This window comes from Amblyomma americanum, chromosome 1 (assembly GCF_052857255.1).
Source record: "Amblyomma americanum isolate KBUSLIRL-KWMA chromosome 1, ASM5285725v1, whole genome shotgun sequence".
Classification (NCBI taxonomy): domain Eukaryota; kingdom Metazoa; phylum Arthropoda; class Arachnida; order Ixodida; family Ixodidae; genus Amblyomma; species Amblyomma americanum.
This window is the reverse complement of record NC_135497.1, coordinates 174,117,630-174,227,110: the sequence shown is the minus strand read 5'-3', so window position 1 is coordinate 174,227,110 and position 109,481 is coordinate 174,117,630. Positions and strand designations below refer to the sequence as shown.

The following is a 109,481-nucleotide window of genomic DNA, read 5'->3' as shown; positions in this document are numbered from 1 at the left end:
CGGGACGCTGCGCGTTCTGCACGGGCAGCGCTACACCTCGGCGTGTCGGGCGTCGACGGATGCGTCAACTGCGCGCGTGGTTGCTGCTGCCCGGCTACGTAGACACGAAGTGGGCTCAGCTCATCCGTCGCTGCGGTCTTTGGCCCCTTTGTTTACCGACCTCGTCTTTGTTTACGCCGCCGAGCGGTGGACTGTTCGCCGGTTGGGCCCTTGAACTGGCAGCTCGGCAGCGCTGTGCCTCCCCCTCCGGCCCCACTCGTCGCTGCCTTCAGTTTCGCTCTCCCTTGTTGGAATACAGAATCGGGGTTGGGACCGGACCGTGGCTTCGTCACGATAGCGTGCAGGGTAAACTTGATTCGTTTAATCTGTTCGTACAGTACTGCAGACACTTTCTTGAACCAGGGCGGGCTGAAAAAAATATAATACAGTTTAAACAACGCTTAGTGCAAAAAAAAATCGCGAGGCAGTGGTTTGGTTTTCGACCGCGACGTTTTTATATCTTTTAATAAATATGCCGGTCAGAGAATTAGCGTTGCGATGCATTGTTTGTATTGTTGATAACGTAGTTCAAACGTTACCTAGGGGAGCGGGGCTGTTGTCAAGAAGGCGAAGGCCACAATTGTCCACAAAGCCGGAAAGATAAGAGCGCTGTGGATAAGCTTAGTATCACTTTGCAAACGAATTGCCACAAGCGTTTCCTGTCAGTGGGTATGCAGTCGGGGGCTATCTATAGTTGCCCGCGCTCTCCTGAGAGGTGACCTTTACCATATGAGGCATTGCAAGGCTTTGGACGTTTATACCTGGCCCCGACGACGTTCCTAGCACACGGAATTTATGCCCGTTATTATTCGTTGAGCATGAAATACATATTCGAACGCTACTTGCATTTCATTACAGGAGGGAACTGACGACTGTTTTAAGGACGCAAATATTTTTCGCGCAACTGAAAGGCTTATTGTGTAACGTGCCCGTCATTGGATGCGCTCGTTTGTATGTATCTCGGGGCTGGATACCGCGACTAGCGTGCTCTATAGCGACTGCATGCCGGCAATAGCGAGGAACCAGAAACTAATATCACGTCAGGCGCGAGACACTACTCAGACAGTTTTAGTGAACCGTAGCGTTCACTTGCGTTTCCGCACGCAAAGCCGTTACGTCACGCTGACGAACGTCTCGTCAACGACAGATTTATTTCACTATGGCGCCTTCTGGTAACAACTCAAAACCACTTCATCGGCGAGGAGGAGTCAGCGCAGTTGGAAGCCGTAGCACCGCTTTTCAGCGTAAAATAGAGGGGCGCGTTGAAGATATCGTGAACCAGAATAAAATAGGACGAACACGGTTGAAAAGAAGAAAACATGCACTCACCCTCATGTAAATCATATTTTACCGAGGACAGGAGTGATCACGTGGGTGGATGCGCCAGTAATGCCCAAGTTTCACCGTGGAACGTCGCTTCAGACTTGTTTTATGCACTTTTCGATGCCAAATTGAAACTATAAATCCTCGCGTTACCGGTCGTACAATGCTGAATTTTGATATGATACGACGACGTGTATTCGTTTCCACCATAATCTCATTGCACGTTTTGCTTCATTTATCGGCCCCTTCAATGCAGTTCGGCTGCTTGGCTGCACTTAACTCGGCGAGGCATGCTACCAACGCTAAAAGGCGGCTAATTCCCGCGTTTTAGTGCTGGCAGCATATATCGCCGTGTTCCGGTAAGAAAATGTGCAGTAAAAGAATATGGATTAGATAGTCGCGGAGCTTCAAAAAACAGTCCAACCTGTTTTCTGACCTTGCTGCCGTTTGAGAGGCGGTAAAGCTGTGCGCATGTTTTTTTTCTTTTCATTTGTTGTATTCCAACACGCAGTGGTGAAACCTATTCCTGAGCATGCGTCAGCGAAGTACTGGTGCATTGGAGCACGTTCCGCTGATCAAGCTGATACCGGCTAGCGGCAAGCGAAAAAACCGGGCTGTTAAATTGCGGGCGATCTCTCCAAACAACGGTGAAAAATGGCTTGCTTTGCGAGTTTTCGTGCTTGTTGGTCGCTTTGGACATGCGCCCAGCCGCGCGTGCAACTCGGTAAGCAAGCGTTGAGTCTGCATTGCGCGCCCGCCGCTGTATGAGCCCTAGAAGACCACATGTGCGTATAGCTTCGCTTCGAGAAGCCGTTCAGTTCCCTGCTTTAGTACGCGTCTTGTATTGCGCGGCATGGCAGACGTCGTTACACTTCGCTGCACACTTGATCTCCCGAGGGTGTAAAGCCCATTTCGGCGTTTTTTTTTTTTTTTTTGCCCATGGTAGTTTCGCATTGATGGGGCAGCGTACCAAGCAGTGGCAGCTGTTGGCTGCGGCGGTATTCGTGACCTCGGCTTAGGTTACTGCACGGGCGCTTGCGATATGCGTCTGTGAAAGTAAGCAACAAGCAACGCACTACACTCGGAATACAACTCGAGAGAGGGGCCGCAAACACCCCTCAAAGGAGGCCATTGGCGTCGGCCGGTATAGTCATGTCGTCGCGGTTAGTCTCCTAAGCGTGACATGAAAGGTTTCTGGCAGGTGACTGTGAAATGGCATTAGCCACGTCATCACTGCCGGTCGTCGCCGTTGGCTGGAGGGCCTTCTTTTTAGGGGTGCTGCCGCTTCGCTCTTGAGTTGTATTCTGACTGTAGTGCCAATTAGATAAGGCATGGGCTACCAAATGATGCGTTTACTGTGTGGAGCACAACATAATCTGCGTTGTTTTGAGGCGCTCAGATGGGCACCCTCTCTGCTGTTCAGGGTGCCGTCGATACATCTGAACTCTGCCGCTAACATAGCAGGGCTGCGACGAAGTTAATTGCACAAGAAATAGAAAAGCAAGCCTGCTCCGCTGCCGTTGATTATACTTGCCGGACAAAAGGGGAAAAAAACTGTTTACTCGTGACTAGAACTGAGCGTCAGTGGCACCCAGGCTACAAGGGTGGTCGGGCGTTCATGTTTAAGCGGACACAGCAGAAGGATGGGCACAGTACTGAAAGATTGCATGCTTACAGGGAAGCGCTTTGCTTGTCCCCTCCTTCCCACTGGTGGGGATGGCTCGTCGACGACAGCCGCTTATTCCCGAATCCCGCGTTCCTTGTTTCGTGTCATGTTCCCCCATCCTTTCCCTTCGGAGGCCGTGGCTGAAGCTACAGAAGTTGAAGAATAGAGCAGCCAGTGCGGGCATTCATATTGAGCAATAGGGGCACACTTGAATGCCGGCGCATCAAGTGGCCCGTTCTATCAAGGGGCCGCGTGACTTTTTTTTTTGTACATGCTCGATGCCTGCGCCCACAGTGCATCAAAACCGTAAAACTTGGTGCTGCAGGACACTACATGTGCGGCGAGAGCTGCGCGCCATAGAATGTTGTGTCGGGGGACGAGTGCCCGCCGTTCTCGATTTCCTTTTCGCGGAGCACACCGTGAGCGTTCTGGTTCGAGTGTTGTTGATCCCGCTAGTTTGTGTGCGTGCGCGCGCTGTACGGGCACGTCGCTCTCTCCCCTGCGGCACCGTGCGCTGCAAGCGCGCCGAGAGGGGGAGAGAGAGAGAGCCGTGTGGTGCGTGTATTAACGGCGTCTTTCTTCCCCTTGGGGCGCTGTGTCCCCGCCCTGCTCGCCCGCCATCCTGCCCGGACTCGATTCATGTCCCCCCGCTCGTTACACCCTGGCCTGTAGATTACCCCAGTTATAGTTCCAGTCGAAGACACGGTGAGTGGCACTCCTTGGACGCACGTCTCGGGCGCACCAGCTGCTGCCCAGGTTTTGTCTGCGGGTGCCTGCCAGTGCATGCCTGGTTGGTGCATGGGTGCGCGTTTTGCTGCTGCACGTGCCAGGCACGGACAGCGTCTGCCGGCGCTCTCCGTGCCTGCTGGGCGCCGCTCTGACCGGTGGTGGTGCATGCGTGTTAACAGTGCATCTTCCTATTTGCCGATCAGTGAGGCGCTGTGGTGACACTCGTGCGCTTTCTCGTAAGTCGTGCGCCCAGCGAGACGAGGGCGTCCACACTTGAGGTGGTGTTGTGGTCTCTGCGGCACATGCGATGCGACACCGGTTTCGCTGGACCGGCCTGGGGTCTTGGAGAGAGGACGTGGCTGCCGGTGTGTGTGCATGGATTTATATGCTGCCGACCGCCAGGAGCAGCACCTTGTTTTTCAGTCACTTGCCGGACGCCCGAGAAGAGTGGTCTGCGGAGTCTGCGTCGACTGCATCGGCGCGTTCAGCTGGAACCAGTGGCGGCGTGCCATCGGAAGAGGAGGGGCCCCCGCACCCTCCGCGTAGCGTGGGTGACAGTGAGGTGCCCGTGGAATGCTTCCCTTCTGTCCAGGCGTGCTCCTTTCGAGCGTGAGCAGGCAAATAACTTGGTTAGGAAACTAAGCGCCGCAAAAATCAGTGGGTGTTCTTTTTTCCTCCCAACTTACGCTGCCGTTCCAACGAGTGACGGGTCATGTAAGCGGTATTTTAAACAGAAATCTGTCGTCATCGAAAGCCTCGACAGCACGCATCGGCGGAACGGCACGGTAGCTTTCGGTCGCACGAGCTCTCGCGCAGCGTTGCGGAGAGGAGGATGTTATGAGCAACGGGATGGGGCGGTGACTGCCAAGCGAATCCATGCACCTCTCACCGCTCGGTTGCACTTAGCTCTGCAAAGGTAAGGTTACGAAGAGAGGAGAGACGCGGTAAACCAACGCCCTCAAGAGTATAGCTAGTCTAGTCTAGACCCTCTATACTAGACGAGCTAGTCTAGGGTGCGTTGGGCAAACTCCCGCGCGCTCCCGGCTCCTCACGCTTCGCGGTTCAAGGAAGTGGTTGCGGGGAGATGCCGGGCATGGATGCATTCTTGCAGTAGTCTCGCTCAGAATGCGCTCTCGCATTTCGAGAGACAGCATGTCAAAGCACGTTAGCCTAGCTGTGGCCAGTGCATTCATTCCAAAGTGAGGCGGGGAGTTATTTTTTTTTCTCTTGCGAGCTGTACAACGTAGGAGGCCGAACAGCATTCATGAATGACCCGTATTCGAACACGTACGGTACCTTGATTTCTGCAGCCTACTACTAGTAAGTCATTATGACATTGCATCGTTGCACGGACTCGGCTGCGGCAAGCAGCGAGGAGTGAGGGAAGTGGCCGGCTTTACGAGACTGAGCTTAGCGGGTCACACATTATACCGTTCAGCGATAGAACACAACAAAGACGCCCGCCATACCCCGCTTTTGATAGTTTTCTGTGGGTGCCCTAAAAAGCTTAAATACCTGTAGTCAAGGATTCGAGGAAAATTCATCTGGTCAGGCATAGAAGTGAAATTTTTAAACTTTCTTTTTAAACCTTAAAAGCCTAGTTTCTTCGTTGAACAGGCCCACTGACGTGTCGCTAACACATGTAACTGATTTTTTTTTTATATTGTATGCCTCCAGAATTGCACTCTGGCTCCTCGTTTTTTAGCCCCCAGTTCTTTTTTTTATTTAAACGATATTTATTGCATCATGGCATCAATGGGCGTAGGTTTGAAGAAGGATGCAGTAATGATTGAAATAATGGAAAAAGGTTATCCGATTTTATGAGGTCCAGTAGAGAACGATGGTACGGTCCCTGCGTCCAGGCAATGTATGAAGAAGGGTTGCTTGGCGAAAGACCTGCTACCATCAGGTGCCGGATCCTTTTAGGCTTGAGACCTGGGCAGCCCCACAGTAAGTGATGAATGTCGGCCTCAATGTCATCGCGTTTACGTATCGGACACCCTGGCCGAGGAAACAAATCTCGGTACTGAGGCCACTTCCGACTGACGGCTGGTGTGAGGGCAACCCCGACCCGGATCCTCCTAAGCGCAACCTCCTCTGCACGGGTAAGACCGCGGGGGACGGTTACCGCACACGGAGGGATGAGAGCACGTGTGCGGCGCCGGAGGAGTTCCTGAAAGGAGGGTAAAGTTGTCCAAATGAAGAAGCCGAGGCGGGTCGCTAAATCTGCCTGCCTTTGATAGGTCAGCAGATCCCGTGGGACCCACTCAGTTACGTACTGGCTGCGGGATGCGTGCCGCGAGCCGGTGGATGTCCTGACATATCGTTGGACAGCGGCTAACACGTCGTAGCAACCGCACTGCTTGAAGGGCGTCAGTGCGGATGGCAACGCAGGGAGCGTAGTTGTGGCGGCCACTGGGCAGAGTGCCCTGCGCTGCTTGGGCTCTGGGCCAGCTCTCCACTCTGCCGCATGTGGCTCTTGTCGTGGCCCGTGTCCGTAGGCGGGTCCGGAACAGGAACGACGTGGCCGGAGACGGGGGAGTAGCGAGAGCCGGAGGGTACCGGAGGAGACTGTGCAGTTTATTTCACATACTGACAGCAGTCAAGTTCCGCACGCGAGAAAAGACGAGAAGTAGTACGCCTCTGGAACACATGCAGCCCGGATGCTTAAAAAAGTCCGAGATCCCTAGCCGAGGAATTTCTGTTCTTGATTACGCTCAAAATGATTTGGGGAGCCGCCCACGGCAAGAGGTGTGACGTTTTCGCAGCTTTTCCGGTGACGATGGCGATGATGCCACCGTTACGCAGCACTCTGGCAGCGACGGTGATTATCTACCAGGTCAAGCAGACTCCGCTGAAGCCGGGCCTTGACCAGGGTGAATTTTGAACCCTATTTCTAAGAAGGTCGCCACCTCCTAAGAGGTCATCCTCTCCCCACCGTCGCCGTTCTCAGCCCAGGGAAGATGTGGCCCTTGTCTTCCCCGGCGCCATCCGGCTGGTGCAGCTGTGAGCCGTTGTGGCCACCCCGCCAAAATTGGCTTGCCGGCGAGGTGAGGCTGGACCCCCTTTCTTCCCGCATCAAGGGGAAAGGATCCTTTCTGCTGCCGCCGACGCCTTTCTCCCGACTCGTCGCCAGCCAACGCGAGTGTCCGGGTGCAAATCCACTCAGACTGGAGGTCGGTGCCCGATTATAGCGCTACCAAGTAGCGGCCAGCTACAAATTACTAATTGCAGTGCGGCGTCTAGTGGGGCGTGTCACTCATAAGGATTCGGTAAGGTGGAAATTTGAATTGGTTCGTTCTTGGTAACAAGAACGAGACGTTTGTGTCTTTTTCTCCGTTCTCGTCCCTGTGTCGTTTTGTTCTTCTCATCAGGCTTGCTTGGCCGTTCTCTGCCGCTCCGCTATTAGAGAGCAGAATGTGGCAGCGAATATGGGCGTGGAGATGGTAATTAAATTTTATTTAATTACCTTGGCGTACGCGTATTGGGAGTCACAGCGACGGCTTTTTCATCCGACAGAGCTGGTGCAACAATTTTGAGAACTCTTTGTTGCCTGCGTGCGGCTCAGTTGTCGCCCTGCGTGGGGGCGTTGTCGTCGGCGTAGTCCGTCCAGTTTTTTCCAGCTCCCCCCCAGCGGCGGTACTCATCGCAGTGGCGTGTCCAGCTGGGCGTCGGATCTTCAGTCGTGCAGCGCTATGCTCGCAGTCGTCGTGCCCCCGCAGAAGAGACAAGGCTGGAGCTGCGGTGTCTCCACGATCGCACTCGCTGCTCGTGGTAGCTGCCGGCTGACGGTTCGCAGTTTCGAATTTCCCGGCTGCGGCGAACTTCAACGCGATGTTTCCTAGACTGGCGTGAGAAAACGCGCAGCGATTGTTCGGGGAGGCCGAGCGCTGCGTAGCATTAGCGGCATTGTCTTCGCAGGCTGTCTGGATGACGCTACGCCGTTGCAACGCAGCGCGGCCACCGTGCGAGAGCCGACTCGCAGTCTTGCCTCTGGACGCGGCGAGCGAGTGATGAGAGGGAAATAGTGTCAGGCATTGTCGCCGCGAGCGGCTTTCATCCAAGATTTTCGCGCCTTTCGCGCCGCGCGTACTCGGGGCGTCTGGCGGGGCTTCTCTGCACCAGGCGGCTCTGGAGGACGCGGAGGGTGAAAAATCAGCCGCACGAGCTTTCGTGGCCTACGTGCGCGCTGAGGTAATTAGGTCGGCGAGAATTTTTCGCCTCGCTTTTTATCCTTCTCTCGGACGCGGCAAAACAAAAGCCGACCGGGGGTTGCCAGCTCGTAGCTTCGTGTGTGCGCAGCGGCGGCTCCGGAAGCAGCCAAGGTTGCGATTGCCCGCGTAAACCGCTGTGCGCCCATTAATTACGCGCGCCGAGCGCGCTGACAAGTGTGCGCTTTGCGTTGTTGGGGCTGATAGGCGTCGCGAGTTCGTTTCGACGTCCGCGCGGACGGGAGTAAATGGTTTCGCCCATTTGCGCCACTCGGGGTCACTGCATGCGCTCGGGTGTCCGCCTTCCGTCGATGCAGATTACGCTGCTGGCAGTCTTTTTCCGTCGCGTCCCCGCCCGGGAGTAAATAAACTAAACCGCGTGGCCGCTCCGTTGCGAGTGTGCGCTGTCCCGTTTCACCCGGAGCAGAACACGCGTGTTTGTTAAACGCGCCGGCCGTATCTCGTTGGTGATTTTTTCAAGGGTCGTAAAGGACAACGCAGGGGGTCCGCTAGAAATTGGGAATATGGTCAGTGTGACTCTGCCGCATGAGACTGCCCCGGTTGGAACTAAATAATTCTGCAGTTGCGTCGTTCGCGCCAGCTTCTTCAAATTTACGTGCAGGCTTGGTGAGCTATCCTTGAGGTGTTCTTCAACCTCTGCGTCCAAACCAACCCATTTTTGAGCATCCGCCTCCTGTGCTCCCAGGAGCACACGAGGTGGATCCCCAGTACCGCCGCGTGCCCACCGGTTTTTAAATGGGTACAAGCTTTCGCCTTGTGCTTGCTGCTGGGCTTCTCTTCCCAGTACCCTATCCCCCCTGTTTGGCCCCTGTTTGTATTCAGTTGATTGACGCCGACTGTGACCCTGTGTTAGGCACGGGCTTTCTCCCACCTTTATTTTTGTAGTTACAATGTACCATAGAAGTCTGACGCAAGGGGTGAAAATGCTTGAAGAATGGGTCCATCATCCCTCACTATGTACACAAAAAACACCTTGTACCGTGGTGCGCTGTGGCCAAAGCTGCCCTGGCGCCATATTGAAATTAATCAAACCAACCCATCCGTTTGTATTGCCGTGTTCTGTGAACTAGGGGTGCGCGGTTATGTTCATCCGAGAGTGGCCAGTGCGAAGCACCTGCTGACAATAATTTAACGCGTCAGCTAGCAAGTGACCTTTGTAAAACGGAAGAAAGTCGCTAGAGAACGACCTCGTCCATGAGTCCTCGTGCGCAGTTGTGCCGTCGAACGCTAATTGTTCACACGCATCGAAGCTTTTGATTTGTCGAGCAAGTTGCGGCATCGCCGACTCGCTTGCTCAGTAGGCCTCTTGCAGCGGGAACCCTATTCGCGTTCGTGAGCGGGAATTCGGTGAAAGTGGCTCACAAGGCTGCTTTGACCACCGGCGTGAGAACGCACGCTGCAGGCAGCTAGCTCCCCCAGGCGGCGGCGACCGGCAGCGACGAATGACCGCGGATGCGAATCCAGGGAAAGTCCCTGCTCCGCAGTCAACAGCACGTGGTGGTAGACAGCTGATGCCGAGCAGCGGTGGCAGCAAAAGAGCTGTCGTGTCCCGAGGCTGAGATAGCGGCGGCAGTAGAGGGCGCGCATGTCTCTGAGAGACACTGTCGAAGACAATATAGACTGCCAAGTTTTGTCCGATTTAATCCCAACGTGCAAGGCGTATCGAAATATTTCGTTTAAATTTGAGTGCCGCTTTCTATTGGTCAGTAGAGTTCGGCTCTAGAAGCGCGCCAACAAGAATGGAAAGCCCGATGTCAGCCTCTGGATAGAGAAAAGCGGTAGAGGAAGGGGGCACAAAGTGTCAGCGGGAGCTCGGGCCGGTTCTGTAGTCGCTGCTAATGGGAAGCGTCTGACTCGATCCCCTGTGGCGCATGAACGGAACGTGGCCTCCCGCTGTACCACCGTGCCCTGAGGCAGGCGTCCAGAACGTGTGTAGAGTCTAGCGGACCGCCAAACCATCGCGACCTGTCGTTTAAAACAGCGTCACCGTCAGCGTCTTTCTTTCCTCGTCGCTCGTTCTGGCACTTTTTGTCAACCCCACCCTCACTTTTTCTTTGCCATGTGCGCACAATGATGTTTCTCTTTCGTCAGGCATTCTGACCTTTTTTTTCCTACCCCCCCGCCCCCCACCAAAATCCTAGAATCATCCCCCCCACCACCACCACCAAATCGCCTCATCGCCCTCCTCTGAGTCCCTGCACCTCAGGCTGTTTTATAGAAACTCCCGCCTAATCTACCCTCCACCGCATGAATCTCTTCCCAAAAGCGACCAGGTTTTGTGTCGCAGCCTTCGAACGGCCACAGTCACGACCCCTTCCCTTCTCTCCATAATGTATAACCCACGGTGAAACTTCTCCTCACTGCCACTTGTGTCCTGGCACCAGAGTCGACTTTAATCACATCTTTCTGAATCGCCCGAACAAATCCAAGCCCTCGTGGCAACGGTGTGAACATCAGGAGCGATGGGAGGCTGCTCTGCGCAGCTCGCAGCGGGGGCTACAGCTTCGGACAGTGAGTGGGCTGGGCCCGAGGGGTCGCCGAAGCATGAAAGTGCCCGGCCATCCGGAGCGGCCCGAGGGCCTATCATCGTCGTCCTGCTTCCTCTCCCTTTTTCACCTGATTCTCTCACGAGTCAATAAAGTTGTTACGTACCTACACCTATTTTAGCTGTATATGTAGGTAATGTTCGAACGATTGCTGGGGATTATTCGTTCGGCGAATGTTTCAGCTGTGCAGGTGACGCGTCTTGGAGGGGAGCTTCGGCTTTCGGTGAGAGTGCGCTGCTTTCGGCTGGCGAGGTGTCGCAGTTGTGGCGGGGAAAAGCGTGATTCAAGCGGGCAGGGCTGCTCTATACCGGCGTTGGCGCGCTCTGAGTCAGCTTGAATGCGCGGTCAGTTTCGTGGCGCGCCGGCTTCTCCGAGCGACACCTGCGTCGAATCGTGTGTCGAGTATTCCCCTTCAGGTTGTAAAACTCTGTGAGGGGTGGTGGGCCATCGGGCTTATCTCTCAAGACCTTTGGGGCTGCTTGTAGGTGCTTCACTGTACGGCTGCCGAGCAAGCCATGTGGCCCGGAGACTTTTGACCAAGACTGCACATGCGCCTTTGCAGCGCGTGCTGGAGAGAAAGCCCGAAGAGCTGCGCCAGTGTTTTACTATTGTACGTACGTCGAGACAACGGGTTGCCGAGCGCCTCATATCGAGACACTTGGGTGTTGTGGCTCAACGCGGCCTGCTTTTGACAGCGGCAGGTACTACCTCGGGGCTGCGCTCCGGCAATAGCACGCGTGTGCACTGCTTCGGAGTCTCCAAGGCAACGCTCTCCAGTGACGTCATAGCGGACTGCTGCCCTGTGGCGCCCCGCTTCGCTTTCTGTGAGTCATTGGTGCGGCGTCGGCACTCCCCGGCCAGAAAGGGTTCCGGCTCCCGGCTTCCTCGCGAGCGCTCCACGCCCTCCGCCGGACGCTTCCCCGGGAAAGTCGATATTTCACGGACTTCCGTTCTTTGGGACGCGGTTGCAGGCGCGCCTATCCGCTGCTTTCGGGCAGCCCCGCGAGTTTTTTTTTCTGTGGGTGGGAGGAATTGTTTCGAGGGGAAATCGCAGTTGTAGATTCATCGGGGTCCTTAAAATAGCGCGTCTTTTAAACGATACAACTTTTTGAAGGCTCTCGCTTATTTATCTCAGAAAGCGGGCATATTTAACCCTGTGTTTGGAGCATGATAGCTTCAGCTGTTAACTTTATACGCCGCCATTGTTTTTTATATTTGTTGCATAAAACCATGCTGAACCCTTTTTTTACGAAAAAATAAAGTCCAATAACTACGTTATTCAAATGGGACCGCCTCCAGCCACTCCCTCGCGAGAGTGACCCATAAAGCCGCCCCTGCATTTGGTCGACTTCTGGCGCGGGGCGTTCAGCCGGATGCACGCGCCTCATTAGGCTAGGGCTTCGGTAAACTTTTTTTTCTTTGGAATTCTTTGTTCGCCGGCAGCTTTGATTTGCTCTGTGAGTCAGTGCTGGGATCGGCATTGCATCGATTCGCAAGAAGGGCAATAAAATAAAAAGGTTGAGCACACTTTTCCGAAAGACTGCAGCGTGCGGAGCCCGTTCTTGGTGGTGGCGATACTGTTAATCGAGCCCCCGATTTCGCTCGCCGTAAACAACCCCTGGTCGGCACTTGATGCGACCTCCAGCGGCAGCCGGCCTCCCCCTCCCCCTCCGAGGAGCTCCTTCGAGGCATGCGCCGGGTCAGGGCGTGGCCCGCCGCGGAGGCTGCTGTCCGATCGGCGCGCGTGAGCATTTCGTCCACGGTCGCCGGGAATCGGCCCTCGCTGCCTCTGGCAATCTGCGCGTGTTCGCTTGCTTGGCCGCACTGCGCGTGCTTTCTCATTAGCCGTGCGGCGCTAGATTATCAACTGACCGGTGCCAGCAGGGCATCGCTGCCACTTTGCCAGTGTGTCCGATCTCCGTTTTTGCTCCCGCGCCGAGGCAGTGGAGGCCGCCAGTCTTTGATGCTGGGAACGTTTTCTTTTCTTCTTCTTCTTCTGACGTCCTTGGATTCGGGGCTTGTCCTCCTCCGCCCTGCAGCGAGTGCTTGTTCGCTTTTCTTTCTTGCTGCGTTTTCTCGCTCTGGGCTTGCCTTTGTTTTGTTTGTGCTGTGTTGCCTCCTTATTGGCGGTTAATGAATGCAAAGCATGCCGTGTCGGAAGCGCGCGGAAAGGCATTACGTGCCGCCGGCCGCAGCGGGCTCCCCGGTTGGGTCTCTCTGGCGTGCAGCTGACGCGGTTGCAGCCTCGCCACTCAATTGGCTCTGTGCGGCGTCGTCGTCGTCCCTTGGGCTTCCGTGAAATCTGCAGCCGAATCTTCGTGCCTGGGGAAGGGGAGGGGGGGGGGGGCGCACGTCGCACTGCGCCGTGGCGATGGAGCTGGCTCCGCATGCTGCCTGCTCGAACCATTTGCACCGCCGTTGACGCTCATTTCTTTTTTTTTTTCGTCCTTTTTCCGGCTCCTCACGAGTGCCTGCGGTCTCAGCAGCGCGCGCGTCCTTCGTGATATCAGCCGCAGCCACGCGTGGTCTTAGGGGCGGTTTTCAGTGTGCCGTCCAGCGGAGGTGCCAGTCCACAACGCGTCACTGCACCGGGCAGAGGGAGGACACGTTGTAAATGCTCCTGCAGGTCCTGGCACCGCAGCATCGATTCTTGGCAGCGGCGTGTGCATTCTGTTGATGGCGAAGTGCGCACGCGTGCCTGCGCCAGCCGCACGTGGTTCAAAATAGTCGGCCTCGTTCCTTACTGTACACGTCCCCTCGTGACCCAGTATATGCTTTCGAGCGCGGTGTTCGCTGTGTTGTCGAAGCTGCACGGTGTGACGCGATGCTCGTCCGCCTTGTGTGGCGCCGTTTCGACTGTGATGGGCCGCTTATCTCCGGCGAAGCCCACGCGCGGTTCTGAATTCCCAGCTCACCTCGCCGTGGGAGTTCCGTCGACGAGAGATTTCCGCAAGGACGCCGCATCCACGAACGGCCAGCGGCGGTCGTTGGTGGCGTCTTGTACGGTGCGGGGGTGGAAGGTGGCGCACAGCGTGCCAGCTGAGGGGCTGGGTCGAGCGGAGGTGGCATGTTCGCGCTGCCGGGTGTTGCGACCTCTCCCACTGTGCGCCATTTGCGACCCCGGTCTACGGAAACCTCGGGTGCGGGGGTGCTTGCGTCCCGTTATGCAAATTTCCGAGTATCGCTTTCGTGGCATTATATCTGGGAGCCGCTGTCGTCGGGCGCGAAGGCGTCCCTGTTGTCTCGCAGCTAAGTCTGCTCGCACTCATCCCGGGGTCTCTGCATGGAGCCAGCGTTCTCGAGGCGGCGTGCAGCAGCTGCTGCCGTTCCTTTTGCGGACTACGACTACGACAGGGCTTTAACGTCCCAAAGCGACTCAGGCTATGAGAGACGCCGTAGTGAAGGGCTCCGGCAATTTCGAACACCCGGGGCTCTTTAACGTGCACAGACATCGCACAGTACACGGGCCTCTAGAATTTCGCTTCCATCGAAATTCGACCGCCGCGGCAGGGATCGAATCCGCGTCTTACGGGCCAGCAGCCGAGCGCCATAACCACTCAGCTACCGCGGCGGCCATATAATGTGACAAGCGCACGTGTTCGCGGCCGTGTCATTTATCGCGCTTAAGGAGTCACGAATTCCGTCATTGTTGCCTCCGAGATTTCGTCGAGGGCCGGAAAAGGCGGCTGTTTTTTTTTTTTCTTGTCAGGGCTTCGCCACTTATCCCCGAGGGCCTTTTTTGTCTCCGGCGCGCTGACTTTGGCGCTCGCCGAAACTCCCGCTGTCTCTTCGTTTTCTTCTTGGGGAAGTGGACGCAATTGGGAGATTTAGTGTGGCGCTACCATGTACAGCTACCTCCGCTGTCAGGCACTAGCTACCCACGGGCACTGTGCGCATGCGCTGGTAGAGCGTTTTAACCTGCCGCTACCACACTACAGCTACTGTTACCGAGCCTGCAAGAAGCCGCATTGTAGTGAGTGAATTTGGTGCCGAGAGAGCGGTTAGCCGTGGTTTGGGTGCATACAACGTCGCTTGGGCGTTACATAGACCGCCGACTGATGTTTCCCATACGCTGCCCTGTAGGCAAGCTGGACAGCGGACGGGCTCATGTTTTCGCTTCGTTCGTTTGTTGGCTACGTTGCTGCCGTCGTCACGATCGTCATTACTACTGTCACTCACTTGAGCGATGCATCCCGTCAGCTGTGTGGCTGTCTTCGTAGGCGATTGCTCCTGCACTGCTTCCGCCATTGTTGGCCTTCGTGTACACCATCGCCATCTGTATGTAATCAGGCGTGTCTGCACGTTGGTTACACGTTCGTGTACCACCAGGGACCGACAGTCTTCCTTATCCGGCACGCACCGCACTCAAGCCCGCAGCTTTTGTTCTTGTTTGGCGGCGTTCGTTTTCAACGGGGATCGTTGCTTGCAGGAATACTCTGCGCCCTGCGCGGCGTCATGGATGTCACAGACCAGTTTTCTGAACCGAGAGAAGCCGAGCACCTGGTCAGAGGAAAGTTTGTACCCGGTGGCAGTGGGAATAATCGAACTCCGCACCTCCCGCGTACAGGGCGGATGCTCAGACCGCTCACACTGGCTCGGATTGGTTGTTCTGGCTCTCGAACCGTTGGGAGTACTACTTCTGGGGATCGCTAGTCCGAGCAGGCTCCAATACGCCGGGGCGCGCGCTAGGAACTGCGAAAGCGTCACACAATCGTGTCGCAAGAAGCCATCGCGCCCACGCGACATTGATTGCTGCCGATGGTAGGGAAAATGCGTAAATACCACTCACACGTGCATTTCAGCCCCGTTTCATGCCGTTGTAATCGTGTCGGGGGGGTATCGTTCTCACGACCCCTTTGGTCCATCGGGGTCGCTTGACAGCTAGTGCGCGACGATACCCACATCTGCAGCCGTCTTTGCACTTTGTGCGACTACCTTAAGTGTGCCCATAGGTTTTGATAAATTTTCACTGCAACAGCAGTGCCAATGACACTTGGCGAAAACGCCGGCGTCGTTCATGTGAAGCCTCCACCCCTCAGAAGCGCCACCCACCACCTACCTCCACCCTTCGTCACAAGGCCTCCACTCACTAGACGCCCACGCAGCGACGGGACGAAAAAGCGACGGCGAAATGCTGACACGCCGTGGGAAAGCCAGCTGTCCTTCAGAAGCACTGGCCACCTCTCCACCCCACCCCTACCCACCTAGCCACCCATCCACCGTTCTGTACCCACCTTTACCGTACAGGGAAATTCTTTCGCGTGTATGGAGCCTCGGCTTACAGTGAAAGCGTCGAACCAATCGTGGAGGACAAATCCAGCTGCTCTCGCAGCCTTCGCGCGTCGGGTATTGTGGCCGTTTTGTCGGTTTTTTTTTTTTAATTTTGGATTTTTTATTCTCGCATACTTGCAGCACCATAGTTGCAGGTTCGTAACCAGGACGGAGCTGACAGAGATTGGAGAAAGAATATGACGGTATTGCCGTACATGCACACCATCGCCCACCAGCTCAAAAAAATAGGAAAAAGAGCAGGAGTTCATGTGGTCTTTTCCGCACCTGAGAAACTCTCTAAACTATGCAAAAAGGTGAATTCCGCCGTCTCTGTCAGCAACTCCTGCGCTGTTAGGCACAGGCAGCCATTTGTGAAGTGCGCGAGAAACGTGGTGTACTCGATTCCATTGCCCTGCGGACGAGCCTACATTGGCCAAACAGGCAGGTGCCTCAACGAGAGGCTCATGGAACATAACAACAGCTTCATCGGGGCATCTCGTCATCTCGGCATACACTGCCGTGATTGCCAACAGTGCAAGGAACGTGGTCCTTCTTTGGGAGGAACCACCATCCTTCACAAGCACATAAGCAAAACAGCCAGGGAGATTGCTGAGGCTGCAGAGATTGCAAAAAAAAGGGATCACTGTGTCAGCACTCCATCATTGCTGTTAAGTGATAAGGAGCGGCATATCTTGCGAATTCCGGAATGAGTATTATGGCTTCGACGTTCTTGTGCGCGTTCTGCTTTTTAGGTTTTTTAGCTTTTTGTTTTTTCTTTTTTTTTTTTGTCGTGTGCAGAAAATGATGTGTTCGCTTGCGATGTGGCGCCGCTACCAGATGCTCATGAATGATTGTACCTTTTCGTTGCTGCGCATGTCCGCTGTACACCATATATAGTCGCTCGCACAGCAATAAACTTTTGTTGAAGTGGCGCTTTGTGGTGTCTCCCCTCGTGTCCGTGTTCGTCTTGCGCTGTGAATGTTAGCACACAATTAATGCTTGGGACCAGTGCAGCATCGTGTGGAAACAGTACAAAATTGAAAGGAAAAACAACGCACGACGTTAGCAAGCACGAAAGATTACAACTGCGCACACTTGCATATCTGATAGTAGAGCCCGGGGCATCGTTTCAAATTGGCACTCGACAGCTTTCCAAGGTAGATCTGCAGCCGTTTATTGTGAGTGGGGAAATGCGCGCTTTAAATAACTCATTTGATGGCATGTTTGCTAGAAGCTGTTACGGCATTGCGTTGGACTTTTCGTTTTTTTATTTTTGTAAATTCGCCGGTGTTTTTTCGGTGTTTATTTCAGAACGTAATTCTCGATGTTGGTTTTGTTCGGTAAATTCCTTTGCGCTCAAAAGTCACTCATAGTTTATCTCGGCTTTTTTTTTTGTCAGCCTGAGCATTATATTTGCCAGTAATTATAACGCACTAATGGTCTTTGATTACTGGTGAGGCGTTTGTAGCAGTGCTTAACTGCGCAATGATATGCTGTCGCCAGTAAAAAAAAAAAAAAGTTACGGAAGTTAAATGATAGAAACGTTGGAACGAAAACGCTAGTGGAAGCTGATTTCCAAAAGATGGGTTGATGTGTATCGCTGGGTTGTGGAGCGAGAGCTTGGGGGGATCATGAGGTCTGCGTGTTGACCATAGTGATGGAACTGTCGTCTTAGTCTTAGCCAGAGCATGACATTTTTTTTTTCGTGGCATTTATGCACGGTTTCGAGCGTGCTTACAAGCAACTGAGAAACGTGCTCAATCAAGTAACTGTCCTAAGCGGGTGATCACACTGAACAGCTCAGGGTCAGCAGGCGATGTTTGGCGATCGTGTGGAGCCTCCCAGCCTGTAGAAACGCGTGCTTAAGGTAGCAGAGCGATGCTTTAAAATGCATAACTGCGCTACTTAAACGGTACACCATCTAAACACGCACCGGTTCCCGCACTTTTCCTCGTTGGACTCCTACTTGATTAGCCAGCTAGTTGTGGCGGGCATGTTGAAGAATACTGACCTTTTTCGGTTAAAACCGAATTTGGAAAATTGAGATTTGATGGGGTGTTTTGTGTGGTACTTCGTATTCCAGCCATTTTTTTGCCTTTATTGTACTGTCGACGTAGAAACATAGATGATAGTAGAATGGTAGCTATGTGCGCGAGTTGTGCCCTTAGCCGGGTGCTCGTGACGTATGTACTCGCTGCATGGCCCCATCGGCTGCACTGAAAACAAAAAAAAGCTGCTGCCACATTGTCCGAGCTGGGATTGCTGAACCCTGAGAGAATGCCATTCGCGCTTGCTTGCTGGGTGTGCCACGGTGGAAGTTTAGTAAACTCGCATGTGCATGTGTGGAGCACGTTCTTGGGAACTTGTGGTGGTGGCGCCTGCGCTTGCTCACATTATAACCCGAGGAACATCGTGCGCAATTTCGTGGTGCCCGTAAGGATGTTATTTTTGTATGCCTGGCTACTTCCTAATTAAGCTCTGCAATCGGCAGAACCTCGTTAGAACCTCTACCGTAGCTGAGGCAGCTCAGTGGCAGTTCTTGTAATACTCTTCTCTGTGTGTCGTGGGCTCTGTCGCTTTGTTTGTTTTTCTTCTTGTTATTAGTGTTATTGCATTGTCGCCACGTTGTGCCGCACTGTTAAGCGCCTTGACGTGGGTAAGAAGGGCGCGTTGTTTCGTTTCCCGCAACTGCCGTGCGAAGCGGGTTGGCCGCTTGCGTCGCCCATTGCACCCGCGCCCACCGTGTGGCTGTAGGAGAAATAGCGGCGGCGATGTCGGCCGGAACACCCGGTGGCTCTGGCGGAAGAGCGCGCGCCGTCGCAGGTGTTGGATGGTCGGCCGTGGCGCGCCGCAAGGCTTCCACCACGTGCGTCCCGCGACGCGATCCCCGTGCGGGGGGACGCCCGACGCCGCCGATACGTAGCAGTAGCGCTGCCGTGCGTGCGCGCAGTGCTTTGGAAAGCGCTTTTAATCGGCCCTCTCTCCCGTCACGTTCCCCCCTCCCACCCCGTTCTCTTTCTCTGCCTGCTGCTGCTGCCACCACCACTGCACGGCTGGCCCCCTGATCGTCGGCGTGCCGCTGCTGCCTGCCGGTGAATTGTGCGGCACCTCGGGACCGCGATGCTGCTCGCACCAGCAGTCGTGAGTATTCTTTTTTTTTCTCTTTGCGCGGGGTGTAAATGGGGTTGCCAGTGGCATCTCCGCCTCGGCGACAACGGCCTCCGGGCGTACTCGCGCGGCCTTGAATCGCGGAGGTCGCGGAGATGAAGCCCTGGTCCGAGCAGGCCACGCATTTTTTTTTTTTTCCCCCGTTTCGTTGGCGCGTGCCACTTTCTTTTCAGCGCGCACAGGTTGGTTGTGAGGCGTCCCGATGCGCTCGTGCTGCCCCGGCTTTGGGCCGCGCTCGGAGAGGGGCTGAACCTCGGGAGATCCTGGCCCGGGGTGTAGCTCTGCGGGGCACGAGTGCCTCTGTGTTTGACGTGTGTTGCCCATACCACGCGTCCTGGTGTGGGAAGGACACTGTGCAGGCTGACTAGATTAAGCTGTCCTCCTTGTGTGAAGCCTTTAAATGCCAGCGATTTTTAGTTATCAAGCGTTTCGTGATGCGAATTCATTAAGGGCGAATCCTGCATCTCTGTATCTCTGTCTCGCCTTGCGTAAAAGGCAACATCAGACGCCGTCGAGGGCGAGACTTTCACACACCTTCTTTCTTCATTTTATTTCATAAGAGCCGGGAAAACGTACCCTGAATAGTTGCACAAATCGCGACTGGGAGTCGTGGTTTGTGGAACGAGTTTGTGCGCAAAGCAACAGCAAAGGGCGTCGCGGTGCCGCGTGGAAATTACTGATCTGTTACTGTGGCGCAATATTGTCAATTCTCTTTGCAGAAGAATCATTTCAACAGTGTGACCACGCATAATCTTGTCTAAACTGAAAATCTTAAAGGGACACTAAACGGAAGCTATATTAATAAATTATTGTTCCGAGGTAGTAAGTACCGAGAACGGCTCTCCTATGTGAGAAGACTGAGTAAAAGGGAAGACATGTAGCCCCGCCCAACAGCACGTGCGAATGGGGCGCCGAGTGCCGTCGGTACACGGCTGACGTGAAGCCTTCGTTCGCAGCAGCCTCAGAACAGCAAGCTCTCAGATGCATTTGCACTCAGCCGGGGTCGCATGGTCTGCGAATCGAGCGGTTTTTGTTATCGCTCTACCCGATTTTCTCTGGGCTGCGCGCGCTCTCAGTCTGGGAAATGCCCCTCTTCCTTCCTTCCTGCCCTGACGTATAGTTACGAAATTTGAAGCTTCCGCTGTTAGAGATATCTTCGCTTTGCCAACTGAAAAAAAAAAAAAGTCATGCCGGTCAAGTTTTTTATTAAGCAACGCCGGAGCTTACCCGAAATTTTTGGGGGCGACCAACCGGCCGGTGGCGGCCCTTAACAAGGTAGTGCTGAACGACCGAAAACCTAACCAAGGGCGGCAAAATTCACGTGGAGTGGCGGGCTGGGGAAATTAGTCGGTCTAACGTGGCCACGGCGCACAGGAATGAACCTTTTTGCAGTTACGTCGTGCGCCTAAGCCTTCTCTTCCACTATTTTCGCTAGGTGAGGATTAAACGATTAAGTGCAGCGCTTGCACACTTACAGCGTATTACGTGGCAGTTGTGCCCGCATATGGCACACATACATTTGGTTAGGCTGCTCTAAGCACTGCCCTAAAGTAATCTCAAGCGGCCATTGCTAATGTATATTAAATGCGTTTACATTGGCTACGTCCTGCCGCGGACCTTTGCTGCAGGACCAATCTGTATTTGCGACCGCTAGAGCAGCGCGCTGCCGTTAAAGGATCGCCTGATGATGGTGATGGCAATGCGTGCGGTAGCAATCTGGCCCGGTTCACCTCCCTGCCGTTCCTTTATCTGCTCACTTGTCGCTGGTATTTTAATTAAGTGGTGGCGCTGTGAGCGCCACAACCGCATGCTCGCAACGCACAACGGAGCTCACTGAAAAGTCCACGATCAGCCTACTAGCCACATCTAGGACGTTTTGATAAGCTAAACCGCTCGCTGGGCATGCAGTGGCCTGACCCCCTTGCGCCACCTTTTCCAACCTGGCCTGGATAGATTGGATGGGGTTTTACGCAGGCGGTTTGCAAAGGTAAAGGTATTTATCCATTCATGCACTCTCTCCTATGGCACGTTGCGTTCCGGCCGACTGTCTAGTTGCGCGACAACACCTCAGTTAGTAGCTATAGCTGTTTCTCGACGGCTTTTGTAACTTGCTTGCATGTCTGTTTGTTTTTCTGACAGGGTGTGGTGGTATAGGCAGCTCTCCGCTTTAAAATTCAGGTCGGCTCGGTAGTTCCTTGACGTTGAAAATGCGCATAGTACCGCCCTGTAACAGGGGCCGATTTAAGCGCGGGGGTCCCGCCCCTGTCGTACAGTTGTACGTTGTGCGGCATGTGCGTATGGATATCCGAGAAGGATGCGTGTTCCCGGAGTGTACGAACCTGCTGCGTTGGCCGGCACTGCCCCAGTGCTGCTGCCCGTGCTAGGTGACTCCGGGCCTGTGCCTAGCTTTGTTTAAGTTCTCTATTCTTACTGCTCGAGTCGCAGCAAGGTGAAGGTTAGTGCTGATATTTCTGTTCAGAAAGCTGGGCAATAAAAACTAAACACAGAAACGGCAAATCCCTGTATTGTGAATACCTCGAACAAAGCAGCTTCGGCTCTACATTTGGGGTTCGCACTTTGTGAGCACACCGAAAATTAAGTGTGACGGCCGGTTGCGCATGCACCTGAAAGCAGGGCATAATGATAGGGCATGGTACCAGAAGCAGTGACGCGCACGGCCCACAAGACGGCGCATTTTGCTTTTTTGGCCTGTATGTCTGGCCGCTTGCACGGGAAGAGGCACGTATGCAACCCGTGCAAGGTGCGACCAGCTTCTGGCGCGCGGCCAATACCAGAGTTCTGACAGGGGGCACTGCATATACTGCATAAGTTTTTTAATGAAACCTGATTATTCCTACCCGCCCGGCCACAAGGTGTAGGTCGTTTTATAAAATTCTGCTATGCGTGGGGTCCCGCAGTGTGTGCAGCCATTGTCGAAAATTTCTAGCCCACCGTGGCCGGGGCCTAGGAGCGTTGCCCGTGACGGCGCGCGTTCCGGCCGCGGTCGCTCTGGGCGCAAGACGTTCGGCGGAAACTGTACACGCGTCATACGTCTTGCCATTGCGCGGCGTTTACAAGTTGGTTCAGTGTGTGCATTGTGCTCCACTCAACAACGCGTTGTTGTTGTAGTGTTACTGCAATGCCAGCCGTTTCGCTCGGGAATCTACCGCCTAATTTGCTCAGCCATTAGACCTCCCGTAGTCCGCGTGAAGTCTACAAAAAAAAAATTAAAAGGAGCGGGGGCAGGGGGTAGTACTCGTATGGTTTTCACTGTGCTCAGTAGTTTCCTCCCACCTTCACTGCTTCGCCCTTGAGTCGGAATATATGTAATGAAAACAACAATGGTTTCTATCCGCGGAACATCTAGAGAATAGGAGTCCGCGCTCGTGCGCAGGCCTCACTTGAGGCACGCCGCATGGTAATATCAAATATCGGTTCGAACGCCCAATTGTTATGGGATGGCAAACACTTGAAAGCAATATGGTGCTGTTTTCTGTCAATATATACTATTGGAATCCCAGTCATTTCCCTCTCCGTAGAGACTCGGTTCTTAGCAAAAACACTCGTTTTTCCAACTGGCCAAAGTATATACGAACGCCGCGTGTGTCTACAGTGTTCGCGCAGACTCGCGGACAGGCCATGCCCGAGGCACGCTCATTATGGGCACTTAAGGCGCCGTTATCTCGCTCTCGCACAGGAGCCATTCAGCGGCGCCCTATTGTATATCCGCACCGAAAGAGCACCCCGAGCGGCAACAGCAAAGCGGAGCGACCTGGCTCGCTCTAACGAATATCGATTAATCACCACTCGTCGTCACGACAGCGTGCGCGAAATGGGTTCGGCCTTGAAGGACCGGGTACCCCCTCCTTCGGGCAGCCGCGACACTGCGAAATGTGGTCAGGGAGCCCGAAGATGACCAGGGCTGCTCATTGCTTCACTCGTGCACGGGCCTGCTGCACACACGGCGGGCTCAACTATAGCGGAGGGGAACCGGAACGGAAGAAGCTGCCTGTCCCGCTTGCTTCGAATCATCTGCTGCGGTCGTCCAGACACGCTGGCATGCCGTCTCACCCTCGAGTGTCGTCTTCGATCGCGGTAGTGATTCCCCGTCCGCTCTGCTGTCAGCAAGAGGGGGAGAATAAAACTAAGGATGCCGGCGGCACGAAAACGGGCGCGGCGAATTTCCCTGTCCGATGCGAGATGTTGAGGCGCCGCGGCGCAACTTGGAGATGTCTCTTTAGCGCGCGTATTTTCGAACTGCCCCCCATCACCGCTGCCCACTTCTCCCGGCCTCCTTTGCGCCTCATCGCCCCTCTTTACTTAATCGCGGACCTCTCCATTCGCTGTGTCACGGTTTGCGTCCGTGCCGTTAGTGTCGTAGTCGACGGAAGTCCCCGAATGGCCTCTGCGTGGGTCGCGGGGTCCGTGTGTCGAAAGGTTTGGGGACCCGTGCCGGATTTCTCGCCTATTGGTCACCCCATCGTGAGCGTATTGGGCACGAGGACACAGCGTGGCTGCCATCTCTCGGCCACGTGACAGTGGAAGGGGGATGGTGACTTGAGCCGCTCTCCTGCTGTGCTCAGGCCGTTTAGCTTTCGCGTTTATTGCTTCGTGATCCTGTCTACAGTCAGTCCATCGAGGCATTGAATCGACTTTCCCGGCTACCCTAGAGCCACCTCACCGAGTGAAGTCGCAGAATGACACGGCGAGTTTTATCCCGCGCTAGAGTGGTGTAGCGACGAGCATTCCCCGTTCAGCGCATGTGTTGCCGCCGTTATGGACAGCACTGAAGCGGCTGCGCTAATTAATAGTCACAGATGAGCGGTCACCAGGTCACAAAATCTCTCTGAAAAGAATTTCTTCGTTCAAGGCGTATAGCTGTGCAGAACGCCAAGTGGCAGTCGCTGGTCGTCAATCGAAGACAACAGTTACGTATGAATGAGTTTTAATGAATGATAACGTGGTTGTGTGATGTAATCGAGGCTACAACGAGATGCGCTGAGCAACGTTTGCCTCCGACTCGACTCGGCCGAAACTGGAGACAGTTCTCCTCTTGATGCTCTTGATAACCCGTGGCTCTCTTCGTCGTGTGGTTGTGCATAGCTGGCGCTAACACAAGTCACATCGATGCGATACAAATTAAGTGAGGGCCAGTCGGTTTCGATTTGTGCCTGCGGATGCGGCGCCGTTAGACTGCTCCCTCGAACTATTTTAGAGGGGGCCAGTAGGCTAGTGGGAACGATACCAGGCCTTGCACGACACAGAGCAGTCTTTTAAGTGCTTGAACTGCGGAGGTTTGTTTCAGCCAGTTACTTTCGGCGTTGTAAGTAGTTTATCGACAATTCCGTGAACGTAACCTTGCTCCCTGAACTGCTTGCTGCACACACGACAGTAGCGTGCCTCTGTTAAGTGCACGACGACTCACGATCACAGTGTGCAACGCATGAGCGCGCTAACGCGGAAAAATTAACAGAATAACACGACCTGTTCCTCTTTAAACGGTGCAATTCTTTCCCATCACCCATTCTCCCGCAGCAGGAGGAGTCAGGTCACGTGGCCCCCCTTGCGTCGCACAATGGGCGCTAGCGCCGTTCGCTTCAGTGGTGTGGAGCTCGCGCTGCCGTCACTAATGAGGGGCGAAGCGGGTTCCTGCGAAACTTTCAGCGCCTTGACCGCGCTCGGCGTCTTCCCGCATAGCATAGCCCGAATCACTGGGCCCGTTTACAGAGGCGAGTCTGGCCGCTTCTGTAAAAAGGCTCTGTTGGGGCTATAGTGCACGCATTCGCCGTGCGGTGTGAGGAGGATCCAAAGGTGTGTCTGAAGTTACGCGTACATTGCTAAAAAAGCGCGAGTTCCAGCAGTCAGTTTGGGAGGAGTAAATGTTTGACCCGTATCTAACTCAAACAGGTTTATTTTTTTTTGTCGTACTCTCAGTCCCTATATAGGAGTGCTAGTGTTCTTTCGAAACATTTGAAAAAAAAAAAAGAAAAAAAGCGCTTGCTGTCACTTATCCGCATTCACCTCGCGCAGACGCTGACATATGTAATATTACTCCGGTCGTTTTGCGGAAAAATCGGGAAGGCGCGCGGGCGTCAAGCGGAGCTCTTCGCTTGTGCCAACACGTCTCTTGTCTGCCGTCCTTCCTTGCCCTCGACACGGCGCGATTTTTCGTTTCGACTGAGAGCTAGCCGGTACCGCTTGATTGTGTCCGAGCAAAGCAAGCAGTTTTTCCTGCCGTTGTGCTCTTGCGGTGATCACTCGAGCAGTTGTTTATTGTCAAAAGAGCGTTCGCTCAAAATTCGCGCACGTGCGAATATTCTCTTACGCATTTTAAGCCTCTCGGAATAATAATTGCCCGACGCCGCAGTTTGCGAAAATAACTTCCACCGTTATCAACGTGATGGCTTCCCAGCTCGGCAGTGAGGCGCGGCTTCGAACTTCTCGTGCCTTCGTACATCCGCCGCCGAGCTTCGAGCAGCCGGTCGCGCCAATGTAAGGGTACTGCGTCGCGCCCGTTCAAGCGTGCGACGAAGTGCTGCGATGCTGATCGCTGGGACCCCCCCCCCCCCCTCCCCTCCCTCTGATTTCAACGGGACAGTTGCAAGGATGCAGTACGGAGCGGTACGACGCCAGGTTTTACTTAAATTAGAACCAAGCTTTTGGTGCCCTTTTGCCGACGCGATTAGTTGCAAATCGAAAAAGGACGTAGTCCCGCGATGGTCGTCGGTGGTGGTCTCGTAAACGGCTTCTTGCCGTTGTACAGGGTACCCTGCGAAGCCTGCCAGCTATATTTAGGAATAAACTTTTCGAGGTGTAATGATGGCTTTTGCGGTGCGTACCATAGGTGGTGGACGTCAGAAAACACGTGTCGCCTTAACGTGCGCCTTAATATGATCCACGACTAAATGTGATTGGCTTTGTGAATATCTATGCATATAAATGGTTTTATGGAACCTTTTATCTATGCAGACATAGCTATAGCATTAGCACAGCATGAAATATAGGTAAACGGCACTGATATATGCTTACTGAACCAGAAGTCTCCAACTGGTTGTATGCTTACTCAACCAGTAGTCTACTAGCTGGTTGTGTGGTTGAAAAAGCTATCAGTAAATCACTGGTTTCCCAGTAGAATAAAACCACATTTATTGGGACCTCAACGGACTGGAAAAGACGTCCAAATTTCTGATTGTCGAACGCCTAGGAAAAATAAAAGCTTAAAATTAAACCGTATTGCGCCGCAACAAATTTAATTGATGAAACAAAATACGCAATGGTCGTCTGCTTTTGAGTGATAACTGCAACAGCGACGATTTTTTTTTTGCGTTTCTGTCATGCTGTACTGCATGTCCTTTTTCGGGCGTATTAAAGCAGAACTACAGCTGAACAGTAAGGCCTTCGGCGACCTCCTTCACAGGTTCGACGTGATAGCGGCCGAGCCTCCTCACAAGCGGCGGCGTTCCTGTAAGGAGGCTTCACCGCGTAAACGACGAAAAGCTCGTGATCAGCGCGCATTTTAGGCGCACAGCGTGGCACAGGGCCACGCGGATGAGAGCACTGGACCACGCGCTGGTACTGCGAGACTCCTACGAAGAAAAGAAAAGAAAAAAAAGGACCTGCGACGCGCCCGTGGACGCGGCCGATAGCCGGTGTCTCCGCGGGCTGGTAGCGAAGCTCAGAAAACGAAACTACGCGGCGACGGGGCGCCTCCGATTGCTTCTGCCTAGAAGACCCTCTTTCCCAGTGTGGGTAGCCAATCGGAACACCCTTCTGGTTAACGACATCCCTGCCTTTCCTCTTCTTCTATCTCTCTCTCTTTCAGGAAGTAAAATTTCTCAGTTTCTCAAATGTCTCAACGAACGGATGTAAACAAACCCGAATTGAACGTTACTGGCCATTTCGCTGTGAGTACATCGACTTGTAGCTGTGCGCAACAGTTCCGTGGCCATTTGGTGCAGCAAACTGAGATTACCGCGCGTAATCGGCTACGTCGAGCACCGCGCAGAACATGTGCAAAGCGTTCCGCCTCGAGCGCGGCACGCATGGAGCGTTTCTCCCGGCTATTCGCCGGTTTCGGCGCGACAAAATGTTGACGCCGGTGCGCCCATGTTTGCCGAACCTGGAGCACGCTTCTATCCTGTTTGCTGCGTTTGCTTCGATCCTGTGTCTTTTCCCCTGCTCAGTTTTATGTTTCGTAAATCATGTCGTACCAACGAGCCCCCCTCATCGCTCACTCTTGGAGCGCGCGGCCCTCTGTACTACCCATGTGACGCAGCGCGGTGCGCACGGCCCGCTGCCGAGCGCGCTGTCCACTGCGCCTTCAGTGCGTGCGGTGTGCTTGGCTGTATCGACGTCCCGCTTACTTCCCGAGACCATGGTTTGGAAAACAGCGGTGGAAAGCGGAAGTGCCAGACGATCACCAATAGGCCGTCGTGATCAAAAGCAATTGATAGTATTCAGTTTGGCGTGTCTATTCATTCTTCACCGTAAAACACTGTTGTCATGCCGTGAAACCAAACAGTGGCGCTGTTCTGGCCAGCGTGCTCTTGCGACGTGCGGGAAAGCCAACCAAAAAATTTAGGGGTGATTAGTTGCATTGATGCGGGAAAAAAAAAAACGCGATGCCATTTTTCTTTCACTCGCCAGTCTATTCCAGCTCTTATTCCGTTTCTGTTCGTAGCCGCTTCTTTTATTCATTTTTGCCGAGTCATTCCTTGCCTGCCCTCCCCCCTATAAGTGGAGAGGGGGATTTCCATTTTTCCTCCTCCCACCTGCCAACCACGGCAGGTGGAGGCTTCTCACAGTTTTCGCCTTCTTGGCCCTCCTGTTGTTAAAATAAAACGCTGTATTCGCGACGGTGTCGCCGCTGCGCGGCCGTTTTTACTGGCAGCCATATCTTCAGCGCCAAGATGACGGGGCTAAATGTTCGGAGTAGTCTCTCCCGGTCCTCTGCGTTATTACTCCAAGAAATGGGTGCGCGTTGACGAGGCTGGTGCACCCATATTCGGCCGCATCGGAGTCGCTCGATTCGCGTGTGCAAGGCTCCCTTTGTAGCAGCAGCGTGGGCAGGAAAAGACGGCTTCCCAAGTTTCCACCCCGTCTTCTAGACGCTGAAGCCGATACGCTGTCGCGCGAGCGTCCGTTTTGGATGGCTCGTTGGACGGAGAAGTCGTTTAGGACGCATAATTATAGTACGCAACCAATATGTTTCTGCTTTTCCCTTGCTAATGTCGACTGTTGACATAGCAATATCTGCTGCACACTCTTTTCCGCCTCGGTAAAAATGTGGCACTAGAAGCTAGTACAGCGAATGTCAACACTTGCAGCTGTGTCTGGCTCTGCAGCGATGACGTTGAAAACCGCGGATGTGCATCGCACATCTTAGTTAAAATGATTGCACTGCTGTGCATGCAGTTGCTAACGCCGGAGCGCCGGAAAGTTTACAGTGCCGCAGAAGTTGCTCCAGGCCAATGCACTTATGCATGCAGCAAAAAAAAAAAAAAAAACGCTGGCTATTTTGTAAGGTGGATTTTCGTCACTTAAAAAAAAAAATAAACAGTGACGATAACGTGCGACGCTTGCACCGATGCCTAAATGCGGGCATTAAAGCGACAACGGCACAGAGTCCGACTTTTCTACGCACTGTGCCGATCCTTGCCATTTTCAGCGCTAAAATTCAAGCGAAGCAGAGGACGGGGCGTAACCACTATGGCGCTGACTAAATGACAAGGAAGGGCATACATTTGTTAAACGATTAGCGGTACAAGCAGTTCAGCGCTGCGGCTGATATTGAAATTTTACCCGCGAGATTCACGACAGCTTCATCAATATCAAGAAGGCACGCTAGCAAATGGCTTACCTGGTCGACCGAACCGAGACGTGAACCGGCAGCTACGGGCGCGGTGTTGCCATACCTCCAGACAGTTTCGCATGTCGTATAATAGGCGCGTGGTTGCAATTGGATATTTGTAGGTGGCCCTTATTCGAAGGCATGTCGTATTCTGTGGTTTCAGTGATGTTATTGCTGCGCCACTTGCGCCGAATCGCGCCAAAAGGCAGATCCTGCTACATGCTGCCACATTAAGACAAATTACGAGTAACCTGTGCCAAGCCTGCGCCAAAACCGTATTTTCTTACAAAAAAAAAAAATTCTCGGGTGCCGCATGTTATCCTACATCTGCGTTAGGCAGCGCTAGCGGAAAACGCAATTTCTCCGAGAATCCTTCCGTCGGTCCTTGTAGTGTATAGTATATGTGAGGGTGGACATCATTCTGGCCGGGCACGTTGTCACCCCGCTTAATGGAAACAGAAGCGAAAGAGGCCTGCTGCACGCAGCTATTTACTCTGGTCATCCCGTTGTGTGGAGGGCACGCTGGCATTGCTCGTGACACAAGCATTCACGAACGGCGCCGGTGTTGACTTCCATGTCCTTGCTCGGCCGAAGTGCGGAAGCGGCACTCAACCGCGAAGTTCTCAGCGCGCTTCGTTGCCCTATCAAAAAGAGGCGGATAGTCCGGGATAATTTTTTTTTTTTTCACTCATGTCTGCCTCCCCGCTGCGCGGTTCCCGTTCTCCAGCGCATGTTCAACGGCACGCAACTCGAGTTTTGCATCGTTTTCGCCTCGCAGGCAACTTTACGTCGGGTAAGAAGAACGCGCAGCGCGCGCGAAATTCCGATGCGACGCTGAAATCGAAACTTTCGAGAGTATGACAGGACGGGGTGCGGCAGCAGGACTTCGAAGGTGCCGCCGTCGCATTCATTCCGGTTGTTGAAAAATTACGAGACTCTAGCCGTAGGACAAATGTTAAAAATTCAGTTTTAGCGCAGCGCTATCCGCGTTCCGCTACCCTGAACTGCATCCGCGCTGAGCTATCTGCGCAGGTGGCCCTGAGGGGTGCACACCTGCCTCTCCGCAGGCGTACTTGGGTCTCTGCGGAAGCGGTTCACGGGAGCGGATCGCGCTGCGGTAAAACTGTAATGACTCGATTCTTTTTCTCCTTGACTCATCGATTTTCTTTTCAAACACAGTCACTAGGAACGGCGAAAGGTGGCGCGTGGTTGCGCGTCACTTTCCGCCATATATAAGTCGCACCGACCAAAAATATTTTTAAAAAATCGCGACTTACACATCGGCAAATACGGTATATATCTGCGCCAAACGCTCATTTGGCTGCTCCAAAGTGGCGTAGGCCAATTACATCGCTGTTGTATCGAAGACACATAACTCTAGGCGCTACGGATCCTGGCCATCGCGCGCAGTCACGCTGACGAGCAAACATCACTTGGAGACGCACGTGTCACGTGACCCTCTGTCCCGACCGGGCGAGCTCATTCAGCCATTTTGCCACGATTACTGCCAACTGGTTTAAGGGCTGTCGTGCGCGCTGAAATGCTGCTGCCTACAGAGAGTTTAGCACTCGGCGTTCATTGAAATGCGGAGTTGGGGACGAAGTAACTTGGTTGCCAGACGGCCCACGAGGCACGCTGGGCCGCCTCCGATGCGCCCGGGTGTCCTGTTTGTAGCCTTGGCTGCAGCTCGGTCGCGTCCCGAGGCCGCTCCCCGACATCGGCAGCGGAGGAAGGGGCGTGCGCACGGGAGCGGTCGTCGTGCGGCGCCAGATGGCCTCCTCGCGCCCTCCCCCGCCGTCCCGCGCGTCTTAATCGCCTGTGGCGTCCACGGGCCGGGCGCCCGACTCGCGCTTCGTTTTTTTTCGAGTCTCGACCGTAGCGTGGCCGCCCTCGTCAAACAAGCGCGCTTTTGTCTCTCGCTGCGTCCCGTTTTCCGCCATCGTCGCCTTCCCCGGCAGCCGTCTGTCTGGCGGCGGCGGCCATTAGGCTAATTGAATGTCAGCTGCCGAGCAGATAGGCGACCCGATGCGGGCCGTGTCTTGTCACCTTCCGCCCGTAATGGACCCTTCGTGTCACGCGCCTACACCGCGTCCGCCGTGTTGAAACCCGCATTCTTTCCTGGCTGTGGCACAGTGACCTTCGTCGCGCACAACGGCGCCGTATCCGGGACGTCTTTCGAAACACTGGTGGTGCCTGCTGCTCCCGAAAGCGACGCGCTGGTGCGACGTCTCTCGGGGTAGGGACCGCCGCGATACGCGCGTCGCCGCTGCCTGCCGAGCCTGCGATGATAAGGGCGCGCGCGTCGCTGTGGTCTTGGGGACCGCCGCGGTCGCCGAGCAACGTTCCGGGGGTGGTGCCGCGCCCGGTGCGGAGCTGGCACAGCCTGGTTTCGTCCCAAGAGGCGGGCGCATTGTGGCGCTGAGCCTCGTCGAATGCATTCGAACCGTGGCACTGCGAGCCTACGTCGGTCGGCACGCTGGGAGAGAGCCCCGTCCGCGGAACGACCCGGCGGTTGCGTCAGAAGGCGACCCACCAAGAGACAGCGCGCGTTTTTTTTTGTTTTTTTAGGGGCTTGGATGTTTTTCGTTAGCGTTCCCATTTTTGGACCGAGCATACGCGAGCTACATTTCGTGAGGTCGGACTACGAGCGCCTGTTGCCTTCGTCAGCGTGCCGGGCATTAACTGCGAGTGAAGGCACGAGGTTCAGGCGTTTGCAGTTCCCGCGACAGCGTACGCCGGACACCGGTGACGAGACGTGAAGGAGACCCGTGTGACCTTTGAGCTGCCTCCTTTGTCCCGATTGTTGCGCGCACGTGTCTTTGTCCTCCTGGAGGCGCGTCGTGTGACGACCGCGCCCCTCGTCTGCGGGCATGGATCGCTGGCGCCGGTGATAGGCAGACGGTGTAGATGCGGTGGCGCAGGCATCGAGTCGCAGGCGCCTTGCAATGCGAGTCGCGGCGCGCCACCGCCGTCTCGACCTCACGGCGGTGGCGCCGCGGATGTCCTTCGACGCATCAGGAATGCCGAGAGGCACCGGTGCATCCGAGCTCGTAGGCGAGAGGGAACTATAGTTTACTCGGTGCTGGATGGCCAGCCATGGCATGCCGCAGCGCTGCCCGGCTTTGCTGTTGGCTGCTCGATGGGTAATAAAAGTGGCTCTAATAGTTGGAGATGGTCTCCCGCCGACTTTCCTCTCTGCTGTTGGCGTCCGGACCTTGCCCCGGCACGTGCCTCACGGGCCCGCGATTCGAGCCCCCCCCCCCCCCCCCCCCCCCCCCCTCCTCGGGGAGTCGCGTTTCTCAACCCGCTCGGCGAACGCCGTGGATAAACAGAGCTGGGGCTGTTGACGGCCTGTTTGCCTTCTGCTGCTGACAGCGGCACGTTCGGGTACGCGAGCCTACCGCTTCCATCGTCTGCTCGCAAGCATGGAGAGCATTTGCGCGCTGGTGTTGTATCGCCATCATTATTACTGTGTCGCTGTCTCGCAGCAGCTTCTACTGAGGGGGGTGCAAATCGGGCGTGGACAAACAGCTGCCGGAATAATGCACGGGACATATATAGAGAAGAGGAAAACTTCACTTGCACATTTATACGTCGAAACCACCTCATATATTACTGGATTTGTAAAAAGCTCGAAACCTGGGTCATTTTGAAATATAGTCTTTTTCCGATGCTCTTAAACTTCCGAATGATCATTTGCCCCGGACTAGTTACCTCTCTTGGCATGTTTTTCAACTCCGTACCTGCGCTTCACTTCGTCACCCTGCTCTTCTTCGTCACCGTGGCACTGCGACATCCCCCCACGTTCGGAAAAAAAAAAAGAAAAGTGGTCATTCCACGCCAAACGTCCCAGACGTTGCTCTCGACCACCATCGCTTTGTTCAAAAAAAAATCATGGAAGCTTAACGCAACGTGGATGATCTAAGCCTAAAATATTTCTGCCGCAAAAAAAAAAAAATCTGGTCATGAGGTGAGCACAATTTAAACGTTTCGAAAGGCAAGAAGCCAGGCACCGCTCAATAATTGATGGTAAAAAAAATACAAATTGTTAGAAAACACTCCACAAATTCATTTAATGACATTTGCACAGATTTTGGCTTTCGATATGATTGAGGTCAAGCATTTTTGCCCGGTACAATAACTTTTAGAGATTAAATAAAATGTAAAAGTTATACCATTTTGTGTGTGTGTGTGTGTGTGTGTGTGTGTGTGTGTGTGTGTGTGTGTGTGTGTGTGTGTGTGTGTGTGTGTGTGTGTGTGTGTGTGTGTGTGTGTGTGTGTGTGTGTGTGTGTGTGTGTGTGTGTGTGTGTGTTTAATATCAACTTGCGCTCGAGTATTAGGAAACAGCCGTTTTGCCTCCCTAGATATCTATTACCTGTAAAAAAAAATGTTACAGCTGATAACACTCAATACGTCGAAGTGAAAAAAAAAAACGCTTTTAGCTGCAGAAAAAATACGTTTTTAACCATAAACATCAGTTTTATTTCACACTGAGGTGACGCAAGTAGAAATACAAACGATGGCAGGTTACGTAGAACAGTTTATTGCGTTTCATTTCTGAAATTTTAATCAAGATGATTTTTTGTTTAAAGATAAAAAAAAAATTCAAGTTGAGCTCTCGCGCTGCAAGTTGCGTCGTCTCTTAACGCTTCTTCACCGCAGAGCACGGCACCTGGCATGACGCATTTATGGCCAGATAACCACTATACCGTTTGCCCGCACTCGCAGTCGTGCATCTTTCAGGCTGGAGCTAAAGCAGATATCGCGTGACATTCGGCGGGCGGTATGCGATAATAACCGAAATGGCTTGCGAAGTTCGAACGGAACCCGCTTTGGCGCCAGCCACCCGAGAGAGTGGAAAGGGGGTATTCCTCCTCCTCCTCCTCGCGGAAACCACGAGGAAGGAACTGCATGGCCAGCCGGCATGGCAACCATAGCATTAGTCCTCTATTTACGTCCGAATAAGATCGCGGAGAGCACGCGCACGTGACGGAGCGAAGTCCTCACCATTGCTTTGCGTAACGCGAGACTCGCTGGCGGTGAGCGCGGAGGTGCCTCGCTCTCGAGTGACGACGGCACCGGCGCGTGGCCTCGCGTCCTCTGCACGCCTGTCGTGGCTCTAACAACAGTGGCTGTCAAGGGCACCCTTGATTTCGTCTGGCCACACTGTCGACGGTGCTGCGCTCTGCGGTGAAGAGGCGGCAAAGAGACGACACAACTTACGGCGCAAGAGCTCAACTTCACTTTTTTTTTGTTGTCGCTTTAAGCAATCGTCATCTCGGTGAAAACTTCAGAAATGAAAGGGAATAATTTTTTCCTACTAAGCCTGCCATCGCTTGTATTTTTACTTGGACGCTTTCGTGGTGAAATAAACAGGTTTTGCGGTTCAAAACGCAGTTTTCTGTAAATTCGGTGTTTTACTTCGACGTGTTGTTTCATCAGCTGTAACATTTTTTTTTAATAGGTAATAGATAACTGGGAAAGCAAGATGGCTATTTCCTAACTTCTGAGAGGATGTTGATATTTTTTTAAATGTTGAAATAGTATAATTTTTTTACATTTTATTTAAATTCATAAAAAATATTTATACCGTACAAAAATACACAATCTGAATCACATCGAAAGCCAAAATCTTTTCAAATGTCGGTAAAAAAATTTATTCCGTGTTTTCTGAAAGTCTGGGTCTTTTTTAGCAGTTATTGAGCGGTGCCTAATTTCACGCATGAGCGCGCCTCACGAATAATTTTTTTTTCGTCAAAAATATTTCAGGCTTAGATTATTACGCGTTTTGAGTCAAGTTTCGGTGACATTTTTTTTAACGAATCGGTGATGGTAGAGCGCAACGTCTGAGACGTTCGGCATGGAAAGACGCAGAAATGCTCTGTCCGTCGGCGCTGCGCGCTAAAAGCGAAGATAAGCAGATAGTCAGAGACATGCGGAGTCGGAGGCCGGGCCCCGATCTTGTACTCGATACCGGAGAACCACGGTGCGACCAGGTGCCCAGCCACACTGCCGAGGTGCGCCCAGTCGGAGGGGTCACCCTTTGACGCGGTCTCAGGATCGGCGGCGGTCAGCGGCGCGAGCTCACCGGATTCTCCCACGCCTGCCCGGCGGTCGCGCCGTGCGGCGCCAACAGCGGCGATTCCGGCGTCACGGCGCGTCGCCGGGTTTAGCGCTCGCTCCGGCGCGCAAATAGAGCCGGGGCCTCATTTCGACACGGCTGCATACGCTCCGCCGGTCGCATCGCCGTGATGGCATTCCGAGGAGCTGTCGCCAGCGGCGCCAGCGGAATGCTCTTGTGCGGAGCCGCCGAAACACTCGTGTTTTTCTCATTCCTCGCGGGTCCCTTTGCTTCGCGCGACAGAAAAGGAAAAGAAACGCGAAAGCTCGGAGGAGGTCCTTTGCCGGGCGTTTTTCCTTGTGCGCTAGGCGCTTATCAGTACTCAGTGCGCGCACCAACGGCTTTTTTCACTCGCATTGCTGCTGCCAGCTGCGATCAGTCGTGGCTTAGATTTGTGCCGGCAGCTTTGCGTCAAAATGGAAACCCGAGTAAGCGCTTGTGGTCTCTGGTGATGGGAGCAGAGTTGCGATGCCTCTTTGACTGCGTACGCTTCGAGCTGGGTGTAGTTGCCGTCAAACTGGCGTGCAACCTACCGAGTGCGACTGACTGTCTTTGCTTCGACTGAGGCTTTCTTTTTTGTTACGAATAAAAGTTGGCCCTCGCTGCTCTCCGGACGTTTCGAAACACCTTCTCTGAAACCAGAAATTTTTTCCGAAGCGGCGTGCATCTTGAAAGGAAATTATAGAGCCGGCCTTGGGAACCGCTTGCGCTGCGAACGCGCATGATGCGAAATCAAGTATCTGGGCTCTGCTGGGATTCGAGGCCGCCGCCTGAGACCATTCAGCCGTGCACCCGCTGGATCCCACGTGGGTTCGCATTCCATTGTGTGTGAGCCGACCCTCATGGCCTGAGTCGCTTTGGGACGTTAAACCCAAACCCATATGTCTGGAAGTGCGTGTACCTTTAGTCGGATAGAAGACTATTCTATCGTTTTCAGGCTTTCTAGTTTGGTCGTAGCAGGAACGAAATTAACAGATGGCGCGATCGGTTGACGGCGACGAAATTGCTGTTTATTGCGGCTACTATAATAGACGTTTTTAGCACACCGGAGGCGTATACCGGTTTACCGGACGCCGGCTGCGCATGCGCCGTGGCATTTTTGGGGTGAGCCAGTGCCCCTTCGGAGTTTGAAAGCATATCAGATAAACAGAAGACAAAAAATTTTGTTCGCTGATGGCTAAGTTATAGTGGAAGGTATGCAGTCAAGACATGTTTAATGAACACTAACCCCATTTCACATAACTCCGCCCCGTTGTTCCGCTCATCGTGGCGGCACCTTCTTGCGGCTTCCCGCACATATGCGCTCGCCCCCTGTCCGCTGGCCCCCGGTGTCTGGCAGCACGTCTGGTGGCCGATTCGGCTCCGTCAGTCAGGTTTCCCATCGCGTCGGTCGATCGTATTTTACTCTCGGAAATGAACGTGCACAAAGGGCAAAGCCGTCCGCTTAGTTTTATAACAATTATCATTATTTATTTATTTATTGTGATGTGAAAACGCCTGCGCACTGACTTCGGAGCGCGTCAAAGAACCCATAGTGTGTCGAAATTTACCCGGAGCTCAATAACACATCCTGTACCCGCCGTGTTGGCTCAGTGGCTATGACGCTCGGCTGCTGACCCGAAAGACGCGGTTTCGATCGCGGCCGCGGTGGTCGAATTTCGATGGAGGCGAAATTCTATATTCCCGTGTACTGTGCGGTGTCAGTGCACGTTAAATAACCTCAGGTGGTTGAAATTTTTCGGAGTTCTTCAGTACGGCGTCCCTCATAGCCCGAGTTGCTTTGTGACGTCAAACTCGCATAAACCAATAATACATCGTGTACCTCATAGCCCACGGAGTCACCGTGACGCGAAGAAATCGGCGAATGGTCGTTCAGGCGGATAGCTGGCACCGCTGAATCATATCTACAGTAGCAGTAGCGGAGGGAAAGTAAAAAAAAAATGGCGCTCGCAGATAGCGTTTGGCAGTTGCAGTAATTGTGCCCCAGAGTGGAAGGAAGCAGTGGACCAAAAGCGTCGAGCATGATTAAATGAACGCACCTTTTTCATTGGTGGCCACACTTCTGGTGCTGCGTTTTCGGCTGTGCGCGATGCCGAGTTGGACCCCGTTCAACGCGCGATCGAAGCCTAGATATGTTCGCCACGCTTAAGCTCTGTTGGTCAGACGTAGCGAAATCGCTGTCCGAACACTTGATTGCCTTCACTTCGTAGTTGATTTTGTGGATTTCACAGCGCACTTATAACGGAACTTCGCTCCGGCCCATGTCTTTGCGCGTGTGCAGCCATAGCTTGTGTGGAACGCTCGCGAGGGCGCGGCGGTCGCTGCGAGCTTTGTCCGCAGTGTGGTGGAAGCTGCAACGAAACCTTTCTGGAGGTCGGGGAGGCTGGGCATAACGGCTGTAAAAACAGCTTTACCAACTCCTAGTTATTGGGAGGGGGAGCAGAGGAGGAGATGTCACACTCGGCGGTCGACCCCGCTGGCGTCCGCAAAACCCCACTAGGATAGGGCGTGTCCCTGTTCCGGCGCAGCATCCAGTCCTGTAAATGTGCGAACACCTGGAGTGAGGTGCTGGACACGGATTAGCTGCAGTCCAGCACACTCCCACAGAAGGTGGCAAAATGCGATTAAAAACATGGTTGTCGCGGAGAGAATGACGCCTGTAGCGAATACCTATCTTATCATTCCCGTGCCACCGGCTCTCCATATCGCTTGAGCACCCATCCTCGACTGTAATTGCACTTTTGCGCCCCCCTGGCGACACAGAATATCGCCCTCCCACTTGCTGCGGGTATTTCGTCCCCTCCTTTGCAAGAGAGTTGCCTCTTTTATTTTCCTCTGGAGTGCAGCCGCAGTATGCCACTTTGTTTTGGGAGGCGTCGTCTCCTCGGTTGCCTCTCCGCATGGGGACGACGCCCGCGAGAGCGCTCGTTTCAGATTCTGGGAAGGCTGCTTCCCCGCCGAGGCGGCCGTAGGTGTGCGTGCGTGCCTTGTCTCGTCCGGGCGCGCCCAGATGGGAGCGCGTCTCGCGGCACGTGCCTCTCCGGCCGTAATTTTCGTCCACGCGCGTGATGTTTGTACTGCGCGCGAGGTCTTCGGCCCCCTTCGGTCGGCCCTCTTTATTGCCACCATTGACGGCCGCCGAGAAAGGTGCACGGGAGCGTGGGCGACCAGCCTCCGGCTGCTCCGGAGCCGTGCCCCCGCGCTCCGAGGGCGCCCTATCGTTCCCAGACGCGTCTGGGGCCGCCTGCGCCAGGCGGCTGTCGGAAGTCTGGTCCCGCCGAGGGAGGGGGCGGCCAGCCGCCGCATGACCGGGCTCGTATTTTCGGCCGGCCGTGGGGGCTCTCGTGGATGCTGCTCGGCCTCCTCGCCGTTGTCTTCCCTCGCCCATTTCCCCGCATGGTTTCAGTTTTTCGGGGCCCCTCCCTCGCCGCTTTCCTCCGTGTTTGGCTTTCCGCGCTGCTCTGCCTCCCGCTCTGACAAATCATTTCTCCCTGGTGCACCGCCTGGGAGCGTCCCATCGTCTGAGCCGGCCGCTGCGGCCTCTGCGTGGGCGATGCCGGCCCTGCCGCGTCGGTCGGCCTCCTCTGGTGCGGCAGACGTTCCTCCCGCGCGGCTGGGCTACCGCTACGCGGGCCTCGAGCGCTTCTCCGGCCGGCCGCGCGTCTACGACAGCCCGTCGTCGTCGCGCTCGTCGTCCCCGCCGCCGCTGCCCGACAGGCAGCCGCCGCCTCTGCAGCCGTCCATCGCGCCCCTGACCTTGGCCAGCTCCGTGAGTGCACCGGTGGTCTCTGCGGCCGCCGGAAACGGCGGCCTTCCCTCCTCCAGACGCGCCGTCTGGCGTCACTTTCGCGCAGCAGCTGGTGTGGATGCGCTACGTCCGAGGTTTCCTCTGAATTCCCGCTCCATTTCAATGGCCTCGCGTGAAGCACCATCTCTTCGGCGCTTCCTGTGCATGTTTTAGTGGCTGGCCGTCAACACGGCCCATATGCCCGCGGTGTTGTTCTATCCGTTTCTTAGTGTGTGTACGTATACTATGCGTGTTCGCGCTTTTTTCCTGTTAAAATTTTATGTAGATGCGAAGTGACTTGCACCTATTGTAGAGTTCATCGCCTCCTCTGGAACCACTTCTGCAGGTTGTGATTTTTTTTTTGTTTTTGGACTACCTGTCTTGAAAATTTGTAACGTTGTGATGAGCCGACAGCCTTGAGGGCGTACCTTCTCCCGTTTGAATAGCTAAATTTCGCCTAGATAAATGAAGGCTCACACGCATAGCGTGCCAGAAAAAAGCGCCACTGGTGAGCGCATGGCTGTCTTAGTGGAAGATACCGAAACCTTGCGGCACATGTTGCCCCCCCCCCCCCCCCCCATGCAGCGTACATTCCGACGCGATAGTGTTAGTTGCTAAAGCATGCGAAGCATTTGTCCGAGCTGTTGTTCGAGACCCCCGCACCTCTTGAGGCCACGTAAAATGCGGGCTTTGTCTTGTGGAAGGGAATACGAGACGACGTACGCAGCCCGAACTTGCTGCCCCCCACCGCGGGAAACTTACTGCTTTGCAAACATGGCGTAATGTCCAGAAAGCAAAGGAACTGTTTCGCCTGGAAAATCTTTCAGCTTTGACTGTTCTAGTTTGGTTAGCTCGTCACTTGTTCATTCCAAATTGTTAAGCTGGCTCCACCGCTATGTCGCAGTTCTGCAGTTCATGGTTTCTCCGACGTAGCAAATGGCGTGGTCCTCGTAATGACACCACGAGCGCCTGTCTTGCGCTGGCACGTGTAATGAGCATTTCTGGCTCGTCTGACTCGTGGCCATCTACGCCTTTAGGTGGGCAGAGTGGGGAAACCGACTTAACAGTTAGCTCGGCCGAGGCCTCTGGCCTGTGATAGTTTCCTCCCTTGAAAGACGCCCCCCGCCTGCTGGGCGGCCTGTTGTTCCTAGAGCGTCTGACAGCCCGCCGTTTAAACGCGGCATCCCTTTGATGTGGCAGCAGTGCTGCGTAAACAAAGGAGGCGGGTCAAATCCGTGTGGCCCCGTTCATGTATTTTGCGTTTGCCTCGCCGAAACCCAGCGTGGAAACTGCCTCGTCCCTCCCGGCGTGCTGGTTTTGCTCTTCACGGCCTGGCATCTGCTCCGGCAGAGGTCGTGTGTCGACTGGCGGGTCTTCTTTCTCACTCCCGAGTCGGGTCTTTGAACCCTGGGCCCGGCTTCTCGTGTTGCCGCTGCGGGGTGCGCGTCTTGATAAGCAACGCAGCATGAACCTTCGTGACGCTTATGATGTAATTTTCCCAGTGCAAAGGCATCACCTCTTCCTTGACTGAACTGCCGGGGGCGCTGCTCCGACAATCCCATTTGTTCGGTGACTGGAGGTCCGTTTTCGATCAGCTGAGCCGTGCGAACGTTTCCACGTGTCGTGAATCGTCGCGTCTGTATCGATCTCGGGTGCGCCTTTTATGTGAGGCCTGTCCGCTGGCGTAGTCACTGTCTCCGTGCAGCAAGACTTGCCTGAGAATCGTGTTTGTTTTTTGCCTCCATTTCTTTTCGACAACAGCTGCGCGCTGTCTGTGCACGTTAAGAGTTCGGGGTGGTCGAAATTAATCCGGAGCCATGCGGTGCCTCTTTCTCTCTTCCATCCGTCACTCCCTCCGATTGAGGCAGTGGTGGAACTGCTGCGTCATTTTCAGCAACCTGCGCCAAATGGAAAACTATGCTGCTGCAAACCCTATTTCTTGGTGACGTTTGGCCAATGTCTGCGCCGAAGGGTCACCGGAATACGGCCGAGAATGAAACCGAAACTTGGCGTTGCTGTGTCCTGTCTGTTACGTGGCTGTACACTTGTTTCAGCATACACCTGGTGTGGATGGATGGTTCACAGCTGCAGTGTCGTTGGCAAAGGTGGGAGGCTAAAACATGTTATCTAATAATGTTTCGGGGGGAGGGTGGGGGGACTTTCTGTGGCCTTGTAGTGGAAGCTATTGGCCGCCGGCTGTGGTTGGCTCGCGCGACCGTGAGAGGCTTTGCTGCGCGCAAGTAGAGGAGTGCGAATTTCGAGTACTCGTGGGGCTGATTACCAGTACCCGGCAAAAGCGCATATGCGTGGTGCTGCCATTCCGTGCTCGAAAGAAATGCACCGACGGCCGTCGATAACAGCGGTCTTCTACGCCGTAACCGAAAATGATCTTAAACGTAAAAATCCCGATTTCTGGCCTTTTCTCATTAGCAGTTTTGCAAAGACAGCGATTTGAAGAAAACGGGAAAATTTCGATTCTTAAAATTCCTTGAAAACCCGCGAAAATTTTCTCTTCGCCAGATTTTACTTCTTGAATTCTCTGAGGCAGTGAAAATTCCCCGAATGGGACATCAGTGACAGAGACCAAGGCGTTGGCCGCTTTGCGCAAGCGGCTCGGAAATCATAAGTGCAGCAGCAGATCGTCGCGTCGTGCCACAACGCAGACTGTGAAAGCGCCGGCGAAGAAAGCGCCAGTGCTCTTGAGGAGCCTCGGCGGTCGCGAAGGGGCAAGATATATAGGAAGTCGTAGGAACCATACCGCCACGGTGCAGTCAGAACTAGGAACCTGAGTCCCAGTCGCCCTTTGAAACGCGCTCTTCGGTTTTTTCGGAGCAAGAAAATTTGCTCCGGGTCGCCGTTTGGAGTACGCCATTACTACAGCGCTGTCCGACGGCGTAGTTTCGTTTTCGCGCCTTCGGTTGTGCGCGCACGGCTCACTATACGAAAGTGGGACTGTATCGTCAGCCGCAAGAAAGTTTACGCCGCGCGTAAGCTGGGGGGTCATTCGAATATAGTAAGGTCCATGGTAGAGCGAGGTTGGTCAGATGGTTCTTGATAATCACAAAGTGAACACAAGTCCTCTAGTCGAAAGGTTTCCCTCGAGGCCTTGTTCACTTTGTGATTAGAGAAAGAGTGAGCTCTGTAAGTTAGACGCCTCTGTGAGGACACGCTTAGAGCGGTATCGGATACGACCGCCACACTCTTGCGAGCCATTCAAAACAGCATGAAAATTTCTACGCGGGATTTTAATTAACCGCCAAAGATAAGGGCTCTAACCAGGCAGGCACTGTTGGTGTGTCGGAAGGAAAACCGGTTGTGCAAATCACTGCATTGATCTCGTTGAAATGCGACAGCATTAAGGCCCATTGTGGGGCTTGCAGTGCGGCGTAGCCAATACGCGAGCGCTAAGCGGACTAGAGATCATTGAGAATACCGCGTCCGGGACGGCATTCCAGTGCCGGTGCTTGTCATTTGCACGGCTGAGTAAACAGTATGATCCCGCCCACGTTGTAGCCCGGTCTACCTCTGTTTTATCTGTTTCACGAACAGTCACATGGTGGTCTGACGGCAACGTGCCGCTCCTACAGCAACTTGGAATCTTATGTCGGCGTTTGCATTGCTTCCAGTTGCATTCTGTAGGCCATAGTAACGCCAGCGGGCATTAGTTTCTGAAGTACGTTTCGTTACTTTTTCTCATCTGAACCTGCCAGCTCCAAAAGCCGCAATTTTGCTCCAAGCCCTCGTTTGTGTTGCAGGAACTGAAATTTTGTGACGAAGCGCAGTTTTTTTCTGCCACAAAAGCTGGAGCGTTTGCCGAAAAATGTCATTTTTCCTGCTACGAAATTCGAAATCGCTGATACAAATCGCAATTTATTTTTAGCAACAGCTGGCGCGCGGCACTTGTCTCTGCCCCTCGGAGAGGGCGCAGCCACATCACATTGAGGGTGAGGCGCGCGCTGCTGAAGCACGCGATTGTTTGTTAGCCGCTTATGTACGGGAGGGACACTGCACCCTAATTGCTCTGAACGCGCGACTGAGCGGGCTTCTTTTGTTCTCGCACGGATTGCGGCGATAGCGCAGACGAGTAAACGCGGCATCCGTGCGTTGATAGACCGAACGTTTTAACGTACCGCTACCGTTGTCGCCCCGCCCTACCTCGGCCTGCTGATGGCGGAAACTCGGCGGTAACGCTAGCTACCTCAGAGCGTTGTAAACCTTCGCACCGGGGCTGCTTTGACTTGAAGCCGGTCCATAATAATTTAACAAAGAAGAGGCGCATGCGGACGATAGCGATGAAACAGTTCTGTCGGTTGGAGTCTGTTCGAGAGGAGGGGTAGTGCTGGCGGCGCGTAGCTGCTGCTCGTTGCACTTCACCGACGTATTAAAAAAATAATAAAAAAATTAAGGGATTCGGGTGCTGTATTTTTATTTTTTTGCTGTCATGCAGCACGTATTGGAAAATGCTTCGGGTAGACGACATTTAACCTGTAGTGCTGCCAAGCCTGAACCCCACACTAAACAGCTAATCCTTACGAAGGAAGATGTGATGATTATTTTTGACACCTGCGATTTTCGGCTAAACGAATGCCATCTTCGGTGGAACGAAAGGCGCCGCGCTGCTCACGGAGAAAGCGCGCGCTGGGAATTGCGGGGTGTAGCGTCCCGAACCGACTAAACGCCTATGGGGGACGCCGTAAGTGGAGGGCTCCGATTTAATTTTAGGCTTGTCTGTGATGTTTCAACGGGCGTTTTTGTATTTCGCTCTCCTCGGTTTTTGTATTTCGCTCTCCTCGGTCGCCGTTCTCAAGGTAGAGCTGTGAGCCACGCTGTGTGGTGTGTTTTGGTGTATACCGCATTTGACCGGTGTTGACCTTCTGTGGTCAACGACTTGAAAACGTGTTTCTTTAAGAGCTACATCTGGCCGCTGTGTTCGTTGATAGCGTCTACTGTCATTTGAAAAAAAAAGGGAAAAACCCTTGGTTATCGCACCACAATGGAGGAAACTGGCGAGCTTATGCGAAGTTGGCGGCATACCGGTGTCTTGATGATATCCACGCGACCTGCGAGCCCGATGAGGGGCGTGGACCGAATGCTTTTGGACGCACCTCGTTTTAATTTAAGGACACTTTGCACGTAGCACCCGTCTCGAGTGGGGTGGGCAATGGGCCCGCCAGCTTCGCCGCGCTGCCCGGGCCCCAAGTGGGTGGAGCGGAGTGCCCGAGGAAGCGCCCGACATTCCCCGGCGGCGTCGTCGCCCGAGGGTGGGGGCTCGCCTCAGCGGAGGCCGGCTGGTGACGGATCGGCCCGTGGCCGTTTCCTTGTTTCCCCGAGTTCTCTCGTTTCCGCTGCTTCGATTCCCCCCCCCCCCCCCCCCCCCCCCCCCCCCCCCCCCCCCCCCCGAGGCGGCCCCTGATCGCGCTTCTCCTGTTTCCCTGCATCGCCCGCACTGCGGTAGCTCCCGAAATCCGCGTAGGATATATTTTATATCCTATGTTATAAGTTTTCTAAGGCCCGTTTCGCGTGCATGCGATTTTCGCCGGCGACGCTGCGAATTCCGTCAGTCCGCGACTAGGGAGGGCCGTCGGTCTAGCCGCAGACGGCTTGCGATCCGGTTAGCATTCAGTGGCAGCGTCGGTGTGTTCTCTCTGCGACTGACCAATGGGGAGCGCCGAGACGGCGTGCAGCGTGGGGTCACGTGGGAGCTGTTGCCGCGGCTGAAGCAGAGCTGTTTATTCTAACCAAAACATACGAAATAATTCCTTGTATCTAAAAATCTGGTGACATGGACTCCCGAACTTTTTTTTTTTTGAGGGGGGGGGGCAAGACTTCGAGTATATTTCGTTATTTATTTATTTAATGCTCATTTCTGTAATAAATTTTATATTATTATTCTTTTATTTTTCAATATTCAAAGGTTGATGCAAACTGTCACATTGTGGTGGAAGCGGTTTTGAATGTGAACGATCAACTGGTGCAAAGATTCACGGCAATATAAAACAAACTGAAATGGGCAGCTTTATAGGTGTGCGCACTAAGAGTGATCAATTGGTTAAAAAAGTTTGTGCATAGTTTGTTTAAATCCTGGAAATCATGATCATGTACACGGGTCAGACAGTCAACTTCTGTTGGGACATGACTGGTTTAGGTTACTCATATACGAAATGCTTTACCACTGGCTATGAAGCCAAGTAGCTCAGCTCCACTGTGCTTTGCATTATAAGAGTCCTAGAACTGAATTGTATCAATTGTCGGAAATCTGATCCAAGTGCAAACAATTGGAGACTGAGTGGGGCTGCGCTGCCCCCCCCCCCCCCCGTTCCCCCCCCCCCCCCCCCCCCCCCCCCGTTCCGGGGTCCCTGGCTGGTGATAAAATCATCAGTATGCAAACATCAAGCAGCCTTGCCTGTCCCTCCAACTGAATTCGCTGGGTACACATTGCTTGTGAAAGCACTGACCGAAAAATCGCACTGCGGCATCACCGTCTAGGCCGACTATTTTCGCTTTAGTTGCAGCATGTGAAACGGGCCTAACGTTGCTGCACCTGAGAACCTGAGCAGTTCTGGTAGTCGACAATGACGCTTTGTAATGTTTTACAGCGAAAGCTGTTATAGGGACACAAACTACAAAGTGGCCTCGCGTCTCCCCGTATTCAACCTCGCGGTTACATGACAGTCAGATTCATGGTCACGACCTAAACTAACTAAACCAAATCCATCCCTCCTATATACGATTTTAGTTTTGACCCCTGGTCGGCACCATCTTACTTTGCTGGTGGTGCCCTGTATGAGCCAAACCTGAAAGCCAGCACCAGCACTTCTCAGCGTCCTCTTGGGCTCTGCGTATGGCGTTGGTGCAGCAGCTACTGTGCTGTGCTTGTGAATGCTGCCCAGTAGCGTGGTGTTTTGTGGTGCTCCTGAACTGACAACATGGCTGGTTTTGTTGAAGTGAGCCAACGAACTACATCGTCCAAGTAAGCTTTGTCAGTGCTGCATGGCGGAAGCAGCAGTAGCGGCCAGCGCAACGCTGAAAAGCGACGCTCCGCTTACTACTGAGATGTCTGTGTCTTATCTTTTGTGGAGCACATATTTAGAGCTATGAACTGTAATTATAATTGCACCTTTGGGCACAACTGCACAGCGAAGGAACTGCATGCACAGCTGCCAATTGCACGATGCAGGTGTACTATAGCTCGCTGCCGTACACCTTCATCACGCATTGAGACTTAAAAGTGAGCTGCTTTTATATCGCACGAAAGAGTTTGAAGTTAAGCAGGGCATGTGACGTACTACTACCTTGATGGAAAGAAATGCGAACAACCCGGCGCCAACAAGCTCCGCTGTTTCAATTTCTTTTCACCGCGCTTTTACTTCAGTGATATCAAAAAGACCCCAGACTTGTCCATGATACATTCTAGGACGACTCTAACGTCTTTTTCGTACCGCCCAGGTAAAAGCGCGATGAAAATAAATTCCAACAGCGGGGTGTGTTGGTGCCGGGTTGTTCGCATTTCTTTCCATCGAGGTAGTACCATTATGAGGTTCGTCATCCCATCCCGGTGGACGTAAAGCCATGTGTCATGTTTTACCTCCTGGGTATGCCATAGCATTGGGCTGCTGATTTGCCTTTTCCATCTCGGGGTGTTGAATGTGTGCTGATGGGCATTTTTGCATCTCGTCCTAATCAACGTCTATGATCGCGCTGAGCGGCAGCTGCAAAGTCTCGCATTTAACAGACGTTGGTGAGAAACGAGCATTGGAGTTGGGTTCACTTACATCTGTGAGTGTGAGTAATTGTGTGAGTTCAAGTGAGTGGATGTGAGTGTGAGTGAGTGCAAGTTTGAGTGGTTCTGAGAGTGAGTGCACATGGGTGCGAGTGAGAGTGAGTGGTTGTGAGTGTGAGTGGACATGAACGTGAGTGAGTGGATGTGAGTGCGAGTGGCCGTGAGTGTGATTGAGCCACCTCTCATGGTGCCGAGGTATGAGGCTGGCAACAGCGGACTAATGGAAACTGAAATGGCTGTTGATATGCAGTGCATGGGGCTAGAGAGTATTTTCCTTCTCCCAGCTTGCCTTCAGTAACATCGTGCATATGTGGCGCGCACCCAAAACTTGTGTAAAACCAACCAGATAATAGCTGAGGTGTTATAAATACCTCAACACAGATGGGGAGCAATGAGCCATAGCCACTGCCAATGCCTGTGTTAGCAGCATTGTTCCTCGCCAGGATCCCCTCCTACAGGAACTGTTAGTACATCTTGAAACACTTGCACCGATCGCAAAGCACACAGAATATTTTAAGTATGCACACAGTCCAAACATAATGACATGGCAGTGCAGCAGCTGCAACAGGTCACATGTTGATTGGTCAGCATGGAGTGGTCTTGCGCATGACATCACTGCAATGCTTCACGCTGCTTGGTTCCCATTTTGACAGAGGGATTAGACACCTTTAGCATACTCTGTGACCGTTGCCGGAGTACTAGTAGCGTGATTGCACTTGAGGCACCGCATACCGTAATCTGGTACCATAGTACTGGAAGTCCTAGCAGCAACACAGGCACTGCTGATTAGTGTGCAGTGGCAAATATGCTACCACTGTGTTGACACTGGCAGTACGATTGGCCTAACCATAACTACATGGCGGGAAGAAAAAAAAAATGGACAGTAGTTTGTTTTTTTTATCTGTGTAAAACTAATGAAGAGAAAGAAGGTCTGATAGTCAGTTTCTTAGCTGTGTAAAATGAATAACAGCTCAAGAAAAAAAAAACTGAAGGCATCATAAAGAAAAAAGTGCGTGACTGCGGGAATCAAACTGGAGACTTCTGAGCGGGCGGCAAAGACTGTGCCCTTGACTAAAATGGCTGAGCAGGATTTTGTCGTATGTTTTAACGCGACAGCGTTAAGGAGCTCATGTCGCAGAAAAGCCGGTGTCGTCGGCGTTGGCTCCGCGTTGGCGTCTTTGGCCGTGAGCAAAAAATGGCGCATCTCGGTGGACACCTGAACCGCACCGTAAGGGAAGGGATTTTAACGCGATAGCGTTAAGGATTGATTGATAGATGGATGGATGGATTGATTGATCGATCAATCGATCGATTTTCCCTTCCCTTACGGCGCTCCCAGTGTCCAGCGAGAAATGTGACAGGCGTCATTTCCTTTCCTTAAAAGCAATTGTTCATTTCATTTTCCTTCCCTTGTGGCCCGGCTTCAGGTGTCCACCAAGATATGCGAGACAGGCGTCTTTTCCTTAAATTGTCCAACGGGGCCGGCAATGCTGTGACATGCTGTCGCGTCTCACTCTTAAAGAGGAAGCTTAAGCGTCCTCCAATTTTACTTTATTGTTGTAATGGCAGGCCATATGTTTCCGCTACACGGATCTTGCTTTATTTCTGCCCTTGCAGGAGCCAATTGTCGTCCATTTTGCATGTTGCTCGCCCCAAACTTCTTTCTCGGCATTGCATATTGTTGAGGATGGGGGTCCAAGCCCATCGCAGGCCACCAGTGTTGGGGATTGCACTTCAGCGCCACCGGTGCCGCCAGAGTTGGAGACGGAGGGGCCCTTGAGTAGGCTGACTCGTTCAGCCCCGCAGGTCCAGTCTCCGAATGACTTTGTCGGACTCTGTTGAGGAGGGAAACTGTACAGTAGGGTTTATTTACATTTTATAAGCATGAGAATCAAAAGTGGGGATCTTTCCAAGTGGAGGATCTTAAGCGACGATCATAATGGAGGATGATTTTCACTGCACTCTCTGTCGAGTTTTATACCGTTTGTCGTCCCTAGATTCCCTAGGTTGAGGATGCCCTTGCCGGGGTGGGAGTGGCCTGAAACTTTCATTCTTGCGCACAAACTCACACCACTGCACATAGGGACACGCCCCCGTCACATGTCGAGCCTGGGAAAGAGGAGGATATCGGGTCCACATCGACTGCGGAGGGTGATGTTATCTGGCCAGCCGAAAGTTCCCACGCGCTGCTGACACCTGTTCTTTAGATGCCAGCTGACGCGCCGGACAAGATCGCATGGTCGGGTCCAAAAGCAGAAAGGGGTTGTTTCGTCCTTTGATATGCTTGCGAAGATTTCGGACAATGACAGTTAGCCCGCCGCCGTACTCGGCACGCCGTCTTACACCAGAAACAGGGCCCCTTTCGTTCCCCCAACTTAGTCACGAACATTGGGGAAGATAAATGCCGCTCGTTCGCTGCGGCGGCGTCTGTCAGGTCTCCGCTCCCTAGGGTTCCCAGAATCGGGTTCCCAGAATATTTCTTTTTTGAACAGTCCTGAAAATGGGGCAGAGTAGTACACTTTACGTGTAGGTGGCTGCACCTAACAGCTGCCAATAAAATTTATGGGTGGTGTAGTGAAACAGGCTGTGCACAGACTTCTGTTCATTTAACTCCAGTTGATCCTCTATACATCTCTTTATAAGTACACTACATGCTGAACCACCTGCTTCCTTTAATTCGCATTTTTTTGATAATTTAACTGAGTTGACTAACGTCAAATATCATGTGTAGCAGTGGTGCAGAACATAAAATCTGCTTTGGTTTATGACTTGTTGAAATAGTGTTCATGACACTTCGACAGCTTGTCACTATCAGCTCACTTAGAGAGAAGCTGTGGGTGGACTAAACATGGGGGTTGCTGCTGGGGATTCAGTTCAGCTTGATGCATTGCACTGGCACTTTGCAACTGATGTACAGCAGCGAGTTAAACATAAAATATTAGCACAACAGACCATTCACTGGGGCAGCGGAATGGCAACACGCGGCGCTGTGGTTCACAAATACGCCAATGACGAGTGTGCGAGGCCATTCCCATTCTCCAATCTAGGGGGAATTCAGCTGACAGTAATGGCCCCTGAAGAAAGTTTTTTGTTTTGTTTAATGAATGGCTGCTTCACTAAGATAAAACTAATAAAATAGTAATAAAATGAAGATATCGCTGCTCATGAAGACAGCGCTAAAAAGAAAGACCATGTGCAGCATCAAGAACGGCTGGGAAGCAACACATTTGACAAAACTTGCTTCCTCATGACCTCCTCTTGCTGCGAACATGGGATAGCCTTGCACTACTGCTATCAGCGTGTTGGCAAGCGGCAGCACCCCGCAGGTTGATTCTGCCCCTCCAGTCATTTGTCACTTGTGCTGAACTTTTTTTACTAGCCAGTGCACTTTGGCCCACCAGTGCTTTCAAGTTACGAAGTAGAACGATATTGCTGGCTAGTTGGTTCATTGCAGAAAAAAGGTTAGTACTGCACGAATGAGACACGACAGGAGAACAGGAACAAAAATGACAACACAGGCACAGACTTCCAACTCTTTATTTGAGACCGAAAGGCAAATGGTATATAAAGCATGAACCTAGGTGCACAACCATTACTGTCATTCACACAAGGCCTGATTAAAATCTAGACAACATCGATCAAATTTTTGTTTCAGAAGAGCCGCTAAACCACGCAGAACTCTGCGCCTGTGTTGTCATTTTTATTCCTGTTCTCCTGTCGTGTCTCATTTGCGCAGTACTAACCTTTTTCTTTCAAGTTTCTTCAACACATTTATTTAAATGGATGGATTTTACAAACATTTGCGCGCATATTAAATGGAAGTAAAGAACAAAAAAATGTGGCTCCAATCCATGCTGTGAAGGTGTTTGGACTGCGAAGTTGTAAAAAATGACTTCACCTGAAAATTCACACATGTGAAACCAGAGACAAGTGAAATGTGCTTGTGCTGTATGCTGTATGCCTGATTTGAAAGGAAATATGCTGTTTGCATTCAATTTTTAGCCTGGCGTTTTTTGCTTACGACAACAACATGAAAACGCAACCGTAATCTTTACCACGAAACACACACGCAGGGAGAAGGAACGGTGCTTCACATTGTTTGCAGGCACCGTTATCATACATTATGCAGTTTGCACTTCACACGAGGCTTCGAATGGCGTCAACCCCCTTCAAAGCAGCTGCAAACCTAATGTTTACCGGAACACATAGTTGTAATTGTCAGCACCCCATCAGAAATATTCCTTCCCTTACAGCGTGGTTTGGGTGTCCACCGAGATATGTGAGACAGGAGTCATTTCCTTTCCTTAAAACTAATTTTCATTTCATTTTCTATTCCTAATGGTGCGGTTCAGGTGTCCACCAAGATATGTGGGACAGGTGTCATTTCCTTTCCTTAAATTGTCCAAGGGGCAAGGGGTTGCCCTGAAGAAGGAAGGATGGGGTTACGTGGACGTTAAGCATTCTATTTTTTTTAATTTATTATTTTTAGGCTGTTACACCGATGCCGTTATCATACATTATGCAGTTTGCACTTCACACAAGGGCTTTGAATGATGTTAACCCCTTGCGAAAAAGCTGAAAACCTAACGTTTACCGGAATGCGTCGGACGGTGTCCCCACTGTATATAGAAATTAACTAGGAAATTTACACAGCGCCTGAAATGCAGAAATATTTAAAGTGCTATATACTAAAGCGCTCACTAGACTTCACTAAAATTATGGTTTCTTTCTTGCAAAATCAGTGCATTTTTGAGCGTGTTTTTCTTTAGCGTTGTGTCTTTTGCTTATGACGCCACGAAAATTTCCTTGGACGGTTGATGTATACAGCTTCGCTGTAAAACGCATACTGCTGGATGCATTGCTGCTACAGTGAAAACATAAGATAGCGACTTGCCAAATGTAGAACGAAGTTGCAAGTAGCATGGCTACTGGTAGCCTCACATCATTGCCGCCACTAGTAGACTAGCGTGCTGGAGCCTGCTGTTGTGTGAAGAACAAACTGCACCTGTCACCTCGAGGTGATGGATTGCAAGAGTGCATCACGCTGTGCTGAAACTCTGATGGCCCAAACTATCACATGGCACAATGCTACAGAAGTGCCCCCAGCCACTTCTAACTGGATGCCTCAGTAATGATAGCACATTTGGTTGCGTAGCATGGTAGCTCAAGGTGGTGACAGTGTGAATACTTTGATCGAGGCGCACTGCAGCACATTGCTGGGATGTATGCGAAAGGCAGCATTTGTTTTTTTCTTGAAGACAATACGGAATTGTTGCCAGGCATTGGACTGTTCATACCTCAGGTTCACATAGCCATAGTCAACTTTTTCCCCAAAAAATTGTGGCTTGGGCATCAAACAAATGAAAGCAAGCTTATTAGTCTCCCAATCCTATGGGGTTATGATGACTATACATGCCTGGTCCGGGTAGGTGTTGTCATAATACTGCTGCATGGTTAAAGAAATGGTGCTCCCACTGCCATGCATGGTATCTGACTGCTTACATTTCTCCATTGGTGCAGCTGTCCTCCAAGCGGGAGCTGTTCTTCCGCGACGGCCCAGTACCCCCAGCTGCACCCAGTGCAGGCAGCGGCCTGCTGGGCCTGGGCAAAGACAGTGCTGGTAGCTTGGCATCCGGGGGTGGTGGCGGTACTGCACCTCCATCATCATACACATCTTCAGCTCCCGGGAACCGTGAAGCTGCTGAAGGCTATGTGGGCTTTGCCAGTCTGCCCAACCAGGTGTACCGCAAGGCGGTCAAGAAGGGCTTCGAGTTCACCCTCATGGTGGTTGGTGAGTCGCACCACCACTCTCGACTTGGCTATGCAGGATAGCCCTTGCACTTGTGGTATATTTTCTGCACTCATGCTTGCTGGCATTGGCTAGCAGTGCACGTTGTGTTGCACCTGGCTGTTGCCAGCTATTGCCAAGAGGCCAATAGATATACAACCAGCTCTTCAAGTGTTCTTATGTGCTGTGAGCAAGGCAGGCTCACACACGTTAAATATTGTGCATTCATAACATATTCCAAAAGCATTAGCTGGAAGCAAAATCATAACCTCAAAACTTGTACCCTGTCAGGAGCTAAGGTTTCTCCACTCATGCCTTTTTCTTCAACTTGAGACTTTGTGATGCTGTTGTCTGCTCTGTTTTGCTTGTCTAGGGGGTACGTCTTTAAAATAATGATGGCTCTTGTGCTGTCATTGCCATGGCTCTCCTGATGTACACGCACTGCATCATTTTCTACAGGAGGCGGGTGGTCATTGAGTTGGGCTAGAAGGCCAAGTCCTGTCTGGTGTATGCCTCTCACATGCTTCTCACTCTCCCTTACTTTTATTTTACATGATAGCATAAGGGACCGTGTCGCAGAAAAGCCGGCATCGGCGTTGTTAGCCGTGAGCAAAAAATCCCGATTGGTCAACAGATGGGGTCGGGACATCACAGCCACATGACCTCGTGCGGGAATTTCAGGCACCCTACAATGCTCGCATTAAATGTGACGTCACGCTTGAAATGAAAGCGAGCGGAATGAATGCAAATTAAAGGTTGCCACATGTCTAAAATGATTTAGCTTTATAAAGTAATTCATTTCGTTTAAAGAAAAATTTCAAGAATTTTATGCAGGATTCGAACCTACCACCCTTGGGTTACGTACGAGCCAGACGCACTACAGACTAGGGCATGCAAGGCACGCGTGTACGGCTTGGGAGCAAGCGGGGGTTTATATGTCATGCGGTCTCTCACATGAAATGGTATCTAACGACAGTATGCTAATGAGTATCTGTGTAAATAGGACCACAGGCCACTATCGCGTCACACCCTTAAGGCGGAGCTTAAGTGTCCCCCTGCTTTTTTTATCATATTGATTTGTTTTGTCTTAAATCTAGAGTAACATCTGTTTTGGCCACAGTTTCAGCTAGCGTTGCATAGTAGTACTTTATTTCTAACGTGGCATACTTGTAAGGCAGTGTTGGCAGGCTTGGGAAGAAGAGGAAACCAAGGGGAGACAGTGTCATTTCTCCATCAGGGGGTTGTGCTCTGGACTGTGTATGACGTGATTTGTGCAGGTTTTGACTAGTGATTCAGCATTATTTTTTCCTGACATGCCATTCTTTGAGAAGTATGCTTTTGCACACCATATTGCTTGTAGATCTTCACAGCCAATTTGAACTCTTGCATGTAGTTTACTTGAGGCAAGGCTGTGCCCCTGTTAGCTCATGGTTTTTCTTTTTGCATGGGCATTTGTCTTTTATTGTTTATGGTGTGTAGGGGGTCTGTCAGCAGTGATATAATTTTTGTCATCTTCCTAGCTGTTGGCACTAATTTTATATCGTCACATAGTGCATAGTGTGTGACGAAACTTCTGGGGCTGTGCAGGTGAAGCTGGACTTGGAAAATCAACACTCATCAATTCAATGTTCCTGACGGACATCTACTCTAACGAGTATCCTGGACCATCTCATCGTGTGAAGAAAACTGTAGAGGTTGAAACTACTAGAGTGCTTCTAAAGGAGGGCAGCGTCAACCTTACATTGACCATTGTGGACACACCGGGTTTCGGTGACGCTGTTGATAACACTCAGTGGTGAGGCTGACTTCTCTTTTATCTTTTGCTGTTTCCTTTGCTTACCATTAGAATGTAGCAGTTGCTTAAGATGCATGGCATAACACTTAACAAGGCATTTTGTATAAATATTAATTTGTACATTCCTGCTCTGTTAGTGCATTAGTCCTGACATTGGTTGTGCCTTAAAATTTTGTCGCAGGAAGAGTGATAAGTTGCTTGACGATTTTTTCCGTAGGACTTATCATCATTGCTTAACATATCTCGACAAGTCGCAGCTTAGGCTGCAAAGAAAAAGCTCGTATCCCAGAAGAAGCAATGAACTTCAGTCTTCAGTATAGTTGAACAGTAGTTTTTACAACAAAACTAGCTTATTACTTCTCACTTCAGAAATTAATGCCCAAATCAATCATCTATTCGTGCAGTAATTTCTAGAAGTGATTTTCCTCTTCACATTGTCTTCTCTGTGGTTCTTCAAAAATCTTTGAAGAATCTTTGAATCTTGTAATAGGTTAGATGTATGGACTGGTATTGTAGCTTAACATGACTGAGCAAGTGATAACGCCTGCACTGTGCATAATGGTGACATTGACCAAGAAATTGTTAGCTGGATGATTGCAAAAACAGACTCAGTTTGCCCTCTCCTGATGAACAGCGGGAAATACGAAAATGAAATGAAATCAGTATGTCGGTCCTGCTCACAGGTCTAGCTAGCATGATTGATTTGTAATCAGTGTTGTTATCCACTGACATAAATAGCTGGCTTTTGGCTATAATGTTACATTGGGGAGTGTGTATGTTTGTTTTGTATGCGATGCGGAAGTGAGTTGGCTGTTAGAACCTCTCCCCCCCCCCCCCCCTTTCTTTTTTTGCAGAGGTGACAGCTTTTTGTTTTTCTTTTCTGTCTGTTTCTTCTTTCCCTGCGCAGTTGGCAGCCGATCATTGACTACATTGAAGCCAAGTATGCAGAGTATCTGGATGCTGAATCGCGTGTCCATCGGACGACACTGCCTGACAACAGGGTTCACTGTTGCATCTACTTCATTGCACCATCAGGACATGGGTCAGTAGTGTGCTACTGGTCTATTTAAGCTGTTGGAGATGCCACTCAAACTAATATACTCTCATCACTGAGTTCATATGATCTTTTCATTGTGGCCATTTTTCCCTTTGAGCAGTGGCAGTGCTGGTTTCTTCAGTGAGCTCTATTTGAGGCTTTACATGTGCCTGTCCAAATTATCATTAATATTGCATCCTGCGTGGAAGCCAGAAACCAATATTTTTCATTAGGCTACCCTAGCAGTTTAAAAGTGCACTAGCTTTCAGTGGTGCTCCAACTGCTCCAGTCTGCTCCAAAAGCGGCAGATTGATCAATATTGCGTCGTAGTTGCACCAAAAAGAAGATACGGTCACAGGAAAACTATTTTCGGAACCATTCCGGCTTTCAGTTGGCAACCTACTAAAACGTTTCCGTAGTTGGCAATCAATCCAGGGTGGGCTGGCTTGTGGTAGAATTTAGCAGCCAGTTCATTCGTGCACATAGAGGAAGGAAAGATTGGCCGCTGTCTCAGCGCATTTGTGCATGCGCAGCAGCCATTGCAGCAGACGACGCCGCTGCGCCCAGGATTACTACTGGGTGCGCCTTCAGCCAAAGATTCCCAGTAATCCTTGCGAAAGCACATGACTTTCCCGAGTTTTCCTTCCTCCATGTTCGCGCATCATGTCAGTTGCATCAAAAGGTTGCATCATGTCAGTCATCCCTGAAGTGGGCTGAGGAAGTTGCATCTCCTGGGTTGAAGAACAAAAGCTTGGAGCAGGTTCAACGAGGTCAAGCTTTGTTGGAACAAGTGAATTTGAGTCTTGCTGATTCACTTTGCGAGCTTGATGAATTTGTGAAGAATTCCAGGAAGTGTTGCGATAGTGCCAACATGAAAAAGAAAATGGTTCAATGTGTCCTTTAGACTTTTAGTCAAGCATGCTTGGCAGAACTTGCGTGCAAGGCAGTGCCAGCATTAATATGTCATTGTTGCTTGTGAGCACCTGTCTTGTTTTTTTTTCTTCCCAGCTACACATGGCTGAACCTGATCTTGTTAGTTACAAACTATTCTAGGTGACTCCTTTATTCCATTTCTGCTGCTCCTGGGTTGCTCTAGAATTACCGTTCTGATACAAAGGTGCTCCAAAATAAATACTTTTGTGCTCCAAAAATTGTTCCAGAACTTGAAATGGCTGGACCACTGCTAAGCTTTATTTAAAAATTGTATGTTATTTGTGAACTTGGAGCTGCAGTTTGCATGGACTCTGAGGTTTCTGAACACGTAATATTTGTTTATAGGTTGAAGCCTCTTGACATTGAATTCATGAAGCGACTGCACGATAAAGTGAATATAATACCAGTTATTGCCAAGGCAGACACGATGACGCCAGAGGAGTGCAGCCTGTTCAAGCGGACGGTGAGCACTGCCAACAGTTCCTTGGAAGTGCCTGAAAATTTTTTTATGCTTTTCAGTGTACTAAAGATACCTGGTGCAAAGCATTTGCTTCTTAGTACATATTCGTCACTGAGCAGTTGCCTTTCATTTACCCAGACAATTGTGCAGTCCCGTGAAGTCTTGCACGAAGCCGCTACAAAGTGGAACTTGAAATGCGACGAACGAAGAGCTTTGTTTACGAGACATAATACAATAAAAGCTCGTTAATTCGAACTTGCGGTTAATTCGAACTGACGCCTGGGTCCCAGTACAACCCTTTGTATTTCAATGGGGGAAAACTCCTGATAATTCGAACAAGTCGGCATCCGCTGCTGTTAATTCGAACCACTGGCTGACATTGCTCCTCTTAGACAGAAGTTGACCCATAGCGAGTAAAACACACTCCAAATTTACCAGAGATGTAAAACAATGGAAAAGAAAAAAAAAGGCCGAGTGCATGAGGCTCACGGAGCCCGTGTTCCGGTGCATGCCATAGCAGGTTTTCGCTGCCGAAGCACTTGCCCACGCCGCTGATACTTCGCCGCGAGCCGTTACAGGTTTTTGTTGTGCCGCGGTCGCTGGGTCGCGATCACGTGGTTGGTGTAAACAACGTAGTATGGCGGTTTCGGGCGATGACGGCTTTTGTTGGTGCCGCGAGCACGAGCTACGTGTACAGCAGCGTGGAGATGTTGGAGCCCTTGAGTGACGCTGGTATAATTGAGGCTGCATGCTCCTAGCAGACATCGCAGGGCTCATGTGTGGTGAAAATAGCCGACAGTGATGAGTCCGACGGCGGCATTGAGACTACGCCACTGCCAAGTGCACATGAAGTTGCATCGGCGCTCGATGTTGCAGCACGCCACTTCTCTGCCTGAGAACTGTGATGTTGCACAGGAGCTTTGGGCAAGCTGCAGATGATGCTGATGGAGTCTTGGCAGAAGAAACGCAAGCAAATGCACTTCACCGATTACTTTAAATTTTGACAACCCTTCCCCATAAATAAACATGTTTTGGAGCATAAGTAGCATCATATATTCCATCACTAAAGCTCACTGCTCACGCGAATACATTCCAGTTCTTGTTTCTGGTGCATAACTGACCAATCAATTTATTTCATTTGCCACTAGGGCCTGATGAATTTAATTCTCAGAATATGCCCGCCACAAACATGTAGTAACGCCTAGCTCGCTATAACGAGTCTGGATGTGACTGCTTCAGGCTCTGCTCGCACGGTGGGCTGCTACAGTAGAATCTCGATGATACGAATTCCTCGGGAGCACGCAAAATATTCATATCATCCCGAATTTGTATGATCCAAAACAAGCCAACTTCAACACGAAAATGAACAAAAACATTATTATGCTTAACTACTTCTGTCCGAGAACGTCTGTAATGCACTTCTGCACTTTCCTGCCCTCGTTGTTGCTGACCAGCCCCGTCTGAAACGCGTAAAACCATGCAGCAGTTTCGTTGCTCACGTTGCTGGCACCGATGTGTGGCGCAGCACATCAAGAGCGTGAAAGGTTTCTGCCAGTGATGGCAGTTGGTCTGACTCGCCGGCATCTTCACTATCGCTGTCAGGCTTCTCGTGTTCATCTCCGTCTGCTTCATTGATTAACTCTTCCATGGTTCTTAACCCGCATGTAGCAACGTCGTCGTCCGCGGTTAAAAGCCGATGCTTGAGTTTCGAGACTGTCCCAGCCTTCAGTTGTGGAATCCTCACCGGCCTGTTGATTATCTCCCGTTGGAGCCACATCAGGCCCCATGTTAAATCCACATTTTCGAAAACAATTCAAGATTGTGCCTGCAGTCACATTGTCCCAAGAAATGGCTAGGCGGTGCACTGCGTCTAACAGGCTTATCCGAAAATTCACATATTTGGGCTCAGTTTTCGGCAGAAGATGTCTCTTTAAAAGTCCTTTGAAGTGATGCTTAACGTTGCGAATGATTCCAGCATCTAGTGGCTGCAGATGGCTGGTAGTGTTCACTGGCAGGAACCTAACTGTATTGTTGTTGAAAGTCATTTGCTTTGGGTGGGCAGAACACTGGTCGGCAAAAAGCAAAATCCTTTAATTTTTGGATGCCGTTTTATGGTCCAGGTTTGTGAGGAACTCATGAAATAAATTTGCAGTCATCCAGGCCTTTCGGTTCCCTCTGTACAAAACAGGCAAACGTCCTGCCGATCAGAACACCTCGGCTACTTGGACTTGCCGATGACTGTAAGCTGCAGCTTCTCCGAGCCGTCAACGTTGCAGCAAAAAAGCACTGTCACTTGTTCCTTGCTTTTCTGGCCGCCCTGGTATGCCAAGTCCTCTCTGGTTGCAGATTGAAGAAGAGGCCCGCCTCATCGGCATTAACTATGCCGCGCGGCGCGTACTCCGAAATCAGAGCCGGCAGCATGTTCAGCCAATCGTCGGCAGCTGATTCGTCCACACTTTATTTCCTTTACCAGAGACGACTCTGTACACAAGTCCGTGCCTCTCTTTAAATCGGTGCAGCCATCCTCCAGAAGCCTGGAAACCTTCGATTCCAAGAGAAAGCGTGGTGTTGTCGGCTTTTTCTCGCAGTACCTTGCCGTCCACGTTGATGCCGGCCGCTGTGACTTCGCGAAACCATGTTAGCAGGCCCTCTTCCAGCTTAACATGCATCGCCGTTTTCGCCTGCTTCTCGTTGACACCGAAGTTCTGAGCATTCTTGATAATAACATCTCGCTGCCCAACACTGGTTCGGAGTGTTGATGGTGCCAGCCCTAACTCTTTCGCCAAGTCGACACGTTTCTTCGCTGGGTTTTCATCAACCTTCTTGAGTATATCAAGCTTCTTAAAAAAAAGAGCCTTCCGCTTCCGCGACATGTCAACAGCAAACGCTTGCGCAGCTTGAGTCATTGTCACGTTTGAGCAGACCACGTTGCACACGGCACCAATGAACAAGGGAAATGGACGGGTGCAGCCAGAGGCAGTGCCCTCCCGGCCAGCTCCCAGCAGCTGTGAGACAACTTTTTCGATAGGCCAATGAGCTGCCAGCAAGTGGGTGACATAGCCCTGTCAGGCACGTGACTTCCCTTTACTCTTGTTGGGTTGCTACAGGCAACGCGTTGTAGCGCGCGCCCGTCAAGATAGGCGAAAGGGAGGCGGTGGGTAGAGAGGGCCAGCGGCGGCAGCCGGTACCCTCTCCCCCTCTATGTGGGCTCTCTTGCATGCGCAGGTGGTTAGTCGCACGTTCGTATCATCTGCGCCGGCTTGCAAAATTGTTCAATAATCCGGAATTGTAACGCGTTCTTTACAATGTAGACTGTCCAAGACACTTTCGAAATTCGGATCAACCGTAATTGTATCATCGAGATTCTACTGCATAACTGCTCATTCTAGTGCCCATTTGATATTTTGAACTTCACTTAATTTGAACAATTTTCCGGTCCCCTTAGAGTTCGAATTAACGAGCTTTTACTGTAGGAGGAAGTGCAACAAGATGCACGAATATGTGAGGATCGTTAAAGGGACACTGAGAAATACTCCATTGATTTTTGTTCTTAACGGAAATGGTTGTTTGGCTCTTTGTGGCTATGTTTGTTTGTTCAGCAGGAAAAGATGCATATATTGCTAAGAAAATTGGATTTAAAAATACCACATTTTTTTCCCGTTGCTTGATGCACTCTCATAATGTCAATAACAAAAAGGGTTTCATTGTTATTGCTTGGAAGTAAATGGCGTGTAGTCTACACTCGGCAGTCCAGTGGGGAAGAAACAGATGATGGTATCACAGTTTGCTTGTGAAAATGGCCGGTAGTGGCAATACTTGTATTTTATTTTTTTACCTTTTCTAGCTTTGAAAGCTCCGTTATCAGTACAAGTAGCCTTTTTGTCATTAGGATGCTTTACAAAGCACAAGCAGTTTACAAAGCACAAGCAGTACAGTAATCCCTCATTAGAACGAAATTGCTTTACCCGAAATATCGCTTTATTCGAAATTTCTTCCGGCCCCAACCCAACCGCACGCATTTTAAACCGCGTTACTCGAAGCGCACGAAGAGCTTGACCCGCTTAGAGTGAAGTGGTGAGTGGAGGTATCGCCGCTGCCGAACGGCGGCGACCCTTTTACGCATGCAGTGTCAAATTAATACTGCTGACGAATTAGTCTCATGCAGGCACAGAGCAGGCCACAAAAGTACCAAACCTACGACTGATGACCTGCCTTGTAACGGGTACCAAGCGAGTGCTGAGTGCCCTCAGCTGTTCACAGTGGAGCGTACAGAAGCTGTCAAATTTCATCGTACAGCACGCCCAAACCGTTAATCTCGGTCGCAATCGCGTCGCTGGTGTCCCCTGTGATAGAATCCACACGAAATGATCCACACGGTCTCTTGGATGCCAAAAATTGTCCAAAAGACCACGGGCAAACTTTCACCGTTGCATTCCATGGGCTGCGCTCTATGAGCAAAGTTTTACCGCTCTAAAGAGCACTTCTGGCGCTGAAATGTGCCAAAAAGCACAAGCGTCCCTCCGATTATGGGCCCATACACACTTGCGAGTCGCAGAGGGTGTGCGACTGTTTTGGCCAAAAAGCGACATTTGCTCGCTGCTCGATTTTCCAGCACTGCGACTGTGAGTCGCAAACCGCGGAACCAATCGGCGAGCGAGCCGAGCTTTCGGCACCGAACTGAGCTACTCCCTGCCTGCCGTAATTGTTGCTAAGCCTAACTGTTTCACATCTGCCAAAGCAGACGAAACACTCAAAAGCGCGTAAACGTCATTCCCAAGAGTTTTCGCTTCAAACAAGAAGGCGACCTGCTTGTCACGCCTGCAAGTGTGAACAACAGTGTTGTCGAGCTGCTGCCTGGTCGCATGCCCTTTACTAAGCTCCACGCAAGGAACTACGTTAACAAATTGGGAAGACGACTTTGAGGAAGCCGGTCTAGAAATTCGCTCACCACTTGGCATAATTGGTCTACATCGCAATAAAACACTGTCCGTAGCTTCGTTGCACTTCTGACTGTGCAAATCGGTCGATAACTTGCCGAAAATACGAAAAATCCGAGTGTCACCAGCGCCGAGTCGGGCGGGGCAACGCAACCATGGTGCTTTTCCAGCAATTTTATCGAGCCGCTTAAGCTCGATTCGCGCCATGTGACTAGACAAACGGTCTAAATGCGTGATATGGTCATTGAATTTTCTTCCTAAACATTTGTCAACGGCGCGGACGCAACACTGCACGAACACCGACACTCGAACCGTAGAATTAGCACAGTGTCGTCAACAACGATGCGCTGAAAAACTCTCATTTTGCAAACTTCACGGCTGCATATCTCTGGAAAAAATTGCCCAGTAATCATGCAAAGCCCCTACTGCAAAACTGTTCAGTTTTTATGATCTCTCTGCGTACCCACAATGAGCGGCTAATCGTTTTTCGAGCACAACACAACCCGACTCGAGCCACGCATTTGCGAAGCTTTGCAGCACTCTTGTAGTCTTCCGTGACCCCCCAACCCCCCCATAAAAGCGGCCACTGCGTTCGAAATACCCCCATAAACGCGTCCACTGCCTTCGTGATTCGAAATACCCCAAAGGTTGAATCCATGTGCGGCGCCCGCGGCCTCATGCAGTGTTTGGTCAGATTAGAGCAGGGGTTGCACACGCCCGGTAAGAACTTGAAACAGCCAAAGCTCACTGCCTTTTTTGCACCTGAATAAAGTTTTGCTTCACTAAACACATTGTATATTGAATTCCTCGCAGTTGCGGCGCAATGAAAGCTCGACTTTTTTAGCCTTTCTTGGGTGGTCGCTTATGTTGTATTACTGCTGGTAACAAATTTTTTCGCCGTCCTGCTGACTTCGTTATAACGAGTGATTACTGTACTTGTATTTTTTGCCCTTTTCTAGCTTTGAAAGCTCCGTTATCAGTACAAGTAGCCTTGTTGTCATTAGGGTGCTTTAATTAGTAAAGGCTAGCTTCACTTTGACCTCAGGGTCTCTTTAGTGCTGTGTAGCAATTGACGCCAGTGTTTAGCTGCTGCTGTCACGTGGCCTTATCTGCTGAGGTGGAGTTACAAGGTGTAAAACTGAATGCTGCTTAAACACGTTGTTTTTTTTTGTGTGTGTGTGTATCCAGAAGGCCACAACTGCTGCAGCTGTTCAGAAGCTGCAGCAGTTTACTGCTCAGTAGGCAGTTTCATTTTTGATACTTTGCCATGATGACAGCAGTTCATCGGAGGCAAATTGCAAAAAAATGTCACATGTTGAGGTTTCAGATTGTGTTAAAGTGTTGGGAAAACCCATAAGTGTCGGAAAGCTCAAGCCCGTTAGGTGGCATTTCTCATAGTCCGAAGTGTAGATTTGGGGCATGAAAGAAAAAATGTTGCAGTATTCAGCATGCTGCAAAGCTGCTGATCTGGATTAAACTTTCGTTTTATTTGAATGGCCACACCTTTGTATTGACCTAATATTGATTGCAGTATTGTGGGGGTGGCACACTGAAGTACTGCTTCTGTATTAGAGTTCAACACAGTAGCAGTATGACTACCAAAATTTTGGCAGTGGTTTTAGTTTTAATTCGTGTGTGATATCGGTGTATTGTAGTTTGCCTTGCTGCACTACAGTTTACGCATACATGGTGCTGATATGTTCATTTTTGGGGGGGTTTGGGAACAGATCTTGAATGAGATCACGCAGAATAAAATAAGACTTTATGAGTTTCCTGACCCTGAAGATGAAGAGGAGAACAAGCTGCAAAAACCACTCAAGGTGATAACTGCTGTCAATTGTTGTTCTGCTTTTAGAAAATTTAAATCCATAATCATTTGTGAGTAAATGCTTGTTTGGTGTGTTGTGTAGGAGCAAATGAATCTAAGGGACAATTTTTGAAGATGTAGTGTGCACTTGCTAATTGGTGCACATTGTAAAATACAGGTAATGAAGGCAATTGGAAGTTTAAATAAAGTTGCATAAATAATAAGTAGTGAATATGTGGTTGAGGTAATAATACATAATGGGATATGTTGATTAGTAGTTATTGACATAAAATAGCAATAACCGTGAAGTGAATATTCGTAATTATAGTTATCATTCATATAAAGTGTGAATAATCTTGCACGGCAGTGACAAGACCGCACTTCTTGGTCGAATGAGCATGCCTTTCTGGTGCACTCTATTTGAAAGGACTGAGAGCTGAACATTATAGATCTTGCACTTCTCTGCAGTAATGCTGCAGCAATGCACCAGGCGAACAGCAGTCTGGTGGTGTGCCCTCTTTCTTGGTGTAGTTAGGACTAATGTTCTATTGGGGACAGAAGTGTGCAGGTCGCACCACTGCTGGTTCAAATGCATTGCTGCGTCACCAGTGTTACGTAGTTGCCCAAGAATGGCGCACTCACTTCGCATGCCAAGGAGGTGCTCGTCCAGAAACATCAGCTCTGCTTCCCTTGTGCTTGTTGTGTGGAGCAGCCCACACAATGTGTCAGCAAGCTGGCATGATTTCCGGTATATGCTGCCACTCTGATAAGGCACCAGCAAGCTGCATTTCTTCTTGGATTTTACCAGCAGCTCGCTGCTGCAGGCTGCCGGGGCATTGATTCGCGCATGAAGCGAAGGATTGGAACCTCGTTTCGGGGACGTTCTGGGACGACCAGCCAGGATAGACACGGCGATGATAAAAAAAAAAAATTGACACAAGCGATGATTTCTTGCACGCTCACTCATCCTGGGCCCTTCTGTCCCCGACAGTACATTGAAGGTGTAGCGGAGGTTGCTTTGAAATTAGCCACCACGTATAAAAGTTTACATTGTGTTTAGTGGTTTACCATCAACAGAATAATCTAACATCAAAATGAAGGTATGGTTAATTTTCACAATGCCTTCAGCAGAAAAGTCATTGGCGAAGCAGGCCGGGCAACAACTGCCTTACACTGGAGGCCGCAGGTCCCATGCACAGAGTGTCATTCTGAACTGGTGCTCAAACCGTCACTGCAAGCAGACAAGCGCTGAATCAAATCGTTATATATGCATGTCTCCGCTATGTTTCAATTTCTGAATAACTTTGGGTGATGTGGCTTGGGCCAGTAAAGGGCTTTACCATCCTGACTTATTCTGGATGGTTCCTACCAATCGTTGTATCAGGCAGGGCACGCGTAATTGTGCGTTGTATTGTCCACATTTTTCATGGATTATCCCTATAAATGTCTACTGGGCCCACTCTAATTCATCATAAATACGGGTCATCACATAGTTAAAGAAAGGGGGCCACATTGGGGGGTGTTACAGGAAATAGGAAAAATTTAACAAAAATGCAACTTGTCTGTAGGCACCCTGTCAGTCTCGAAAAAATTTGCAGCCTTTACACATATGCATGCACTAGTTTCTTGGGGGCAGAATCGCTTGTTTTATTTCGTTTTCGGCTGAGAAAATATGCATTGTTTGTTCTATATTTAATGCCCTTCTATTCAAATATTTATGTTTCGAAATTCTAAAATAGGCTTATCACCTAGCGCAGGCCTTGTGTTCCTTGGGGCTTTGTGTTCAATGATTCTTGCTTTTTGCAGGAGCGTGTGCCCTTTGCTGTTGTAGGCAGCAATACTGTTGTGGAAGTGAATGGTCGAAGGGTCAGAGGTCGCAAGTACCCTTGGGGAGTTGCAGAAGGTGAGAATAGTAGTTTTAAGGAAACATTGAAAATGGCAGTGTTTTATTAGATTTATTTGGTGAGGTCATCCACTCATTTACTGCAATATTGGTGCATTAATAGTGGTTCTGTAAGAGCTTGCCATAAACAGATTTCTCCTGATAAATACAGAAGTTAATTTGAATGAATGAATGAACTTTATTTCCTTGTCATAGCGAGTGGAGACTGGGACTAAAGGTACCAATGACCTGACGAAAGGTCCCAGCCTCCTACAGTAAACAGTTTCAACAGCAGTGATAAGAGAAGGAAATACATATACAAGGCAAAAGTACAGAATTTACACAAGTACAAACATATTACACTTGTAATACGCACTACACAGCCACAATGCACACATAGTACAACTGCACTGTATATATTCATTTTGTGAACTGATGTACGTACATACAAACAAACAAATGGAACAGAATGACACTGATTAAGAAAAGGAAACATCGGCTAGTAGCAATGCGGTTAACTCTTTTTTGAAAGTACCCAATGGAGCGCTAAAGTCTAAATGTTCCTCAACCTTGTTTAATATTTCAGTTGACTGATATAAAAATGTTTGCTTTCCATAATTTGCTCTTGTTTTGAGCTTGTGTCGGATGTTTCGCCGTAGAAGGTGCCGGGATGTATCTGTATTGAATGTTTTAGAGAATAATTTCTGTTTGTGTACTGTAAGCAGAAGCTTCTTATAATAAATTTTGTCTGCGCGAAGAAGTGAATAATGTTGGAATAATGGAGTGGTTGCAAGATCTGTATAACGACCATGGTAATTGCTGTATATACGAAGGATGCGTTTTTGTAAAAGAATTAGCTTGTTGTAGTTCGTTGTTGTTGTTGTTCCCCATAGCAGAGCTTTGAATAAAAAAGGGCATTGTATAACTGTTGTTTGAGCCAAAGAGGAATTAGGTGGGCTATTCTTTTAATGATACCTACGGATTTAGAAAGATCATTGCATAACCTGCTTATATGTGAACTCCACGATAAATTTTCATCAAACCATACACCTAGGAATTTTTGTTCCTTAACGCGGGTAATTTCCGTGTCATTAAAATATAAGTTAATGTCACTATGCATGTTTTTGTTACGAGGCCTGAATAAAATAAAATGTGTGTTGTTTTCGGTGTATTGAGTTCTAGGCTGTTTTTGCTGAGCCATTCTGACAGACGATTTAGATAAGTATTTGCGCTGAAAGCAAGTTCGGAAATGTCATTGGATGTAAAAGATACATTGGTATCATCGGCATACATTGCCATGTCTGGTGAGTCAGGTATTCGTACATTGTCATTTACATATATAAGGGACAATTTCAATGTAATGACCTGAATTTGGAATAAGAAGCACCATAGTTTGTTGGCTTTGGTCACTTAGCATATTACTACACCTTGTAGCATTGTGATGTAGTATTTGGCAGCAAACGAATATTCATGAAACTGCACAGTATGGTTTTGGCCTCATATATACTCTTGGTTTTCATAGATTAAAAATTATTGGAGAAGTATCTCATGAGTCTTGGCAGAGCCACTTACATTCACCTTTGGGATGGTGTGCACAAAAACAAGCACTGTCTTAGCTGTGCTCATTTAGTGGAATGCTTGCAGTTATTGAAGGATATAGTAGTCATGGAGTATTCCTTGCATCTTTTTTTCTCCTTCATTTCAGTTGAAAACATGGACCACTGTGACTACATTGCCTTACGGAATATGCTTGTTAGGTATGTGATCACTAAAAACATTTTTAAGGCGAAAGCCTTTAATGGCTCATACTGTCGCCTGTTGTCCGTTCGCAGAGGGTCACACGTTTAACTTGGGAACTAAAAAAGATAGCAGATAAAGAATGGTTGCTTCAGATAGAGGAAGAAAAAATGAACTTAGAAGCCAAGTTTGATGACTGTAGAGATATTAGTTAATTGTAGGCAAAAATGTCGATATAGCCACGGGAACGGTGTGACGTCACATCCACCAAACACTCTTATCATAGCCCTCTTCAGTGTAGCACCTCAAACGCCACGATATGCTGACAGTTTTGGCGTTTTTTTCGGCCGCCCTTCCGCACCTCTAGCTGCAGCTGCCTTCGTCCTACCAAGAAGTGCGGCGATTGCCGATAGGTGGCGCTAGTGGTAGGTGGGGAAACTCCAGTGCAGGTTTCCTATAAGTGCAAACTTTGAGTTCCTCGTAAAAGGTAGGAATTGCTTTTCTCCTTAGGACTCATATGCAAGACCTGAAGGACATCACCAACAACGTCCACTATGAAAACTACCGCTGTCGAAAGCTGGCTGGTGTGGGAGGTGCGGGGGATCCAGGGCATGGCAGATCCAACAAGTGAGTCCTATATGCAGTCAACTTGCTTAGTGCAGTAAGTGCTCTGTATTGGTTTTTGGGTCATGAACTGGCAAGACTACAGAAAAATTGCATCTCTTTTCAAAACATTGATCTGTGGAATGGGGCTTTCCTTTCACCCCCTGTTTAGGTTTGTGCTTTTGTTGCAAGAGGGTGATTTAAAATTGATGTTACTGTTACTTTTGTTCCTGGGCAGTGCATAGACTAGAAGAGCAGAGAGGACAGTGCGTGTGATGGTACTCGGTAACTCTGGGAAGCAGCTTAAATTAGTGTAATGGTGAAAACTAGCGTTATTGGAAGTTAAATGCACTTCCTTGATTTAATAACATTGTTACATCACATGCTTATGGTTATGATATTAATCTGAACACTTTGGTGAGCCATTGGTGCATTTGAGTGTCATTAATATTCCCAATTTGCAAGGGGTCTTAAATATTTAAAATTTGTGTGAATTTTATTTGGATAGTTCTGTTGTTTAGAAAGGTATTCATAAGATAAATTTAGCAAGTTAGATCAACATGCCTAACATTTTGGGATTAATTGTATAAGGAAAGGGACGTATTGCAGGTTTGCTCTACAGTGTGCAACAGTCTTATTTTTGTTCTTCAGTTGAATCACTATCTTAGTTGTAGAAATTTAGACATCTCATATCTGTGTAGCATAAAGTCAATCCTTCGTAGGGCTTGGTTATTACAAGGCTTGTAATTTTGTTAATGGTGCCAGCATTAAGCTTGTGAAGTAGAAGATCCTAGAAAACTTAACTGAATCTGCTGAGATTAAGGCGGGAAGCCATCAGCAAGCAGTAGTGGCTGTACTTAGCAAGTTCATGCATTACTCTTTGCTCTTTGGCAAACTGTTTGCTAAGCCGATACGCTGGAAGTGCACTTGTATAGTTGCATGTGTGTATTATTCTGGGGTGCTACAGCTGTCTGGCCAACATAATTATCAGCAATAAAAGTCTGCTTGGCCTAGTTGCAAAAAAGGCAAGAAATGCTCTTAATTATTGGTTGAATTATTTTACCAAGTTGTAGAGCATCTTTCATAGCCTGAATCGCTTTGGGACGTTAAACCCCCATAAACCAATTCAAGTTGTAGAAATGCAAAGAGTGTTTTATTGTTCTTGTTCAGCATTCAAAGCTGCTGTGATGTTCAAGGATCCTGATTGTCTTGCATAAAGCTTGTGCATTGGATGCAATAGCTGGTAGAGCTGGTCATAGCTGGTTGATCTGGTCATAGCTGGTTGAGCCAAATATTTCCTGCCTCTGTAGGACTTGATGGCTACAATAATACTAAAAAAATGCAGCCTTTCTTGTTGCTACACTAGGTGCAATGCTGTGAAAGGTACGGTAGTAGTCCGGGGAAAATAAAGGGAAGTGTTACTCCGCGCTTGTTCTGTGCCAGAGTGGTCTAAGGCACGAGAAAGGTACAGCGTGACATCAGCAGTAAGAGTCTATTTGATGAAGTTCTTGACAAATGTGCCATGTAGAAAGCCTGCAGACAAAGCATTCACTGTTTTGCTCACTACAAGAATGCACTACTTTTTGGTCACGGATGCAGGCAGCGCAAACAAGTGTGCTAGCTTTGACAGTATTGCACCTGATGTATGAAACGGAGTATAGTTCCATTGCCGTGGGGTCAATTGTACTACCATTGCTGGAAAAGCAGCCGACTGCTCTGGAGCTTAAAGGGACTTTGAAACTGGTAGTGCATATTAGAAGTGACATTGGTCTATGGCAGTATTTTTTAAGTGCTAAACTGGAATGGAGTAATTGAAGATGCATCTTTCACAGTTCTCAAATCAGATTCTCTTCTCAACTTTATCTTATAAACTTGCACTTGTGGTAGCAACATCCCATGGCTGTTGCCTGCAACGACTCTGCTCTCGCTGCTACCTTGTGTGGCATGGCAGGAAGTTGATCTGGCATTTGCAGTTTATGGGAGGTTGCAATATGGCAGTATAAATCAGGACGAAAAACACACCGTAAGAAATGAAGAGCACACTTTTCTCTTTATTAGTGCTAAATGCCACTTGAGACAATTGTGAGTGCTAAATGCCACTTGGGACAATGCGTTGCTGCCTAGCAAATGTGATGTTATCTCTCAGGGTGGTTGTGTGCTCCTTTAAGGCAAATATTGCTGAATAACTTCTAACAACATTAGTGATTATAAACCAGTACTATTTGGCACCATCACCCTTGACCATATACCCTATTAAGTGCACTTGCTATGCTGAAAAACTTTTGATTCTGTACAGCTCTAGAGGAATGAATGCGTCTCTTTCGTAGGTGCAACAACGAACATACATAAATGCCACTGTTAAACCATGAAGCTTTCCAACAAAGAGCAAAGAAAAAAGAACTTGTAATTTCTTGAAATTAATCAATATTCTGAACTTTGCTTGGAGGTCTAAAATTTATTGTTTTTAAATAAAACAAGGTTGAAAGATTTCTTAGGAGCACCTCAATTAAGTTGGAGGTCTTGAATCTCTAGTTTTTGCTTCCTTGGCACAAAGCCTTCCGGAAAAGCAGCTTACTGGCATTGGTGTTCAGGTATGGAGTAGAGGCTGCAAAGTAACATATTAATTGGGGTGTGAAAATATTGAAATTTTCGAATACGAATCAACCGTGAATATGGAGAAAAAATGCTTTCAAATATCGAATCGAATATTTGTTCAATATGAAAAAAATTAATAAAAACAAATGGGCAAATGCCCTTATTTTTTGAAATAGTGTATGGTGTTCATAACTGCAAAGAACAAACCTAGATTGACTTAGCACCATACAAAAAAAAAGACATACTGTTATAAATATAACAGTACGCACCTTGTACTGTCTTGCAAAATGACTAACAAAATAAAATTCATTAATGACATGACTGGTATTATTCGAAGTTCGAGCTATTGATGCCCCCTCCACCGTCTGGAAAAAAAAACTGCCGAAAATACGAAAATGCGCTGTAGCCTTGTGACGAGGATCCATTGCACAAACAGTAAGAAGTCTGTGACATGCGCGCAGTTTTGGCATTTCAGAGGATCGAACAATGCAGATGTAAGTGAGAGGAAGGCCCATTGGCATCGGAGCAGCGTGGCTGTGTCTGAAAAGAAAAAGAAATGTAGTTGGCATCTGAAAGCAGCACGCAGCTGGGCTCGGACGGCTGGCCAATGCGCGGTCGATAGCCATCATAGGCGCACACTAGTGGTGAAGCTCAGGAAGCGAAGATACACGGCCAGGCTATTTTTGGCCTGACGACAGGGGCCCTGTTATCGTGGCATGCCTGCCGGTATGCTTTTGCCGGTCACAGCTTTTGCAATGCAATGGTAGATTGCAGCCTGTGCCGGTGTGCATCGACCTTTTATGCTCCAGGGCTCGCTCATTGAAGCACCGGCCAGTCTGGCCGATGTAAACCCGCCCATAAGATAGAGGTATCTGGTAGATAACCTTGGGGACACACCTGGTGAATTTGGTCTGATGATTTTTCTTGCACGACCTGCGTTCTGTTCTTGTTTCTTTCTTTTCTTCTGAGAGCAGGGTACATACTTTTTTCAGCTTACAAGGCGCCGAAAACGCTATACGTATTCCGTATTTACCTGCCACCTTCTTGATGCTGTGGGAAAGACAGTGAAAATATGGCATGACGAAGGGAGGGGTCCAGTCTACACACGGTACTTTCCTTACTGCATTCTTCAGCCTCTGAAGAAGGCCTTCGCATGAGCTGCGAATTACTTGCTGAGGGTAGCCCGCGGATTCGAGCCACATAACTTGATTCTGGAAACTCGCAGTTTGTACTCATTCTCTTCATTATAAACCAACTAGCCCGCCAGAATGTCCTTCTTCAGAACAAGTGCAGTGGATGTAAATGTTAGGTGTGTAAAGGGTCAAACAAAGCAAAAAACCACACGCATTCGCGTTTCGATAGTTCGAAGCAGGTGGTCGGCCATCTTGTTCTCATCGCTTATAGGAAAGCCCACTTGCGGAATTTCGTGCGAGGTACAAGATTATTATCGTCCGGATGTGACCGATCTACGCAATGAACGACAGAGAAGAAAGCGAAGGGGACACCTTTGTACTTCTTCCCTGACACTTTAAACTCGATCCGCGGGTAACTTGGCCAGATGTTCTAGTTTTTCCATGTTTGGATATATGAAAGTCGCAGCAGCATTCGATCACTGCCAAATATTTTAAAATTTTCGAATAATTAGAAAATTTCAAATATTCTAAAATTCTCAAATATCAATTTCTGGAATATGAATATGAACTAAATAGCAAACATGTTTTATTCGTATTCGAAGTTTAGAATATTTGCACACCCCTAATATTAATCCATTCATTGGCTAGTATTTATGTGGCATCTGAGCAGTTCAACTGAAGAGACCATGGACGTTTGAAATTTTTGCGTCCATAGCCTTGGAGCTACAAGCCTTATCAATCTCAAAACAGAGTACTGGTTTTCTGGAGATCTTTAGTTGGTTCCACATACCTCGTGCTTTGTTGGCCATTTTGCTTTCAACTGTTGGCCAAGCAGAAAAGGCAGACAAGTTGGTTGGGTGATCTTGTAGTAATACTCTAACCAAGTGTTCTTCTAACCAATGCACCCTGCTACTTATTTACTTCTTCATTGTGTGTGTAGTGTGCTGTTTAATCTGGAAGCTGTGCACGCTTGTGTTTTCAGCAGTTGGGCAGCACATTGAGCTCTGATGAGTGACACACTTCCTACTTTCAAAGCAGCACAATGTGTGCAGCTTCTGATGTGTGTGTGCACTTTATATCTGGGATGAAATTTTTAGGAATTAGTCGTGTCTAAATTGGTGAAAGGCTACTTGATGTATTATGCATTATGCAAGAGATATACAGTAGAACCTCGTTGACATGATCCTGGTTCAGAAAATTTCCTGTCGTACAGTCGAAATCAGGAGCAGCAAAAATTTCTGATTGACTTATGCTATTTTTCTACTGGTTAATACGCTCCTGGAAAATACGATTTCCTGTTAAATTCTGATTGCATGATGCGTGTAGTTAGTGACTATGTGAAGGTGTGCGAATATATGAGTGGGCTGAGTCTTGGGCCACACGACGTAAAAGCAGAGCAATTAGTTTCAGGGCAGCTTCTCTGCAATGCACAAATGCAGTGGGTCAAAGCATCGAAAATAATGACAATGCACAAACATGTGAGCAGGACAAGCCTGGGGTCGCGCAACTTGATCAGCAGGGGCATAGTGGGTAGTCAGCTGCCAGAGTGGCTTCTGCACATTACATCAGTGCTATGGGGTGAATTATTCGACAACGCCAAAGTGCTAACAAAAACTAGTCAAGCATGGGAATACACAGCACAGGCAAGTGCACAGTTGCAGTCAGCTGTCAGAGTGGCTTCTCCGCAATACATAAATGCAATAAGGCAAACCGTTTGAGAAAGGTGACAACGAAGAGTTTTCGGGTACATTCTTCCTCGCCGTTAAGGCCTTTTCACACCTGCGAGCCACAGAGGTTAGACGGTTTGGTTGAAAAGCGGCAGTCACAAGGTGGTCACACACTGCTTGATTTTCTAGCCTTGGGACTGGGATTTCCAAACTGCTAAATCAATCAGCTGTACCTTGGAAGTGAACGGAAGCTTTTTCCACATCCGGTTGTTGTTGCTGGTTACGGTAAAGATGAACAACTCTTGTTGCGAACGAGACCCTTCAGAAAGAAGACTCACAAGTTACCCTTGCAAGTGTGAACATCGATACTGTCGAGGCACTCACTGATCAAAAACGACAGCCAGTTGCATGGCTTTTATCTCGTGCTAGTGTTCAGATCTCACACTCACCAGCAGTGCCACGGAAGATAGAGCAGCGTGGAGGGTTGATAGCCAAGCAATCAGCACGTGTTGCGCTTCTCACACCCATCGACAGCACCCCGGAAGCAATGGCATGGATGGTTCTACCACTGCAGTGACCATTGTGTGCTGATATCGGCTGTCACGGAAGTGGTGAAAGTGCCAATAGCTTTCACTCTGACACACTATTTTCCATGCGACACAGTTATGAAGTGCGGAAGCCACCCAAGCTGGCTCTTGACCAGCTGGAGGTGCTGTGCAGGGATGACAATTCAACTGGTACTCTGTTTTTTGCTGCCTCCGAAATCGCCACGAGCACTTTCGAAAACACCGCTAAAACTTGGGAAAATGTCTCCCTGTTTCTCCAGTAAACATCACCTCAGTTGTCTGTTTGCTGGTTAAACTGCGCTGCTCTTGTGCTCACTTTTGATAAAATTTTACATTACAAATTTCGCCTATATTGGAACTATTTACAATTTTTTTAGTGTTCACCATAACGAGGTTTGACTGTGTTGAGGAGCTTTTGCATGAAAAGAAGCCATCAAGCACCAGGAAATATCTTCAGGCGTTGGTATTAACAAGCACTTGCTGGCCTAGAATTTCTAGTAAGTGAAAGTGGCCTTTGTACATCAGTCTTGAGTCATATTTTTCAACATCTTAGTAGTTTTGGGGGACATGTTTTCCCAAATAGTAATACAATTTTTTTCTGCATTTTTTTAAACATCAACGAGGTTCTACTGTAGTGTAGGGATTCATAAGCAGTGAGGATTACATGTTGTAGACACGTGTCAAAGCCTTAGCTCACACGGGCTTTCTTTTGCATTCTCTCCTACATGCGCCATCTGTGCCTTCAAAGCAGTGAGTTTAGCTTTCACGAGAACAGCTTTTATGGGGACATGAATTCGTAAAATACAGGATGAAACAGTGATTTTGATCTAGTTGCGTTATTTCTTCTGGAGGCTTGTTGCATTCTACTTCTCATTTTTTATGCTGCCTTGTACTTCTTTAGTTTGCTTGTGTTTATTGAAGCTGCACTCTGCTTCTGGGCACAGCTTGCGTCTGTGTGTGTAGAGTGAAAGTGCTTCCTTCTCTTCTCCTCTTTCTCTTTCTGGACACATTTGCTTGTCTTTCCTCTCTTCGCTTGTAGTCTAACCCTTCATTCTGTTACTTTGTCATGTTGCGTGTTCCTCAATAAAGACAAAAGAGGCAGTGGAATTGACACACTGATTGTTTGCTAGTTCTTGCCCACAAAGGATACTGAACACTTACATGGTGTTCTGGTAAGTGCCACCTTTTGAGCTTGTGTTTGAGATTTTAAAAAAAAATAATGCCCCAAGGAACGCTGTGTCTTTGTCTTTATTACCTTTTTTTCTTCTTTTTTATAGTGCTATGCATTCTGCTTCTTGGGCCTTGCACCCTACCTTTTCTTTCTTTCCAGTCTGTTCTTTACATATTTCCTGGCTTTTTGCCATCTGCATGCAAAAATGTTGGCATGCGGGCTTCGTGTAGTGTCTTCATAATATATTGTTCTTTTTTGTGAGCATGCTTTTTGGTCGTGCAATTTTTTTTTATGTACATGTTTGGGAACATAAAAGAAGGTAAATGCTGCTGTTCTAGGTCTTTGTTCTTTTTATGGTAACCTGCATGGAGTAGAAGTGCTTACTGTGGGAAAGAATTTTTTGAAATGGCACAAAGAAAGCATTTTCAATCATTTTTAGTACTATTTATTTTTCTCTTTTAAATCGAAGGCTGCTTCGTCATTAAAAAAAAAAAATTCAAGGCCACACTCAAAGTATCTGAAACTTTTTATGGCCTTGTAGGGGTTTCTTGTGTGGCCCACCAGATGAGAAATAGTACAATTTTGTGTCGTGCTGCTGTTTCTTGTTTCTGCGAATTTTCGAAAAAGGCCTTAAACTTTCCAAGAATTGGCACTGAATAGCTATGTCTTTCATGAAATTGGACTCTGCGCAAAGGTTTACTAGCAGTTTGCCAGTATGTACATTATAGTGGCACAGTCACTTTGGGGCGCTTTCACTCTTTGTCTTCGCTTCTTTCGGGCTACACAGTGCGTGTGGGAAAAATCAGATGTTCTTGCTGCTTGCAGTAGTTGGCAGTTCTGCACTTGTTTGATGGCGCCTGTAGCAAGTGATGCTGAAAGTTCAAGAAATCTTTCAACTTTAAGCCTTCGTAAACATGGTTTCTTGCGGTTGTTAATTAGGTTTTTACTGCTTTTGCTGAGAGATTAAATGGCATGGAAACCCCTGGGAAATTAAAGCTAACCAGATTGGCAAGCCCAGAAATAGCCTGTTTCAAGAAATAAAGGTTTTCAGGTTATGGCTGAAAAACATTTGGCTGCTTGCTTGAGAGTTCTTGTTCAGTTTACCTTCTTGGTATGCATCAGGGTTCCAGAAATTCAAGCGCACAAAACCTTAATGTTACATACAGACCTCTAATTGTTATGTGTAATTAAGAGGGTTGTATTATTTTGAAAAGGTAAAAATTTAACTATTGTGGATGTCCTGGCATAAAGTTTCAAGGGATCTTTATAAAATGAAGACTATTTAAACAAGCTTTTAATCTTTGGATGTCATGGTACAATGCAAGGTAGAGTGGACTGCTTTTTTAATTCATTCTGTTACTTGAGACATGCTTATTTTGGCACTAAGTCTGCTGCGTTGCCAGAGCTTCAGCATTGATGTGCTCCATTGCATTCAAACAAAAACAAGACCAGTCGTAAAGCACCGGGTTAGGTGAGAGGTGTCATTTCACACTGGAGACATTACATTGGCGATCAGAAGCTTCATTGCTTTTGAAATCGCTTGCTTGTTTTGAGATTGTGCTTTTACTACATCTGCCTGTGAGCGCTTGTCCGATGTCATTCTGTTGTGTGTTTTGCCACTTTTCCTTCAGTTAATACAGCTACCCTGCGATATCATTTGATTACTGAGATTTCAGGCTTGGAAGTGCAAGCAGGATCCTGTGCCTTAAAGTGCATAAAGCCATCCAGTCTTTAGGACAGCATTACTTGAAGTAATTTCCGGGTGTTTGTTTAGTTTACAAGAAAAACATATGTAACTTAACAGGTGTTTTCTAATTTAACACATGTTGTGCAGAAGACTATGTTTGGGGCACTAATAATTTTAATGTGCTCCACCCAAGTTTTGGCTCGAGAACCTGTCTTGCAATCCCTCACTTTATATGAAAAGCATGTTTGTAATGGGATATCTTACGCGAGCATTAATGTTCAGACCATACTGCCTGGTGTGCACTCCACTTGAATGATACTTGAAGTTTTACGAACTGGTTTTTATAAGCAGAACTTTTGAGAAGAAAAGAAAACATGGCTTTCTGGCGGTATTTTTCAACTTCACATTTACAAGGAGCACATTCCAATGCCCTAAACCCTGCGCCTGAGCTGTGCAAAAAGAATATGCGGTCACGGGAAAACAACTAATTACTATTTTTGGAACCATTCAGGCTTTCAGTTGGCGACATAGTATAAAACGTTTCCGCAGTTGGCAATCCAGAGTGGGCTGGTGTGTAGTAGAATTTAGCAGCCAGTTTATTCACCACATGGAGGAAGGAAAGAACTGAGGAGAGGTGGTTGTCATATTTTTTAAAACCAGCTGCCCCCTGCTCCCCCTCCTACTGGGCTGCCGTCTCAGCGCGCTTGCACATGCGCAGCAGGCATTGCGGCAGACGACGCCACTGAGCCCAGTGTTACTATTGGCTGCGCCTTCGGCCAAATACTCCCACTTGTCCTTGCGAAAGCGCATGACTTCCGGCACACTTTTTGGCGTGCAGCTCGGATAGCGAGGACCTCTCCTGAGTTTTCCTTCCTTCATGTTCGTGCATCATGTCGGTTGCATCAGAAGGTTGCATGTCGGTCAACCCTGAAGCAGGCTGAAGAACATAAGCTTGGAGCAGGTCCAACGAGGTCAAACTTTGTTGGAACAAGGGAATTTCAGCCTTGCTGATTCACTTTGCGAGCTTGATGAATTTGTAAAAAATTCCGAGAAGCTGAAATAGTGCCAATGTGAAAATAGAATGGTTCAAGCGTGTCCTTTGGATTTTTAGTCAAGCATGCGTGGTTGAACCTGTGTGCGAGGCAGTGCCAGCATTAATGCAATGTTTTGTCACTGTTTTTTTATGACCACTTTTCTTCTGTTTTTTTTTTCTTCCTGGCTACACGCGGCTAAACCTGATTTCGTTAGTAGCAAACTCTTCTGGGTGACTCCTTTATTCCATTCGTGCTGCTCCCGGGTTGCTCCAGAATTATCGTTCTGATACAAAGGTGCTCCAAAATGAATATTTTTCTGTTACAAAAAATGCTCCAGAACTTGAAATGGCTGGACCACCACTACTTGTGCAGAAAGTTCGAAAAACTTCGGTGCGCACACTGAGTCAGATATTCTTTATTTTCATAAGAATTGGGAGAGTTGAATGTTGCTGCTGAAAACCATGGGAATGAAAAAAAAATTTTTTTTTAATTACGTGCGCTGTTTTCACGTTTTGACCATATCTGTTTCATTTCTGTTACAACAGTCCTGCTAAAACATTATTGTTTATCTAGCCTGTTCACTAGTACAGTCAGGTTCACTTTGATTTCTTTATATGATATGCTGAATTCAGGCTAAAGAAAAATAAATTTGAAGCAAAACTAGCTTGTTCATGCTGCTGTTGGAAGTACAGAATCTTTTGGTACACTTGTGAAAGGTGGAACACAACTTTATTTGGTGTTGAGCAAAGTTAGGGAAGTTTTAATTTTTTTATTGCCAAAGTTTTATGATAAGTGTTCATGTGCAAAGAAGGATGTTGTTGCAGACAGGGAGCCTGTCAAAATTATATAGGTACATGGTGCTGCTTGTCCAGTGGTTCTGCATGTCATTCATTCTTTGTCCTAGCTTTGTTAGCGATGCCTTACTGAGCCATCTAAATTCTCCTTTGGATTCATGAGGGTAGAGTGAGGCATCACATAATGTGGCTAAGCAACTATGGTCTGATATTATTATGCAAGTGGTTTTATTCTGACAGTTATAGTAAATGCTGTGAGCTGAAACGTCAACTTGTTCATGAAAAGTCAGAGTTTAACCAGAGTTCAACCTTGTGTATTGAACCATAGAAATTATGTTTGACTCTCTTGAAATATCTTTGTGGATAGTCATTTTCTTGGTGCGTAATTGGGTTTGGACTTTCTGGTTCATTATTTTTTTAATTTGGCGGATATTCTTCATTGCTTATTTAAAATTGCAGATTTTGATTTTTTTTCCCGGATATTATTTTCTACGAACGAATGGCCCTTTCTTTTCTTTTTCGGTGATATAATGTGGTATTCCTGTGCAGTCAAAAGTCATTTGAAGTATATTTTGGCCATTTTGTCAGCATGAACAGTCTTATTTGCCAGTGATTACTGTACAAAGGGTCATGCAGCTCTGTTTGTAGAAGGAAATGATATTGCCATTTAGGAAAGCAGCAGGCATTAAATGATGGAACTGATAGAAAAAAAAAAGTTCAGTTGAAGTTTAGTTCTAAAAACTGGGTTGTCATGTTCTCGTTGAGTTGCTACACTCGAGAGGATGGAGCGTCATGTGTCCTGCGTGCTGACTGCAACTATGGAACTGTCACTGAACCGTTGCAGTAGACAGGTCACGACACTTTTTTATGGTGATTATGCATGCTGTGAAGAAATCTTCTTAAACAATACAAGTAACTGTTGTAAGTGGGTGAGGCAACATTTGGCGAGAAGTGGAGCCTCGCGATTTCCGAAGGCATGTAAGGTATCAGAGCAATGCCTGAAAACATGCAATTGCGCCGCTTAATTCAATGGTAACTGTCTTGCCGCACCCTTGGCTTCCAAACATTGATATTTTCTCCTTTTACTATGTGCAACGGCTATGCAGCAAGCTGCGGTGTGCATGTCAAGGGTACTGACCTTTTTCACTTGAAGTCAAATTGCAAAAATTGTATTCAGCATGCTTTTCTCAGTGTTTTTCAGTTTAAACCGAAAAGTCCAACCTCTACATCTAATATATGTCAGCATAAATTTCCTTCTAATTAATGGTGGAATTGTAGCAGGTCATTCTTGTATAGTATTTTTACCATTTTTAATCATTTTCTAGAGGGAAACATTCTTGGTATAATCCAACAGAGCTTCGCTCAAAATTGCATCACCACATGGGTAAATGTCCGAGCAATTTTTTTTTCTTTTCTTTCCTGTCCGGATGCGGCAAATTGATACAACCTAGGGGGGTTGCTGCCAGTTACTGCGCCTGTGTAACGGGATTCGGCGGCAACAATTTGCAGTGCTAAATGTGCCATTCACTGCGCTACACGCCCTCTAAGCCCAGAAGCATGTACAGCGCAAGCATTAGTTCCCACAGCTGTACACAGGGGCCACGGATAATTTACAGTGGCGAATAATATTAAAATTGAGTCTGGGCAGGGAACTGTGCTTGCAACGCTTGGGTTTGTAACTTTTATGGGCAGACACAAAAGGTGAGTTCTGTCTTGGTGCCTTTTCAACCAATTTTCCACCATGGTGATCCCGCAGGAACCCGCTGGCCCAAATGGAAGAGGAGAAAAAAGACCACGAAGCTAAAATGCAGCGTATGGAAAAAGAGATGGAGCAGGTGTTTGAGATGAAGGTCCGGGAGAAAATGCAAAAGCTTAAGGAGTCAGAAGCTGATGTAAGTATTCCCTGCATATTTTTATTTCTACCCTGCCTTTTGCCCGGGCAGTGTTGATGGCCACTTGGGTACACTGCCCAGGGAAGCGTAGTCCATGTTGCATTGTTGATTTTGAGGCAGAATTCTCGGATGAATTGTAGGACATTGCGATAGTGTGTGGCCATAAGGTTCAGAAAGTTTTGAATTTAGGCTGTGCTAGCAGTCAAAATATTAAAATTGCTCACTGCTTTAACAGTTGTGCTATCATGCAAATACTATATTCTGCACTGATATTATCACATATCTGTTTACTTTGAAATTTTTGTTCTGTGTAAATGCTTGGCTATATCATCTTCAGAGGGCTAATTATTATCTAATGGGGGGCTTCTGTAATTATTGTTTATACACTTCCTGTCAGGTCCTCATGTGTCCATGTTGTAACTTAACATTGATTAAACGGTCTCAACTATACTTCATTTGATTTGTTGCTGTTATGTGATGTCATTATATAAACAGATCAGCCCATTTTAGGCATTTTAAAACACCCAGGCTTGCAGTATAAGCAAATAAACCCATACACTCCCTACAGTCATACTGCAGTTACTGTGAAACCCTGAGAGGTTCATCTTAAAAATGGTTTTCTGCATTCATTTTGCATGCCTGGCTTGATATGTTTCTGCACATGGTTCCCCAAATATCAGCACATTTTATTTGCGTCCACAAATGTGGGCACAGGCCGCTGCGATGGCTAGGGTTATGGCGCTCTGCCTCTGACCCGAAAGACACGGGTTTGATCCCGGCCGTGGCGGTCACATTTCAAAGGGGGTGAAATGCTAGAGGCCCGTGTAGTGTGTGATGTCAGTGCACGTTAAAGAGCCCCAGGTGGTCGAAATTCCAGAGCCCTTCACTATGGCGTTCCTTATAGCCTAAGTCGCTTTGAGACGTTAAATCCCATAAAACCAAACCAAATGTGGACACAAGGCTTTGAAGGTGTTATGCAGCCGCAGGCATTTAACTTGTTGTCATCGCTTATGTAAAGCTGGACCAGCATAGATTTTCAGCTGTCAAATTTTTGGAATAACTTGGGGAAGGCTAATGGAAAATAGGCGTTCACACGTATAATAGTTTGTCAAAAGCACTGTTGTTGTAAACCATATAAATCATAACAGATCCATTATGTTCTCTTTTTAGTATTCTCTTTAGACTGTCATGTTTGCTGGATATTTGTTGAGCCCTTTTTAATGAACCTCTTAAACGGCATTGTATTGAGCAAATTTTTTGTTACCAGGGATCCAAAGCACCTCTTCGATTGTACAGTGCAAGTACCATAATTTATTAAAATAAAGTCAAGCTTAAACTTATGAAAATTCTGAGAGCCTGTAATGAAAATTCTGAGAGCCTGTAGCATATGGTCACTGTCTTGAGGCAGTGACCATATGCTAATGTGGACCCTATTGCGTGTTCACTGCCATGTGACCCATATACAGTAGAAGCCCTCTGTAATGAAGCAGCTCAGACCAGTAAAAACCTTTACTATATCAGGGACATTGCTATATGTATCAGGGTATTTACTATACTATCAGTTGTTAAAGATTGCATAGCTCTGAAGATGCTGCATGGTCATTTGGCTGCTTACTAAACACATAGTATTAACTTAGAATCGAAAGAAACACTAGGATATACCGTCCATGCTGCTCTAATCATCACATTTTATGTTATTATGTTTTTGATTTTGTTCAAGTCTTGTGGAAATACTACTGTATTTTCACATATATAAAGCTGTCATAAATACATATACAGTAAAACCTCGTTGATACATTTTTTTATATTGCGGGAAAAGAATGCGTTTTATCCGGGAAAGCGTACGATCCAAACCGCCCGATTTTGAGAAATGTAACTGTTGAATGAGGTAAAAAGACATTTATTGACAATTCCACTTTAAAAAAGTGTCGATTGGCATTTCTTGGCACAAGAGCTGAATAGATTCTATTTCAGTGCTCCCTGAATTCAGTCCCGTTCGCGCTGTTTTTAGCTCGGAAGGAAATTCGTAACGCATCCGGTCCACCAATGGCAGTAACGAAAATAACCTAAATCTCATCCTTGTCATTTTCGGATGCTTTGCCCCTTTGCACCAAATACTGTGGGAAAGCCATCGTGGCGGCTGATTGTTACAGTGTTTCTGCTTTTTAAACTGCGTTTCATAGACGGCATTCCTCACAGCCTGAATCACTTTGGAACATTAAACCCTATAGACCTTAAAAAAAAAAAATGTATTGTCGTCTATGGAAGGTGCAATGGGAGCGCAGTTTCACTTTACTAAACCCATGTTTTTACTGTGTGCTAGTTAAATATAGTGGGGTTCTACTGTGTCCTCCTTGCCCTTTCTATTTGCGTTTGGTGGTAGGCATAATAATGGCACTGCCTCAAAAATTTTCATGATGCTCCTGTTGCTGTTCTATGTTGTGGCTGCATTTGTTTGGCAGATGCATTATTCCAGCACAACTGCACACCAGGGCTGTAGTCTTCGCTGTGTTGTAGTCACTGCAGACAATTAGATACAGCATTTCTGCTTTTATTTGGAGTGCGTTTTGTGGCGTTGGCATCACTGCATGCTGATGCCTAGTGACATAGGTTTTCTTATCTTAAATGTTTTGTGCTTTACTCGAAAAAATTGTGCATATAAGCTGCTTCATTGCAAACGACGCAGTAGGATGTTTCTCAGCATGTTCTACAGCTTTTGAATTAAAGACTGTGCTTTCCAAGTGGCATCTTTGGGAATGAGAAAACGATATGTTGATGGAGGATGCAAGAAGCCTGCATCACCACGTTGTTCTCTCCCCATGTTCTGAAATCGGCAACTGGCCCAACTGCACACTGTCGTTGAGGGCTCTAATATGATCACCGCTTTGTGCTATTCTGCTTTTGTGCTATTCTGCTGAAAATGTTTTGGAGGCTAGTAACCACTGAGCCACCACAATGGGTTAGTAAAAACAACCAAGGAAGCTTTTTCAGTGTAATGAAGTTGGGTTATGGACATGTATGTGCAGTTGCAGCGAAGGCATGAGCAGATGAAGAAAAGCCTGGAGCAGCAGAAGCTCGAGCTGGAAGAGAAACGGCGCAACTTCGACAAGGAAAAAAGCTCTTTCGAAATTGCCCACAGGGACATGGAGGATGTTTTGCGCAAGATGGCTGTGGACAGCAATTCTAAAGAGTAAGTGTTTCCATATGCACTCTCGCTACTCCTCTCATATTTATAGAGAAGCAAGTACTGTCTGGTAAAGCCAAACATCTTGCTGTGTGTGTGAAGCAGACTGCAGTCACTAACTGCATTATAGTTCATTGTTGCTTCATGCTTCCAGCTCATTGGGGCTTGTTATTGTATTTACTGTAGCCAGCCAATTTTTTGGACTCGGATAATACGGACCTGCGCGATGTTTTGGACCTCATTATGGAACCGTCACGCATCTCATAGGAGCTTGTACATATTCACGCGTGATGTTTCTGAGTGTGGTGAGGCTGAAAGTTTAGTTTTTCTGACAGAAAAGTTCAACCATTGTTGCCCTGGAAACAGAGTCTGTCCTTGACTCGTGCAGCAAGTGTTTGCCCAAATTTCATACTGAGCATGTTTGTGCAGAGCTGCTTCAAGGGGTATGCAAGGGGTTGCTCGTTCCTGGGATAGATCACGGCATGATCTGCAGGCCGTGAAAACTATATCGGTAGCCTGCAATGTGCCACAGACACTTAACTCCACGAGTTAGTTGGAGAATTTTTCGGGTCTCGCTGAGTCCTAAAAATCGGTCATTGCCTTCTCGGCTTACATATTTCCCCACCTGTTTTCGATGTAGCCAATGTTATCTGGGCTGTTTACTCCATGCAAACTAAACATGAATGCAGCCCACTACTTGGTGTAGAAGGCAATCGGTACTTCCCTCTGTCCATATTTTTTTTTAACTTTCTCTTGCTACTTTTTATTGGTCATCCTATTTCATGTTTTTATTTTGAAACATTTAGGGCAGCGACTTTTGAAATAAGCTTTACTTTTTTAGGCATTTTGTGAGCTTTTGCATGCTTTTTTTTTTCATTACTAGCAATTGCTCCTTACACTTACTGGATGGACGTTCAAGGGCATGCAGGTGCATGAGTATTTGGTTTTGGCTTGTGCGTCCAGTTGTGGCATGTTTGCCTGGAATCGTCAGAGAATTGTGCATGAAAGAGGAGCCACTTATTTTTGTTTGGGGAATAGTTTTGATTTGCCTTTGCTATCCAAGTATTTAGGTTAAGTAATCTACCATGAGAGATTTTTTATGTATGTGACATTATGTGTACAATAACATTAAGAAGTTTCTCATTGCTCTTGTGTCATGGCCATATCATTGCAGAATACATTTTAACATGTTGTAGCTTCCTAAAAAGTTAATATTTTTGCATAGCTTTTGCACAGAAGGCGCTCTCGCATACATGTGGGAAGGCAGAATTTGGGAGAAGTTTTAAGGGTTTACAGGCAGTTTTTGTTTATTTGTTTGTTTGATTTATTTCTAATAAATTTTCTGCATATTGCCATTGTGTTATGAAGATTTACACACCAAATGCAGACATCTATTTTTCCAGACACACATTTTCACCGGTTCCTTTGCCCATAGGTAAATGTATTGCGATTAAAGTTGACTGATCTCAGAATCGGGGAGCATTAGCTGTCTGCCAGATAGTGTGGTCATGGTAAGCTCTGTAGTTAGCTACTAGTTGGCTTCGGATACACAACCTAGATTTTGTACATGGCATCTTAAAGGGCAGCACCACAGATTTTCCAACATATTGAATTCGCTATCGCATTATACTTCTTGAAGCTTTCCGTCTTCCCAAAATAATGAGGGAAATAATTATAAAACAGCAAAAACCTTGACACTTGAACTTGAGTTTTGACCATCACGACAGACCAACATAAGGCATCACACACTCTTCTCCGTGTTGATCGGCTGAATTGGCAATGGCTCCGATCATTATTTGCCTGAAATGACCAAAAACAACTTAAAATTTTTTTCTTCTTCCACTAAACGCATAGCAAATATCGACGAGCATGCAGCTTCCGACATCACTCTAATACCCCTGTCACACTAGCAAAATTAATGTCATTCGTTTCGAATGGCATTCGCACCTAATGCGATTCATCTGCTGCCACACGGGAACATTTAATGTCATTAGGTTCGAATGACATTCGCTATCGAATGAGTTCACGAAACTCATTCGCATTCGATGTCGAACTGAATGTGTACTCTGGATACCATACGCGCAGCAGAAACAAGCGACGCGAAAAAAATCGTGTGCGCACTGTCAAAGTTGAAATTGTATTTATTTAGTTCTGCTAAATGTTAATTTTGGTGCGAGCTTCTTCACACTTGTAGCTGCCGTGGATAGCTATTACTCTCGGTCCCAGCAGCAGCCAATGGCAGCAGCCGACCGTGAAGCAGGGCCTTTCCCACAACTGCCGATCATTTTGGGTTGCGTGTTTCTTGCTGATTGGCGTTACATGTTCGTTTAGCTCGGAAGTACTTAAAGATGTCACTGAGCACTTACCTTTCAGAAGTCATTTCCACGCTCCACGCGTCGCCGCGCGCCACCGTGTCAGTTATTTTGTTTGTTTACATTTTTCGGATTTATGGTTGACTTTGTACTTGGCTTGGCTTTTGTTGGCTGAAGTGCCGCAGATTGGCCAGAAATAATATTTTAAGCTTATAATCTTGCACAGAAACGTTCTCACCCGCTCTTAATACACTACACAACAATTTGTAACATATTTTATGCGTGTTGATGTGTTTGAATTGTACTATTTTTTTTTTACTGATCGTCACTGCCGTCATTTTCGAATGACATTATTTTTTACCGTGTAGCACCGAAAGACACCGAATGACATTCAAGGCATCGAATGACATTCGATTGGAGTGACATTAAATTTGCTAGTGTGACAGGGGTATAAGTTGCCCATATAAATTGCCCAATTGAGGCCACAAAACAGGAAAATGTTAACTTCATTTGCGCTGAAACAAAGTACTACCCGCCTACGAACTTTAGCACAAAAGATCAGGAGACTCGAGACAACCTACCATGGAAGTTTCAGTAAAATGCGCGGAATTGCAAAACCTCAGAGTTCCCTTTTAAAGGAAGGCAATGAAGGCATAGCAACACCACGGTTTACGGGCATGACACACTAGTCTAGCAAGAGTAACAAGGTGAATGCCAATGATATGGCATGCTAGCAAGTACTCATTGTTTCTTACACTCTGGTATCAAGAATTAAGTGGGCTTTTTTTGTGTGTGTGTGTGATCATGAGGATTTGACCCTTTGATATTAAGCAATTGTCACAAGCTTTCAATATATTACACAACAGAGGCTCTAGGGGTTGTGGAACAGCTTTTCTCTTTTTAGATCATCACTACATGCTTATTAGTAGGAGCTGCATCAGTTACTATTAAGCGCTGCTTTTTTTTAATACTTTTTGCCTGATCAGATTGCTGAGAAACAAGGAAGCCAGCTGCATCTATTGACACTTCTCATTTTTTGAAGAGCTTAATGTTTTCTAGCTGACGATCGTTATGTATCATAGTGTAAACTGTGCGTAACCGCTATATACCTGCATTGCTTTACTTGTAAAAGATGTTCACCGATATCTTATCACAGTTCCATCCGCTGTTACTGACGTCTAGGAACTCAGTTTTGCTGGTGCACCTAAACACGTGAACCTCACCATGATGAACTGGAAAACATCCTTATTGTCTTTTAGCTTTCCCCATGATAATTTTCTCTGACTATAAATTTTGCTGCGGCAATTTGTATGTGCGTGGTTCTAGCTGCGTTTTGATATGACACAGCTGATCCTGTGTCCTTGTAGCATTTGGTTTGTCGATCTGCAGCAGTTAAGTCACTTCTTGCATTTTATACCTTTGTTGAACATCTATGCTTGGCACATTGGATTAGAGCACTATATTGCTATTCTTTGATCTCACTTCCTTGCTTTGCCTATGTGTGTTTCTTCTGACTGGTGCTCTGTATGCTTCAGCTGCGCCAGCTGTTACCAACTAGAAAACAGTCAATTGAATATGAAATGATCTAGCCTTGATGCAGGTTGCCGAAAGCGAACAATAAATCTAATGAATATATCGCCTCATAAAAATGTCTTTATACAAGTGGCACTCCAAATATTTGCATTACTAGAACTCATGTTTCACCAGCTTCAGTAACTGTCGGGAGGGATTTGTTTCCTCTTTTGCGCATCTAATGCATAATATAATTACAGTAGAATCTCAATGACATGAACGCTGTTGATACGAATTTGCAAAATGTCCTGGCCCGAGCGCATTCTGTGCCGTGAGCAGAAGAAGAAGAATGTTACGGTCCTCCTAAGTCCAGAATAGGAACGTGTGAGCTACGACCGCGCCCTCGAGCACGGAGTGCTTGCTGCCTGTACATCGCCCCGATGCCGAGATCATGCCGAGATCATGGTGCACACCGCGAGCAGTGAGTGGCGGCACACTGCCAGCTCAGCGCCAACGTCGCGAGTCAGCGGTGCCACGCGGCCGTAAGTACCGTAAAAACGCGTGTAAGGGCCGCACTTTTTTTTCAAGATTTGAGGACTAATTTTCGGGGTGCGGCCCATACACACAATGCGCGAAAAAAAAAAAATTTTAAGTAAATCACATCAATCAGAGAATGAGCAGCATTTATTCTATATTCAGTCGTCACTCGCGGAGTATTCCGGCTTTGAGCTGGTGCTGTGCTCTGGTGCACGGTCATCCCACAAGAAGTCGCGCAGCATTTCCGTTGTCGACGCGTAGCCGTTGTTCCGCACCTCCATTACTTAGCAGAGCAGCTCTTCTTGCAGTTCGGGAAACGTGCACGGATTGCCTCAGAAAGCGTGCTTTTTACAGCTTGGGTTCCTCAATGCATCCTCTTGGTTGCACCATCGTCAGACGCACTTCTTGGCCACGTCAACTTTCCTGCCTGCCGCACGCTTGCGCATTTGTCAGCAAACTCCCAGCCGTCTAGCCATTAAGATGCTTGCCTTATCGTGCTAAAATTGCAACGCTCGGCGGCAGCACACGAAAGCCACAACTATGGCAAACTACCGCACTACCACAACTTACTGACGGCGATATGGATAGCGGGAGCTTGCGGCGGATGAAAATGTTGATGATGATGATAAACCGCTGCCTCGGGCGCCGTCCATGGGTGGCACCTGGAAGCTCCTGAGCGCATGCGTTGCCTCCGCACCGTTGCTTGCAGCCGGAGCTGATCGCGGAGGCCACGGCACGTGCACTTCGAAGGCTATTCCTACGTTGGTCATGGAAAGTTTGGGTGCGGCCCTTACAGGGATATTTTTTAAAATTTGTTTGGTAATATTTCCTTAGGGAAAACGGCGGTCCATACACGTGTGCGGCCCATACACGCGCTTATACGGTAAACCCTGTTAGCTGAAGACAGATTTGCGTAAATTATGCATACAAATTTTGTCGTTTTGGATGATACGACGAATATTTTTCGTGACCCTTTGAGATTCATGTGATTGAGATTCTGCTGTAATACCAAACTACTTGTATAACGAGTGCAGCCATTTTTATCTGTCAAAATATATTTATGTTGGCCTGCATAACGAATGCAGGGCAATATAATGAGGGACATAACGGATGCACCCCCCCACCCCTTTACCTCAAATTTTTTATGAACTTTTTGAAAGAAAAGAAAGTTCGAGTAAATACTATAATATCAGCTGTTCCAAAAATGATGGTATATCCTTATTGAGCAGAGAGCAGGCATTCTGCGTGCCTTGCGTGCATTAAATGCAAGTCGTGAGTGGTTCTTAAGAATTTTAATACAGCTCTTGAAACAGCTTAACTGTCAGTGCTTTGTAAAGGAAAGGACTCTGCTTGTTAACGAATGCCTCTGTCCTTTTTGACTCGTGGCATTTAGATGTGATGCATAGTTAGTAACTCCATTCATGTAGTAATCATTTCAAACCGTTTCTGAGATTGAAATAGGTTGTCCCTGAGAACTATTGTGGCAGAAACAGGGGTGTTTTTTTCTGTTTTAGTTCTTTCTATTATTGCTTTGATTGCAGAGCAGTGCGCATTTTTTTGTAAATTTTTGGCAGTTAGTCTGTTCCCTTGTTTGATGCTGATGTTTCTCTTACTGGAGGCATAGCTGCTGTCATGCATCTATATCTTTTATTTTTTTTTTTTGATTACCACATGGACACACTCTGTTGGTGTCGGAAATTGCTTCGTCTACCTTATGTGTACAGGGTGTTTCACCTAAGACTGTTAGCAATTTTTAAATATAGGCTTTTTGTGTTAGAAGTGCGCTCTCTTCGGCATACCATTAGCAGTGGTGGTGTGCATCAGAATAAAGCTAAGACATGTAGCACACTCTTAGTGATATCCATATCAGTTTCTAAATTTTCAAAAAATGCCTTTTCTCTCACCACTGCTCAGAGCAAGGAGTTTTGGGGCCACACATAGGCGAAATCAAAAACGTGCGTCACACAGTGGCGCAGGTGTTGCGTGCTTTTTTCGCAGCACCCGGGTAGGAGTGGCGAGTGGGAAGAATGTGTGAAAGGTTTACCGCTCAATAAATGAGGAGTCTGTATTAGTTGAAAAGCTGATTATTTAATATTAGTTACCCAGTTCTGCTAGTTATATCGTTTTGATAATATTCCGATGCTCACCACCGCTGACAGTGCTTTTGTAACTCAAAAAGCCTATTTTTAACAATTGCTAGTATAGTCTTAGCTGAAACACATTGTACATAGAATATCCAAACCATCTTGATGGCTCATGCATGAAACAGCCTTTGATGCCTGACATAATGTCCCAGCCGTTACTAAGTATATATACAGTACAATCTAGATGATACGAATTCATAAAATTCTCTGTTCAGAGATCACTAACTGCTGCCCGTACATCACCGACACTGCGAGCAGTGAGCAGCGGTGCACAGCCCTCGTATTGCCGACTCCGCGATCACTAGGTGTGCGTATGCATAGGGAGCAGTGAGAGGCAACGTGCAGCCTGCACATTGCTGTCTTCATGAGTGAGTATGGGCACACGGCCTGCACATAACCGACATCGCGATGCACTGTACGTATCGCGAGTAGTGAGCTGTGACAGTGTGACTGTAAATAAGTTCAGTCAGCTGTAAACAGATCTGCATAAATGAATATCTCATGCGTCCACATATGGATTTTGTCCGTTTTGGGTGGTACGAATACTTTCGCAAGCCCGTGGCGTTCGTATCACCGAGGTTGTACTGTATGCTGTTAGTTGTTTGGGTTTGGGGAACCGAGGAAGTCTCATTCAACAGTCTTGAGCATTTTTTTTACCTTGTTATGGACCTTGGAACATGTAGTTAAGGGCCCAGCATCGCTTTATGGTCAGCTTTTGTTACATTTCTGACTCAGCTGGATGCATTTGTATTCTGTTACCATAATTTTTTCTTGGGAGGTATGTTCCTGTGCCTACTGTAGTCAGTAGTGGTCTTGTAGTTTGCCGTCTTGATTGCAGTGTAGCATAATAGCACTAGTAGCATTCAGTGTCAGATTGACAGCATGCTTTATAGTTGTGCCATATAGGGGGAAAAAATTAAAGGCCTGATGTCTTGGGTCCTGAACACCATAAGTTTTTAAGCTTGTGAAGCCATAGTGATAATAGTGTCCAAAAACTACCCTAAATTTGACCTGAGCTCCAGTTCACTGTGAGTAGGAGGGACAAGTATGTGCATTCAGTTGGTGAATTTATCATGGCAAAATCATCAAATTCTGAATCTCATTGGTGCAAACATTATTGGGTTCATCCATGTAGCTCTGTGCAGTGGTGGTCTAACCTTAAATACTACAACTCTACTCAGATATTGTGTTGGCTAGAGCAATTGATTCTAAAATGCAGTTATGAGGTTTCACTAATTTAGACTATAGTGCACTACAATACCAGTGTTCATAAGTATTCACAAAAAAAGGGACAGAAAAACATTCCTAGATGTTGCCGTTACGAGCATTAGCAGGGTTCATAGTGAATGATGAGCTGCCAATTGTAGTGCTCCATTGTCCATTCTCATGAATGAGCCTTGTGGTTCTCGCTCTTTGCTCTGGCTTGTCAAGCAAATCATCTTCATCCTGTGCTGGTAAAGGGGAAACCAAATTGTCTTGTGTTGAACAAGCAATGCCCAGAAACATAGTTTGGCTGCTTGCAGTTGATTGCTTGTTAGGGCTAGCAGTTGGTGGAGCATGCTGTGCTGTCCAGAACCTGGACAATGCAGTGCACTGGCTGGGGTTATGATTCTCCAAATTTTACCAAGATGATATCCCACAGAAAAGGGAGAATACAGTAGCCGATGGGTAATTCGGACTTGTAGGATATTTCGGACCTCGATGAGGCACCCCATAGAAGCCCATACATATTCGCGACGGATATTTCGGACATCAAAAGTCAGAAAGTTCGATTTTTCGGACTAATTTCAGTCGCCTGCAGGCCAAAATCGGTCATCTTATCGGCCTTTTCGCCGGCGCAAAAGGTGCCATCTTGGATTGAGGTGGATTTACGCTGCAGTTGGATTGGCTTGACATACTTTTGGTACCTCATTGTTGCCAGTAGAAGTCCCTGCGATCTCCGACACTTCGAGGTGGCAGCCGGATTGTCATCACCGTCTACTTGTTTTTGTTGCGGACATTGTCGCGGGCACTTATTGCTTGTCCCATACATTGAAAATTGGTTGTTGGGGGAAGGAAATTGTGCAGAAGCTATCTCGCATCTCGGCCGGAAGGAATAAAGGAGGGACTGAGAGAAGGAAGGTAGAAAGAGGTGCCGTAATGGAGGGCTCCGGAATAATTTCGACCACCTGGGGATCTTTAACATCGCACATCACAAGGGTGCCTTAGCGTTTCGCCTCCATCGAAACGCGGCCACCGCGGTCGGGATCCAACTCGGGTACTCCGAATCAATAGCCGAGCGCCCTAACCACTGAGCCACCGCGGCGGGTCTCATACGTTTGCCATTCGTTGTTTCTTCACTTGGGTTCCTCTGACCGCGTCGACCGAGTGGCGCTCAGTCTTCACGAAGTTACATCCGTTCACCTTTATGTGATTGTGTCCGGCAGTTCCGCCGCTTTGAACGAAAAGTGCCTTATCTTTGCGTGTGTTTGACAAGCGGTGTGGTGCATACTCGGGTTGTGGACAACATGGCCCCGCCGGGTCCGTCAAAGAAGCGTGGGAAGTATTCCAACTAAATGCGGTGACCTTGCTCTCTAGCGTGTACAATGAAAGCACAATTTTGGCGCAAATACAGGCGCAAATCGTCGCCAGCGAGAGAAATTTGTCGCGAGGTAAAATCAGTGACAGTTTTAAGCTGATTTCATCTCAATAAAGTTTTTGTACTTCACGGATTTTTTGGACTGCTCGATTATTCGGACCATTTTCCGGGTCCCTTCGAGTCGGAAAAATCGGTCGGTGACTGTACTGCCTTGTGGCTTAGCAAATTAGTCATGGCAGTGTACAGTAGGTGGTTCTTAATGGCAGCCGCTATACCTTCCGATTGGTCGTCATGAACAGAAAGCTGGAGTGCTGCACATTGCACACTTCACCATTTATTTTAATTTTAATTGTGAAATTTAACGATTTTTAGCCGTTGCCGCAGCACATCTTTGTAGATTCCACCTGCCTGAAACTCAGCAGAGAAGCAAAAAATGTGTGGAATGTTATCTTTACTGCTTACTCTTTTCTAGTAGTTCACAGCTGCATTCTGCAGTTAAGCTCACTGCTGTTAGCATTGTTGCATTGCCACATTGTCACTTAGTTTGCACAAAACTAATTGCACCTTTGTAAATACACACAGCCTGTAGGTTCAGCAACTAAAAAGAAATGTAGTTGGCTACCATATGAGCTTCTGAAAGCAGGGCCCGTACATGTGCACAACAGCCCATCCTTGGTTTGCTACAGTGTCGCACTATGTATTATCGGAGACCAAGTGCCTAGGACGCACAAACGCCCACAAAAGTGTATCCGAGACTGTATACGTGTCCATTCATGCCAGAAGAGGTAATTGTCCAAGAGCAGCCCTGGAGTAGAGTTCCAATCCTTCAGTTTGATGCACTCACTTAACAATGCTCCAGCAGCCCGCAGCAGTGTGCTGGTAGTAAAATCCAAAGGAACAAATGTTCCAACTGGTCATGAGGGCCACTGGTCGCAATAAGTCCAAAGCAGGCAGAAAAGGCTCTACAAGGCAAACACCCCTAGGCGTGTGAAAATTGATGCACTAGGCGCAGTCACGATCAGTCTCTCGAGCTACTAGGTGTCACAGAAATGCAATTGACCTGGCGAATGCGCGTCCTGGGCACTTTTGTCCCCTGTAATAGAATATAAAAAGAAATTGAGCCATTTCTTCTCAGTAATTGCGGTCACTTTAAGCTTTAGCCATGTGTATGGGTCGCTGTGTACTAATAGTCCAGCTAGGATTCATGCCTAGAAGTTCGCATGGCTGTTTTCTGGTTCCCGGTGATGCACATTTTATGGGTGGCAATTTGTTTTTTCTTGATGAAATATCTTGGCAAAGGAGGTGTTCTGCTTGGTTTGAATTAAAAGTATGCAGTACCGAGTGCAAACTTGTACAAACTTGCACATTGATTTCTATTTTTTGCCCATCTCAGTACCGTCCTTTCTTTCTGAGACAAAGGTCACTTATGTCTTGGCTGCCAACAGTTTCAGTTTATCAGCTTTATTTGCTTCAACTCTTGACATTGCTGAGCTGAGAACACTGGATTCTGGCAAGTTAGAACGCAATGCAGATTTCATCCATAGTACCAGGTGCAAGGGCAGAGGAAGTGACTGGTCAGAGCACCTAGTTGTACAGCGGCCCCTGTCGATGTTGTTGGGCTCTTTCAGATTGCGCCGATCTGTGTCTGAGGACCACTTCAGTAGCCGCAAATGCATGCAGTATGCTGCGCCCGTCCGAAAGAACTGCAAGCAGATGTAGAGAGCGATGCACGCCCCCTACTACCACCCCTTCCGTCGCCACCTCGGCATCCACCTTGCCTTTGGCCGGCTATTGTTGTTTTTGTGTCTCTCGCCCAGTCCCCTGTGGACTGGCACATCCTTCATCTTTTACTTTCATGCTTACTTTTCGAATGTTTGCACATCTATAGATCTGCAGTCAAACTGTTAGCATTACATGTTTTACCTGAGTTCTTTACTTTTGTGACAATTCTTTGGGAGCTGTGTGAATGTTCAGTAGCGTATGCAGAAGTATGTCTGCTGGTTTTTTTCCTTTCCTTGTTTTGGTGTTTGACATCATTCCAGGGAACTAGTGGTTGTGGATACAGTAAAAGCTCGTTAATTTGAATTCCACGGGGACGCCAACGCAGTTCGGAAAAAACTGAACTTTGAACTAGCAAAAGTGAACGGAATATGCAGTACACTGTTGTCTGATACTAGTCGTGTAGTGAGATATTACCCTATTTTATTGTTCTAGAATATTCAATCATCACCTTTTGCTTTTTTTTTTCCGGAAGGCAACAGCCAATATCTTGCGTTCTAACACCTCAACTTATAGCGGGCCTCTTCTTCGCCTTCAAAACTGAAGAGGCAGACAGTGTTATGCGCATCCCAGCTTGTGCAGCAGAGAGCTGCACCGGAGTCATGAAGGGCGTGTGACTGCCTGTGAGCATGGTTGGAAGTCTGGAAAATCGGCAGCGAGCCACCATTGTGCGACTGCCGCTTTTTGACCAAAACGATGGAGTAACCTCCGCGGCTAGCAAATTCACACTTGCGAGTCACGGGTGTTGCACGACCATTTAGGTAGAAAAGCGAAAGTTGCCAAGACGGCTGCACGTACGTTACCAGATTTTCCAGCCTTCGGACCTCGAGTTGCAAACTGCCAAACCAATGAGCGTGCTTTTTGGCGACATCCTGGTTCGATAACACACTTGCGTCAACTTCACACACGGTTTCAGTCTTCTTTTAAAACATTTTGTCACGACAATTACCATGAACAGATGACATTCCTAAATCGCTATATGCCATGGCACACTGCGGTTGACCACTATGGCTAGAACCAATCGCATAAAACATGATGCAAAGGGCACCGAGACAAAAGACGCACAGCAAACATCAGTGAAAGCTCAAATTCTTTCGTTTCATGCATGACCGTGTGGTATCAGATTCGGAGTGCTGGAGACACTGTGACACGCTTGATTCGCTGTAGCTCATCGCTGTTTGCATCGTTCATCATGCCAACAACAAAAGCTAACACGGCAAGCTACTTAAGCCTTTGAGATTGGCACTTGTAAGCAGCAGCCAGGTGCAAATCTCTGAGATTATGCAGCTAGTTGCCGCCGCTGCACGGAAAGAGAGCCCGGGCCTCCTCCCGAATTTGCACGCTATTCTCTAAAGAGGTGGCGCAGCCTTGCGGGGAGCATTGCTTGGTTTTCCGCGTGACTAGGCCGCCCAAGCAAGGCGACGTGTTGTTCGAATTAATGGCCTATATTTTACATAGACTCCAATGGATGATGCAGACCAAGTCGTACAGTTTCAATTATTCAAAAATTCATATTAATGAGGTTTGAATTAACGAGCTTTCGCTGTATTGCGAAGCATGCAGGGTATGCTACAGCTTCACTGTTCTCCACATTTTCCTTTTTCTTTTCACACCCCTGACACCTCGTGAAAGTCTGCTTTGTATCTTACCTCTTTTATCACATTAGGGCAGATGTGGTGCTTTTATGGCTTTGCTTTATGTTGCGTGCTTTTTGCAACTTCTTTGCAAAAAAACAAAAAAGTGCAGTGCATAATGTGGTGCTGTCCGTTCGAGCACCATCATAACCTTTATTCCAATTTTGGAATAGTAGTTAGTTGTTAGGCTTTTCTCTCCCCACCCCACTTGCAGTGGCATTATGTCATAGTTAGGCTTTTTTTATATATAATATTGCATTGTTGATATGTTACTGTTGAGCAGTAGTTAGCCAAGATTGCATTGTAAATAATATTGCACCCTTGTTTCACTGGCAGCATGCCTACCTTGTTTTCACACTAAGTTATCTGGTCACAGTTATGTGCACAAATGCTTTGCACATCGTTGTTACTTTTTTTGTTGCCTATCCTCTTGTTGCTTTGTTGTATACTTTATTGCCATTACTGCAGAATGATATACAAATATACGTACATATATATATAGTATATTGCAGGTCACTATGTTTGTGTGCTGTGCAGAGGCCCAGTAAAATTTATCCTTTGTTTTGCTTTTCATTTTCCCATTCTCAGATGTATAGCATGCCTCTTGTCACTGTGTAGCTGCTTGAACTTCTTTTGCTTTCTTTCTGTGAGATGCCAGTGCCCTTATTAGGGCTGTAAACTTTCACACTTGATCTTTCTGCTTCTGTTTTAGATTGTTTGTATTTATTGATTTCCATCTTTCATCACAGCAATCAGGGCATGAATTTGTGATAACTGAGACCAAGGGGCACATTTTCTTCCTAGTCCAACACTTGTTAGTCATAACCCAGCATTTTGTTGGTTTGATCGGTGTTAATAGGGGTTAAGAAAGTTAAAACGTGCCTCTTGGTTGTCATTTGTTCAGAATCCAAAGTTTATTTTAATGGCAAAGTAGTAGAGTACAAGTAATGCATAGGTTGTTTGTGATAGTTTTTGCTGAAAAACACAGAACTAGTTAAGCTTGTTGCAGCCTAACCTGTCTGCTAATGCAAAAGCCCTTGCTGTTTTGCCTAAAGCATGGCATTCTGTTCGTGCTTTGGGTTGCATTGGTGACACTGCTGCGTGCTATCTAAATTCCTTGTTTCAAGGGAGGGCTGTTACCATTCATCAGATGCATATGTGCCTTGAGTGGCATTATTTAATGACCTCAACACATTTCTCATAAGTAGCCCTAAACACTAATATCATGTAGCTAACATTTTCAGATCAGGAACTTTAAATGCCTCTTTGCACTGTTAGCACAACTTGCAAGCGATCACCAGCGGACATGCACAGGACTGTTCTTGCATCTTTATTTTTCTGTCCACGACCACACATAACAGCAGGTTTAGTCTCAAGCATACTTGCTGGTGGCCTTATAGCAAGTCATGCTGATAGGAGCAGTTATGGTGGTCAGAATACATTTTCATTCTCACAGTATGTGTGTTAATGGTTAATTTATGGCAGGAGACTTTTCTTTTTTCATTTCTTATAGCTGTTTTTCCATCTTCATCCTTGAGAGCACATATGCCATCAAGCATGACTGGTTCCTGATATTATATTGCATCATTTTTTTATTGGTTAATATCCTTTTGTGGGCTTTCAAATACCAAAAAGAAATGTTATATATTTTATTTTGTTGACTGTCTATATTACTCTTTGTTCTGTGTGTTTCTGTTAAGGTTAAAGCTGAAGTTACCTTGAACATGTAATTACAGGGGTTTTTGTGTGTAAAAAAAAAAGGAAAATGGATGTTTGCATGTGCGCCGTTGGCTGACTTTGAAGCATGCGTGAAAGCCTTCATGCTCAGGAAATATGTGAGCTGCCTGCTGTCTATCAAGAAAGTCTTAAATATTTGCAGCATGATTTAACTTAATTTTTTTTTTATGTAATGCGATTGTCCAAGTAGTGCTATTTTTTTTTTTTTTTCAGCATGCGCTTTTCCAGCTTTCCTTTTATGCAGTGCTTGTATCCTGAGCCGCCTTTCAACATTGCAAAAGAAGTCATATATTTTGTACTTTTAGTTTGTTTCTCGTTTCCTTCCTGAAATCTGCCTGCTTAATTGGGGAATGCATGAGTCAGGCTCTCCCAGTGCAGCTCTCAGTATGTGTACGCCATTTGGCAGTGTTTAGTGACTAGCGCATCACTCAGTGGTTTGTATTGGTTGATGCCAGGTGTGGTAGTCGCTTGTTAATGGGGGTTAAATGCTTGGAGCCTGTTCTCTTTTGTAGGTTGACAATTTTTCACTACACGTTAAAGAACACAATAAAGAGCTGCAGGTGGCCTAATTAATCCAGAGCTCTCTACTGTGGCCCAGGGTTTTTCCACATAAAAACCAATCAGTTAGGCATAGGTGGTGACAGTAACTTTCTATTCCCATGGATGGGTTGTTCTTAGCCTTGTTGACTTTGGCATTCTCAGTGGTGGTTGTTGGATGTGTGGGGCGCCACCACCACCAGGACAAGACTGTCGACGAGTTAAAGGAGTTGGATGATGGGGGGAAGATTACGAGTGGGTTTATTTACATATTTACAATTGTCAAGATCAAAAGTGGGATCTTTCCGAATGGAGGATCTTAAGGGAGGATGATCCCACTTTTGATCTTGACACTTGTAAATATGTAATTAAACCCACTTGTAATCTTCCTCCCATTATCCAACTCCTTTAACTTGTGGCGGTAGAAGCGGGCGTCATCTTGACCGTGGTTCCGTCAGAGTGTGACTCCGAACCCCACACATCCAACATGGTGCATTTAATGTCTTTATTGATGGGGTATGTATTTTCTGCTACTGGTTATGTAACTGCTAATGTAGCCATGATTGATAAAAGCAGAGTGAATGCTGATCCAGTGTGCACTTGTATCTACCTGGTATTTATGACAGAGCCATAATGAGTTTGCGTAACTGTTCATATATGAGTTCAGAAACCACCTTGTTGTGCCTTAACACGTTGGTATGATGACTTTTCAAAATTTTCAGTTTGAGCTTCTTAGTTGCACCGAAGTATTGTCAGTCTATACCAAAGAACAGGCCCTAAGCATACCTTGTGCAGTTAGCTCTACTGAGCAGCCGTACTTGGGCTCTGTTCTCTATTTTTTTTTTTTCCAATAATTTCAGAGAATGCTTTGTGCTTGACTGTGGCCAGCTAAAGATTGTATGTTTTGAACAAAAACATTTTTGCATGTTTTAAATTCGTTAGAAGTAGAACTACGGAAATTGCAAATTGCTAGTAAACACTAGGAGTTCATATATTAAGCTTACTGGAGCATGTCTGCCCTGTGCCAAGCATACGCTCATCACTCTGGCCAAATAAGATTTAATCATAATTTAAGCGCTCCCATTTTGCACGTTGTAAATGTTGTGGAAGTGTCCATGCAGTTCCCATCAACATAAGCAAATGATGGAGCATCATGTCACATAGTCAGGATTTCCAAGCTCAAAAATGCGTGTAAAGCAGGCAAAATCCCATATGTGATCAGTATACTTCATGAGCATCATCTAACTGTATAAAAATACAGGCATGTTATTTTGACTGCATTGTACCTGACTGACTAAGACTTAGCTGGCATCTTTAAGAACAGGGTCTTGTTGTCAGGGAGGAAAGCGCAATCAAGTTTGGCAAAAAACATTGCACTGACTTGGTTTGCGTCATATTAGGGAGGTCACAACATTTCGAGGGCAGAGTTAAATTTGCCGCGATGACAAAACCTGCAAGGTTGGCTGTTTTCTTAAGTGCCTTTTATTACAAATGGTGTAAATGCAACAGTAGCTCTGATTTTAAAACATAAAAACATAAATCTTGTTTCTGTATGTCATGGGATGCAACATTTTGTAAAGATGGTTTTAAAATATGTATTAAATTTACTGTTCTTGAAAATATTTTGTATGTTTGAGAGTGAATCAGACAAGAATTTCACATTCCAACTTAAATACAGCAAGGTTTGTTGACTTCATAGCTTTTTTTTGCATCACAGGATGCGTAATGGAGGTAAGACTGCCTTATTACTAAAACTTTTGTTCAAAAAACTGCCAAAGTCAATGAGACTTTTGATATTGACATTAAAGTCAAGCAACACTGTGCACTTGCCAAAACATTTATGAAAAGTTTTGAATGAAATGTCGAGATGCAAAATTACATAGAAAACATGTGCTACCTTGTTGCATTTCACATGTGCGCAGTTTAAAACATCTGCACCTATGGCATTCTACTGTTGAGTCTCAGGTTTGGTACCAGACCACAGAAGCCACAGTGTGATAGTGACAAGAAGCAAAAGTGCACGTGTTGAGAGTTTGATGCATGTTAAAGAACCCTGAGAGGATCAAGTTACGCAACATCGGTCATTGTGCATAGTGTGGCTTTTTAATGAAATTCTTTACAGTTGGTCGTCTCTAACAGATGTAGCCTTGAATCTCAGTGAAGTTGCTGCACGGTGAAGCTACATTTTAAAGATCCATAGGTCAGGATGTGTGGGTAGTGAGCATGAAAGCTGCTGGTGCGCGAAAGGGAAGTGTAGTGTTCTGGTGAAGGCATTGTGCAGCTTTAAAGTCATGTGCACTAGTGCATGGAACAGAGCTACCACTGAGCCAGAATTTCAAGTGGCAGCATTCTTCGGTTCCAACTTCGCAGCTCTTGATGGCGAGGCAGAGGTTGTGAGTTGACGCTGACGTGAAGGCTCTGCCTGTCATTTTTTTTTCCAGGCAACTTGATGGGAAAGAGAAGCGTAAAGAAAAGAAGAAAGGACTTTTCTAAAGGCTCCCTCCCCTCGAGAGAGAGAGAGCGAGCGAGCCTGCTGGACCGTCGGGAGCCGCCAGCCGAAAGGGACCCATGCTTTCTTGCCCCAGATTTGCCTTATTTTGTTTTGCCCATGAAGCCGCCTCGCAGTTAACGGTGCTAAAAATTAGCACTTGACCATTTTCTGGGACGGCTTTTTTTTTCTTTCCCCTTCTTCTTCATGTACGTGTATGTGCACAGTTGCGTGAACGATCAGGCCAAAAGTGACAAAAGCGCCGTCGGGAAAAATCCTTCGGGTGCCAGTCATGATGCTTGCCAAGGTGACCTGCTTTGCGTAAATAAACCATTGTGCACCCGCTTCTTAAGGGCGTTTGTGGAGGAAAGCAATTCACTTCCCGGAATGAAACGGGGGGCGGGTGCAGGGACCTTACGTGCGCATCTCTTCGATTGCAGAACCCACCGACGTCATTGTGTGCCAACATCGTTTGCTGGTTCGCGCTCGTTCCTAGTCTCGAAACAAGGCCATTGAGATGAGCCCACACTGCTGCCGCAGCGTCCCTGCTGGATGACGCGTCCTCTCTCAAGCGCGCGCTTCATGTTCAGCCAGGAGTGAATGCGCCATCTTTTCTGAAAGCTTGACGGATTATTCTAGCATGCTCGTGTAACCGGATGTGCCATGACTTTTGTGGCATGGGCGTCTGGCTGGGATGCCAAGCAAGGGAGCCTCGTTGGCCGATGCCGTTTTCGCGGAGGCTTCCTCCAGAAGGTTGTGACCCCAGCTCCTCGCGCGAGCGGCCTCGGGACGACCCGGCGTCGGTCGTCGCCCCCCTCGGCGCAGCCTCCCGCTAGCGCGGCACACCCCACTCAACTGCGGTCACAGGAGGAGGCGGTGGCCAAATCAGCTCAAGCTTCCGTGTTGTCTTCGCGCGCTTCTGTGTTGGCTCCTGTTTTTATTCGGTTCCTTGCCCCCGTCAGTTGCGGAACATCGAGGGAGAGCGTGTGCCATAGGTCCGGCGCGTGTTCGCACCTGTCGGAGGAACACAACATTCCCTTCCGTAGGACGGCGGCGTGAGCCTTCCTGCCGCGCCGTCCGTGGCTTTTCTTCGATTTGCATATATATACATATTATAAATATAGTAAATATGTGTTGAGAAAAACTTGTTTCAGGTGGCCAAAGAACTCCGCTTTGCTTCTCTCGTATTCTCGATGTTTGTTTTTGCGTCTCTGTGAGTCTCTTCCTTATTTATAGCCACGTGCAACTCGTCCGCTATTTATACTCGGTGCCACAACCGCGTGTCGTGTGGTAGGTGTATCGAGACAAATGTGCTTCAAAGTGATTGCTCTTTTCCCTGCTGTCTGCTCCCCCAGCCCTGTAAAAATTTTGCTTTGTTGTTTTTGTACAAATGAAACAAATAAACCATATCTAAGATTCCCCTTGGTTTTCCTTTTCTGCCACGCAGAACGCTTGCTCACACCAGCAGCATATGCGCAGTACCTGCTGTACTCGTTCGTGAGACATCCAGTGAGCATTCAGATTCAGGTCTTGGCTCGAATTTGAAGTCTACTATCTACTGCTGGTATTCAAGCTTTAGCGGAAGTCCTGGCAGTCGATGTGCACTGAACCTTTTCACGAATGATTTATGGTTACTGCACGGAATTTCTTGTTAAACTTAAGACAGTGTGCTAGGGCAACCATGAAATGCTGAATTGCATACTGCCTTGACGCCTACGCAGTGTGCTTCTCGCGCAGGACAAAACAGCAGGAATTGCGACCGAAAGTTTCAGGCGAAATTCACAAGCTGTTCTAATGCTGAACGACTTCGCAGTCAGAGTTGTAACGATTGCCTTTGGAAGGCATCGACTGGTGTTTTCCGTGGGTCGTGTCCTAATCACGGCCTGGAAGAGGAGGATGACCATGGCAGCTTGCACACTGGAGACGCAGGCAGCATAAATGTTGACACATTGTGAGTACAGGTTGGAACAAACACGTAGCCGTAAGAACGGTGACCGTGCTTTTAAAGTAATTTACGAAAGAGTGTTATGGACGTGTGGAAACTATGGCTGTTCTGAGCAGGGGTGGAGCTTCACTGCAGGCTTTGGTTTCTTATGAAAGTGGCATTTTGACTTGATAACACTTGAACCAAGCACACAACATTTCGCTGCTGCATAGGCAGGTCCGACGAGCGTTTGCTAGACTGCTATTGAACCCGGGTGCCTGTCCCCTCCTTGTGTACATTGTCGTTTCTGGCAACGCGTCAAGGTTGACCTAGGCTGCCAGCTGGCTGGTACAGCAGACATTTATTTTTTTCTTTTGCGTGTGCTGCCCATTCACAAACTCGAGACCAGCAGTCTGTCAATGTGTGTGTGTGTGTGTGTTGTAAGTACGTGCTTGAGGGAAGGACTTCGTAAGAGTAACTATGGCGTGGAGAATCCTAGATGCATCCTTCGGGTTATTAGGGGTCTACATAAAACTGATGCTATTAAACGATTTTTAGAGTGCTAGCTCAAGAATATTTGCTTGCATGTTTTTTTTTTTTCAAATGATGCGTTAGACATAGTATACAAGATCACCCTGTGGTATTCCCCTACGACTGCTAAATATAATTTTTGCTGCTTTAGGTTTCACGAGACGTAAAAACTGATATAATCGCTGATACATAGTTTTAACTTGCTACACTGCTCAATCCAGCCTGCTCAAGAGCTGGAATTACAAATGGCCTATTTGCACGGCGCAGCCATCGTTCGGTCGATAAAAGCGAAACAGCATGAGAAGGAATTCAATAACTTATTTAGCATCAGGCGTTGAGCGGACACCTCAACCGAGCAGTGAGGGAATGGAAAAAGGAAGAGAAGGAACGTAGTCGGGGCTACAGATAAATTTCAGCCACCTGGGGTTCTTCAATTTACACTAACATTGCACAGCACTCTGGTGTGTCTTCACGTTGAGTTCCTCGTAGGTATCGTGGACCCTGAGTTTGATAGCTCCTCGGTGGGAGTCGAGCGAGCCCAAATAAGGCACCTGTCTAGCACTCCCGCCAGCAGGAGAATACTCAACAGGCTGGGGATGGAAGGTGAACCCTTGCAAGATCTCCCCCAAGTTATCCCAAGCAACATCCGAAAGAGGATCACCGTCAAACCTCTCCCCCGAAATATGAACCCTCACGCGAACCAAGGCCGTAGAGAAGCATGAGCGAAGAGCCTGCACAAGACCCTAAGCCGGCTGCAAGATGTCCTCTACGTCAACGCCGCAGAAGACGCGTAGAACCAGGACAAGTACTCTGTATGCGGAGTAACACACCCCGGCAGTCAACCAGCAAGACTGGCTATGGCGGAGACGGTTTCCACCTCTAGACCGCTAGTCGCGGAGGAGGCCGCCATCGCTGCGGCCATCGCCTTTACAGGCGCTACTACCATAGTAATCGACTCGGAAGCTGGCCATCAGCAAGTTCGCTAGAGGTAGGGTCTCCGGTCCCGCCGCGAAAATACTCACAGAAATAAGAGACCCTCGTCTCTTGAGAGATGTTGAAATATGGACCCCATCTCACGCGGGGAATCGGGGAAATGAGGCTGCCCACCAACACGCTGGAGAATTAGCCGGCCGAGCGGTGGCGCGAAGTCGGGAACCGGAACCTTTCGGTCAAACCACTCGTACCACGAACTCGCTGCACATTACAAAGCATTAAGAATAACACTCCCACCACCCCATAAAACACTGACCAGACAACAACAGGCCATGTGGCGACTACAGAAGGGGACCGTCCCCAACCCAAACTACATATCTAAGTTCATAAACAAGGATATCAATCCCTCCTGCGGCTTTTGTGGTGCGAAAGATAACTTCGACCGTATGATCCGGGCGTGTCAAGTCCGTAAGCCTCCCCCAGAACTCCTGCCTGATCCCTCCAAAGAAGCATGGGATAAGCTAAGGTCCAGCGTTGACGCCAACTTTCAGTCCAAGGCCGTCGAATGGGCCGGCGTCGCCAAAGGTCTCCACGACCTGCGGCACGCTAGCTAACTTGCCTTAATCCCCTACGCTTGGTAAGCTAAGGTCCACCGATGGCCCCGACTTTCAGTCCAAAGCCGTCCAATGGGCCGGCGTCGCCAAAGGTCTCCACGGCCTGCGGCACGCTAGCTAACTTGCCTTAATCCCCTGCGCTTATTCGCAGTAAACTTTTTGTCAGCCTCAGCAGCGTTTCGCCTCCATCAAAACGGGGTCAGTACTGAACTTGGTTTGCGTCCGGCTGGAGTGCAGGACACGACGAGAGAGAGTTGGTCTGCCCCTTGACTCCTTCCTTCATGGCACAGTCCAGGTGTATACCTAATGCTAAGCTGCATGCTACTGCGCTTTTTCTTATAATTACGAATAACCCAGACAGATGGGACGCAGCCTCCGCAGAGCCAGCTGGAACGCTCGTGTCTCGACCTCTGAGTCTATTGGTGACTTCCAATCGCAGAGTTGGAGCACTTCGGGAGCAACGTTTTCTGCTCTTTTCGGAGCAACTGTATTCCAAACGCAGATCTGAGGCACGGATCGCGTCTTCCAATCGTAGACAGAGAGCGGTTGCCGAGCCGAGATTGCTCCTTGGAGCAGTCGGGACTGCTCCGCCGAAATCGGCGGATCCGACCGGAAGTTTGTGTGACGTTCTTTTTCAGCGGCGATAGCGGCGCCCTACATGTTCTGGCCAGAGCAAGTGTACTCCAATCGCAACTTCAGGTCGCGCGCTCTGCGCCGGATTCAGGCGCTCTGTCACAGAGCGTGCAGACCGCTCCAGGCCTGCGATTGGAATTCACCATATGACTGGTGGCGTCTCAACACCGATCCGGAGCCGCCTCAGAAGTTGCTTCCTTCGGCTTGGGAAACTTTATTGCCGGGGAGCGCTGATGTTTCGCTGCCAGTCCTAGAGTGGACGTGTGCAGGTGAAGCTCTCTTCAGTCGCATGGAGGAGGAATGTCGTGCAGAAGCTCGGGCGAAGGACGTGGCGTGGGCTTGCAAGCGGGTAGAGGCACAAGCTGAACAAGGGCCGTCGCATCCTCGGGGCATTGAGCCGAAACCTCACGTTAGGCGCAGGTGAGCCCCGGGGTGCGGGAGCGCGAGCTCCAAGCCGCCCATGAAAGACGGAAAGATCCTCAAGCAGGAACTAGCTGAGTGCAAGCCACCCATAATGAAAGATGTCAGTATCCACCTGTGTGCGGTAGTGGTGCATCCATCAAACCGCGCTAGGCGGGGGATACAACTCAAGAACGCAGCGGCAAATGCCCCTCAAGGACACTCCAGCCAGTAGCGTCGACCGATTATCATGACGTCGCGGTTAATTAATACGTGGTTAATCCCTTTGTCACTGCCAGCCCTCTGCGATGTGGCAGTAACAGATGCAAGGTGATTAGCCATGAAGTCATGACAATCAGCCGATTCCACTGGCTGGAGGGCCTCCTTTGAGCAGCATTTTCCGCTTCGTTCTCGAGTTTTATGAGACCATAGCTAGATCATAAAACCCTAAAACGTAAATCGCAAATTAATTATTCCCAATAACACAACGTAATGAATACCTGCTAGCACTCATTATCCGCATTACGACGAATGTCTAATTAATCACTGTATAATTTTTGCTCGACGCATATTCTTTGAATTCCTAAACTCCGTTAAGACAGCTTCCGTCGTGTTCGAAGTTGTTCTTCACGCCAGATTGCGCAGTTCTTTACGATTTCTCTCCCAGCATACCCCTCCCCGTCAACCGATTTTTTTACGTGAAAACCGTAGCCTGTATATGGCAGACCTTTGACACTCCACAAAAACGGCCCGTCTGTGCGTGCGCAGCAGCGCTTTACCTCCTCCTCCAACTCCTGACTTGTGAGGTATGGGTCGGGTACCTTTTATGTCTCACACTCCAGTCCACGCGAAACCAGCCTCTGTGTTGGAAAGGTGAACAGCTGTTCTGCTGCCCAAGTGCAGTGCTCAGGAAACCTCAAGCTGCCCGTCAAAGGACATGTGGCGTGTCGTCCACGGACGCCTCCCTGCTGCGCCCTCGAGGCTAACGCAGCGCGCCCGGGCTGCGGCAACCGCCAATGGGGTGCCTGACTATGCATCCCACCTAGTGGTTGTAAGGGCGTGACCCTTCAGGTCACGACCCCCAACACTTCTAACTTGAAAAAAAAACAGTCACAAAAGACAAGGGACAAGAGAAGGAGTGTACACGCCACAACGACTGGACTGTCAACTGTTGACAGTCCAGTCGCTGTGGCGTGTACACTCCTCTTGTCCCTTGTCTTTTGTGACTGGTTTTTTTCAAGTACAGTTGACAGTCCAGTCGTTGTGGCGTGTACACTCCTTCTCTTGTCCCTTGTATTTTGTGACTGTTTTTTTTTCCAAGTTACTATGAACCAACTGGCCCGCATTTCAACCCTTCTGCATACCTCTCTCTATCATTAATAAATGTTTTCACCACCACCACCCCCGCATACTTGTGTCGCAACTTCACATCGCTGGCGTACACTGCTGGGGGACCCGAAAGAGCGAGCGAAGGTGTATCACTAAAACATCGGGATTTATTTTGGGTTGACAGTAACTGATCGCCCGTGTCTCCAAAAAGGAGAAGAGTAACTTTTTCGTCGGAAAAACAAAAGTGGGGGAGGGAGCGCTTGTAGCGCTGAAAAGATTCCAGCACATGAAAAATGAATGAAAGTTTGTTTTGAGGAAAGGAAATGACGCAGTAACTGTCTCGCATATCTCGGTGGACACCCGAAACACGCCGTAAGGGAAAGGATAAAGGAGGGAGTGAAAGAAGAAAGAGAAATACGTGCCATAATGGATCATCATCATCAGTAACTTATTTCCACACTGTGGGGCTAACACCCCTGCTTTAGACGGCAGCCAGGACCTCGTAGGCGCTGGCAGCGTCTTCGGCCAGTTGGATTATCTTTGCTTGAGTCTCCGGGTCGGAGCCGGGTAGGTAGGTCTCCCACTGGTCCTTAGACTTTATTGACAGTGCCTCAGGGGGAGTCCGATACCCTCTGTCATCCGACTTCGGTCTCTGGGCCTCCCTGGCGCAAGAGAGCATCATCTGTTGTTTCCCGAATAACAGCAAGTCACGGCCTTCAAGTACCTGTAGGAGTTTCTGGGCTTCACCGGGCTTGAAAGGGCGCTTGGAGCCAACACACCATCCCCCTCCTTCCCCTAACGACATTTTACCCCAAACCAAAACAGGCATTGAGCAGTGAGCTTTACGTATGGCAAGCAGAAAAAGAGTGTCTACCACTAGTACAGTCGCTGCCAACCATAACGAGAGCCTTTGACTTTTCGCACTGGGCGCAGCCTGCAGATAGTCACTGACAAGCCAAAAGGCCTGCTATAACTGCCTATGACGGTTTCGGGTACCACGAGTACCCAGTAGACCTTCTCCAGCTAGACTGCCTAATACATCGCAGAGACTGGCAGAACGAACAGCAGGATATCAGCAAGTGTTCTATCTGTTTGCTTTCTGATCGTCCTGTCTAGAAATTTGCCCTTCGTGCAGAAAAGAGGACTACGCAACGTTGTCGGAAATTCCGACATCGTGGGCAGGTGACAAATACATCACTTCTGTCGACATTTACATTCCGTGTTCTTACGGGTTCCTTCAATACAGGGATTGTCTATCTTTTTTTTAATACGTAATTTAAAATACTACAGAATCGAAACCGCATTCCACTGATTGGACTGTTGAAGGTCCACAGAGTGTTGATTTTGGATTCGGCTGTGTTCTGTAAGGTTGGTTTACGGTTTATGGGCGTTTAACGTCCCGAATCGACTAAGGCTATGAGAGACGCCGTAGTGAAGGGCTCCGGAAATTCCGACCACCTGGAGTTCTTTAACGTGCACTGACATCGCACAGTACACGGGCCTCTAGAATTTCGCCTCCATCGAAATTTGACCGCCGCTGCCGGGATCGAACCTGTGTCTTTCAGGTTAGCAGCCGAGCGCCATAACCACTGAGCAACCGCTGCAGCCTGTGTTATGTAAAGGAGTAGTGTTCACTTATGTTATTTGCTTCAGTACATCAGTTCAGATGCGGTGCTCTCCGTCCGAGTAGATTCGACGTTACTGTAACACGATAATTTCATGGATTCCATAGCTAGCGTCTGCACGCTGTTCGCGGTAGATGAAGGCTGGTTTTTTCAAGAACGGCTCTCTGAATGTATAAATGATTTTTTTATTGTAGAAGCTTGCACTGTTGCTTCTAATATTTTTGGTACCTTTTCCTTCTTTTCGCTAGTAACATACTTTATTATTTCAGTGACCAATTCAGTTTTTCACGCATATAATTTCTGCTTCTATGTTTGTCGCACTACACATGACGTTCTAAGCTGGTAAGCGCTACTGATAAGCATGTAAAGCTTAATTACTCTGTGCTCGAATTTTTAATCTGAAAACTTCCTTGGAAGTGCGTGGGACTCGTGCTGAACTTTGCCGGCCGCACTAATCAAGGAGCATGCTGTCTTGGCAGCATGTCATCATTATTAGCTTATGTCCATTGTGCAGACAGAGACCTCTCCCACATCCCTCCTATTAAACCTGTTCTGTGCCAGCTACGACCACCTTAACCCCGCAAACTTTCTTCATTGTGGGAGCAGTGGGAACAGTTCAGGGACACAATGCTTCAAATATCTGTAGTCGTTTTATGATTAAAGCATTATAATAACGTCTAAAACACAATATTAGTGCAATGTTTACTTTGAACGTTAAACTAATGTTTATGATATAATATATAACATTATAATAACATTGTTTACTTTTAAAGTTAATGCAGTATTTATGATGCAACATATTACGTTATTTGTCAATTTTTAACATTAAAATAACGTTGCAATGTAACATGTAATGTTACTGCAGCTTGCACAATTTTATGACATTTTAATGTTCGATGCGACCTGCTATACGTGTTGCAGTGGAGAGATCATGTCTCCCTGCCTGACACTATTCCTGATTTGGATTCTATACTGCTACTTTCCCTGTGGAGGATTGTGATCGCTGTTCAGCCGCTATAGA

At 48.3% G+C, this 109,481-nt stretch overlaps 1 protein-coding gene across 4 annotated transcripts; it reads left to right on the top strand.

Moving 5' to 3' along the window:
* The first annotated feature begins 18,793 nt into the window (after window positions 1-18,793).
* LOC144114219 (septin-7-like) lies at window positions 18,794-101,891 on the top strand. 4 transcript variants are annotated; one of them, XM_077647816.1, is made up of 12 exons: window positions 18,794-18,947; window positions 52,034-52,304; window positions 53,889-54,096; window positions 55,004-55,138; window positions 56,411-56,528; window positions 63,190-63,282; window positions 65,076-65,172; window positions 66,857-66,908; window positions 67,399-67,515; window positions 79,895-80,030; window positions 83,057-83,220; window positions 93,926-99,604. In XM_077647816.1, the coding sequence occupies exons 1-12, from the start codon at window positions 18,927-18,929 to the stop codon at window positions 94,014-94,016; spliced, it is 1,503 nt and encodes a 500-aa protein (XP_077503942.1). In that variant the 5' UTR covers window positions 18,794-18,926; the 3' UTR covers window positions 94,017-99,604. The 4 variants fall into 4 exon arrangements, with proteins under 4 accessions (XP_077503942.1, XP_077503943.1, XP_077503941.1 ...); XM_077647817.1 differs by lacking the exon at window positions 93,926-99,604 and adding an exon at window positions 100,426-101,891 and having other exon boundaries at window positions 18,795-18,947; XM_077647815.1 differs by lacking the exons at window positions 18,794-18,947; window positions 93,926-99,604 and adding exons at window positions 37,942-38,715; window positions 100,426-101,891.
* The last annotated feature ends 7,590 nt before the right edge of the window (window positions 101,892-109,481 follow it).

Excerpts from the sequence above, each read along its gene's own strand:
- LOC144114219 (XM_077647814.1), top strand. The coding sequence starts at position 37,957 with ATGGGAGCGCGTCTCGCGGCACGTGCCTCTCCGGCCGTAATTTTCGTC. Across the intron at positions 65,173-66,856 it reads CCCTTGGGGAGTTGCAGAAG|TTGAAAACATGGACCACTGT; the intron begins GTGAGAATAGTA and ends CCTTCATTTCAG. Across the intron at positions 83,221-93,925 it reads GTGGACAGCAATTCTAAAGA|ATTGCGCCGATCTGTGTCTG; the intron begins GTAAGTGTTTCC and ends GGGCTCTTTCAG.